Source organism: Frieseomelitta varia, unplaced genomic scaffold, assembly GCF_011392965.1.
Source record: "Frieseomelitta varia isolate USP_RPSP 00005682 unplaced genomic scaffold, Fvar_1.2 scaffold_706, whole genome shotgun sequence".
Taxonomy (NCBI): domain Eukaryota; kingdom Metazoa; phylum Arthropoda; class Insecta; order Hymenoptera; family Apidae; genus Frieseomelitta; species Frieseomelitta varia.
The window spans coordinates 250,369-394,547 of record NW_025110486.1 but is presented as its reverse complement, the minus strand read 5'-3'; the positions used below and the strand labels follow the sequence as shown (position 1 = coordinate 394,547).

The 144,179-nt window shown below is 42.4% G+C and overlaps 1 protein-coding gene and 1 long non-coding RNA gene across 3 annotated transcripts; both read left to right on the top strand.

The window, feature by feature from the left end:
• The first annotated feature begins 8,267 nt into the window (after positions 1 to 8,267).
• On the top strand, positions 8,268 to 8,973 carry LOC122535352. The gene is made up of 4 exons (XR_006308146.1): positions 8,268 to 8,364; positions 8,450 to 8,520; positions 8,597 to 8,661; positions 8,852 to 8,973. It is a non-coding gene; the product is annotated as an uncharacterized LOC122535352 (long non-coding RNA).
• A 25,986-nt stretch (positions 8,974 to 34,959) lies between these two features.
• LOC122535347 (zinc finger protein 768-like) lies at positions 34,960 to 114,660 on the top strand. Of its 2 annotated transcripts, none has more exons than XM_043666820.1 (2): positions 34,960 to 35,530; positions 108,156 to 114,660. In XM_043666820.1, the coding sequence occupies exons 1-2, from the start codon at positions 35,471 to 35,473 to the stop codon at positions 109,818 to 109,820; spliced, it is 1,725 nt and encodes a 574-aa protein (XP_043522755.1). In that variant the 5' UTR covers positions 34,960 to 35,470; the 3' UTR covers positions 109,821 to 114,660. The 2 variants fall into 2 exon arrangements, with proteins under 2 accessions (XP_043522755.1, XP_043522754.1); XM_043666819.1 differs by lacking the exon at positions 34,960 to 35,530 and adding an exon at positions 107,555 to 107,782.
• Positions 114,661 to 144,179: the final 29,519 nt, after the last annotated feature.

Sequence of the window (144,179 nt, the reverse complement as noted above, 5' to 3'; positions counted from 1 at the left end):
TCTTCACATAAACTCGTTGTTTTGTCGAAATTCCAAATCTTGACGAATTATTGTTAAATATAAATAATTAGTAGAATATAATAGAAAATAATAATATAATAAAATTATACGAGAGAATGATTAATCTTGTAACAGTTCATTTGGTTCAAATGTCCCTCACATTAGGTACATTAAATGTCGCAGATTCCATAAAATTGATACGTATCTACATACTTTCGAGCAGTAGCGTATGTAAGACGAAATTGTTCGAATAAAATGGTTACGTCCCGTTGATTATTATTAACGAGATACACGAGGTAGATACATCGTGTGAAATCACCGCGTTAAAAATCGCCTGGCGTACGTAATTAAGTTACGGCTCTCTTTGTCAACGGATGAGTCAGCTTTACTCCTGGCGAGAACGAGCAACGCGGCTTCACACCCGCGTGTGCACGCGAGAGAATCGCCGAATTTACACACGGTGACATTATCGCGTCGCGTTCAGGTTTTCAGAGTTGTCGAATCGGTTCCAGTTATCTAAATTGCATCGGAATCGATGTCGATGCCCACGGTTTCCGCCGCGGCGTCATAAACCAACACCTGTTGATACCGACGCGTGTCCAGGGTGGTCCCCGACACGTTTCTGTTTCCAGTCGAGCCGCGCAACCTCTGCTCTGATCCTTCGTTTTAAATATCCCACTCTTCTGCAGAAAAGGAAATCTGGTGATTTTTCGAATTTCACAGTGATGAACTTGTGACAAGAAGACTGCGGATTTTGAAAAACTCGTGCATTCATATAACAATATACGATTGTATACTATTTTTTTTAAGTTTTTTTTTTTATTTTATAAGTTTATACACTTGTACTATTTATACATATAAAAGTATATAGAGGTGTAGTATTTATACATTTATAAAATGCAAGCGTAAAATTGTACGGGATGCACATTGTACGAAAGAATACATAAATTAGGACGACATTCTTTCGAAATCCTATCCAGTATGAATTTGCGTCAATGTGTCAATTGAATCTTCAATCCAAATTTCATGTATCAGCTTGCTGAACTACCATTTAAGCATCGGTGATTGCATTAACGCCAGAAGATTTTCCATTTAGAAACATTTTCTTGATCCAATTTATGATACTTAAAAAATTAAAAGAACTTGTCAATAATTTTGCATGGTTCGCTAGAAGTATCAGGTTTAAAATTGACCTTTCAATATCATTCTAATTGTATATGTATTATATAAAATAGCTATAGTTTGATAATTGAGATAATCTTGTCAAAATTACATGAGTATTTGTGAACGATATATATTACGTACGAACTTCTCGTAAAGCAAGGTACATTTCTGTCGTGGAGTATTAACTGTGGTGTTTAGAGGTATCGATAGAACGTTTTTACAACGTGCGACTGGAACGTGTTGCACGTGGAGCATAATTTATCACACCCACGGACACGGCAGATATTTCTCTCCAACTATCAATCCGCATCTCTACCGGCAAAAAGAATATCGCCATAGCTGACTTGATGAACGTGCCGTTGGAAATGTCATTCATAAACGATACTAAACGATCGATAATACCTAAGTCCACTGGTAATGATTAATTAAATCTTCAAGTTTTTTTCATCGTGTTTACAATTATTTGTCTTCTTGCGAATGCGATCTGTAATCTACACTGTACTTCGTTCGTCTCAATCCACGCGAATATTCTGCGTGATTGTTACATAACGATTCAACGACTAGCAACTGTTAGAAAAAATTCACTACAGACATATTGCAAGGAATTTTTAATCAAAATTCTCATATTGAGAAAAATTTCTATCTGATTAACGCTGTAACGACTCAAATTTGATGACGCTACTACGGCGAAGATGTAGATTTTGTAAATTTGTAACCAAATAATAATTTATCACAGTATAGTTTACTTCAGTTTCTCAAAATTTCATGAAATAATAGAATATACGAAAAAAGTATGAAACGAATTTTTCTTATCATAGTCATAATATCAGAAACTAGAATTTCATAATATATAATAACTTGATTAAAACCTATTGTAGCATTAACTGGTGATTATTTCGAAGAAGACGCGTCACTAACCGTTTTTTAACATTAGCGAACGCGAGGAAAATTGATCTCTCGGGGGCGCTCGATCGCGCTCTATCATTTTCGTGCTTTCTGAAACCGGTCGAGGTTCTGTTCGTTTAACTTTTAGTACATTCGTCGATGGTACGCAGATACGTCGAAGATCCCTTTGTGGGATATTTCATCGTCTGATTAACGCCGTTGCTCTAATCACTCACACGCGCGTTTTCGAGGTTTAAGACGAGTTCACAGGCAATGTTCGCGGCCAGCCAGTTTCGAATCCGTTAAGGCTGCCATGGCAACACTTGTCACGCCGCGATAATCTGACACTGAATAATGAACCGTGGATAATTACGCGGCGGTGAAAGGCACGCCACCGGTTCGTCTGCACCTCGACTCGCTGTGTTTCGATAGTATTTCTCGTAGGAAACACGTTGGTGTCGCGGTTGTGGGTGAGCCTTCAAAGTCGAGGTCATCGCGCGACCTTCCAAGGTAACGAAGAAATTCATCGACACAAGTTTGGAAATAACATGCACAGCTCTGTAGCAAGTTGCGTGATGAAGATGAACTGTGCATGATGAAGATGATTTTACGCGAAACGAAACGCGAGAATAGAATTCGTTCATTTGAAGTTTCGTTTTCGAGAGAATCGAATTTGAATATTTGTTTGAATCTTTCGAGGTAGATAAATGATGAATGAGAGGTTATTCCACGTGCAAGAATAAGTGGGAATGGTAGAATAAAATTTTTTGATCTTGGTTTTAAAAAAATAAAGTTTGAACATATTTAGTTAAGAATTGACTTATAAGTAATTTATGTATCAGATAAATTTTATTCTACATTTTTTATTTTTCTTTTTCTTTTTTTTGAGTGGTCTTGTGTAGTCTAAAATTAGTTAAATTCAAGTACATTTTGCTACTCCACAATTTCCAAACACTTGGCTGCTACGCGAAATTTATAAAACAAAATATTTAGTTAAAAGTGCAACGAGACACATTTTTCATTTTACAATATTACTTAATCATTTATGCCGTTTAATACTCTTTTGTTAATGATATTTATTTCACTTTGATCATTCTAAAATATTCATAAATAAAATAGAAATGGCTGTGTGACTATCGTGACAGCCAAAAAAATTATTCGACGAAAATTAAATTTAAATCAATCAATTTGTTTTTTTCACATAGGTACCATCATTCTATACCCGATTGCACCTCTCATGCATCCTGCACACAAGAATACGAGCGCGGCCACGAACATTTGGTTGAAAGCGATCTTCGAAGGATTCGCTTTTCTAATTTACGATACGTAAAGGAGAAATCTCGCCGCGAACACGACCACGACCACCTATGCATATAGAGATTTATGACGCGAGGTGGTACGCGCGATGATTAAAATTTACTTGTGGGAAAGCTTCGGGAAGATCAGTTGCTCAAGCTGCTGCAGAAAATTTAGATGTGAAAAGGGATGTTGTTTAAATCATGGATATTGTGATATATAGAGACTTTTGGTAAACGATCAACAAGTCGTTTCCTCAACGCGATATCGTGTATGTAATACCTATGAATGTTGCACACGTTGTAAGGTTTGATTGATTATTTTAATATTATGCACTTACATTCGTGCACACTTTCATTAGTATTATATATTATATGATATTAAGTCTCTGTCACTTCTTGCTTAATAATTGCAACACTGGTAAAAATCAATCTGTGGTTGATAATACATTAACGACTTGACGTTGTGTTATGTCTTTTTTACGAGCAAGTTATAGCTTGGATAGACCAATTACCAATGACTCAAGGAAAAAGGAATTTCGGTTCTTAAATAAATAATAATAGACAAGGTATGATATTTGAAAGCAAATTGTACAAATTTTTCTCTTGGCCTTAATTGCGGAAATTTCTAACGATTTTTGTAAAATTATTAGCTACGAGTGTAATAAATATTAGAATATATATACCAACTTATGAAACTGTTGCGTTCATTCGATCATAATAATATAATTAATTGTAGAAAAGGTTTTAAGTTTGAATGAAATGTGGAAGAATTTGATGTTAAATGTTTTATCAATTTTATTAATAAATATAAAAATACTAGTTAGATGCAAGCTTTTGTACAAAAAATCATTATTAACATCGCTTTGAAAGAAATAAAATATCCTCACTTCTCGAAAGAAGTCACAAATTATAACAGAGTATCTTATTATGAATGAATGACTTTACAACGAATTATGATAAATAATTTTTCTCGTTAAATCAAAATGTGTACAATGAACACCGAGGAATGGAATTTGCAAATTTATAAATCCACATCTGCGTGTAATGTATAAAATTTAAATATATGAAAATTTTAACTTAAGTTTATAATGAGAACGTACATACACTATTCTTAATAGTTTCATCAGGATGTCCGACTGTGTACATTTTGGTGCTCGAATAATATTGCAAGTTGCCTCTTTGTCTGTTTGTACTTTCCTTTCCCAAAGCAAACAGCATGACGGAGCAATATTTGCATAACGAAAAAAGAAAGTAATAGAAACGGAAGTCGATGGAACGAAGCGGTTGATTCGATGCCGCGAGGGTCAGAGGAGTCTGGATAGAAGTTTCTCGGATAAATTCGTTTCTTCGTCGGACAACGATCGACGGAGGCACGGACGCCGATGATTTATTTGTGAATCAACACACGCGTCTAGGAGAGAGGTTTGGTCGAAACGTACCGCGCGGGACAAAGACGAAGCGAGTCGGCTCTACCGGCTCATTAATTTTCTCTATTAATGACTGCAATCAGCGGCGTGAGTATGAGCACCTCGGTGAGCGCTTAATTCTGTTCTCGATTACGAATGATCCACAGGATGCGATGTTGACGTCTGGCGACCATCGAAAGCAGGCAATCATCGAGCCGACTTGAGATCTCTATATCAACCACGCAATCAACTCTCGATAAGCCGGCTTGCCCGAAGCATGGACGAGATATGAATAAGACCTCGCATGCAATGTATTTTTTCGGCCCGGATCGTGGGAATCCTCTTACCATTTTCGTGTCACATTTTGTCGTATCGATTTCGCACCGCAGCACTATTAATGAGAATTAAAATCAAAAAATATGGACAGTGTTGTCAGACCTGTTTCGAGAATTATTTATTATTGAATTAAACGTGATGATACGTAATCAATGAAGGAATATAATGATTAGAACAGCATTGATGGAAATTGAAAAAATTTATTATATATTTGATTATTTACATCTATTTAAAAATATTATAAAAAATTGATTAAAATATACTTTTTAACAACATAATTAGATATGAATTATATATGACATTTGTTACTATATGACATTTATTTTAGTGTCAGTATTGTAGTTTCAAAGTCTGAATGATTCCTGCAAACTCGATTTTATAAAAGCTTGGACATATCAAAGAAATATATAGAAATATACTTATATAGAAATTGAAACATTTTCCTACGAATATTATTTGGTATAGTTATGTGGTAAAGTTATGCTGTGTGGTATAAATTATTATTTGTATATCGTCTGTTTTCGAAATTTCGAGATCAAATTTTCTTAAATAATAGTTATTTCTTAAAACGAATTTAGTGACCTGAATACGAGGTCATTTATTATTGTAACTCGTTAAAAATGAATTATTACTTAAAGTTCAATAAAATAACGTACAGCTAGTTGATTTTGAGGACTCACAATTTCAAAGGGGAGATTCAATTTTCAAGATCATGATTGATCTGATCATAAAAAGAAATTGTTGGAAAAACTTCTCTTCGATGAACTTATACAATTTTCGAGAAAAAAAATATTTTTACTTTTACACTTGCTGCATGTAAAAATAAATATCTTTAGAAACAAACTCAAGATTATTAAACTGGATACTTCACTCTTTAAAAAGTTAATAGTTCTACAATTTATTTTCACAAAATTATAACAGTTTAAAGTATTAATAATTTTTTATCTTATGTATGAATATTTTCGTTTTTTTTTTAAAGAATTTTTCGTAAATTTGCAAGTTAACATTTCGCACGCATTTTGTGTTAACCCCATACGCGCGCGTATTGGGTTTAAATTAATTAGATTGCAGCGCCACTACACGGCGAAATACGCAACACACTTCCTACGATTCTCAAACGTAATCGATATTTCTCATGATCGATTTTTAGGGAACAAATATGGCTGAAAGAAGCACACCGCATCTGTGCAAAGGAGAATGTATTGTCCAGACAAATCATCCGGAAAGAAGTATTATCCAGAAATTCTCAGGTAAAAATTTAATCAATAACTGTTAGATTTGCGTTTGTGTTGTGTATTTTTAAGATAAAACATACGTTTTTAGTTCCAACTCAAGGTAATATTTAACCAAATAATTATTACATTTTCAACAATTAAAGAAACAATAGCATATAAACATTTAAACAGAACGTACTATGCTAAAGGTTATTCATAATTTTATATCAAAATTTAATTTAATTCTAACCAATAAAAATATTATAACCTTGCAATTGACTAACTCATTGTTTTATTTATATGTATATATAAACACGTATTTTATTATAAGTCTTTACATACACACTTCTATTATATTTTTCTAATTATTTGTTGATAATAATTTAACTTCAGAATGTTTAATAATTCTAATACAATTCAACAACAATGTATTAAGAATGTACGTATTTAATAGTTAAAATAATACTTTACTACGTAAACTTTACTACGTAATATAATGAAATTATTTAGTTCTCAAATAAAGTAAGGCATAGAAAGCCTTGAGACTCGAAGTTCGTAGTTCAAAACAACATAAAAAGAACGCTTACGTGTGTATGTAAGGCTCTTAATGTTGCACCTGTTTTTTCGGCACTGCAAGTAAACTTTCGACTAAACGTGTCGAAGCTTGTCGAAACTTGTCGAAGTCAACACAATGTTTATATTCGTCTTATACTGCCTGTTCGTTCAAGATCACCCCATCCCCTATTATTTTCACAGTTGCCAGACGAAACGTACTACGGAGTCAATCGGTTATCGAATCTCGTGACAACAACACGTACTACGCCGCATTAGGTACGTAAATTTTTCTAACCTATCTGTGGCGTCTCTTTGATGGTGTCGCTTCTCTGACACATTTTTACTTCCATTTATACCTCATTAATAATATCATTTAATTAATACGCGTGTGTTTAACGATTAATTGAGCATTACGTTAACGAAATCGTATAATACTTTGAAACTTTTCGCATCGATTTTACTTGTACGGTTACTGATAGCTTGTCTCGTGAATTCCTTCAGTAGAATTTGATGTCATTATCGTTTCATTTTTACACATTTGCTTTCATTTAATATATTTGTTCTAACTTTTGTTTTCTTTTTGTGCAGATTATTCCTTGATTGCAGAGATAGCATAGAACGCATAAATGGTACAACCATCGATGAACAATTTCATGAACTTTCATGAAAATTTGACAACATTCTATTTATTTTGGGTAACATTTGGTTCATATATATTTAAGATACAATTCACAATACGTAATTTAGTAATTATTTGAAATGCAAAGATGAAAATGGAAAAGATTATCTATATGATATCAAATGGATGTACATTCTTGTATGAAATTATCAAATTGAAAGTTTTCATACTTTACTGTACTATATGTGCTTTATTATACTTACTTTTTTTCAAACATTAACACGGAATTCAAACGGTATCTTAGTGGTATTGCTTATTAAATATATTTAGCTGTGAAATTTTGATCTGCACAAACATTTTCGAATATTTGTAACACATTACGTGATATATTAATGTACGTACTTCCTACTCTAATAACGAATATTCAGAATAAAATTTCAGAATACAATAATTGTCTGTCATTTACAATATTCAGTATTGAGAAATACTTTATAATTTACAATTAATATCTTTAATATACATATATTCAAGTTTCTTTATAATCATGTTTTACAAAAATAGCAGTATTTTCTGAATGAACGTATCCTTCCCTTCCCCCACTAATCAGTTTTAGTTTCAGAAAGTTTTTGTGACCGCGTGCAATGCGGTCGGTAGAGTTAGTGTTTATTGCGAAGTATTTTCATATTTTTCTCAGCAAAATGGCCCTTGTTAAATTAAATAATTCATTTAAATTATAATTCGCGAAATTAGAGTCAGTGAGTTCGCCGATGTTACTTAAATGCGCGTAGTCTTTTATTTTTCTTTTTCTATATTTTTTCTTATTGTTTCTTATTCATTTTCGGTATATTAGAGTCAGTGCTCAAGAGCCTCTTCAGGAGATCAAGATTGTAAGTAGTTTTATATGTCGTACTTCAATTTATTCAATTTTTGAAAATATAACAACAAAGTATAATGTTTGATATTTTGTTACAGATGCTTCACATCAGTATCAATTTTTTTGTATTTTCTGGGGAAAATCCAACGGTGGCTCTAAAGTCAAGAATGTAAGAATCTTTCATTATCCCCAACCTAACATTTTTCTTTTATATATAAATTCTAATGTTTAATGTTTTGTTACAGATCTTCTACAGTCTTCACTTCCCCTAATCCTTCAAGAATCGTATGATGCTTCAAAAGCTAAAAATGTAAGTACTTTGTTAGCACGTTGTATTTAAATTTTATTTTTTATAGTTTTCTTTCTACTGAAATCGAATGTAAAATTATAATTGTAAAATAAAAGCACTTAAAATTATTAGCCCCACTTTTTATCATTATTGAAATTTAAATTTTCACAAATAACATTGTATTTTTAAGAAATTTTTTTTGTTTTTTAAGAAATTTTTCACGGCGTTTATCATGGAATTCTCAGTGATATCTACTTGATGAGAGTCTTCACGATAACTTTCCCTGTTCTAGTGCAGCATCATGACAACATTCTTCGCATCTATTGCGTGAGTCGCATGCATTTATGTTCCTCCGATCACTCAATCATGTCNAATAAAAGCACTTAAAATTATTAGCCCCACTTTTTATCATTATTGAAATTTAAATTTTCACAAATAACATTGTATTTTTAACATTGTATAACATTAAATTTTTTTTGTTTTTTAAGAAATTTTTCACGGCGTTCATCATGGAATTCTCAGTAATATCCACTTGACGAGAGACTTCACGATAACTTTCCCTGTTCCAGTGCAGCATCATGACAACATTCTTCGCATCTATTGCGTGAGTCGCATGCATTTATGTTCCTCCGATCACTCAATCATGTCGTAGGACGAATGGTCCGAATCGGCACGGGTGACTGGTTGTATACGTAGAATTTTTGGTGAGCATAGTGACCGTGGGTATTTTTTATACCCATGAGTAGTAACAATTTTTTCATGTTTTTAGATTAGGATAGGGCTTCTTGCACATCGCGATTTTAATAAGTAGAATATATATATTTTTAATTACTTATATATATTTATAGTAATTATTTAAATCAAAATATCTTCAATATAAATGTTTGCAAAAGTAAAATATCCATATGAATGGATAAATTATAAATATTTATGAATAATTGTTATTAAAACGATTTCGTTTGAGCATATCATAGTAGAGAAGATGGATATCCTCCGACTTCGTTGCTATGAAAGATGCAGTTATTACTTATTGATATTGATGATATTGATGATATAGTTTGTTATAGTAATTAATAATTTTTAATTTCATTTGCTCTTTTATGATAGTATTAAATGATTTAATTAATTAAGTTTTATAATTCTGAACTTTAGTAGAATTTTGAAATATAACAGATTAGAATTTTTTGCGCAGAAGAATGTATGAAATTTTATGTGCAAGAAGATACTTCGCGACAGGCAGATTTTTGAATCAAAGCAACAAGTTTGAACACTGCTTTTGCATTTTCGGAAATGTGCTTTGATGAAGAAGTCGCCTGAGATTATTAATATTTTATTAATATTTAATTTAGAATCAATTGTTTAATTTTGATTCTTTGTATCAGTTGTTAGATTGCTCATAGCATCTTTTTTAATAAATTAATAAATTAATAAATTTATTAAGTCTTGTTTATTCTCTTTATTTTCTTGCAATTTCAATAATTTCTGAAAAAGCAGAGTCATTGGAATTTGAAACAGAATAATGCAATAGTCCGTTAGATATAAATTACATAAACTAATCATTTCTTTTAGTTCAGGATTTTCAGATTTAACCCCTTCCGTGTTCATTGTCAGGATCTCACTCACGTGCTCAGGTGCTACTTGGGTGGGTGAAAGACATTGGGCACGATGACCATAGTTTGTACTTTTATAAAAAATTTCTCAGCGACTGACACTATGTTAGCGTATCGTGCGCGACGTATTTTCCGCATGTGTGTGTGTGTGTGTGGTTAGGATGTGGAATTGCGTCGTTTCTATTGTTCCATTCATTATAAATATTTAAAATATTTGAAATATGAATTTATTATAATAATACTTATTAAATACACTATAATTGTATTATTAATTATACTATCAATTATATATGATACAATATAATAATTACAAGTTAACTTGCATTGGAATTTCTATAAAAATTACATACATTTTTTTCTCAATTATTAATATTTCACATATAACTGTAAGTATAAACGTGTTTTAATCACATTTTACGCAATGGTCGCTATCCATTGTCAGTCGATTTCAGGAAAATGGTACGTAAATTAGAGTGTGAAAGTTGTGTGCTAAGTTCGGGTGTCGGAGGCGTCCCGGGACGTTCTCTCTAGTTTAGGTTTCTGCACCCGGGTGGTATGTGTGAGAACCGTGGAGCGAGTGTGTTGGTGTGCCTGTTTTGCCATTTTTTAAATATAGGGGCCCTGGATAGGATAGGTAGCTTACTTTCTGGTATGAATGTGTTTAATTATAAGTAGGTAGGGCCGGGCAGGTTGGCACAGTCTTTGGTCGCGTGTCCCCCTTTCGCGTGTTCAACCTGTTTCAGGAAATCTAATTTGAAAAATCGACAGTGAAATTGGTACAAATGGAGCGTGCCACTTGTTTCTGGTTTTACTCTTCGATTTTTCGAATTTAGCATCGCGGTCGCGGTCGCGGATAGGTCGCCAGTAGGTCCCGAAACGAACGTTTATGTAGGTTCTGCTCGAGCACGCACATGCGAACGGACAACGATCACTACGATCGATGGTCGTCCATGTGTATTGGGGGTAGCTTTCGCGATTTATATTATTATTTCACCTTTGTAAGTTATTTTTTAGTTTGCGATTAGAAAGACTCGAGCTAGACGTAAGTTTCAGCGGGCATTGCGCTCGAACAAAGAAGAGGCTAAAAGCCGAAGAGGGCCGGCAAACTGCCACGAAGAGGGTCACAACAAATGGTTTCTCATCTTTTGGATCATTTGAATGATTTCAGAGCATGGGAAGTCATTCTCGTTACTACTTTGTCACTATGCTCTTTTAGTATTTGTAGTTGTACTTGTTTTTTTCTTCTCTTTCATGGTTCATCTTCATTATGGGCAAATCGCGATTTTTTTGTTAGTGTTGCGAGAGATCGATTACGGGTTGAATTGGAGTCTCACCAATGTTAATTAGTGTTGCGAGAAATTGATTACGGTTTAAATTAGAGCTTTCGAAGAAATGATAATCGTGTTTGCTTTAGAGTTGCGAATTGTGATACCGTGATTGTCTTTTGCAATTTTGATTACAATTTTTATAGTTGTTTAGTGTACATAATAAAATTTATCTTCCTTTCTATTGTTTTAAATTAAATTATAGTGTCATTGCTTTTAATTAATTTTAGAATATTTAAAGTAGCCTTTGTACAGTTTTGTATTGTTCATAATAATTTTCATTGAATTTAGTTAGAGTTAGTGTTGCGATATTATTTCATCGCGATTTTCAATTACTTTTACTCTTAATGTTGCGATATTGTTTCATCGCGATTTTCAATTACTTTTTTTCTTGTTAGTGTTGCGACAATGAATGATCGCGTTCCTTGAAATAGTGTTACGTTTGCAAAATGCCCAAATTCTTCCACTGGATTTGTGGAAGGCTGTTTCTGCTCCTGGATCACCTGATGCAGCATAGAAGCTGTACAAAGGTGATCATTCATCAGCAACCTCTAGCATGGTTGTAGTGAACGCGTTGCAATTAGTGTTGCGCATTTTTAAACATATGAGTGCATGAATTAATAGCGTTGCGTACTTATTTTCGGAAGTTTTAAATCTAACGAAGCACTCTTCGCATTTGATTTTGAAAATTTCTTATTTCACAATTAGTGTTAGTGAATTAGTGTTGCGGAACAAGATACGGTTTGCTACTCGGATTCGTGATGTAGATAATTATACAGTAGCCCTTCTGGTTATTGTATTGTTGAATAGGAAATACCTATTTTTTAGTGGCCCTTCTGGCTACTATATCGCGATTTTCTTTTCAATAGCCCTTCTGGCTATTGTTTTAGATTTTCTTTGCCAGTAGCTCTTCTGGTTACTGTGTTAGGTTTTCTTTTTCAGCACCCCTTACTGCCCCGTTTGTTACTGAAAATACTGCTAAAAAATATATATTTTTTTTTTATTAGCTTGTAACTTTGTTACGAGTTTTAGAATGTAGTCTCTCTCTAATCAGTTTCGTCAGTTCAGCAATAATCTTAACACTCTCTTGCTTCCTGTCGTGAGATTTCCTAGTGGGTTACGTGGCACAAGAGGGTGAAATACGTGCGTGTCGTGGAGGTAGGCCCTTTTTCCAAGAAGCACCCTCGGAGCAGTGCACCGGTCGTTTCCGAAACCAGACGCAAACAATCGCAGACATTTGCGACTCGTCTTCGATAAATTGCGAGCCGTGAAAACCAACGATGGTTTCTCTCGGGGTGGGAGAAAAGTTGCTGGGCCGAGAGGAGGCGAAATTTATCTTCATCCAAAACAACGGTCACCCCTTCGGGGTGAACTTTCGTGGGAAACACGGACAGCTGAAGGCAGGAAGGCAGGAAGGAAGGAAGGAAGAAAGGAAGGAAGGAAGAAGAAAAGACGAGTCCGATGCGAAGGACAAGCGCAACCCCAAAAATGTTCCCTGTACTTTTCCACCCCGTATAACAACCGAGATTATCCTCTCTGTTCCCTGTCCAGAATTTTAAAATACCACGTGCTTATTCTACCTTTAGCTACGTTTTCATTGAAGTATCAACAAAGAATTTTTCGTTGTCTGTTGTTGTTGTATATTCCGAAAATCTGCATGAACGTTTGCACTAACTTTTAGAAAAATATGGAATTTATTCTCGTTGGAGCAATAATCTCAGCTGATATTGAAGTCACATCAGCGATTCAAGCTTAATTCTTTGAGTGTTTAGCCTAGAATATTGCACAATCTTACAATCATTAATAGAACAATTGGTTCACATACCAGAGGTTGGACATCGAAAAATGAACATCGGTATAGCTGAATTGAGACGGAATACCCGAGGAGGAATCAACATCGAATAACGTCGAATGCCTCAAGGAACAACCTTCCAACATCTGTTCACAAAATTCCCTCGCTCTTGCACATCTGCCACGGTGACGTAATCTGACGTCCACCAGGTAACGGGTCCCTTTTTGGTGACGTCACAAGAAAAAGGGAGAGCAGCACCCGTCACCCAAAAACGAGCCGAGGATCGTGCGCGAGCAGAGACTACCATAGACGTCCGATGGACCAAAAGACGTCGGTCTTCCGTGAAACCGATTACCAGCGATCGAACGTTCGATTTCTTGCGATGCTGATCGAGCAGCGGTAAGGAGGATTTTTGCCGCTTTTAAATCGCGTGGTAAACGCCCGTTCGGGGGGCTGGCTGGTTGCACGCCGAGGGCAGCGGTAAGAACACCGCCAAGTGTTTGCACGTACGAACGTTCGTACGAAGCGGAATGTCGTTCGGCGAACAGACGATACGTCGAAGAAATCGTCCAGGGAGAAGAGGAATCGAACGATCGCCGAACGTGACCGCACGATGACGCCTACCGTAACTCATGCTAGAAAGTCGAGGACAGCAGGGGGGCAATAAGGATAACCAGGGAATTTGGTTTTTCTAGGCCGCGCGGAATCGCGGCGTACGGTGTTCCAAGCGTTTCAACGATTATCAATGGTTGTCTGCTCCGCTCCGCGTGTTCAATTAACACTAGAATATCGTCGGCGATTATTGCATGCAACTCGTTAGTTGTCTATTAAAATGGAAGATGCGAGAATCTAGATAAACTGATTAATTCTTGTGGCACCATGTCAGGATATTGATTTTATTCTAATAGGTCTAATTTTCGGGGCAATGATTTTATTTTATTTTATTTGGATTGCAGATTCAAAGCGGATATTGTAGTTGGGCTTTTTGTAGTTGGAGCATTGTTTTGTTATTATGATATATTTACAGTGATTGACGAAAGTATTCAAACGATTATCAGAGAAGAAATTTTATGCTATTTATTGAGATGACTCGTTGTGATTCAGATTGGAAGCAATCTGAAAATATATATAGAACTAACAAGATATTTATAACAAACATAACTTATTGCCGGTTGAATTGAAGACTCGATTTTTATGCAAAATGTCCTGTATTCCTAATTAACACGGACTAAATTTATACAATATACGTGTAAATATAAAGAGATATAAATAAAACACGAAATACAGTAGAACATCAACTTTCGTTTCCAATCATATTATAGTTGAAACTTGTTGATTTAATAAATTATAACTGTTGAAATACTTTTCTGATTTCTGTAAAATGTGTAGAGATGTATTTCAAACTTTGCCAGTCACAATCACGTCTCGTCGGTGTTATGAAGTCGATTTTATAATCGTACTACTTATTCGCAAAACTATGAGTACAGTAAATTTTTATTGATATTTGTAAATGTTTGAATACTTTCGCAACTGTGTCTAAAAGAAATTTTAAATTAATCTTTGCAACGGACAGTTCTAATATTAAACCACACGTGTCGCGCAAATAGTAACACATATGTAGTATACAACGCAGCTATGAATCGCATTATCGCCGATTGCGATCAGAGGTCCCTGACGCAAAAATAGTACGACGATAATTGCGTCAAGTCTTCGCTACCTCGTCCGACCTCGGTAAAAAACACTTGCCTACCTTCGAAGGTCCTTCGAAGCTCGAGCTGGCCGCGCTTGAATAATGCAGGAACCGGAAAGTGAATATTGATAGCCGATGCGCCACAGCCGATAGCCGTCTCGGCAAAGGACACGTCCAGCCTGAACGCGAGCGTTAGGCTGACAAGAGAAGCGATATCGATGCGCAGATAAGAAGGTGAAGCCTCGTTTTCAACGCTGTTGCGAGCGCTCTCGTTGACAACGAGCTAAAAGAGACGACGAGAAACGGAAGATGGGGAGGGGGAGGGAAAAGAAATACATCGTGGGCGTTTACGAGGGATCATTTGTATTTTTTCGCGATAGCGAATCCCGGGAGCTCGTTAATGCGCGTGCACGCCGGAACATAATGCGCCATCAGACACGCTAATAGTCGTTTCGCGCTGGCGACAACTTTGCAAAATAGGCCCTGTTTGCTGACGCGTACTTACACGCGACTCGTTGCACTCGTGCTTCTCGAGCCGGCGAAGTCTCGGCTCTGCCCACGCGTTTCGGATGATTCACGCGGCGCGACGCCTCTTCGACGAGCGTGGCAAAAATTCCGGGTCCTTTCGGTTTTTTCAAGCGCTTGCAGATGGAGGAGGCAGAAGCACCGTGTAGACACCTTCTTCGGTTGGATGGCTAATTAGTATGTACCACGGGTACAATAAAGACGTATTGTAGAACCTGTATGTACAAGGTGTATGTACGTTCATCGGGCGCCGAGTTCGATTAGCGAGAAATATTGCTACAGACGACGACATTGTGCATATTCATATTCTGAAATATCGTAATACGCGTAATTAGTCCGCGATTTCTCAACAATAATATACAGAATCGTGTCGAAATGAAACAGTTGCTGGTATACGGATTTCTTGCTCTGAAGAAAGAAAGTGGAGAATCTTACGGCTAGTTGGGTACGGAATATTAACATTGTTTGAGTTCAAAAATGTTTGATTACAGGAAGCTCCTTGTGGCAAAAGGCAATATTTGAGCAGGAAAAGAATAATTAAATTCAAATTCGTAAACTAATAGGGGAGTTTTAAAAGAGATTTCATTTGAAATTTAATACCATTGATAATTTGATTCCATATCCAACAGAGTTCATGAATTACAAGCAATAAAGAGAATTGACTGAAATCCTTCGTACTTGTCAATTTTGTCTGTAATAAATAACAGTTTGATAACGAATTAGTTTTATTTTGACACGACCGCCGCTATAATGTAATATGACCATAAATATTTTCAATACGCTCCCGTATCGCAGCACAGACACTTTCGTACAGTTAATTAGAGTAAAACACAGATGCAAGGATATCGTAGAACGTCTATAAACTTTACACTCATCGTGCGAACATGCGAGTTCGATCAGCGAGAAATATTGCTGCAAACGATTACATTGTAGACTGGGTGAACAAGATCCTGAAATATCGCGCAGAATTGGTTGGACGATTTTTCCCAACGTCGTCGGTACTTATCGCGAATATTCCCAGTGAACCGTCGAGCGCCTACAAATCTCAATTAACTTGGTGAATAAAATCACGATCCGCGTTAATCACGGCCAGCCTCGATAAGCCTCGTGCCCGATTTAGACGGAGCCTCGGCCCGTACAACTAAACGATTCCTCTCTTTACAACGAGCCATCGCCTCCAATTAACTTATCTCCTGCGACCGAACAGACACTGGTACCCTGCTATCTTAATCCGCGCGATCGTTTCGCGCCATTTGACGATCGGTATTATTTGACCCGTGATATTCCACCGACAACGACATCACTCGGCGGAAGATACTCGAGTATTGGATGGGTTAGACCCGACGAAATACGCATGTAACTCTCGTTGTAACGAGCCGGGTTAGCACGCGGTAACGACGGAATAATGGACAGAGATGGGTACCTCACAAGTGGGTTCGAATTTTTGTCTTTCAGTCGCTGGATTCGAATCTTTTATATGTATTTCTAACGGCACGCTTAGGTATTGCTTAGGAATTTAACACAATTTTGAATATTTCGCGAATACTTTCGGAAATGAAAACGATACTTTCAAGTTTAAGAATACATCATTGAAAATACATCTTTTAGTTTAGAGAATTCCCGAATATTACAAATTACGATTTTTATTTATGATGAACTGCCGTTCTACGTGATTTTCAAACGTTACATTCGTGTAAGACGAAACTCAATCGTTATCGAATGTGACTCGAATTCATAAATATACATAAATATACATACAGACTTGATCGCATCCCTAATAATGGAGCTTTTTAGTAGAATGATAGTGTTGGCGATACGACGCGTATGTCATTGGTTAGACGTCTCCGATCGTGGGCAAACAAATTTCTTTCTCACGTGCTCGCGTCCTTTCGTAAGGAGACATCGGCGTGCGTGGCAGACGCAATATTATATTCACCGCGTTGTCATCCACCCACACGCTCGATGATCTTTAGGAACATGCTGCGCCAGTCGACTGTTCTGCTTGTTAATTTCGTATCCTGATATACGAATCGGGATCTTTTTGTCATATCTAATGATTATTCTGGTTTCTTTCCGTAAAGCGTATTCATTCATTTGAATTATATTTGTGAGTTATTCCAATTTCCTTCTCGGCTCGTTTTTGTAAATTTTAAATGTATTCATTTTGACATTCTTTTTGTTGTAGATTATTCTAGTTTTTTTTTAAATTTTATTATTATTATTATTATGGAGTTGATATCTATGATGATTTGCATCCCTTTGAGGGTTTGATCTACAGCTTATTATTCTATACTCGTTTATTTTTTTAAAATTATTTCGATTATTATTGTTGCGCTATTAAATGAAATACACTAGATTCAGAATTAAACCAAAGATAGCAAAAACAAAAAAGTAATTCGCTGAAAAAGAGGTAAAAAGGAAGTTTGATCCACCAAGCATATAAACTAAATATTTAAACTTCCTCAAACTTTGTAGAATTACTTCAAACTCCACAAGTTTCAGTAAAAGAAGAAACAGATATTGGAATTGAACAAATAATTGGAATAATTCCAAACAGAATTTAATAACGAAGAGAGTGACGTGCAAATAGAAACAGGAGGAAGTAGTGTAACTAACTGACTAGAGTTGCAAATACAACATAAACGTTGCTTAAACGTACGCACTAGTCCTGATGAATTGAAACAGAACAAAGTAAAAATCGTTTTGTTAACTGTGCTGCGAGTCTCTCTCTGAATGTGAAAAAACCCAGGTGTTACTTGGAAGAATAATTCGAGAGATTTCCCAGCAGTGCACTGGGTGTTGACGCGGTGGGGTAACAGCGTGCACGAAGGAACGAGGGTGTGCCAGGAAAAAAAGTCAACCACCTCTGTGTCGAGTTCGGTTTGCGGCACGAATCTCTCGAAGCCGCTTACTTGCATTCCCACACGTGCTCGCCCTTCCGTAGAGAGAGAGTATGCTGGGGGGTAGCGACATACCCCACGTGGGAGTGCATGCTTGAAAAATTCCTTTACAATACTGGTTCCCCCACGGGGCCCGGGTCCAAGAAAGAAATATCATTGTCCTCCGCGTAACGCGTTCAGTTATGCATTGTTTGAGCGCGAAAACCTGAATTCCCATAAAAATCTCTAGGCATTCTAGGATTACGCCCGTACTTTTCGCATTCCCTCGGTAATACCTAAGCTAAATATCTATTGTGTATCGGGGATGCCACACCTCAGATTTTCCATCTTCATCCTCGTGAATAGTGTCTTTGTCATCTTTCTCAAATGCGCTGAATTTTCAAACAACTATGCTATAGTTGCTCATTGAGGATCGAACAGTGATAATTCGTCATAATGTTCTATGTATTCCAATTTCTTGAAACTTCATAGAATTATAGAATCTAGGTGGAGTAGGAGAATCTTCTTTGATAATTTCAATATTAAAGCGCAGGAATAGTAACAAAAAAGTTGAGTTTAATGGGTGTCGATGATTTCAACATTCATTCAGCCTCTATATTTGTCTCTCTCTCTTTAATTCTCACTCTATTGTCTTATTTATCGTATGCTGTCTCCTCTTAAATCCCCTCTGATTCCATTAATTACTTTATGTTTTCTTCCTTCCTTTCTTGTTTAATTTATCGAATCGTTCTTCAATTTCTTTCAGCTTATCCTCAGTTAGATCTTTCTTGAACAATTAGGTAGTATTATTTGACAAAAATTATATAAGATTTCGAAACAAAATAAACACGTGAAGTGACAATTTTTTTTCATGCTTGACAAGAAGTAGTGGAAATATTATAAACGACTAGAACTTGTCGAAGAATCTCTCATTTACAGGAGCATTTGATTATTTTAATTTCTAAACGTTTAACGTAAATGAAAGGTTACAAGTTTCTACGGATAGATAACATAAAACAGCTACTACAAAATAGAAAATAAAAACGATACGAGTTCACGATGATTTATTGTTTCGTATATAACTCCTAAAACGTTCCATGTTTTGACAAGAAAAAAAAAAAAAAAAAAGAAAAAATACTGTAAAATAAAATAAACGACAGGAACGCATTCAACAATCTACTATCTGCCCCAGGTATCTAGTTTCCGAGCGTTTCTACGTGAACGAAGGGTGGCAAGTTTTGGCGGGAAACAGCACCCTCGTGTACCCTCGCCCTTAATAGACCCGGCACGTCCGATACTCGGCATTGTTGGAGGAAGAACGATGACGCGGTGCAAGTGTGTAACGATGAACGATGACGTAAATACGTCTCCGGCGGCTTTTTGGCGGGAAGGAATAAGGTGCCCGGGACTCGAGAGAGGGACACGCCTGCGCAGCTTGCGCGATTCCCACACGAGGAGGCTGCATGCTTCGAGATCCCCTTGGTCGTTCCTCGTTAATAACTCCCTCCGCGACAATAGTAGGACCGCTTCTCGAGAGGGGGATGCTGACTGGAAGGAGATTGCCAGTTATATCACCTGGAGGCACCGTGCGCTTCAACGTGGGAGCCCCACACCTATGCCACCCGAAACAAAAACCAACGACTCCTCTCCTGCCAGCGAGACTTCTCTCGTTTGTCTCGGAACTTGCGTCAAATGTCAGGTTGAGGAAGCGTGGATCGAGCTTCCTCGTTATTAACGCTTCAGTCAATTTTAACGCTGCGCATTCTTCTGCACAAAGTTTGTATATATCGTAACGAGACTTTTCAAAGATGGAGTGTATGGAAGACGTAGAAAAAGTCGACATGTAACGAAATATTAAATTAAATACGAAATACAAAGTATGAGTCTCGAGAATCTAACAAACAGCAAAGAAACCCGAGCGAGCAAATTCTCAAGAAAGCGGTAAAACTCGAGTACAAGCGGGCAGATGAACTGGAAATCCATGGATTTCGTGTATCGTGGCACGATAAGTCCGAGGGTCAGGAGTTTCTGACTCATCCCGATCCTTATCGATCCTGTCGACTCTCTCGTTGCACAGCGAAAGGTATCCGAGACAGGTAACCCTCGGGTGCCCGGAGATAAGTCACTGCATGTCTAAGCGTCAGACGATTATCAAGCTCGTCGATCGTGCTTGATTATCTGCAATTCAAAATGCCACGAAGACGACGACAACCAGCCGGAGAACCAGGCACACACTCGCCTTTATGCGGGAGTCTCGGTGATGCAGCCGGTGCGCTAGCTATCCTCTGTTGCCAATCAGACCATGTTACGACAGTCTCACCAGAATCTCTCTTCGTATCCACATCGAATCCGTAACGGATTTTGTTTTAATTCCATATCACCTCCTCGTCGTTTTTGTCGTTGTCCAGTTATAACGGGAACGCAGATTTTTATACTGTTTTTATAAGGGAACTTGAACCTTGTACGAGAACTTTGAACCTTGAACTTTCATCTAATTTACATAGCTATTCGTAATAGGTTCTGACAAGTCTTCTTACTGACTTATTTTTATTGCGGAATAATTCTCGAGAAATTTAGAAATATTAGGAGAGACGTATGGAATACAGGTTATACGAAAAGAGAAAGTACATAAAATATTGAGAACAGAATATTAATTGTCACGATATTTAGCAAGCGAAACAGGATTTTATTCAGCGTCCATTACTTTGGTGATATACCATTTCTTTGTAAAACGATATAAATTGCATAGAGATAATTGCAATTAACAAGCCACGTGGTTATTTACACAACGACTCAACCACTCAATCTTTCTACCGTTACTATCGAGCAACGAGCGCAAGATCAAAGTAGAGTTGGTTCTCTCAAATACAACCCATTCTTAAATAACCTAGTAGCTAACCCGCGAGAGTCTCGCCGGCATCTTTTATAAGTAGGAACAATTACAATCTCCGATGGCTGACGGGGCTTACAATTCGCATTGTCGGCGACGAACAGCGACAACATCGAAACTTAATTAAAATACGCGACTGTGAGAGGGTGCGAGTGTGGAGACTCGGAGGGCGGTCGTGGGAACGCGAGAGGGTCAATACGTTGAAGGGATTTTCGAAAAAGGATATCGAGAAACTTTTTCTTTTTTTATTCTTTTCCTGTGTGCGCGCGCGCGGGACACGTATAGCAACAGTGTGCGCGGTGAATGCCTCAGGGTCGGTAAAAACCCTTTTGCCGACGTGCGTGGCCGACCCCTTCAGCCTTCGAGACGTGGACGTTTCTCTAATTTGCATTCGCAGGGCACGAATTGAGGCCTCTTTCTCTCTCTCTCTCTCTCTCTCTCTCTCCCTCTTTCTCTCTTCTCGCACGTGTTTTCTTCTACGCGTCTCGTCGTCCTCCACCTTCTTCCTCCTCTCTGTGTTGGCCGACGACCAGTGTAAACGACGAGTAAACGTGACGTGACGTCACCGCCGCTGCAAGGAAACCACCCCACAGCGTGGAACAGCTGCTCGCGATTTCTCACGCGCCCAAAAGCCACCGCGAGACAATTGAACTTGATTCCGGTTCGCTCACGGGGTGGTGGCCTCCTTCGAAGCGTGTGTGTGTGTGTGTGTGTGTGCACGTGAGACGAGAAGGAGGAGAGGGAGACGAACCCGATGGTCCACCCATATGGGCACCTTCCTTCTCCTCGTACGGTGGAACCGGTCCCGGGATCTTGCTTCCGGAAAAATCGATAGACAGGTGAAGCAGATGTAATCGGGAGTGTCACCCCTCGCGCGCGGCCAGGACGCGCCCGTTAATGCCATCTTCTAGATGGAAGACTTTATTGTCGCGTGATTACGGCCCGAACGGATCTTCTCGACGCGACTGGTCATTCTATTCGATTTTCACGGAAGAGCACGAACAACCGAGTGGGACGAATCGAAATCTTCCTCACGCGCGTCGTTGAATATTTTCCATGAATTTCATTAATTGTATACGGCGTGGAATTGATAAATTTTAATGTTGCATTGACCGTGTTATTCCTTGATCTATATCAAGTCACTCGAAACATCGATGCATGTAGAATTATAAAATATCACACGGAATTGTATATATAGGGAAATGTAGAGTAATTATAGAATGAAGAAATGATGTTACATCACCGCTGTTGAGCTCTATTGATTGATGAGTAGCACTACTTTCTACTCTATCGATCAGTCTGTTCCGAAACAAAAAAACATCGCATATTACGCATATCGTAATTCCCTCGAAGCCGCTTACTTTCTCGAAAACGCGACTTTCAACCATCGAAACTATTAAATTTCGCAACACGGATCGAATCCGAGATACGCGGCGAGATTCGGCGAAAGAGATTCAAAGCCCGTGCAGTTTGAACTATTCCATAAATGTATCGGCGGCGATATCGGTATATTATTCGCGAGGTGAGCCCAATCTCCGGCGGAAACATTGTCGAATATTCCGTCACGATTCTTTTTTGTAGGCTGTTACACGTATAGAAACTGCGTGGCTCCGTGTTCAATTCAGGATCTCTGGATCCTGATCAAGGTGGGCCGACCACGTTTGGCCGGCGTTTATCGATACCGGGCTATCTCCAGACGATTCGGCGATTCGCTCTCATATTCAGAGCAGCCAGAGGATCCTTGCATCCTGATCCGACCGTTTGGCTTTGGTTTGGCTTGTCTAGATAGTCCTGAGGTAATATGCATTCGCCGGCCAGCCGAATGAATTATGCAGAATCCAAACAGAGACTCGATCCGCAGTGTCTCTCTTTATGCATCGATCTCTCTTCCCTCTCCTCGCTTTTTATTCGTCTTCTTCGTCGTACGCTCCTGCTGACCTAGAACCGAACGTCTAGGAACACGATTCTAGGAAACACGAGTCCGTTTCTCCTTGCGTCAAGAGTGGACGTGCCTGTCTTTTTTTCTCGACGCGTGAACGTACACTTGTTTACCCTCGGTCGCTCCTCTTCTGTGTCGCACTTTATAACTGTATTTTCTGGATTTTTGGTTTTCGTTGTTTTATGCAGACGTTAGATTGCGGCGTACGAATTGGCAGATTATACAGGCATCTGGAGCCATTCGGAACGTAGTGACTAAAAGTGCTACTAAGTAATATTTTATTTGTTCGGCGTAGATTCAACAAGAAAAACTGGATTTTAAATTATATTATGTTTTGTAGATTCTATTACAGATAGATTCTATTATCTATCACCTTTTTAATGTTTGTACGTGAAATGAACATTCGTGGTGTTCCCCGACACATACGAATGACAGTTTACGTACACATTTTACACGCGTACTTTTTAGGTTTGTCGATGAAATCACCGACAGTTAAATAAAAGATTGCGTTCTATCATCGTTGCGAATGTGGCTTGAACATGATTTCTGACGAAACTCGAATCGGTAATTCTCCACTCGGTAATCAGATTCAGGATCATTGAAGGCTAAAGAGAATTCGAGATATAGCTAAAGGATATTCAGATCAAGAAAAGATTTCTTTTTTTGTTGCGCGTGCGACATGAAAGCGTGATTAATTATCGCATTAGAGTCATGTTTTCGCGCGATAAAAGTCGATGGACGAGATCTAGCGGAAAATGACCAACGATACACACGTGGTCCACCAAAGAGCTATTAATTTTCTTCCGTAATCGGGCGACAAGTCGCGAATATCTGTCTCTATCTCTGATCCTTCTCTTCTTTTTCGTTTTCTTTTTTTTTTTTTTTGCTCTCTCTTTCTCTCACGAAGTCGGCAACACGAGCATGTTGCTATGCGAATCTAGGTCCCATCAAAGAGTGGAAACTGCACTGGACAGGCTTTCGCGTATCGAAATTCATTTATTCGGCCGTGCCGATCGACGCAGTTCGATTTCCGCAAACGATGCTAATGCCGAGGCATAGCAATTCGCCTGTTTGCAATTGCCTCCCACTCTAACTTTCCACGTCTAGAGCATCGTTGCTAGGAATATTTGTATGCATGGCGTGGCGATAAAGTGTAGAATTAAAATAAAAGTTCTATACAATTGACTATACAAGTCGTACACCTTTGCTCGAAAGTTTTGGGACAAGTATACATTTGTTGGAAGGATGGATAAATTAAACGATACTTTGTACGATTTGTGAATTGTTAATAATCTCATTGAGAACCTAGCTTTAATTTATTAATACTCTAAATGTTTATAATTATTAATACCAAAAATATTTTTCAAAATTTCTAGGTAAGAGTGTACATTTTGTACATTGTACATGTACATCGCAATACCGGAAGCTTTACTGTCGCTTTACTATCATGTAAATCCGCTCGAGAGTACATTCGGTTCTATCTTCTGCAGAGTCTATGCAGTTGCGCCTTGTCGTCGATAAAAAACAACAGAAAACGATTCGAGAAACCGTTTGATTTTCTAACCATTTCCCCCACGAATAGCGCCTACTCGCGTTCAACATATTGGCTGGTTTTAACCGCACTTAAGAAGTGCGATCGCGACGGAAATCGATTTGACCGATACCGGTTGGCAACAACACGTTGAAAAACAAAGAACCGCGATATTTAATAAATAGTGGAAGTAATAGTGGAAATCTTTTCGAGCGTAATGTCTCGCGGTTATCGTTAGTAATAAATTAATACGAACGAATTGTACTATTTGGTACACTCTTAGACTTCTTTTTTTATTTCAAATCTTTCTTTTTTTTCCTTTTTTTTTTTTTTCTTTCATTTCGAAACCCCTTTCACCTTTTTACATCTGGCTCGCATGCAATGAAAGTGATACAACTGAACAAATGATCTTCAAATTGTCATTATGAAAACGTTGCAGAGACACGGAAATCTCACTTATTTTTTCTAATTTAACTGGTAGGAAAGGATGGAAGCTCTTTCTGATTCGTGACGACACTGTGCTTTATTTTACAGAATCTCTTTCACTATTCGATTTCGTGTATCTATCAATTAGAACGCCGAAATTGGTCACAAATTTTCAACACGTTCCCGATTTTCTTGGGAAGTCTAATCTAGAGAACTCTCTCTTATTTATTTAGTACCATTTTTACTAAAATCACTCAACGCTAAGTAAATTTGAACGTGATATACAGAGACATCTTTGACTGACTGACTGTAAGTTTTCATGTAAACGTGTAAGATGTTGTAAATTTCTCTGCTGCGAGGCATGCTACGAACATAATACACGCGAGTATTCAGTTCGGTGATCGATCAATCTTGATCAACCCTTCTCGCGCGTATGTACGTACGTACGTACAACATGACGAGAGAAGGCGCTTAGCAACTGTAATATCGGTGCATATTTAATCGCTATGCGACCGTGGCGGATTACCGCAACGCGAAAAACGGTTAATTACTGGTGCCACGGCGACACACGAACCGCAATAAATATAGCAGGTATCGGCAACTATATTGCTCGTCGTGATAATTACTTATCGAGGCAACGGTACCAGGTGCTCGTTCGCCAGCGATAAATTGCGTTTGTCACGATATTATCCGTCGACTAAAAACCGAGATACATCTCCAAGGATCTCACACTTTAAATAGAGTTCGATCAAAAATTAACGTTTCTCTCTTTTGTTTTTTTCTTTTTCTTTCTTTCTTTTTTTTTTTTTTTGATCGCGCCGGTTTGTTGGGGTAATTTGCAGCGCGCCATTAATCATTCGGTTAATTGTTAAAGGATTTCGAAAGGCAGAAAACTTGGAGATTGCAGCGCGCAGCTGCAAAGTCGAAAGTTACACGATAAAATTGAAAGTGTCGCGCCGCGTCGTGGAATTTTTCTAGCAGCGATTTGCCTGTGACCCAGACGAACGATGGTCAGGTCAAGGACCTCCTTTGACTGCAAGATCGAGTAGACGTCCCGTCGAATTCATTGACAATTCGTATCGTGAATCATCGAAACATTTAACGGGAAAGATAGAGTCGTCGATTTTCATCTTACATCTTGTTAGTCTGTGATAAGTCGATGTGTTGAACGTTTCTTAAACTTTTAATAGTTTCTGTTCCTTTAAGTATATTGTTGATATTTAAACTTACCCGAACAACTACGTCTCGAAATTTTGTCCGACAGTGAGTTATAGTTGAGGAACATGACATTAAATGCAGAAAGGGAAAGTCGTGGAAATTTCAATACACCCACTCAGTATTTTCGATAATAATTTAGAAAATTGAGTATATTTTTGTTTTTATTTTTTCAATATGTGTTAGGCAGTAATTGTTAGACGTTCAAACAATATCAGGCATTCTCTTCTCACGTTAATTTAAGTACGAGTTTCGATCAAATCTAAAACTTCTAATGAAGGTTCTAATAAATTTTATCGAATCTACCAGTGGAATGTTAACGTTAACGTTATTTATTGTCTATAATAACTCATACATATTGCTGACATTTTTTATAATTATTATATTTCCACATTCTACAATTTCATTAGCACTGTAATGATACTTACTCAACCATCGTGACTGATGAAATTTCAAACCATTCTGAAGTTACGAAATATTTAGCACAACTCGTGTATTTTGCAGAGAAATTAAGTAGGCTAGATTCGATATTAAAAAAATTCTCATTACACTATTACGATTACTGTGCATTAAAAAAAAAAAAAGAAAAAAAAAAATCAGATCAGAATCGTGAATCTAGGAATGTATCTACGTAACAGTACGAGGCTAACAACAATCCATCGCTGAATGAAACGAATTTCGTTCGCCTCCCACGCGATCACTAGGAAAGACAATTTCAAAACGACGTTCCTAACAAGAAGGTTAATCAATTTGTCGATAAGTGTGGGAGTGAGAATCGGTTACGACTTCAATCGGTTACGCTCGAACCACGTAGCGTCGGCCGTTAATGAAACGTCCAATTGTCACGATGCTGATTAATCGCCGGTCTATCGTTCGGGCGAGATCTCGCTTTAATTTAATTGCCATCATCGAGCATACTCGAGGAGGGATGCCGCTTCTCGTTCTCGCGCCTCGTTCCTTCTTCTGGCCGAGAGTAGAGGGAGCTCCACGTCCCTCTTGACGCGGTGGTTAATTAACTGAAGAGTCAGCAAATGAATGAGAAATAAACTTTCTGGCGAGGGATCGCTCGTAATCGGCTCGATACTTGCCGGTTGATTTAACGCGTAATATGATTTAATACAGAACTATAAAGCATGGTCAAACTGACTACCGTGCGTGTAATTTGTCAAAAAGTTAGGACGTTGTTGAAACAGTCAGTCGTTAATTTCGTACCCGCTCGTCTTGCTCGTCCGTGACAATTGAAGCGCAGCGCACATAGAAAAAGACAGAGACGAATCTCGTTGACGGAGAATAAGGGAACTTTTACTTCCGAGTGCACACTCGCGGAATATGGTATACGACGGCGCCATAGAAACGGTTAAAGCAAAACAGAGAAAAGCAAAAGGGAAAACAGTCAACTCGACAGCTATTCGGTCCTCTCCTTCCTCTATTCAGAGTTCGCAGACGGGTGAAACGGGCTCCGACCGAGTGACACCGGCCGGCGTACAGGTTCATTTGCTTATATATATATATAATATACATATATCGGGGCGAATTATATTAATATTCCAGGCCCGTGACGAAGCGGCATCTTGCCCGCTGGAACGATTCTATGGATTTCACGCGTGCCTGCCATCGCAACGCGCGTTCGTGTTTCCTCTTTCTCTTCTGTTTCGCCGCTGCATTACCATTGCCCAGTGCAACAAGAGGACTAGAAGGAGTGTCGTTGGTCGTGGCTCGACAACGCGACAGCGACGGAAGATGAATGCTCCACGCTTTCGCGAACGAGCTCCTTGGGCGGGACGCGTGTTTCTACGCGGAACCGCGAGACCCGCGCGCATCCGTGATGAATGCCCGATGTTAACCGAAACAATAATTCAGTTAAGACTACCGCTACGCTAGTCTCGCCTCGATGAAAGAGAGAGAGTCCACTCGTTCCGCCGTTGTCGCGTTCAGCCTGGTTTGCTTACTATTGCGACGATGTAACGCGCTCTCGGGCTAGCGATGGGACCAAGTTTGACGTTTGTTCACACGAGCGTGCAAGTTCATTCTGACGGAAGAGTTTCTCTCACTCGAAGTGTGAAGCGTTTCCGAACCAAACGGGACCAAAGTGCTCTCAAATTCGTTCTTCACTTTCGTGAAATTTCTCCTTGTCAGTAATTAGACGGCGGATTTTTTTTAATGCAAATTCGTAGCCTTTAAAGTAAATCTCTTATAAATACATAAAAATCCGCAATCTGTTTATAAGTAATTGGTAGTAATAATATCTTTCGATGCTCTATCTTGAATCATTTTCTGATTAATCGTTACCACGATAAACGAAAAATATTGAGTTCAAGATGACATTTACCTGACAATGCTAGTTACTGCTCAAAAAAAAAAAAGGAAAAAAAACAAAGAAAAAGGAAGGAAGAAAATTCTCATCTAACTGAGTTAAAAGGATACAAACACACATCTCATCATTGGCGTTCGAATTTAATCTAATCTGAAGAATATTATCCGCGTTACGCGCTCACTTGAACTCGCGTGCCCGCTCGCAGTGAACTTGATTCCATCGCTAATCCCGACGAGCGCAGAGCCAATTTAAGTGCTCTCTGTCACGACCAGCCGGTGAGACGCGAAACTCGTCGAAAAATCATCGCGACGCGTCCGCGCGGCTGCTCGGTCGAGGATTTGGGTCAGTTACAGATACACGAGTAGAAACGTGAGTCGTTATAACAGCACTTGCCGATCGGTGATTTCTTCCTTTTCGTCGCGATGCGAAACGATAGCCGAAGCGAAGTATAGCGGCTACGAAAACTGGACCTCTCGACGTTCCATTCCGCGTTCTCCTTAACTCTCGTTCTCGTCTCGTGGCGAACAACCACGGGTGTAGGAGACGAGGGTCTCTCTCAGCGAGTATAATTATTAGTCACGCTGTGGCCGCGGAACATATACCTGTGGTTGCAGATTGGCCGAGACCTACGTAGATTCCATGTTATTTTCGCAGATTACATTCATTATCGGATTTAAAGTTAGTAGACCCTTGGTTAGAACGCGTTTCGCTGGTCCGATCCAACGTCTTTTCAACGTGGACGTTGCATTCATTTTAACAAATTGCGATCATTACTCTATATTCTGTCTAGCTCGAGGATTCTTATTTAGGGTTTTGTTTAATCCGTTTGTGCAAAGTCCTGCAAGTCAAACGTCAGACGGTGAGACAGTATCAAGTTTGAAGGGGATTGAATAATGTTTTCAACTTGTTATTAGATTTCGTTTAAACGTAACTACCTATATAATTTAGTAATGTTGCTTTTAATTGAAATACTGCGGTGATCAATATGGTGTATTATGATCCTCAAAGAATTAATAGAATTACCCATGTGTTTCAAAAATAAAAAATAAAAGCTTAACCCTTTATGGGCCGAATTTTTTTCTTTCATATAAAAAAATTTATGCAACGGAAAGTCAACAATTATAAACCTGTATATGCTGATTAAAAAAAAATTTACCAGTTTAGACAATTTTATTATAATTAATTCACTTTGTAATTTTGAAGTAACAACGGTTTACGATATTTGCACTTCTGTGCATAAAAAAGCTTAAGCGTGAAATTCCACAAAACAGTTTGCACTTGGCGTTAAACATAGATGTACGTTGCACTTGGAACATTTTATTTTTGGAACTCCTTTACACTCCGGCTTTTTGCAGCGTCCGTCATCAGTATTGTTATTGGTTATCTGAGAGACATTATATAATTAAGACGTATACGTCATCTTGTGAAGAAACTAAAATTATTTTGGTAAAATGTCGATATATTAGCATGCAACCTGAAAGTTACACAAGCCCATAGAGGATTAAGGTCTTGTCATTTGAGTAAATACGGTAATACCAGTGTATCACGGAGCGATAAATCGACCAAAGAATAGTAAACTTTTGTAAAAATTTGTTTTCTCGAATTTTCGTCGACAGCGAGAGGTTGTCGCTGTTGAAATAGCCGCTGTTGGCTCTACCCCATACGGTGGAGAAGTGTACTGGCACAAAGGAGCGAGTCAAAGTTCTTTTCTCGGCCGATCGGCACGTATTTACGACCGATTCGCGAAGTGTTATCACAGGCAGGCGTTACGCCCACGCACGATAACGTAAGCGTCGAGTGTATCGCGGAACAAAAATATTCCACTGGCCGAAAATCGGAGCTCTTTTGTCGCCGGTTGGCAGATACCGAGGCGAAGCGGGAAGAAATCGTTGGAACTGTGCGTCTGGGTCGCCGCGGGTCATCGCCTCGATGCAAAATATTTGCGAAAGCAACGCGAGAGCCTGCACGAGAGTCTCGAACAATCCGACGTGTTCTTTTTCTTTTTTCTTTTTTTTTTTTTTTTTTTTGTCCCTTCCGCTGAAACTTTTCGAGTAGAATCGTATCGATAAGAGCCACGCGATCGATGACGTAGCCACGAGTATTCGTGGATGTCAGTTTCGAAGTAGAATAGTAAAAGTGTCGCAAGTGTTGAAAGTTTTAGAAATTTTGAAAGTACAAGTTTCGAAAGGCGCTAGTTTACCAGAATTTTCAATGCTTCGATGCAGCATCATTAACACGAAACATAAAAGGAAACGTGGAAATGCATTTACCTACGTTATTGGTCTTTATAGTTTATATGATATATATTATGCAATTGGTTACGTAATTGTTTTCAATTAATTGTAAACGTGTTTTAATTGCCTTCGATTTATCAAAATATTCAGATTTATCGAAATAACCGAGATTTTGAAAATTTTCAAGACTCAAAATTTCCAAACCTACGAGAATTTTTGAGAATATCGAAACTCTGAAGAGAACTTGAAGCTACCTTCTGAAACTACCAAGACTATCAAGGCTTTCAAGAATTTTGAGATTATAAAGATTTTCAAGATTTCCAAGTTTTCCAAAATTATCGAGAGTTAAGATTTTCAAGAATATCCAGATTCCAAAGATCTTCAAGCCTTCTAAAACTACCAAGATTATCAAGACTTTCAAGACCACTTGGATTTTTCAACAGCCCCAAAATTATAAAGACTATCTTCGAAACTTTATCAAGACTGTAAAGATTTTCAATACTCAAAAGAAAGATAGATCCTATTCGAAGCGGTTTAAAGTGTTCGATAGCTCAGCCAGTGACTATCGATCACCATTGACGCTCGTGAAAATGTCACATCGATGGAAATAGAATTATGACGATAGTATAACGAGGTTTGAAAGAAGCGATCTTGAGAAAATTTAGCGAAACTTTCCACGCTCGGTGTCAGGAGAGGAGGATTGATTAGATCCCAGTCAATTACCGCTGCTTCTGTCGAGCGGAATGTTTTCGCAGTGGGTGGTTGACAGAGACAAACAAGCGAATCGGTGACGAAAGCGATGCACCGTGCTGATCCGATGAATTATCGGAATAAATAACAAAATGTTTTGGATTACGAGTTGTTATGCACTTTAGCGTGTTGCGAATCAGTGTTTCATAATGCGATTTTTCACAAGGAAATTGAATAAGATTGAAAACGAACTCTAAGTGTACGTAGCATTGAATCGACTCGAGCTGACATTCAATTTCAATCCAATAAATGAAGTTTACGTTTCATCCGTACTAAATTCTCAAATAGTATTCGAAATATAACGAGGCGATAAAAGATTAGGTACACAAATTTTCAAATAATGAAAACGATATCGCGAAGACGTCCAACGGTCCACTCAAACGAAGAGAAAAACGACACTATGGAAGTAAGACTGTACGTATGCTCTTCAGAGATACCGAAAATAAATTTTCGAGAAAAACAACGGAAAAATTGTTTCTTCTATTCCGATATCGACCGTGTGCTAATATCGACGAGGGAATGGCGTGATCAATGAACAACGTCTGAGACGCCCACACCGAAAGTTACGCAAACAACGATAATCTCTCCTTATCGGTATTTATTTATAAATTGGTCGACCGACTCGGTTAAACCTTTCCTTTGATCGGCTTGCAGCGGGTTTTCACGTCGAACAAAGAAACACGCTGCTCTTTGCGCGGGAACGGAATCTTCGTGTTCGACATCCTTCTTTCTTCTCGACCTCTTGTACTATAGACAGATCTGCGAGACAGCTCCGAATTTCCTTTCCTGCGTTACATTGTATTTGTTGTTGTTCATCAGTCACGCTTGGTATTCTTTATTATTGACATACGAAGCAAGAATAATTGAGAAGTTCAGTGCCTACGAAACTTATGCTTTAAATTTTCTCCCCGTCTTTGTGTAACGTCACGACAAATTACTTCTCTCCAAGCTGAAATATTCAAAGCTTCACGTTCGAACAAGATCCAACCAAAGCAAGATACTTACTTGAATTTCGAATTGTAATATTTTCAGTGGTCGAGACTCTAAATGGAAACAGTTCGTCGAGTTTAAATCTGGTGTTTCAATTGAGTAAGTGTGTAAGAAATATATCCACATAGTCAGATCCGAATGAATGATGAACGGTAAAGATTGAATGGAGAATCGGATGTACTAGATTCAGGTTTTAATTGGACGAGAATCTAAATAGGTACTCAAAATAATGAAATCCTCAAATTCGTCTGCGTCTGACATTTACAAAAGTGAGATCTCGCTTTCGTGAAATCTATCAACTTCGAAGCGTGAGTTTCGCTGGCCAACGCGTTTCTAAAATAAGCAAAGCGCGCCACGGATCGAATCGATATCGCGAATTCTCTCACGAACAACCGGGCCCAGGTTGCGGAGCCCTTACACGGGATTCGACAACTCGTCAAGTGATCATCGCGTGCCGATCGCGTGCTGCGCTTTCGTGAAACCGGGGCTGCTCGATCCGACCGCTCAATTACCACCTTGCAATATACATTTGATTAACATATTATATTTACTCTGGTGTAATTAATCCGATCGGGGCCGACCGATCGCGGCGGTTTCACGTTAAAACGGAAGAGAAAGAGGAGGGGAGACAGGTGAAAAACGAGGACGAAACGTCTGCACGAGACGCGAAACTGAACTGGTTCAAGGAAATCGGCCGGCTACCGAGGCAACGAGGATTCTAATTATTATCGAAGGGTCGTTGCGTGGGTTTTTCACTCGCGGACGATGTATCGACGCTGGAGAAGCTCGATAAATTCGTGCTCGGCCGCTATCAAATACATTAATTAAAACATCGGTGCACAGGCACGGCTGACAGTGCGCTCACGCCCAGCCTCCATCACTCGAATATAAGAGTTTTTATTTTTCATCCGTCACCCCTCGTCGTCCACCAACTTGATCCGTTCGCGTGGTGAACAATTTTTGTTTCTCCATCGAGCGAATCCCTCTCATTCCCTCCCCGTTCGCTCGCATTCCACCGCGATTTCTTGCGAACTCTCTTCTCGGGCTCGTTCAACGATAATCACGTGTGTCTTCCGCGTGAATTAATCACCAGCGACCGCGCTGACTCCTCGCGATCGCTGTATACCGTTTATCTTTGTTTCTGTTTGTTGAGATACGTACGTACATGGCCCCGAAACGTGCGAAATCTGAATTACGACATTTGCGTGCGGATTAATTTTTGACTGGTCAAGCTGATTGCGAGCAAAAACTGGAGACAGTCGTTTTATTTTGAAATCTTTAATTGGTGAGAGGTAAAATTAAAAAGCCATAAATCTTCGCGATCTACGACGAATTATTGTTGCAAATCAGTCATCTGCAATCCAACAACAGCAAGCTACCGCTTCGGGATTAAAAACTGCTGCTTCAACGATTAGTTATACCCAAGAAATGAAATCAAAGGTTAGGGCAGAACTGAGTGGAATTAAAAGTCCCACATATTTGCAGACAAATGTAAATTACTACAGTCATCTATAACCGATAGCGATTATTACTCGGTGATTAAAAACTGCTAAATCAACGTACGCGTTGAACCAAAGAAATTCTATATGGCTATAAAAGTGTTACATCGAGAGTACAACTGCACGCACGACGTGCAAGTAGGAATTACATACAGAGAGATAAAAGCAGAAGAGTTCATAGTCGAGCGAGGAGCAAAGGAACGCCAACGAAGAACTAATTAAGATATCCCGGTGTACGCGTTGGGACACGTACCGTTGCGCCGTGTCATAAATTCCTCGATACGGACGGGACGGTCTTTTACATCCTCCTCCGGCTCTCGGCTACGTGATCAAAAGTGACTAGCGATTCCACGAGATTAGCAACGCTCGCTCGCACGCACCGTGCGTGCATCGTAGTCACGAGCCGGCGCGACGATGCAACCAGTTGCATCTAAGTTCCAGCGTGTCGGGTCGACCCGATGCAACACGTACTCTACTTTGTGCATTATGGCGTGGATGCGTTTCTCGAACAGGGGTGGCGAAACTGTTACCAAGCCACGCGGGAGGGGGAGGGAGGGAGGGGAAAGGTGCAGAAGAGGAGGGGGAGATTGAGAGAAGAAAAACAAGGGGGTTCGTCCTTGGTTTCCTCGATTCGAGTTCGAGTGCCGGAACAAGCAAGGGAGGAGTCCATGAGTCGGTGACGTCGATGAGGAAGCGGAGGAGGAGGAGGAGAAGAAGAAAAGGGGAGGAGAGGAGAGGAGAGAGAGAGAGAGAAAGAGAGAAAGAGAGAGGAATCACGACGTGGCGTGGGAATCAGAAGGGAGAGACCGCCTCGCCACCCCTCTTTTCAGTTCCCTTCAGGGGGCGAGTTTTGCAACCTCGAGGACGCAGTTGCTTAGCATCGTAATCGCTGCCACTGCCGCGTAGTCGCACTCCGCGTGGGCTACCACCAACAACGTGCCGCGTTTTTTCTCATGGTCGCGAATTCGTCGATCTCGTTGCTGAGAGACTGTATCATCCCGCCTACACGATTCGCGACACGTGGTTTATTTTGTTCGCTTGGGGGACAATTGATCGGTGATTTGAAATTTCACGAGAACAGAGGATGGTTGCGAGAATAACAGTGAACGAAGGATAGTTTGATTTAAAGTGTGACAAGAGAGTGGTTCGAAAAATTATTCAATGAATATACGACAGATATTGGCGAACGATCAGTAACGGAATTTCAGCGATGGTGTTAGAATGGTGGAACTGACGTATCCCGCGGGAACCGAAGAAAAACAAGAGAAAAGGCTCAAAGTGGTAAGTAGAGACTTCCTTTCTGCTTCGTCGTGTCCACTCCGTGAACATTTTTCGAACTTTCCCTCCGAAGTGTCCCACCTATGCTCGAACCCGATACGCGCCGGTCGTACGTGTCATTCACGAGGTGATCTCCACCCGAGTCACACGAGCGGAGAAGCGGCACGAAAAACCGAGTGGAGCGACCCGGAGAAAAACGAGAACGACGACGGACACGGTCGTTCCAGTGGCTGGGCAGGAAAGCGCGCGCGGGGAAGACCCGCGTTGTGCCCCGCGCGAACCACTCGCGGTAGGGGAAAGAGGAACGAGGGGAAGCGATCCCCTCTTCTGATGAACCTCTCTCTCCCCCACCATCGACCCGTGTCGCGTGTCCTACCTCCCACTCCTCCTACCACACGTACCGTACACCGACGCGAATCGACGAGAGATGCACACACAGCCGTGCGTGCACTGGGGAACGAAGAAAGAGTCGGTCGTGTGCATCTGCGAGAGCGGTTGCTGTTGGTGCGTAGTGTTGGCGTGCCTTTGGAGAGGGACAAGGACGTTGGTGGCCGGGTAAGAGAGAAGGAAAAAAAAAGGGGTGGTACTGTAGGTGGGTTAAGGGGTGGAGGGGTGGAAGAAGAAGGAAGGTGGTGTGGAGACAGAGAGAAAGAGAGGAGAGTGAGAGCATAGAGGGTACACGGACCGGTGTGCGCGGCGAGGGGAGGGGGAGAGGAAGGAACATCGTACGTGTTTCGAGGTGCACGCACGGCACTCGTGTGTTGGCGGCCACCACACGTGTGGCGATACAGAGAGAAAGAGTGAGCGAGAAAGAGAGAAAGAGAGAGAGAGAGAGAGAGAGAAAGAGAGAGATACGCACACACACGACCGAAGAGAGGACGAGAAGAAGAGACGAAGGAGAGAGAGGTGACCCTCCTCAGGGGCTTTAGTTGCCGACTGTCCGCTACTACGCGCGGTGTTACGCCATCCTCATCGCGTTGCCCTTCTCCATCGTCTTCTCTTCTCACTGCCTCCTCTTGTACCCGTCCTCTTGCTCGTTCTCCGTCTCTCTCACCTGTTGCCGCGCGCGATTTCTTTCAATCCGCGATTTTTCGCCCGTCCCGCGAATCGAATCGACGCGACACTCGCCCGATCACTTTGCAACGCACACATTTCGTTCGGAGGATGATCGGGGGTTGACTGTCCCGCAGAGGCCAGGTCGAGCCTTGAACGAGCTACGCGCCCAGTGAATAAAGTCGAGAAGGAGGAGGAAGAAGAAGTATCTTCTTGCACGCGGTGGATCGAATTCGTGGAAAGGGTGACAAAGTGATGGAATGTTTATGTCGTGAAACTATATCGGGAGGAGAGGTGTTTGAATAACAGACAGCGATCCCGAGGGAAGAAGAAGGATGTCGAGGATCCAAAGGTCGTGGTTATATTGACAACAGTAACGACAGACACTTCGAATCATATTCCTCGAACGCGTCGGTGTACGCGTACATATTGTTATCTGTATAATAGAATTCCATGAATTTTGCCTGTTCCTTGATTCCCTAGCACTTGTGACATGGTGACCGACAATATTATGAGAACGTTGAATAAACGAGGCGGTGAAGAAAAGTCGGTGTGAAAGTCTGGAACTACGAATAAGGTAGTTATCGGAGTAGCGTTCGAACGAGAAGGATCGATTGTAAACATAAGGCGAGCGCGATGTTCGCTACCCTTCATAAAATCAAGAATTGAAACGATCTAAATCGGAGCGTATCACACGAATATTCGTGCGTATCTACGTTCGATTTATATTTCTACCGGAGCACGATCGATTATGTAAAAATGCTGGGAGGATGTTCGAGATACGTAGCGAGATACGTAAACAAGTTCAATGAAACGAGTGAAGTGGAGTGATAGAAGTGACGTGTGCCTGGTCGAGCGCGTCTCTCGTCGCCACGATTGAACGACCGTCGACCGACAAATCCACGCTGCCGTCTGCACAAGAGGTGAGATTATATTCCACCATTTGCATCGAAATCACCTAACCTCTACGATTAACGCACTTCCCTTCGCGGATTTTCCAGCTTAACTTCTCTCCCCTGTAACGTGGAGTTTAACCTTTAAACCGTCTCGTTTACAATTATGACCTCGTTGTTCCATTATAACCCGCGGAACACCACCTCCCAATTAACCCGTTACAAAGCAAGCACCGTAAAATATTACGTATTTCCCCAACCCCCCTTGGAGAGTCGTTTCGCGTTCGTGTGTAGAAACGCGCACGGGCTAGATCCGTAGCACGAACGGTTGTCGTCGTTCAAGCTGCTGAACGCAACGTCGGTAGTAGTTTTATCAGAGTCAACTATCGACAGACGTGGCGTGCTAATTGCCGCGAGACGGGGGTGGAATGCCAGGCTTAACGAGTCGAGTCGTCGTTAAGACGAACGGTTGTTTTGCTTATCGGGAATTGCTAATTACCGCCACGGTCATCTCGCGGTATCTCGCTTTCCATCGCCGATATCACGTGCTCCTCTCTGTCGTGGTTATTAAATCACCCCTTTGTCTTTCCCACCCCTGCCTCCTCCCCGTTACGTTCACTCTGACGCGAAACCGCGTTACGACGACTGGAGAACGAGCGACGTAAAGCCGTCAACGAGATAAAGGCGTCAACTTTACGACATCTTTTCGCTGAATGCCATTTCACCTGAGAAAGAATACCTTTCGATCGATATCGCTTACCGTGGAGCGTTTTACCAAGGGCGACGGGTTCAACGAGGGGTAACAAAAGCATTTAACGAGCAAACGGCAAAATAAATGGCGACGGCATTAGCTCGCGAATTGTCGTCGGGAATTGATGTATCTAACGCATAGCTTTGTTTTCTTCGTCCATCTGTTATCAACAGATTGTGGACTTTTATGGATATTCATATTCTGTAGAAATACATTCGAAGAAATTAGTTCAAGTCGTGACTACAACGGATATTTTGTATTATTCTTGCATATTATGGAATTTAATTTAATGCCATTCCTAACCTTCTTGAAAAGAGATATGAGACGTAAAATAAAATTTTGTATAGCCAGCGCAACATAAATAGTCATCTAGTACCCAACGATAAATACCATTTGAGGGTTAATATACCGCCAGTCTTGTCATATAGATTTGATTATCGTCGACTAAGTTTTTTAAGAAAAATGTGCTTATGAGAGGCACGAGAGAGAAAGAGAGAGAGAGAGAGAGAGAGAGAGAGAGAGAGAGACTCTGAGAAAAATTATAGTTTAGTAACATTTTATGAAGTTTCGAATCGATAACTTCCCGGTGTCAGTACGCCAGTACCAACGACTATAAATCACGTGCCAGAGTACGCGAGGTAGAAAGAGAAAAAAGGTAAAAGACGAGATAGTGGCAATATAATGTAGACATGCGTGCCACGGGTAACGTATAATAACGACACTTTCATAATTCACGCGCGCGCGCGCGCGCGCGCATACGCGATTCAAGCGTTACGTAACTAATGCGACAAATATCCGTGGAACGTCGCTGAATCGGTGAACCAGTCGACGCGCGATTCTACGATTTTCTTTCATCGACGAATCGTCGCTATTCTACTTCACAATACTTCGAGTCACATCTGTATTACCACTCGTAAATACTTGGGCTATTAAATTATAAGACTGACTTTTAGAGGATCGGAAAAAGAACAATTGAAGATGATTTAAGTGAGTTGAAATGTGTGCCTGTTCTGTATTGGAATTTGAAAGTGAGAAATGTGTTTCGTAAGTTTCATAAAGTATCAAAAGTAGGTATCCGTTACACGAACGATAGATACAGACACATTCCTTGCTCTACTCTCAACTTGGAAGATCATTTGGAATCAATTCGTGAGAAGCAAGCGATTGACAGTAGAGGAACATTCTTTCATTGTAAAAAATCGAAAATGCAACAAAAATACTTCTGCTAAAGATGTTAGAGTAGATTCAAAAAAAGTAATGACTTCCTTAGTGTAGAAATATTTCGCTTATGATGCTATTCCGAGAATTGAGACAGTAATTAATTTACAAATCTTTTTAAATCAAGATATAATTAAATAAAAATATGTTTCATTTAAAAAACACAAAGGGTGCTGCGAAATTCTGAGTCAAGTGAAACATGAGTTTTTCATCTGCAGCCAACTGCGTCCCTGTGTATTCAACAGAAATGCAACAATGCAATTGTTACCGTGGACTAACAAGCCCGTGTCCCTACAGCCATTAGCAAGCTATTAATGACTTTGATTAATTGGCAAGTCTACTTGGCTCTCTCTGGGTACACGGCTACCTAATAAGACATCTCGTAATCACCCGCGTAGGAAGCTGCACCGGTACATTATCACCATTAATTAACTTATTTTCGAGGAAGCGGGTTGTCAATGCCGGCAGCGTTCAACATAGGCGAGCACCTGACCGGGATACGAGCGCGTAATCGGTTTGATCCTCGGCGCGCGGCAGGATAATATACCCCGGTGCGACACAGGACAGTTAGAAAACCGAGGCATTAAAATACACGGAGAAGCGGTCAGCATGTTACCGGTCGTAAAGAAATTCTGAGACTGACATCGCCACGACTAACATTGTAACCCTGGCTGGTATTCCAGTAGCATAGCAACTAGCGACCGGCGTGCCGGCACCGGTATTTATTACGAGGGCTACGTAACGCGCGCCGCGTAGACGCGCGAGCAGTCGTCTCGCGTGCCCGAAGTCGTTCGTGTATTACAGTGCACGAGGGGCCGCGTCTTTGATTTTACATGCAACGCGGCTGAGTTATTCCACTCTTCCTCTCTCTGTCTGTCTCCCTGTCTGTCTGCCTCTTTCTTTAAACGAACATAATTACTTCGGAAATTACCGCTTTAAAAAATTGGCTAATAACGACCGTTCCTGCGGAACGCGAGGCTAGATACTGATCGAGCCTGTTTCCTGTAGCCTGCGAGTTCAAAGACGAGTCCGTACGTCGCCGCTCGGAGGAAACAAGGTTGGAAAATTTCTTCGCGCATGCAGGCACAAACTCTGCAACTATTCTCTCTCTCTCTCTCTCTCTCTCTCTCTCTCTTTCTCTCTCTCTCTCTTGGATAACTTAGATGCGTATCGTCCTGTTTCCTGAAAATCCTCTGCTCGTTCGATGATTCGTTTCTTTCGTCCGCTCCAAGAGTCTTGTCGTGCGGGAATTGAACGCGCGTCGAAATTGATTGACGAATTTGCGATTAAATATAGATGATTGTGCGTAGGTGGGCAGAAGATGGAGTTGATCGAGTGCGTAAATTGAAAAGTAATCCGATACACAGAAATGACGATGTCACTCTGCTTTTTTTAAACATATCGTGTTTGTAATCGCTTTTCTACGATGAAATAATTTACGGCAAATATTCTCGCAAGTGTCGAATTCGACGATTTTTTACATTTTTATTCACGTTGTAATAAGTTTCTATTTTTTCTAAGCGGTATATAACGTCTAATTATTATATTATAATATAACATTATATACATTACTATAATTATATTATAATATAACATTGCAGAGTGTATATTGCGTAGATACTTTTAAGGAATGTTAATCATTCGAATTCGGTAATGCGAACGCTCTTGTAACTCACAATAGTGTATCGTTCATTTCTTGAATATTACTCGCATATTCTTAGATATAGTTGTACTGGAATTAAGAAATTAATACAAGAGTTGATCACTTCGAACCCTAAGAGGCTCGTATCTGACGTATTCATCGAAGCAACATGTTTCTTCACGCGTTCTCTACAACCATAGCATTGCTTGCTGGCGGATCTACCGACTCGCGTGCGCTACGTCAGCGCGCGATAAACGCGCATAATGAAAAGGCACTTGCGCGTTTAGATGGCGAACGAGTCTCTCGATTTTTGCCAACGATCATTAAGCATTCCTGAATTATTCGACGTACGCGTAAGTGCGTACGCAAAGCTAGTAAAAATTGTGCTGTTGTATATCGCCTGTAGCAAAAAATTTGAACCATTTCTTGAACGTCTGAGAACATCTTGGTCGTCGCTAGTGTCTTAGATTTCTTCAAAGTATCTGTCTGAACATTTCTTTTCTTTAACATTTCATATTGGTAATACCATTCGAACAAACTCTCAACAGTTTTGAAGAACGAGTCAAGAACTACTCTCGAGCGTTTTTAACACTAGAACTACGGAAATAGTGAAACTGACCAGTTCAGAATTTTCGTTTGGAATTTTACAGTTATAAAACGGTGTGTTCTAGAGATTTAAACGATATTTTGTAAAACATATAATTAAAAGCTTGCGTATGCCGAAGCTTCTTTTTTATTATTACTTTTTTTATTTTAATAGCCTCTGATAGAAACTTCTTATCTCAGTCGTCGATAGTTCTAGCGTTCGAATCAATTTGTCATCGAATCGTACAATATAGAACTCAAAGTGTCTCGGATCCCATCGCTAGTTCTGACGTTCTTCTTGCAACCAATAGGCAGATACAATTTCGCTGTCCAACGCGTCGTGAAAGAATGCCAACGCCGCCGTAACCCTCAGGTCTCTTCCTGCACCGGTAGCGCCGTGACTAGTGGTTGGATGTAGCCGACCTTCTATATCCGTCGTATATCACCATGCAGCACTGTTGCGTGCACGAGCTCGTTCGTCGCCGTGGCGACACGAACGCGAGCACCGGCTCGCGCGTACCGAGTTACGTACACGCGTGCTGCGCGCAAAGAACGCGTGTGCGTGTACACGCGTACCCCCAGAGGAGACAGATGCATAGCGCGCACGCATTTACATCTCGACACGCGAGACCCCTCCGGAGCCTTTTCTCTTTCCCTCCTCTGTCCCTCTTTCTGTTTATAGTTGTCGCGCTTTCCTCGTGCACGCTCTCCGCGCGCGCAAGTATACACTCGTTCGGCTCTATTCTATGGTGAACCACTCCGAAACCTATTGTTCCGCGTTGAAGGATCAGTTTGCGCGGGACATCGAGCTTCTTGTCTTGGCTGACGAAGTTAATGCGAATTTGGCCACTCGGAGCGGGTTGTTGTCTGTATGAACATTTGGATCAAGTCCACTCATCATTTTCTCGAAACAGCAGTTGGACGATCGAGAAATTTTGATTATCCAGTTGAAAGTCTTTCTGCGACTTCTGGGACACGAGATATTCTAATCTGATTCTAATCACGGTGAAAAGAGACGTGCGCACTGTGAGGACAGAAATTGCAAATTCGATCATCCCAGGAGCAGCTGGCCTAAAATTGAACCGAAAGAAACGACTGTCCTAGACGTTAAATTCTCGATCGTGCATGGTGAAGGAAGATGGCCGGAGCAGACAGACAAACGGAAAGAGAGAGATTGACAGGCGGAAGGTTCTGGTTGTCCAAAAGATTACGACGCCGGTAGCACGTGCCCCATTCAAGACACCCCGAAGGGGAGCCACCCTCGTAACTTAACCTAACCTAATCCAACCTCCTCCTTGCCGTGGCTATTCAGACTGTGACGAAGCAGGCTTCTTTGTGAACCAGGTTCAATCCAAGAGCCAGCCGATTCAAACGTCTCTCCTCTCTTCCTTCTTCTTTTTCCTCTCCCCCAATCGTGGCTTTCTCCCTTTTTTTTTTTTTTTTTTTTATCGCGCCACACATCAGGAAGTTAATATAACGTCTGTCCTTCGGAGCTCTTCGAGCTCCCGATTCTCGAATTCAGACGGCCAATTAGGATGAAATAACAAGACGAGAGAAAGCGAGAGAGAAAGAAACGCGAGACCAGCTAATTACTCGTGCTCTGGATGAAGATAATTCGTTCTACGCGATCGATGACTTGACATTGGAATAATCGGAATTCACGAAATTGCTGATTTATTATTTTTAGAGTAGAAATTCGAGTGAGAATAGTTTGAGAAATGATTAAATTAAAGTTATCGGAATTTTCGAAAATTTTCGTAGAAATTTTATAAATTTACCACTAAAAAATAAGAATGTCATTGCTTTGCTTAAATCTTAATCTGCTCTAAATGTTCAAGTAGAAGCATACGACTGAAGTTTTATTTTATATTTAAATTTTTTTCAATATATATACTGACCTCATTTTAATTTCCTTGATTTTTACACATCACCGAGAGCTACACGTTCGCCGTTAAAAATTTAAAAAAATTCTCAAATTGGCTCTTAATTGCAACGGGCGCGTAAATATCGCGTGAAAGGTATCAAAGTATCCATCTCGCTCGTTCATCGCGCCCGTCTGTTATTATTTTCAATATTTCAAACGGCAACGATCTTTAATAAACGTCGAGGAAGATCGGCTACAGTTTTCGTGTCTCTGTCCATCACACAGTCGCTTCTTCAAAGGTCGGCTTACATATCGGGAGCCGGGCAATTTGTCAGTGGCAAACGGTTTCACGCTCCTTCGTGTACATAAATCACAGGAAGTTTCGGATAGTTGGGCTGTTTACACGCCCTTCAGAGTCCATGGGACTCCATTTTACGAGCGTCTCGTGAAACGAGTGTCCTACGTTTGGCGACTCGCTTGTTCTTTCGAGTTTTCTTCGCGAGGGGGAGGCGAGCAGAACGAAATGATTTTGAATAGGACACGGCCACCCGCCGTTGCTGTTTGCTCCATTTCAGAACGACGACAATGCTAACACGCCTACGGCTTGTAACCAACACCAATGCCACTGACCACTCACTGACCAGTCGAAAACGATGTACACCAGGCTCGTATCTCGTCCTTCAACAACAGGAAGAAGAAACGGTTTTTCCAAGCGAACGAAGGATTTTACGACCTTTTATTTAATCGGGTTACGGTCACTTTTACGGCCGTTTCAAAGGCATGTGCCTAGAACTGACGTTTAATCGCGTGAATTTATTTTGTCACGTGTACTTTTCGGCGTGGAAAAGATCCGCACTGGAAAGTATCGTGTACAATTTTCTATGAAAATTGATTTACCGCAATTACTCGATCACTCGTGCACGTAATGAATTTCTTCTTTGCCTTCTTTTACTAGTAACTACTTCAGAAAGAAGTCTCGTTAAACGTCGGTAATCAGTCATTATATTTTTGAAGCGTTGAACTCGCTCATTTTCTCGATTAACTTGTTCGCTGGATGTTGGATAACCGTTACTTACAATACTGAGTATTAATACATAATCTTTTTATGTTATAAAGCTTTACATATTGGAAGATTATTTTGATTATTAATATTATTTAGTAGTTTAAAGGATAAACTACCATCGAAAGTTGTGTGAAAAAAATTAACAGCTATACTATTTAATATAAAATATGATAATCAAGAATTTCTTCAAGAGAATCCCCTGACTGAATTTAACAAACAAACAATTTCTGGCAATGTGTTATCAAGATATTATCGAAAATTATTTTTTTCCTGTAATCTTCGTATGAACCGTCGCAAATTATATTTATATCAATACCAATCTAATCTAAAAGTGACTCGGATTCAACACATCGTACACGAGTAAATGAGCGAGGGAATCGTGCACCGTTCGAGATGAATTTTCTTCTAAAAGTTATCCCCACGATGTTCCCGTGAAACTTCCGTGTCAGTCTGACAACAGAAAGCGAAGCGCGTTGTATTATCGTTGCCGCTGCCTCTGTAACCCAGGGATAATAATATTTATTGGATGTTACCGGGCGCGTAACGCAACGGCAGAACAATTTACGTTCCCTTTGATGGTTCGAGGCTTCCTTTCAATGCCGTCTCGAAAGGATCGCGAAACTCCTTCGACGCGGGAGAAGAAGGGGCGAGGAACGGTTTTGTGCTGCTGTTGCGCTGAAAGGGAGGCTCTCCGATTGCGAAACCATCGAAACGATGCCGCGGGCAATCGTTAATAATAAGAGTGTATTATGAGCCGCGGAATCAAAGTGTAGCGTGCAATTACGTGTCAATTCCGTCAACGTATTTCGTCACGCTGCAGGATGCCTTCGGTGACCAAAAAGGAACGCCCGTTTCTTCTCTGTACGTACGTAAGTAGGTACGTATATACCTGGAGAGGCGTCGTGTGTTTTATTGCTTTCTTTTTCAACTTCGTCTCTTTCCTCTCTGTACTTTCCTAGCCGCTCTGCCATTGGCGTCGAGAAACCGTTTTAATTGCACAAGCGTCACTGCGTTTCGTTTCGTTGAATTTCCATCGAAAGTTGTCGATTGATGTTTGACAGGTTCAATGGTGAACCTGTCAAACATCATCTCCATGTAAGAACAATTTACTGCCAAAGTAGTGAAAGTCGATATTTTCTTTGTTTCTTGCATATTTCATTTTATGCAAAATTTCACAGTGGCTTGCGTTTTAAAGACACTCTTTCTCGTCCGTTATTACCCAGAGATCAACTTCTCTGATTTACTTTTGTACGAACAAAATACCTACGGGTAGATACGTTTAACTGAAATCACTCCTAGCTGAGATATTGAGAATCTCCACAACGTTAAAGTTATTTTACGTGTTGGAACTTTTCGTACAATCGAATTTCGTCCGTTAATCCATTTCGTGAAAGTATAGGATGAAATCAAGCAGGCAAAATTTTCCAATAAATCTAACGTAAATAATTGCGGCGATACGTCGTTCGAGGACGAAACGGCGACTCGCGAGATTCGCAAGGCGGTTTCGTTTAAAGACCTGCAATCGCCTGGAGAAGAGCACCTCGGGGCCAGTAAGTAACTTAATATAACTGCCGAATCCCATTATTCTTCGGCGCAGAGAAAAAGAACAAATAGAGACAGCAGAGGGTTACATCGCACCCCTACGGGGTTTCGTTATTCCCGCGCCATTGTTTCGCGGTAACGTGCAACGTGGACGTGAGTCTAAAAGGCACGTAACACACACGCTCGGTTTACACGAGAGCAGCAACCAGGTACTACAAGCAAGGCAAGCTGCAACAGCGAGCCTCGTCATAACGGTCGTCCGAGAGGTTATGGGGAAATACGGGCGACAGGACAGCCAGCAGCCCGGAGGGCCATTATTGTGTATACGGACGACGATCTTTATGTAAGATCTTACACGGGAGAGGGACCCATGGGGTCCTGCGGCGCACGCCCATACCGTCGAGGGTGGCTGTGGTTTCACTATTTTTCTTCCCCTCTTGCTTCCACCTTTCGACCAACACCGTAATCTTTCTTCCCGGCTCTTCTCTCTCCCTTCGTTTTGCCGCCTCGTAAATCTCTTTAGGTGTTGAAACATTCGACGTAGGACGGGTTTTATGACACGAGACGGAGAACACAGAGTCGGAAGGAAAGAAAGAGGAAACGTCCTCGGCCTCTTTGGTTCGATGGATTTTTATTTGTTCGATAACAGCCAACGGCGCCTTCCGTTATGGAGGTTACAGATTTAAAACAAAACGGCCGATGGCCGAAATCACGCGTATCGATTCAACGGAAAGAGGGAATTTCTTCCAATAGCTTGTTATCCCTGACACACAAATCTTGAACAGTTTTTGCGTACGTATATTCTCGATGAAACGGCCGATTCACTTGTACACCCGGGGAAATCGTGGCAGAGAGGGTCCCGCGAGCGAAAGCAGCAACAGGTGGCAAGGAAAAGCAGACGCGAGCCGGCACCGCGCGAGAATCAATCACGGAAACGAATCTCCTTTATTTCATTTCTATTCATCGCGTGTCACTCTGTGACGTTATTCCGATCTGTCCAACCTGATTACCGTTTGATTTTCACTGGCGTCGAAAAGGAACATTAGCCGAGAGAAACCTCTCGAAAGGAAGATTCGTCAAGTCTCACGTACTCTATTCGGTCAAAGTTTGTATTTCACACACGTTCTCGCGTACGTAAATCTTCCGATGCCAAGTGATTTTCTTGTACAATGCTTGTTTGTCATTTGCAATCATGAGTATTCGTGGTCGAGATATATGCGGGAATTGATATCTCCAACTTTTGTCAATATTGTATCCTTCATTTTCATTTTTTCATTACAAACTTTATAGTCTAAAACAATTGGCTATTTTTGAATAGAGGATGACGGAAAATTCTTTCGAAAATTTGCAAATACAGACATACACATACATCTATGTACCCAAACTTTCGACCAATTGTAGTAGTCGTCGACCACAAAAATCTGAAAGAAACGAAACGGAACTCAGATTGTCTCGAAAACGATGATCCTCCGACACACGACGCGAATAGAGCGTTAACTTTCACTCCTAATCTTCACAGTTGACAATTGACAGGATCGTCGGTCATTAAGGATCTTGTAGGAACACGGGCTCTCGCTCAGAAAACTTATGTCCTTTTTTTCAATCGCGATACCGACAGCCTCCAACTCCTACCAGATATCCCGTCCTCGTCGTGAAGGCGTTCATCCCCGCGGCCAGCCATCGATAGCCATTAATTGGCCCCGTTGCTCGAGAAATCGAGGAAAACGTTGCTAGCGGTGGCAGTCGAGCCCGGTCCCTCTTCGTTATAGCGGTCGTCGTGTATGAACAGGATCTGGTAGTGGTAGTGGCGATAGGTTGGTAGGGGCAAACCCTAATGAGGATCCCCTACCATGGATTGCCTGACCGACCGCCGCAAAGTAAATGAGCAGGTGCCTCTGGTATGCGCCCCGCCTACGCTTTCCACTTGCTCTTGGTCCTCCGCTACGAGTTACTCGAATGTCTTTTCTCTTCTTTTTCTTTTCCTTTCTTTTTCTCTTCTTCTTCTTCTTCTTCTTCGTTTTCTTCCCTCTTTTCCTTTTTTCTTCTCTCGACACCACACCGAGAACCAGCCGTCCAACGTTATATGTCGCGGAAAAGTGGTTCTTGATATACTGCCGAAGTCTACAAACCCGCGGACAAATTACGATCGTGCGTATCTTTTTCTTCCCTCCTCTGTCTGTCTCTCTTTCTCTCTCTCTCTCTTATTTTTCCCCCCCCTCGGACTCGGCGCCGATTACATTAGAGCGCATTAGGTCGGGCCGGTATCATAATTCAGGATTAATTTTTCAAAGGGGCGAGACACGGTGTCTTCGTTAGCGAGGTTGCAGGATTTTTTGAAGGCGGGAACTTGTTACGGTGTCGGTTGATCGGCAACAACTAGTTTCTCGACGTTGCCAACGGATCGTGTATATTTCTTTGATTAACATAATACGGCGATTTCGGTAGCGACAATGTAGCTGCGGTGGTATTCGCTCGAAGAAGGTATATCCGATATTCGCGCGTTCGGCTATCGCCGGTCGTTAGACTTTTCAACCTTGAAAGACCTTCTCAAGGTTGAGGGAGACGCGGCGACATGTTCGGCTAAATCGGGAGGAGAGTTCTCGGAGCTAGACTCCTCTTCTAGGGTATATATTGTACGTGGCTGTGAAGTGGTCTTCGAGACAGAGCAAACGGCCGCTTCTTTTTAATACATCGGCCGATACGTCGACTGGCGTGGACACGCACGAACGTGCGGACACACCACGTGTTTGCTTAAAATCTTGACGCATGAACCGGCCGATTTGTTTTTCCATTCGCAGGGCCGCCGGCTGCGCGCCGTGTTAATCGACATACGTTCTATTATAAAATCTAATGTGTACTTTCAGTCAACATGCCATTACTCGTACAACTTTATTCCGTGAAAATTCGACTTGCCTTTTGTGTGAAACGTCGTTACCAGTGGGAAAGCGAATTACAAAATTCATAGATTAAGAAAAGAAAATGGAAATTCTTAACCTTTCTACAAGGTATCATTTTACAAAGAGAATTTGCAAACAGAGGAAATGTCTATTCTCGTTTTTTTCTAATGCCCACTCGTGGGAATCGTAACAATTTAGGAATTTTACCTAATTTACATATTCAATTTAATCTAATTTTAATCCCGGAGAATATCAATTATTCTCAATTTTAAGAATGTGAACTTTATTTGAGAGTCAGTCTTCAAGTAATAGAAATATTGGATCACACAGTATAATAATTACTGTCGTGATAAATTGCAAAAATTCAAGATACCTAGTTCTGTTTTGTACTTTATTGCTCCCCGTGATTGAAAACAACGAGTAACAGAAATAAATTGAACGGAAAATTCTAAATTTTTCGTGATCTCCAATGTCCAACGATCCACCGGTTGGAAGCTGAAACTGCAGATACGAAAGATTATCGATAGATCGACAATCCGATCCTGTTGGTCTTGCAAAGGACGAGTCATCGTCCGTCCTTCGTGGACGTTACGCTATTGGTGACACACGCGTCTCGCTCGTTTCCTTCTTCTCGATCCTCTTTGTGCGTTCACTCCCCTGGCTACGGAGGAGGACAGAACCCCGTCCTGCGTGCCTTCGTTCGTCGCGGTATGTAAATACGTGGAACGAGAAGGCTCCTCATCTCGAACGACCGACCGCGGCGCATCGTATCGTATTCAGCCGCCATTTGTCTTCGCGATCCGGGATTACGTTACCACGATGATACACGATGACATTTATTTTGGGATTTGTACGGGTCGCTGTGGACCATCTCTCCACGCTGTGGATTCTACGCGAACGTATCTTTCGTCGGACTGCTTACGATATTTGTCTCTATAATGACTGCAGAATGATCTCAAAACTCGAGTTTCGTTTTTTCACCGAGTTTAATTAGGAAATCGCGCGGCCGAACGGGGGAAATCAGATCAATTCAGAAAGGTCGTTCCTTTACGTTCTTTAAATATTATTCTCTTGTCGATTGTTGCAATACTGTTGAGATGAGGTGGGAAAGCAAAACTTGAGATCATTGTCAAAGCAGCGAATATCGATAAGAAAAATATGGCCAGTCTCGTGTCCGTTTCTTACGATAATTCACAACTGTTTTGAATTGTTTCAAATTCTTGCACGGGACGTAGATAAACTAAAAAAATTATCTGTAATAAAAGGTGGAGATTTTTAAATCGCCACGTATAAAATCAAAATACGAGTTTGACAAGAAAGTTAAAATGTTTATTATTTGTATGTTGCAAATCGATTCGCTAGAAGCATTACCCACTGTCTCGAGAGATATAAAAGACAAACAACCATACTTAGTCAATCAATGATTCAAGCTTTTATATTTTTCGCAAGAAATAGACGAGATATCGTCAGAAAAGTCGAACGGCTTAAGAGCTTGGAAAAGGATATGAAAACTCCGAGAGCTTCACTCTTACATTACGTCAGCCCTGGAACCGTTATGAGGCTCAAAATCTGTGATTCCTCGTAAAGTGGCTTGTGTAAACAGAACGCGTTGGAAGATCGATAGATCCTTGCGATTCGAGATGGAACAATCGCGTGAAAATAGTGTAAACGCAGATGCCGTCCAAGGAGCCGCCGCCACCCCATACGGCCAGATACGGGATAAAAAGGGAGGCACGTGGCAAAGATCAAACAGCTGGATCATCTCGTGCATGCGTGCCTTTAGGTAAGGATCTTTTTCTTGCGGAAAAGGTGGGTACACGTTCGACCCAGGTGCAGCCTCGGGAACCTTGGAAGGCGTGCGTGACAATGCTCGTACGCGCATGTGGGATTCGTGACGTGACGTGAAAGTCGTCCGAAAGAGAAGAAGAAGGAAAGAGAAGGAGAGAGAGAGAGAGAGAGAGAAGAAGGAGAAGTAGAAAAAAGACTGCTCCCCTCGTCGATCAGTACGGTGTGAAAAAACAGGAGGAATCTAGCGCAATTTTATTAAAATGCTTGTGCAATTTCACGTCAAATTTCTAAACGGCGTCGTATCCACCCGACACGATGTTTCAACGCACGGAGGTGTATCTGCGCAATTTTCCCACGGAAGAGACAGACGCGTGGCGAGGAAGTCACAGCGAATCTAATCGTGGACGCGGTGAACGAGCCAGCTACGTCACGGAGGAGTTACGTCAACCACGTCGCCGACGACTTGGCAAAGAAATCAGGAAACAACGAAGCGAATGACGCGCCTGTATGAATACCTACGTGTACGAATAGTTATGCACGCGCCAAGCATCGAGCCTGTAATTATCGTATGCTGAGATTTTACGGATCGGACGTTGTGGCAAGCGTGGGTAGTTTGGCAGCGGGATATACCAAAGATAGAGGTATAGGCTGGAAACTGTGTTTCCTAGAAGGCGAAACGCTTCGGTCCCGTCTCATTAAGGTTAATGACGTGGCTCGTGTAGTTGTTCCAATGCAAGAGAGAGAGAGAGAGAGAGAGAGAGAGAGAGAGAGAGAGAAAGAGAGAGGTAACTCATTCATCTTGAATCTATCAATTCGTTCCAATTATACGTACGTAAGTTTTACTGGACTGTTTTTTTTTTTTTCTTTTCTTTTGTCAAATTACACGCCTCGCGGCGGCCGGTCGCGCAAAGAGATTGCGACTTATCGAACGAGGTGTTCGGGGTCATGGGGAATTTTATTAATCGAGCCGAGAGTTAGATGACAGATCTTTTCTCTTCTCATTGAATTAACAAAATGGGATCGCTGGCATCTGGTAATAGGGACAATTGCGCGTCCGTTAATATAGAAACATGGTTGGTTAATACGTGGCAAATGGTCTCCGCGTGTAACGCTTAAAAGGAAGTAGACGAGCGTTGAATATATTCATGGCACACGAGTTCCTAAAATAAGTCGACTCGAGTATTTTGCACTTTACGGTTCTCCGTGTGGTATCGGAGTCGTTCGGCGTCGTCGTCGCGTCGACTTCGGCTCTCTTCCGTTAACGAGAGGAAAGAAAAGAAAAGAAAGGAGGAAAGCGAGGGAAAGAGAAGAGAGAAAAGAAACGAAAGACGGTAAACACGAGCGTCTAGAAAAAATTCAAATGGTTGGAACGACCACTTAGCGAGTGCTCTCGACGCGGTGGACACGTGTCTAAAGCGTGGCCAGAACCTTAACCACGTGTCAATATCTCAAGGGACGTTTTGTTTACGCAAGTCATAGACGAGGCGAGACACGTTAAACATTTTTGTCGGAGACGTCGAAAAATGAGGAAGGAGGAAAATTGTCGGACACTTCGCTACGCCTGCCATTCACCAGTCACAACGTTCGTATGTATGAAATAGGTTTCCTGGTTCTATCCACCGAACGATGTAGTATGTCGTTCGGGTTCCGAAGAGGTGAATTACGCTAGCTAGAAAGAGAAAGAGAGAGAGAGAGAGAGAGAGAGAGAGAGAGAGAGAGAAAGAGAGTGTCGTAAAAAAGCGGGACACCGGGTTTCTCGTTTCGTTTTTTGCTCGCTTCTTTTTCTGCTCGCTTTTTCCTCGGTTGATTCACGGTATCGGTTTCGCAAGAAATTGTTTTGCCGCATCGTATTTCGTGTTTACGTACGTCCATTGAGGAAAAAGCAGTCACGTGACCGACGCACACTTGTTGCGCGCCAGTTTAAAGGACACGTCGATAAATAATAGACGATACTCGCTTTGCTCACTCGATCGCAGCACGAGAGAAAGCCGAAAGGAAAAGAAGGAGGGAAAATCGATCCTCGTCGATCCTTCTCGTCTTTTACCGGATTTGCCCAGCATCATCACGGCGCAACGTGTTCCTTATCAACGAGCTTTTGCGCGCGCAAGCACGCATCGTTGGCGCGTGGGCAGGCCCCGAGCAGCGAAACCAGCAAAAGAGACTTCCCTCTCTGTCTCGCTCTTCTCTTCCACCGGGCGAAACCACCGTGTTTCTCTTTCTCCGTCTCGTCATCGGTTACCTTGCCGGTAAAAACAGCACGAGGTGGCCGGTCGTGCGAACGCGAGTAGGGGGAGAGGCGTGGTTCGATTCCCGTAGATGCACTCCACCAGCATAGTGTTCGTGCGCCCACCTCGCGCCTACTGAGCTCGGTTAGGCCGACGTGAACACGAAGGGGGGCGAGTCTGGCCGAACATCGTCGGCAGTGGGGGTTCGAGCTGTCACGGGTTCGAGCAGTGGGGGTTCGAGCTGTCACGGGTTCGAGCAGTGGGGAAAGAAGGGGAGTTTAAGGTTCGCACACACGAAAATCAGTGGGGACTCGGCCTGTGCACGTGTAGGGAGAGAGAGAGCGAGAGAGAGAGCGCGAGAGTGAAAGAGACGGAGCGAGAGGGGCGAAGGGAGTCGAACACGGCCGAAGGTGAAACCCGTGAGCCGTCGCAGTCTCGCAGTCGGCGCGAGACCGCGCTACTGGAAGGGTCGGTGTGTTGTCGTATATGTGAATGTACGCAAACGCATCTCTCAGATATTCTCTCTTTCCACCGCCATTCGCCTTTGTAATCACCTCGCTCGGACTCGAGAGTACCGATAACGACGAACGAGAAATCGTTGGACGACAGGGTATAGGAGAGGAAAAAGAAAAAGAAAAAAGAAAAGAAAAGAAAAGAAAAGAAAAGAAAAGAAAAGAAAAACGCGCGAGGAAAGAAGAGAAAAGAAGTTGGCTCCGTGTCGCGAACTACCCTTTCCCGCTCGCCGAGTGACCGAATCAGAGAAACGGCTTTCTTTTCTCTCCCCCTCGTCTTGTACGCAGAAGAGAGACGATCGCGGTACGTAAACCGCGAACAGACGAAAAGCAAAGCGATCGAATTTTCCATTTCGGTCGATCTAGAGTGTTGCTGTTGCACGACAGTTACACGATACGAAGACGGTGAGAGCCGGGGGTGCGATCCTAGGAAGAGGAGTTGAACGATCGGTTGGATACCGACAGACCGAAGAAATCTGTGATCTCGATGTGCCTGGTTGTATATTATTCGCGAAACTTATCGGTTCGTAAGCGTGTTCGTGCGCGGCCCACGAACGGAACTGGAAGCGAGTGCGTTCGCACGAACGTGTGTGTTTACCGAGCAAAGGAATACGCTTTTGACAACGTTCGATCGACGAGGAACTGCTCCTCTCTTTCTTTTTCTCTCTCTCTTTCTCTCTCTCCTGCAATATCCTGTAGTGCCATTTTCTTCGATGAAAGTCGAGTTCAAGTAGTGAGAGACAGAAGAACGAGTGCCGCTGTGCCGCTGTATTACGGTGTTACACGATATTAGATAGGGAAAAAGGAAAAAGAAGAGATAACAGAGGCACGACGTGGATAGTGTGTGATATTACTTCACTTTCGATCGATCGTCGTAGGATCACTGGTGTTGGTTGTTGTTGTTGTTATTGTTTAATAATCGTTTATGTTTGCCAGCCGGTTTGTGTCACCGACCGTGTGAAGGAACTTGTTGCGACGGCTCGAAGACGATCGCGCCACTGTGATAACGAACGATACTCGTTTTAGAATTAAGTTTAGTGCCTGCCTCTTTGTGGTCCGTGACATCACTACCGTCGGAAGTATACCTCCGAAATCGTCGAGCAGACCGCACGTTTCAGTGTCACACGGTGGAAGGAGTTGAATTTTGAGAGCATCGGATGCGCGGCAGCTTTTAACGATCACCGGGTAAGCCATAAATGGCGAATTTCTTTTACACCGTCACATTGACATCGCGCGCCACGCTGAGTGCGAGATACGAGCCTTATCTGTCGATCGAGTGGCTACGCGACAGAGCTTGCACGAAATCTGCACAACGTAATTACCGATGCTGGTAATTAATCTACTCGCGCCTATCTGCTTTCCCTGTGAGAGACTCGCGTAAACTACGATTTTTTTTCCCACGAAAGTAAGCAACAATTTGTCCAGCCACAAATTCGGCGAGTGCCACTTTTACGCGCGCAAGTTCCTCGCACGAACAATTATTTCACCCAGCCGTCTATTGTTATTATTATTTTTCTCACGAAAACATTATCCCCGTGAGAAAAATGATCGCCGATGTTGTTTTCCGTTATCCTTCGTGCGTGTGTCGAACACCAACGAGCCGACGATACAAAGGGAATAAATTTCACGTGAAAAACCGCGTGGAAACGACGCGATAACCAATAATTGATATCAAAGCCGCTTTTTTTTTTCCTCACCCTTGGGCGACAGCATCGGACGCGTTTATAATCCGTGTCGCACCAACTCTCCTCCCATCGTCACGTGCGAGGGCGGTTTAATGCCATGCGTCGAACTCGTTGAAGCGTCGCGGCGCTAAGCGTCGGAAGTAGAGCGGATGCGCGTGTTACCGCAGACGCGCGTGAACACGTCTCTTTTCACGCTCGACCTTTTCCGTCCTATAACGACGCAACGAATTTATAAGCTCGTTTAATTTTATCATCGACAGATCAAAACTTTTTTGCGTCTCGCAGTTTCACGGCGAACATTTATTCATTTTTTTCCCCTTCCGTAGAGGCTTCGCGTTTGTCATGGAACCTTAGTTCTTTCTTCTCTCTCTCTCTCTCTCTCTCTCTCTCTCTCTCTCTCTCTCTCTCTCTCTTTTCGTCCCCACTGTTACCCTCTCCGTTAACAACCGTGCATTCGTGCACGCGAGTACGTGTCGGTGAAAATGTTTTTTTCCGTGTCGCGGGTTGACCATCTTGGCGCGGCGAGTAGTAGGTTGCAGCGTCACGTGCGAGGGTGGCTTAATATCGGAAGTGGAGCGAACACGCGCGTTAACCCAGCCACGTAGAACGATCAGCTACGACCAATCTCTTTTACGCGTGTCCCTTCACGGCTCGTGGCTCCGACGCGCGTGCTGAGCGTGACGCGCGCGTGCTAATCCTTTGTGCCGATGTTGCCAACGTGGGAGCATCACGCCGCGCCATCGTTTAGGCAAAAGTTGCCTCGCCTTCAGGAATTACGCGTGCGTAAACGAACCGAGTAGAAAAAATCAAGTTACATCGCTACTTCCATTGTCAGTTTGTCGTAATTGACACCTCTTTGCATAGCCAATGCCGCGACATTAGATCACGATATTGGATCTATTCCCAGTAGCAAATTCACTTTATACGAGACACATTAATTTTCGTGTCCTATGGTGAGACGTTTCTGTTTGACTGTCGAGGTTACGTTAGCGAAGTCACGTGGATGAAAATCGGCTCGCGGTGGACGTATCCATTGATTTGGAGCGTAATCAAACGTTTATGCCGGCCAATACGGGAATACGTTGCTATTCGTGTGAACCGTAGGCTCTATTGTCTTTTAATCGGAGCCGGTAAGCGAACCGATAAGAGAACCAAGTCAGCGTTCCTCTCGCGGCCGGTTGAAAAAGCGAGACGGTGCAACACGGCGCACCAGGTGTCAGGTGTCACGGCTGTCCGGTTTCGTTTGCAAACATGCCGAACAACAAGAACGTTTCTTGTCGATCCTTCTGGAGTGGCTCTCTTCCAGGTGGTGGTTCGTCCAGGCGGTGGGCAGAGTCCGTTTGCGAGAAAATATTGTTTTTGCCCGCGTCGACCTCGTGAAACGGCACTCTTGAACGCCGTTTCATTATTCTCTTTTTTCTTTTTTCGTTTCTTTTCCCCTTTACTCACCCAATTGAGTATCAGCTAACTTACGCCGACTCGTTGGTCATTAATACGATCGACGAAGAGCTCGTTATTGCACCGTTTCCACCGGCGAACGTATGCGCGACAATGTTTTTTTGCGCGAGTGGTGTTACCGCAACGCGCATAGTTGATCCGCGCGACAGGCGTGCACAACGAGATTACAGCGCGCGCATATTCCGTCGATCTCTAATGGCCTAATGGTCACCGTTCGAAGCGGGACCTCCTCGCTACTTCGCCTCTCCCTCTTTCTCTCTCTCTCTCTCTCTCTCTCTCTCTTTCTCTTGAATCGCAGCTACTGACAGAGAAGCTCTGTCGTTTTCATCTGTCGTTTCCCGACGATTGCGCAATTCCCTCGCAGGACCGATCTTCCCGCGAGGTCGTAACGGTGTAAAAAGATCGCGGTAGCGCCGCCCATCAGTCGACTTGTCATTCGTCGATCCGTATCTGTCGCGGGACGATTTATCGTGCTTTATGCACGTATTCGCGCCCGCCGGTCGCTCGGCGGTGCAGCGGTTTCGCGGGCAGCTGCATCAAGACCAGCGGCCGCCTCGCGCATAATGATACATTGCGCCGGACATGAAAGTTATAAGCTTTAATTCGAGGCTCGCGCGATTCGCCGTACGGTGACCGTATATCGATCGCCAATTTGCTATGCAGATCCGCAAGGCCTTTCGGTCCGTTCCCCGACGCAGCCCCTGCAATCTTCTTCTCTCCTCCTCCTCCTCCTCCTCCTCCTGCTCCTGCTCCTCCATACCCCTTTTTCGCCCTTTTCCATCGTGAAAGCCCGGCCAGGCCCTCTCGCTTCCACCGACACGCGGCAACGGTCGCCGCGCTGAAATAGAATATAAGCGAGGATTAAAGCGCTATCTCCGCGATAAGATTATACTCTGGCTCTGATCCCGAAGACGATTATACGTCTTGTCGTTCGCGTCGGCGGGTTTTCTCGTTTCACGGACGCTGCGCGTCTCGCCCGCGAGTCGTCGACGATTCTCGCACACGTGACTCGATAACGTGCCTCGATAATCGTGCTCGCGTTCACTCGCGAGATACTATGTCATTTGTTAGACATGTGACTGAACTCGTTCATAGAAATTCAACGATCGACTCTCTCCGATCCAAAGTTTAAATTGTACGAACCAAAGAAAAAAAAAAAAAAAAAAAAAAAAAAAAACGCATTTAGAACGACACTCTCGATCATCAGGCTCTGTATTTTTTCACTCGCGACCGATAAAAGCCACGAGAGTCGTACTCACGTTGTGTATCGATAAATCGATTCCGCGCGCTAATTGAACCGCGTCCCCGTCGTCTTCTGAAGCAGCAACGTCTTCTTTGGTGGCCGCAGATGCTAATCGTGAGACGGGGAGGCAGGGAAGAGAGGGGGGGGAGGGAAAAATATTCGGACCTGGCGTGTGTATCAGAATCGCTGGCGTTTCGTTTATACCGCGCGGCCGAACATGAGCAATCTCTGCCGGCGCGGCATCGCAATTAGGAAATCCATTTGGTGTAATTGCGCGAACGAACGCGATGGCTGGTAGCTGGGCTCGGCTACCGCGCTTAATCAAACGCCCGTAGTCATCCACTTGACCATTTACCTATACCCATAGAGCGATATCGAGACCTGCCTCGGCCATATCTGTTCGCTCTTTACGGTCTCCCCCCGCGGGTACACGGTTGCGTTTCGAGGCGATACACGCCGATCGTTGTTTCCATCCGAGTGTCGATTCGACGAGATCGAGCGGTTGTTGTATCGATGTTGTATTGCCGATCTCGGGTTGACACGTTTCGAGCCACGAAAGTAGATGACGATAAGAAAGACGATGATCGAGATCGTTGACGATCGTAATGGCTGCCGATTAACGACTTAACGATCCCCAGCTCGGCAGACTGCGGTAAATTGTTAGGTACGTTTGCGGGTATGAATAGGACGTTGAAGAAAGTGGATGGTATCTGGACTACGTACGTGTATCGTGATTGCGTCGAGACTGTTTGCGAAAATTTGATAGTGGATTTAACCGAAGAACTGAATTGATAAAAAAAAGAGGATTTTGTGTTGCTTCGTGTTGAAATTATAGAAACTCTGCAATTGTCTGCTTTTTCGAGTTCCAATATTTATTTTTACTATCTGACATTGAAATTTTGAAAGGCTGTACAATTTCTTTTCGTTTCACTTCCTTCGTCGTAAAGATGATTAGTCAAGTCCGTTGATGTTAAACAGACAGTTAAACAGAGTTTAAAAAGATATTTAACGTGAAATTGAAACGGAGGATCACACATACGAGTAACAGTTTTTTCACTGACATGTTGGCCTCACTCGAGAGATTTCTGTACATAAAAAAAATACAACTGGTTTTGTGCCTGTAAGAATTGCAAGGGAAGTTACTCGATCATAGTCTCGTAGACAATTTCGATCTGTTGGAAGTATCAGGTCGATCTTTGCGATCCGTTGCTGGTGCAATTTCGAACGTACGCCCACGGAAATCGGACGACGGCGCCGTAATGATCGGCCATTATGCTAATCGCGCGCGAGGACAAATCTCGGGCGATGATACACACGCGGTGAATTGTCACCTGCGTGTACAACGACAGTTTGCGTCGCCCGAAGATAGAAAGAGAATGAAAGATACGTCGATGCAAATTGCAGTCTGATCCGCGTTCGTAGTTCGCGCTAGAACTACGTAGCTATTACGCTTCGAATGCAAACGCCACATAAAGGACACTCTGTATTGTTAGGCTAATGGTCTAATGAACTGAAGAAACGTCTCTGACGGAAGAAACGATCGAATGATACGTTCGACCCGCGCGAAATGAGGCGGAGCCGCGGCGAAAAACTCGCCGCGAAGTTTAGGTTAGAGGTGACGCGGAGTGTCACAGACGGATTTCTTACGCGACGTCTGTAAGTACAAATATACACACACGTTTGTTCAGTCGTAGACATTTAAACGTTAACAGGACAAGAATAATAAAATCGAATTTCGTTAAATTCACGCGACTGAAAAAAGAATATTTTAATACGAAGTTAATTAATAAGAAAGAGACGTTTACAAGTTATATTTTTGTTTTTTTTTTTTTTTTTTTTTAAATTTACGCATCAGTCATAATTTTCTTGTTATTTGACTTTTAAACTAAATAAGTATTTCGTAGTAAGCAAAAAAGAAAAAAAAAAAAAAAAAAATAGGTACTTGTCAAGTAGCTATAATTGATTATATACAATGTGAATTGGTGTTTACACGAATCTCAACATTTATGGTATACAGGGAAGAATCCTGTAATATAAATTTCGTAAAATTTAAACAGATAATCAGACACATGCCGTGATGACTTTGGACGGTTCGTCCAAAGTTATAAACGGAACGAGCAGAGCAGCAGAGTCGGGGGAAAACAGGTAGAAGCAACGATGCTCGCGTGAATCTTTATCTATTTAATTCGTCGGTCAGACGGTAAAAGCCCGAAGTCGAAGCGACGCGCGTAGGTGGCTGACCATGAAGTTTCCTCATCGGCTCGCAGGTGTAACGCTGTTTAACACACGACCGATCCCTTTTGACGATATATTATCCTCGCGGTTGTCCCTGGGTCGATCTCCGCCGTGAATTATGTGGAAATTGTCGGGTTTGCGTAAAAGCGCTGTCTGTTCTTTTCTCAGTTTCTGTGCGTCCTCGGAGAGAGTCGTCCATTTTTCGTTGAAACTGGACAGCACACCGCGTATAGTCGAATCACTATCTTTCTGAATCTGTCCCGAACAACGCGGCGTAAGTTCTCGTTCCTCGCGTTTCTCGCGTTTCGCCGATCTTGTTCCCACCTTCCTATCGAATACGATACTTTACCCGACGAAGATAGACTTTGCTCCTATCAGAGAGTATTCTTTTGCCAATTCATCGTCGATACGAAAGCAGGCTTGTTTGCGTTATTATTCATCCTTGCGTTATCTCGGCTTATGAATTCGCATCTCCCGATTCGCGTACGCGAAAGAGGTGGAGTCTCGAGAAGATGGAAGCGGCGATAGCTACGGAGGCTCAAGAGGATAGAGTTGTTAACCGTACCGTGAAGCGTTGCACGGGGAAGAGAGATCGGCTGACGGTGGTGGGTGAAAGCGAGGGTTGCGCCAGAGCAAGGCTGGAGGGGTTGCTACGGCGTCCTTGACCGTGAATGCATCCCCAGCAGGTTGGTTGGGTCGTACGCTGGATGCACGCCAGAGGCTATCTCTCGTCTCGTGTGCCTCGCTTCTCTGGAAATCAATAGGCGTTCTCTCGTCTGTGCCGGTAGGGAAATTGTGCCAGCTTCTCTGGAGAGGAAATCCGTCGTTCGCGTCGCGATCGGTCTCGGTTCTCGTCGATTATTAAAAATTCTCGCCGACAAACGGCGGTCGTTGAGATTTTGTTAACGTTGCGAGTTTGAACGCAAACCGCGCATCGGCGATGCGACGTTCGAACGAACCATGTTATTATGCAGATTTTACGACGAGCGTTGTTCGCGGTTAACGAGTGGTCCGCTTCAACGAGACTCCGGTCAGCGTGTCGATTTAATTAATTGTTCTGTCTGATCGACTGTTTTCCTTTCCGATCGTCCGTCATTATCGGAAATTTCGCTTATCTTCGTGCCAACGTGCCTGTCGTTCGAATTAAGATGTTATTTCGCCGATCGAGCTCTGACTGTCTCCGTCGAAGGCGGTGTAACAAATTTTTATTGCACCCGGGAAACGTGATCGGGTCCCAGCAGCAGCCCGGCGCTACGATTACGTACGTTATACGGCGGTGTAAACCTGAACGCGAAACCGTGAACGGACACGCGGAGATTTCATATTCGCGGGAGATTTACGATCGAGTCGGCGATGTAGATTTCCGTTTTGCAACGTGCACGGATCGGGAGGTCGATAGCTCCAGATGAAGAAACATGGGTGGTTTTGTATCAACTTGGAGAGAAAGAAAAGTGAAAAAAGAAAAATAGAAGAAGAAGAAAAACGTATCCATCATCCGTATCTAGTACGTGCAAGTTAGCCAACCGAGATAGTTGCTCGTGTCTGTCGACGTTTTATGCCCACGATTTCGTGCGATACTCGCACCAAACGCGAGCTGATATTAACAGAGTAATTAACGCCCACGCGAGCCCGTTAGCTGCCAAATGCGATTGACTTTGCTCTCACAGAACGATTTGCCACCGATACTCTCACTTTTTTTGTTCTCTCTCTCTCTGTCTCACGTCGATTGACGCGAATCTTCGTTTTCGGCTTTCAAACGTTTGCTATCGTTGACTTTGATTCCCTACTGTTCCGCTAAATATAGATACAGTACATGCATATTGCTCGTCACGTTGAATCTCGTGAAATGTTCCACGCGAACGAATGAATCACCAAAGATGCGAAAATTGAGTCAGAACGCTCGGATTGAGTCAGGTTAATTATCAAAGTCGCCGTATATTATCATAAAGTTACGACAGTCTTAAATTTGGTTACGTGTTTCGATACGCGTTTGTTCGCGGTTACGTGGACACTTACGAGGGCGGTGACGCGAGAACGTGGTGAACGAGCACGTTTTCCCGGCGGCGGCGTTGTTGTTCCTCTCCCGGAATTCCTCGTGCTTATATAGGTCAGGAGATGCGCGTGGCGCCTATCGATCGACCCTGGAGTTCGAGTTCAAGGCCGCGCATCTCGTTTCAGAGGCTGCGCCTGGCGCGGCTGGTGGCACACGTGCGATCCAACGGCCATTGCATCGCCATTGCGGCACTGCGAACGCTTTTCTTCCTTCATCGGTAGCTTCTTCGTTAGTTTGTTTGAATCACTCACCAAACACGCAAAAGCACGTGCAAAAAGGAACAAACGAACAAAGAGAAGATAATAGGTGTCAGCTCGAAAATGTGTTGCCGATCGATTAGCGTGGTCGTTCGATCGACGATCGTCGTACGTAGTCGTCGTAATTTATAGTTAATTTGTAGCCTTCGTTCGCGTGGACGAGGATGTACGTGTTCATCCGGTTATTCCTGAGACGCTTGTCTTCTCGGTTGCGGTTACTCGCTTCCGTAACGACCGCTGAACGATCGCTGGCGCTAGGAAAACGATCATTCTCTATGGTTCAACAGGTAAGCTGCTGGGTTGGGCTGGGTCGTTAAGTAGGTATACGTATCTGCCGCAATCGCCAAGTCGCCGAAGAGGCTGGCTACCGGAGTTAACGAGTCGCCTGCAATAGCTCCGCAAGCTCGTCTCCTTCGTCCGTCTCCCTTTGACTATCGCCATTCTGTGTCTCATCGTCGACGTTTTCCTCCCTTTTCGCGTTTACGCGATGTCCGCGCGCTATCAGCCATTCGGTCATGCCGAGGCACGACCACGATCTGCGTGGGTAGAGAGATAGACGCATCGAGATATCGATAACCAGCGAGCACACGTCGCCTTTGGCCGAAAACGAAGCACGACGAATCGTCGTTCTTCGCGTTGTTGCAACCATGTAAGCGTGCACGGCGATACAGAGAGAAGGTGGTTATCTACCGATCGGATCTCGGTACTCTTCTTCTCGGTTCTCTCTCGAGGTGAGCTTACGCTCGACCTGTTCTCTCCGGTCTGTTACGGTGGCCACTGGTTCCCAAAACGATGTATAACTTCGTGACAAGTTACTCGTCGAGTCGAAACGATGTCATTGATACGTTTCTTCTTTTTTTTTTTCCTTTTTCTTTTCTGCATGGTTGATCGGTAGCGACAACTGTTTCGTGAAGATCCGATAATCGCGAGAAAACGACTGTCGCGAGGACATTTTCATGCCGGCGACGTTCTCCCAGAGCTACGACTTTGTTTCTTCTTTTCTTCAAACAAATAGCACGGTGTTCGGAGTCGTCGGAGTCGTCTTGCGTCAGATTTGTCGTTGTATATTGAGATTGTTGGCTCTGCCGGGCGCGAGAGCTTCTCCTCCCTTTGTCAGTCCTTTTTCTTAATTAATCCTTATCCTCACCTGGCGGACGAAAAAAATTATACCATTAACTGTCAAGAGTAAAATGAGCCGAGTTTCACGTGGCTCAGGTGCGCGGAGGGCGATCCAATCCACCGAGATTCACTCCAGTACACCTGTTACGAGCGACGAGCGATCTCGAGCGTTTCTCTCTCTCTCTCTCTCTCGCCCCTCATTTGTAAGTATCGCGGCCCTCCCACTTCTCCGTTATTTGTTTGTGCTTCGTACCCTAACTGCTTATGCTCGGCCTTCTCTTCTCTTCGGGGACCCGCGGTCTCTCGCGCGGTAATAAATTCTCTCCGCTGGCTACTTCTTCGCCTTGTTCCACCTTCTCCTTCTCCTCGCCTGCCGCCGCTGCCACCGCGCTGGCCCTCCATATTCTACCGACAGTTTTTCTTCGCCTTATGTTCCGTCTCCGCGACTCTCCATTGTGCTTGCACACCGCCTTTAAAAGGTACTTTCATGCGCCTCCGCGCAGCCACCGGCCAGAGGGTATCGATCTTCGATAGTTTCTCTACGAACACGTTGATGCCGGCGTGCTCGCCACCGGTTGCGACAATCGCCGCGTCGGCTAAGGAAACATCGCGACTCCCGTTCCCTTTCCACTCTCTCTTTCTCTCTCTCTCTCTTTCTCTTTCTCTTCGGAGTTTTCATCTTACTTTTGGTAATTAACGGGCGTTAGCCTTGCGATACTATCGAGAAGAGGAAAGCCTTTGCGGTTGGTGGTTATGTTCACGATCAACTCGGAACTTCAACACTACTAGAAACTACCAAAGTAATCCAAATGATTAATTGATAATTTTTGTTAGAAATTTGGTGGATATGAAACGGCGCATTTGTAGAGATTTAAATGATTTCTCATACGACGTATAAGCTATGAGTTATTGCTTCATTACCATAAAGCTTTTTTATTTCTTTTTTTTCACTTTAATGTCTCTAATAATGGAAATTAAAACTCGAAGAAAATAAAACTCGAAAATTGACAAATATATCATTGACGTACAGATGAAATTATTCTTCAGTCACACTGGTCATAGAACCATTTAAATTTCTTACCCATAGATTAGGTTACCAGTGAAGAGACTCGATTCAATCTGAGATACCTGTAGCTCTCCAAATTTGAGATCGCTAGCAAAGAGTGTTAAAAATCGCGAACATACGTTGAAATTTATTAGCCGGGGAAGTGTCATGTTTTCTTTGTCCAATTTCCTTTTTACAATCTCTCGTTTACCGCGGCCAACGAAGGATATGGTTCCGACGTTATTTGTCAATCAGCGATGAAACTCAGCGTAGCGTCTAAATCAACGTGGCGCGCGCGGTTACCTGCAACGTATCAGCCGGTTAATTATCGGTTCGAATCGACAGTGTCGATACAAGATCCCCGTTATCGATAACGCGCGAGATACGGAGGCGTTAAATAGCGAGAGACCGCGAGAAAATAATCGGTACTCCGCTCTAATCAGCCTGTTCCACCGTGAACCACCGATAACGGTTTATTAAAGCGGCGTGTACCTTCCTTTTTCTCTCTTTCTCTCTCTCTCTCTCTCTCTCCCCTGGCATTGCCGATTTCCTTTTTGCTGAGATCCTTCGTGTTTCACGAAGAACGAGCCAATCGTGAATTATCGGATCGATCGATCGGCAGTTTTTACACGAATTTTCCGATCGGCGTCATGAATGAAAACGATCGAGCTTCAACCAGCTCGAGGGTAACCAGTCTCCGCTCAACGAGACGATGCTGTCGAACGTTGATTGAGTCCACTCGTTGCAGCCACGTTAACAACAACGGATTTCAACCGGTTATTATATAAAAGCTGCACCAATAAACTTTCGGTCCGCGCGATAAATTATGCTCGTGTTAGAAAATAGCATTTCAATTTATTTGTACAAACTGATAAGCGTTAATGTCGCGGCTGCAAAAGGTATTTGCACACGCTCGGTATTGGCTTCCGATCGATAGCCTCGAATTTTTGCAGACTTTATGAAAGTACTGTTAAATGTTAGAAATTCGATATACCTGAACGATAATTGATTAACAGACTATTGTAGAAAGCGCTATACGTTAGATTTTAGCCTTCTGTGTAATTTTGCATTCTGAAGTTTTTTATAAAGAAGTTGTAATTTATCATCAACAGGACGATTCTAATCACTGATTGTTTGGAAGAATTTTCGCGAACTTTAATTCTTTCATCGTGGAGAAGAATAGCAAAAATAGTTCAGAAATATTTAAAACAAATATACGATTCTTGTTGTACGAATTTTCCGTGTAAACTTTCAGTTTTTCATGATGGAGGAATCACTTTAAAGGTATTTGTGAAATGCAAGTATGACTCAACGTTTACAACCGTTTATTTTATTTCTAAATGTTTCAATTCAACTGGTATCGTCAAACAAAGTAGAGATCATAAAAATTTGAAATCTTCTAATTCTTACTTACGTTCAGAATTTTTAATTTAATTTATAGTAAAATACCATCTCCGTATTTATGATCACTCAGTTTTTCCAAATGACAATCATAATATTTTCAATCGTCGCAGGGACTGTAAAAGGGAACCGTAAATTGTCCAGGTCCGATTTAGACTCTCGCCTAGCGTACGCGCGTACAGAGTTACACGCATCTGATAATTGCAAAGTCGCGCCGACCAAGCGCCGCTGTAACTCGCGCAATTGGCGCTAATCATTGAGGCACGTTTCGTTGGAATTCATATATACAGCGTGCAGAATCTATAAGCGTCTACCTTTTCGCGTCGCGAAGTTTTGTTCTCTGCCTTGGTGTCTGTAATTAGTCGCCTGCGTTAATTACCTCTCGATCGGCGAGTCTTATCGAAAAGCCAACGATATATATCTTCACGTAGACAGACATGCATTCTACGAACGTGTGTTCCACATTTTTCTTCACGCCTCGAACGATCTTGGAAAATTCTAAACAGGTGTCGCGTTAATTACAGTAGACGGGATTTTTGAATCGCTCGCATGACCGACGACTATCCAGCGTATCACTCGACGATCTTTCGAAATTGTTTCACGATTTTGCGGTTTTAAAAATTTCATTTACATTGAAAATAAGACCCAATTATACGTAGATATATTAATTTTGTACTAAATACATGCATCATGTAACTTCTGTATGCTATATTCAAATTTTATCACAGACACACAATAATTGTCTTTAATTATAGTATTAATGAAATTTTACGTTTTATGTAACACACGTAATGCATAAAAATTCCCCTGTGGAAAATTTCGAACATTTCCATCAGCTTCTATGCGCAGATGATAACTAAGTTTTTTTGCCGATTTTTTTGCATTTATGAAAAATTTAAATATCGAACAGACATGGTACGAGGAAATATACAAACCGAGCAAAATACAACAACATCTTATTTCATATGCAAAACAAACCTCTGCTTAGGCTTTGCTTCGATTTTTCTTTTTTTTTTGCCAAAATATGAATTTATAGCAGTTAGTTACGCGATTGCGTAACCAATGATACGAAAGATTTAGATATTTATCATTTATTCAGACGTAGAAAGATTTACGTTTTTCCACGTTTTTCATCTCGCGGTCAAACTTCAAACGATGGTGGAAAATGTTACTTCTCCAAACAGGTGTTACGTTAATAACAGCGGAGACCAGCGGGCGTGATCTTTCCGCCGATTTTTGAATCGCTCGCGTGACCGGCAACCATCCAGCGTACCGATTTACTCGGCGATCTTTCGAAATTGTTTCTCGATACGCACGTCGTTACGTCGAAAGAGAGCACTGCTTCGATATCGAAGAACGAGCGCGTTCATTACGGTTACTTACTACTTCCTTTATAGCAGGTTCGCGCGTAAAGCCGCGTGTGTAATCCCCGGTTTTTCTTTTTCCCTTTGTTTTCTTTTTCCTTTCTTTCTCCTCGTATTTTCCTTCGTTGCCGGGAATTTCGATGCAACCGGCGCGGCGCGCAAAAAGCGAACTGGAGCGTTATACTTAACGCGATGCCAGAGCTAATTACATACGCTTCTTACGAGCAGGATCGATCTTTCCTTTCTTTTATTACGCCAGAGCCGTTTCAGTGCAAACATTTACTCGAGTAGGAAACGATTCAACGCTCGATACATGCAGATATACATATATATATATATATATTTTTCTCGATAGGGAGAATACGTTAAAGTTGTAACTGAATCAATAATCTGCGAATTCGAACATTTTCCATTGGATACCATCGATTTTAATTGGCTCGATCGTACGTTATCATTGCGCGTTCCTGTTTCTTCCAGTTGGATATATATCCCGTTTATGTTGATACGTCTTTATCAAACGAGACTCAATCGAGAATCCAGCGATAATCTTCGATACATTGACTGTTCAATTATTACACCGTAATAATTATTGTCGTAGTTTTTAACGATGGTTATTGTTGATGATGTTTATCTTGTTCCAACTATATATTGAAGTATTAAGTTAGGAACATACGCGTTAATTGAACTTATCTGGAAGAAAAGGGTTTCTAATTTCTAGAATAGATAGTAATTTGATTGCTAAATGACAGACAAAGATACTAATAAACATGGGTCTAGGCTCCGATAATCGAGATACTAGTTATAGTCGGTGGCTTGAAATCGAAGTGCTGTAATTTTCGAAATACACACACAAAATGTAAATATATAGTGGATTTTTATTATTTTTTTCTACAAAACGAAAATAGATTTAAATATAAAAATATGAATATAAATCAGTAAAGAAAAATTGGGGGTGCTGCACACACACACATTAAATACAGATGGATTTTTATTATCTTTCGTACGAAATAATGATTTCCGATCAAATTAATTATTACAAGTAAACATAAATAAATTGATAAATATTTTTACATGTCGAGATAAATTGAGGATGCTGCAGTTCCGCAGTGTCTACGCACGAGTCGCCATTTCTCACAATAATGACACACAGTTGCCGTACACAATTTTCGCTTTCTGCGCGGGGATGATACGCTTAGATATATCTTCTCTTCTTTTTTCTCTCGTTCTTTCACGCCCGGTCCACTGTCGCACGCGCGCGCGCGAAATAAGAAAAGTTACACTCCCGGCTTTCTTTCTTTGCCCGGGACTTTGCCCTTTGCAACGATTGGCCCGTTGCATTACGTCATCTCGGCTACCTGCAGTCTTGAAGGGAACGAGAACGAAAGAAAGGAGAAAAAGAAAAAAGAAAGAGGAGATCGTGGCCGCCTCGGGTTCGATGCAAACGAGTGAAGTAGGTCGTCTTCCTAAAGTCTCGTCGTCATCGAAATCCTGGGAGACCCTTCTTTCTCAAAGGGGTTCTCAATCTGGTTCATCGACGTTGAAAACTTTTCAAGGAAAACTTCTGCGTACAAAAGTGTCTTCACGATTGTCGTATATCGTCTTCTGTTTTAATGAACGCGTTAGAAGGGCAACTCTCGGCTCGGCGTTTCACCGTCTCGTATTTTGTTGCGATCTTCTTGGAAACTGGCATTTATTTATTTGTTTTTTTCTTTCTTTCTTTCTTTAATCTCCGGATGTCTTTTCTCACCACGTCCTTCTCTGATAACGACGCCTTACGCTCGGAACTAAACGTAATCTGAAAGGAAGCGGCTAACCAGACACGGAAATAGGCCAAACGTCGTAACAGTGTTGTGTGGATGTGCGGGTTTTTTTGATTGAGGACGATTCAATCTGTTATTATATTCTTTGAAGTTACAATATTCGTTGAACTTTTGTTGCCGCATATCGCAAACGCTGACTTTCGATGTGTGTAGATAGAGTGCTGGTGTTCAAGCACAGGCCTGAAACAAATTTAGTACTATTCAATTTACTATTCAATTTAATTAATAAACAACGAGGATTCAATGAAATATGTCGACCCGTTGTTTCGGTTTCAAAAGCTACGTTCGTTACTAGCAATGAGTTTTGTATTCTTCGTCGAGCGACGGAGACAGCATTTGTTTCTGCCGCGTGTTTCTTTGACATTTACCGATTCGGATGGAAACGAGCATCAAATGGAGACATTGTTGCTGTTACGAATAAAAGCGGCAACCTTTCTACGAACATGGAAGAAGTTTCGTTGACTAGGATCATAAAATCATAGTAAATATTCCACATCCGTAATTGATGAAGCGAATAAAATTTTAAAGATGTCTATCTATTAAGAAATCGCGCTTCAACTCGCAAGTTATATACGACTTCGAATTTCTCACTGTTTAGACTTGATCTCAAATCTTTCCTTTGCTTTTCTCTTGATCGTTGCAGTCGCAAGTTGAAAGATCGTTAGCTGATACAAACTGACGTAACGTGCGAACAATTTGTTTGCTAGCTTTGAAACCGCCAACCAATCAGAAAATGCTTCTACAAGCAGACGTTTGTTAGAAATGTTTTTCATTGGAGAAGTTGCTCGGTGTGTTGTTTCAGTGAGAACGCAGCTTCAATTTGAATCAAACGCCTCGAGTTATTTATTACGGTTGCGTTTGTCAAACGACCCATTTATACCAATGATCGAGCGATATTGTCCATTGGTTAGCTGATCGATCTGTTTGCTCCACTACTTGTCTGAAAAATACGAGACGTCGGCTTGAGAACCACCGATGTGTTACCGATTCAGAGCTGCCCCGTGGAGATCGTTGGTTCGCTAATTACGCGGCAGCTAGGCGGCTAGGTTGCGCTATCATCTTCACGGTCTCTATCTTCCATTGCCAACCCCTATTCCGCTTGGCTGCCCGACTCTTTTTACCTTTCGAATTCCTAAATTCCTGGACTGTAGGTTTACGACGAAAGTCCATCTAGAAGGTCGAAGACGGCTTGTCCCATTCATTATTGGTAGATAAGCTGTCTTCTGGTCCATGGTTCTCTTCTCTCGCTGCACACGGATATCTAGGTTCTCTCTGTTGTTACGTTGAAATTCGAATTTCCATTTAATTGCACACACACACACACACACACACATAATTCGCACATGACTTCTTCTATTGTTCGTGTACGTGACTTTCGTTCCTATTCTGTCTTCAACTTTGATCACAGCATTGGTAATTGAGCGTAGGTTATAAATCCTATATTTCAGTTTGCGACGAGTGCGTATGTATCGCGTGTACATAGAATGTTCATATTATCAGGGTTATTTATTAGCAAGTCGTACGTGTCTACGCGTCTAAGTATTTGCTGTTCATGAAAGTAGGTGTTCGAATACTTAAGCGGACAATTTTATTTTAGGTAACAGAGTTATTAGCCGAATCGGTAAGTGAAGGTGAGATTTTTCCTCTAGAAAATTACATAAATTTTCAAATGATGACAATAAATAACTCAATTATTATTTGAGAATCAAGCGAAACAGCTTCGTTACTCCATTTGAGGGTCAATGAATACATTAACTCAGAAATATTCATAAATTCCCCAGTTCATTCTGCGTCTAATTATTTATGTTTTATAAAGAACATTTAATATTATTTGTAAAGAACATTTAACAAAAAAAAAAAAAAAAATATAAAAAGAATTTAATACAAAAACACAATATTTAATATCAACGAAAAGGGACGTTTAATAAAAAAAAAATATATATGAAAAGAAAATTTCTTTAACAGATGAGACATGGGTCGTCGTGATTATATTCGGTGTTATGTCTCTTATGTCTTCAGTATCCCATCGGTCTTTCTTGTGAATTCATTTAGAACTACTAATCTATATCTGCTGCATACCTAAGTTTCGTCCTTCGTGCAAAACGCTTCCGGATTGTGCGGGGGGGAGATTTATTTGTGCCGCATTCTTCAGGTCGGCGCAACGAATCCAGTGTTCGCCGGTCGATCGGTGTACCTGTTCCTCGTTTAATGGATTCATTTTGATTCGCTGGGAGGTCGATGCCCCCACTCGAAAATAGACGGTCATTTGGTACATACATATATTGTTACTACTCTCGATTCGCCACGAAAGAGAGAAAGAGGGAGAGAAAGAGAGTGGCAACGAGGGACGAGAACGAGCCGAAGAAAAAGAGAGAAAGCTCGTGGCGAACATATGGAATGACAGTGAGTGAATGATTTAGAAAGCTACGCTGTCCGCCAACGCGTAAAATCTCGCGAAACCGCGCGAATGCGCGCCCGATCCTTCAAGATAAACGTCCTACGCGTGTCACTGATACCGATATCCCGTCGAAACTAATCAAAACTCCTCTTTACGAGTCTCTCTCTGTCTCAAAACATGTGGAGAGGCGTACAAGTATTCATTGACTGATGATTCAGTCGATTATCTTCTATTAGTACATCTATAGATTGTAGCCTTAGTTGCAGATCGTCACGTATCGATCGCTTATCGAATTTTAATTTTATCGAGTGATCGGCTCAGTTCGTATCTAGGTAGATTACAAAGCAGACGTGGAATTTATGTGTATTTTGTCGCGTGTAATCGATTAAAAATCATTGATGCTTTCGTATCTTATCATAGCTAGCCGTCCGATGTCGTTACAGGTTAGTTCAAGCAGCAATTGTGGTAGTTGATGACCTTTAACTTGATGAATGATACATACGTGCACTGTCCAAGCCTCGAGCAATCGAACAATCTGTAACTTGCAATAAATAAATATGATCTTTTAAATTATATTGGCTTCATCTCGTAATATTTGTTAGATAAAATTCATTCGACACCGATCGTACGTGTACATCAAAAAATCTGTATTGGTACGAGAAACGTTGCAGAAAAGGATATTGCGCATCACACGTGCACAAACTAGCGAATATGTTAACACGTTTGCATGAAACAGATCATGCATATTTCGTATATAGAATAATACGTATAATAAAATCTTTTACCCGATACAATTGTAGAACTCGATACATGGGGACTAACTTGGGAACTAGCGTTATTCAACGCTACATTATTTACACATTACTCGATCGGAAAATTCTAATAATACCTTCCTAGAGGATTCGAGATCTATTCAAAGATCTCACCAGCAGCAATTAAAGGTCGAGGCATTCGAAAGCCAGCTTCTTTCTCTGCTCCAAGCAACCACGCACCGATCCAAATGATCTTTCGTCCGTTTCTGCAAGCCACGTTTGGAATCCCGAGCTTCGGGAGAGCACCGGCGGCTCCGAAAAATTCGAAGACCAGCCGACACCGAAATTTACAAACTTGTCACGAATGCCGCGGACAATTCCTCGCCGATGATCAGCCGTAAACAACCGTCAGAGTATCCCACGTTTCTGCCTAGAGACAGAAAACGACGGGGGCGGATGTTCCGAGCGGTCAGCCCGACCTGAACTTACCCTACGATCGTTCCTTTTTCCGTTGTTTTTTGACAATTTCTCTCGGGCGAGTGAAGGAGCGGGGGACAAGGAATTCGAAGGGGAGTGTGGTCGTCGCGTGGGGCCACCATTACGTGGCCTCGTGGAACAGTCGTAATATCGCGCGATACCACCGCGGATAACCAATAACGCAATAATGTGGCGACTTTATGCGACGATTATCGCAACGGCCGAATGGGTGCAGAAAGACGGCGAAACCGGCGAGATCCCATTAACCGGTCTACGGTTGGTGGGCGCCCCAGCGTGTGGCACCTGTCTGGAAAGACCATCATCCTCCTTCTCTGCGCTCTCTCGCGTACTGTATCGCTTTAGAAACGCGATACGATCGTTTCTTCGTTACTTGCTGCGCGGTAACGATCTATGACGGGCCACGTTGCTGTCGAAGTCCAGAAATAGCGGGAAATTGTATATTGCGACAGCTAGCAAAAGAGAAAGAAGCCGATCTAGGATGACCAAGGTTAGAGACTAGAGTTGAGGTTGAAGCGTAAAATTAAAATTAACGTATTAATCGTCATTGGCCGTAGCTATCGGTGATCTTCTCACGGTTGAATTTTCAATATATTCCCCTCGTGCATCCAATTGAGGAGACACGACACGAATCTTCAAATATCTTCAATACAGTTCAGTTTATTGATGATCATTGTAGACTTCGAACTCTATGAAACAAGCTTTTTCAATCCAAAACAATGGTCATCGTCGTTCCAAATACTCACCCGACCTCACTCGTTGCTCCAGATTTTCAAAGCGGTTCGGGTGAAACAAAGCGACAACTACCGAGGCCTCGATAACAGGTAGACGATCGCGGCTACTAATTAACTGGCGGCTCCCCGTCGTGTAACGACACGACGAGCTTATTTCGTCGTGCGCACGGACACGAGCGGTGCCACTTTAATACCGCGCGATACTCACCCGCGAAGGGGCGGCGAATTGGCACGTAGCAACAGGCCGGTGGCTGTTAGGAGACGGTCCGCTGTTTCATTCGTTGCCGGCGAAGAGAGGTGAAGTCGCAGTGGACTCGCCTCGGAGTCCTCTTCTTTCTCTCTTCTTTCATTTCACGCCGCGAACGGAACTGCCGCGTTTCGTCACGAGCGATAAATCCTCGGTATATTAAGAGAAGCGTTCGGGATGCACGCGAGACGAAAGCCGACGAATGGGCCGTCGTTAACGCTAGAATTACTACCGATGACTAAATGTGTAAAAAACTGTGTCGAAGAAGTTAGAATGCAAGAAACAGGGAAAAAGATTTGAAGCTCAACGAGGAACCACCAACTCGTACTCGTGTATTTTACAGAAAGTCTTACAAATCTGCAAAATCACTCTAAAGTTTTCTCAGTGCAAAGGATGTATCGTGAAAAGGATGTTTCGACCTGAAGGCTGACATTTGCCGACGATTATTCTATTGGTAAAATATTACTCTTGGAAAATTGGAAATTTATTTGTTTGTTCAATTTATACTATAGTGTCGGGCTGGTGATTTGTCATTTTATAAATTTACGACGGCGCCATTGGCCTTGGTCTCGTAGCCAGGCCCAATAAATCATTGTTGCCAGGGCTAACCTTCGAACAGTCTAGCAACATCCCTGGAAAACCTTCCAACTTTCTTTGCACGTGTTCAGGGAAAGCGCTGAAAAGAGTCGGATTCCTACATAGAGTGTCTCAGTATCGGTAGTACAACCGAGAATTTTTTTTTCATGATTGTACGTGAAACAATAACTTGAAAATAAAGAATACAGTTAGATACACTCTTAAAAATGTATAAATAAACACTTATGTTCTGCAGTGCATCGTTAAAAATATCATTTTTGTAGAAGTAACCACCAGAGTAGTCAAAATGACCGATTAATAATTTTGTAAATAAACGAAATTCATAAGTTGCTTTTAAAGAAACGTATTTATTTATTGATAAGAAACTCCAAAACGATTTTTAGTTATCTTATCTCAGTTGTTCGTAGTTGACAGTGTTAATAAAAAAGAATTACGTTAATGATAGCGAAAAGGATACTATCAATAATATTATATCGGAACTAGAATTTTATGAAGTAGGTATGTAGGTACTTGTAAAACAACAAATAACAATTCAATTGCCGGAGAGATTAACGTGCGTCCTATCGGATGATGTGTTTTTTTTTCCCCCCTCAATGTAGATATACGTGTAAATTAATATTATTTTGAGAAGTGCAAAAATAGGAAAAACATGGATTGTGGTCGGTTGGTTATCAAATTCCGGATGTTTTACCAGCGAAATTAAAGAAGTACCCAGACGGAAACTTTTTTTTACACATTGCTTTGCATGTCCTCTATATAATTATAATTATTAGGTTGTGTAGTAAATCTGTTCGTATCGATATCGGTAATGATATTAGTACGTATTATTTTGTTCGATTGTTTTTTAAAAATCAATTAAACGAATTTGAAGATTTCGTATTTTTATTAAAAAATTATACGCAGGCATATACTATAGGTTTACATTCTTTGAATTACACATGTTTATCACAGAACTTGTAGAAAATATTCCAAGGATGTGTAATAAACATTTCAATAAATCATAAATCGAATATTCCCTGCAGTAATAAATCATTTTTTCGGCGCTTTAAATGTTACGTATTTTATTTTCAATTTCACGCGGCTCTTTAAATATTCATAGCGTTTCAATTTTTGTGATTTGTGCAATTTGATAATTATACTTATGATTTAATCATATACTTATGATTTGAATATTGTTTACTTATACTACGTGTCTTTTTATTCAGTGTTGATGGATTACTTTTACCTGCACGGTTGCCGATGTGAACAACTATAGAATTCTTATACTCCTATAACATCAAAATTATATTAAAAGATAACACCAGGAGACAAGCAAATTTAATAATTAGTAATTAAATCACGTCAGTCGCAAGTCGTGTCTTTGTCAAACAAAAAGGAATCTTAATAAGTACTTTCTTATACCTTATACGTTTGTGCATTAACACGAACACGCCCTTTGACACCGAAACACGCGAACAAAGTGACACAATCTCGAAAACGAGAAAATATCGCTCATCGCCGAATCTCTCTAGGTACGTACTAGCGCGCAGAAATCGACATCCGTGGTGAACCGGAGGCGATTAATAAACGAACAGCGAGTTATCCGATAATTAGTCGCGGCATTTAGCTCGTGTCGATTCCGATGGCTCGTCGAGCGTGCGTCCATCGGCCGGGAGGAAATATTTTTTAAAAATACACGGACACGGTCTCGATGAATATCGTGGCGTAAAATAACAACGAAGTTCGCGACGAGCGAGCGCGGTTAAAAATAATGCCGCCCCGAGGAACGATCGATGATGTGTGTTCCTTTTCCGTGCAGCGTGCACAGGATCGTCACGAGGGTGGAAGGGGGTGTGGGAGAAAGGGACGAGAACGAAAAAAGTCGGCGGCTTCGAGGAGGAAGCGACGAGGACGAGCCCGGCACCGACGTGTAATTAAAACACGTTAATTCGAGTCAATTAAACTGGACGGTTACGAAATCACGGCGGCCGGTGCGGGCCGCCAATATTCTTAATTACCTACGCCCACGAGCGTATTTCTTCTTCGTGCAGCTTTCTTTTTGTGCAGCCGCGGCGACGCGATCGAGAAGTCGATCGCGATAATTAACCCGCCGTCTGGTACCGGTTGTCGCTGGTTGGATCGTTGGTGGCCGATATTAAAAGGACGTTCTTGGAAATTTGTTTCCAGAACTGGCTCGGAGCACCTGTCCGTCAAGATGTCGCGGACGTTTCAGCTTCGTGTTTTCTGTTTCTTTTGTTTCTTTTTTTGCGTAGATTTTTCGTTTGATAAAGGTATCTTTAAATTTTTAGGTATATTTAATTTGAATCTCTCTTGATGCGTAAATTTTTTCGCACGGTTCATCGAGCGAAGGCGATTGATTTTTTTTATATTTTTTTTTCCTTTTATAAGAGAAAAGTATCTTTCACAAGTAGACTAAAAATTTCTTCATCGAAAATAGATATTCTTGAGATAGGCAATAGCCTCCAAACAACATTTACTCCAACAAGGGAATAGTTCTCCATAATTCCTGCGAAACTCTATCATTTCGTCTGTAACGTCGAAACATTTATCGATTGCTGCCAGCATTGCTGTAGCAAACGGCGAAAGAATATCGTTCTCGGCTCAAAGGAAGCTGACCGTAATTCCACCTTCTTTTTTTTCGAAAACGACGACGAAACGACAGTCGGTGCAGTTCAGGCTGAGGACGCACGTCCAGAGTGCAGATCGGCCTCCGTATCTCGATTTGCGGTTTTTCCGTGGACGCTGGCCGGAGGAAGAGGCTTGTTCCATTGATTTTTATCGTGGCAAAAATTTCGCGCGCCGCGGCGTACCGCGGTCGGTCGGTCCGCGTTTTTCCCGTTAACATTGTAACGCGCGTCTGTGCCGCGCGTCACGATCGTCCGGCTGGCGCAGTCCAGAATTCCGTGCCGCCTCTCCGGAGTCGGCCAACCGATCCTTGACGGGGAATCGCGGGTATTCGATTCCCGCCGTTCTTGCACGACCTTTTTGCTTTCCTCTTGGCTCGTCGTTGCAGCTTGGTCCCGGCGCGCATCATGCTCGGCCACGAAAGGAAACCACGCGAAACGCTTTTATTGCGGCAATCAAACCGCGTTTCTTACCGCGGAAACTCGCCGGGGCGTACAGCCGTACGAAAACTAATCGACCACTTCGTACGAATCCCCTCCCATTTGCATCGCGGCAAACACGGGTGAATACCCATCGTCTTGCATAATGAATGCGTTGCTACCTCCATGCTACAGTGTGCAGTAGTTGAAAATCTAAATTAACACAGTATAATAATGTACACAGTATCGACGTAATATGTAAGGCGAGAAGAAACGATTATTTATTGCACGTAATTAGCAATATTAATAAGACTCGTGATTAATTGTATTAATTAACGATTTAATTGTATCGGCTAATATTAATATTAGTAATATTCTTGTTACTACATTAGTATTAGTAAATACTGCTAATATTAATGTTAATATATTTTTATTATTATGTTAATATTAGTAATATTCCTAATTTCTAATAGTGCCAATTACAAAGTTTGCCAGCGCGACAAATGAACGCGAGTTTAGTTCAGTTATCGGATAATATTGATTTATGACTCGTGTTACTGATCTTTCAAGCAAAGTAACATTGTATGTAGTACGTTTGGACTAAACGATCAATGCTGACGTTCGTTTCCTAAATTCGCAGATCTACGAACAAATAGTCCGAGGCGTACGTCCTGTGACTGGCATAAGTCGGTATCCGGCACACGTGGCTCGATTGCACGCGCAGCTTTCTCGCGAGACGTGTCAGGAACGTCGCCTCGGCGGACGGCCCGCTCGCGGAGAAGCTCTCGCGTTGCTACGCGCGCCGTAATTTTCTGACATTCCTTTCTCATTCGCCTATACCAGATACGATCCGAGCGAGGCGTTTAATCGTTCCGCGTGGTGAGTCGACGGCTGAGCAACGACCGGAAAAGACGCTCGTAGGCGGAGAAGGAACTTCGATCGCGGATTTTCTTCCTAGCTGATCTCGATCGGAGATCTCCTGTTTCTCCTTTTTCCAAACCACTCGGTAACATCGAACGATCAGCTTCGTTTACTCTCGCGTAGTTTCCTCTCGACTCGTTCGATCGTGTTCGTTCGAGATCGTCCAGATCATTGCAAAATTCGACTCCTGTTTTAGCATTTTAATTGACTCGGTAATTATCCGCTCGATGTTTATAAAATTTATAAAATAAACGTACGAGAAGAAATACCTACAATTTTTACTACGAGATGCGAGCCTTTAATTCTTTCCGACTAGTTTTAAATTTATATAGATTCTCTTGTATAAATGTGTATATTTGAGTGAGAATCTAGCATTTCGTATAGAGATTTCGCACAACTTGTCATATCTGTTCAAACTGTAAAAACTGAATAATAGCGTGCTGCTCTTTTTTGGTTATTGTTGCTGTCATTATGAACAAAGAAATATTAAGCCAGTTTTGTTAAAACGTATATAATTATTGATGGTAATGAAGATTCACAAATGTTGATTCGTTGATACGACAACAAATTGACAAGCGCTGTATTTAAGGCTACATTGCGGATAATTATTGAATCACTTTTGCGAACAGAATGTCAAAGTTTCTTTATACTTTTATTTGTTATTATTTCTTAGTAATTTCTGTTACGAATGAAATTCCCTACCTCGACCAAATTTATGTTCATTTGCTAGGCTATAATAGATAATATTAGTAAGTAATTAACAAGTAATTGATATAGTTGTTAAAAAATTAAACTAAATACAATCTCGCGACGTTTATCGTAAATTTGAAGCGCACGTTATACGTCATAACACCCTTTAAAATTGACTTTAGTACACAAACCCTGCTGTCAAGTCAAACCTCCCCCATTTTTTTTTTTTTTTTTTTTTTTTTCAAGAAATTAACACAATCATTTTGGCGAAAATTCTTCTTCGACGAGGTTTCCAAGTGCGACGACTTGGCTGGCGTAAACGAAACGCGAGCATCGTCCAACAACATCCATCAAATCCATTTTCGAGCTGGTCTTCAACAAAGTCGACTTTAATGCTTCAGCTTCTTGATACAGTGCAACATGTGCTGTGCATCGCGTATCGGGGAGAAGTCGGTCTCCGCGTCGAGAGTCGATTGCACGAGAGATGCAGAGCAGTATCCCACCGGTCCGATTAATCACGGGCGGTTGTCAGCCGCCTATTTCGGGTCGGTCGTGGCCCGGTATCTCCCTGTAATTCGCGGCCGGTCGCTCACCACGAAAAACAGCGGACCACACCCCTCGGCCTTCCTATGTATGCAATTCGTGTCCATACGCGGAGGCGAAGGGCAGATCGGGCGCGCGTTTAGCGAGCGCGAAAAAATGGCGGATACGCGTTGGTAACGAGGTGCAGTGGCGTGGCCGTTGCGTGGCACATACAATCGTACGAAGGATTACTTAGCGCGGTAATGACGATCGGTCGGCAGATGGCGGCCACGATAAAAACTCGCCTCACCGCGGCCCCGTGTACTCGCCATATAATACCTTCTCTCCATCCGTCCATCCATCCTTACGTGTCTTCCTTTCTGTCCCAAGTCGTAGCTACTCTCCTCTTCTCTTCCCTTTCCATCCCTTCCTTCTTCTTTATCTCTCCTTTGGCTCGCCACCGTCCTTTTAACGGTGACCCCTCTCCGTTGCGACCAGTTCCTTCATTTATCATGTTCCAATAATTCCACCGGCAATAAAATTGATTTGTTCGCGGGCGGCGATTCCTTCTTGTCTAACGGTAATCAGGCTCGGAGCGTGGCTACGTGGCGCGGTGCTGCCCGTGATTCTCGGCGAATTCGGTTGAAATCGCGTGCGAATACGATTCAGAAATCGACGGCAATCTGCTGATCATTTTTGAAAGACAGTTTGTTGATCGGTGTGGACTTGTAAGGGACAGTTTTGTTCGAGACATCACTGAGAATAGTGAACGTATTGTATTTTTTTTTATATGTAATATCGTGCATCGTTAACGATGACGTTATGTGGTTTTTCGCGCCAGTGACCGATAACGTTACCATGGTGTCGTGTGATTTTTAGTTTCACATTTTAGGTTTCAATTTCACTCTTTAAACGTATCTAAAGTTAGTCAAAATTCTTTCTGAAAAAAAATTTTCTGATTAGGTCCGTGACGTCATGACATCATGTACTCTTCTCAGGATATTTATTGCACTAACCGGCGATTCAACGATTACTGGCCATCGAAAAGTGTATTCCAAATTTAAATTTTAACTACACTTTCGCGCATTTTTACACATTGTTCTTTTACCTGTTACAAATTCACGATCGCCGACTATTTCTTTCTGTAAATTTGTGACAAAACTCGTCAGGCTTCTGGCGAAAATTACCACCGTAAGCTCTCGAGTAATCGCAAGGAGAGATTACAACGGTGTAAATACTTGAACGATTCGAACGACAAGAAATCCTCGTTCTCGAGGCAGAGAGAGACACCAACTAACGTTCACCGAGCAAGTGGCACGTGAAATCGACGAACGATCGCTCACTATGGTCTCTTCGAACCGATTTCTTATTCCACCGAGATTTTTTTTATCCCGTCGTCTGGCGCCAGGAAAATCGTTCCACGTTACGTACAGCACGTAATCTCGCACGGGTGCATAATAGGACGACGCCTCCGAAACGTCCGCGCAACGTCGTCTTCTACGGCTTCAACCTCTACGGTTAATCAACACTCTGTTCGATCAGATCGCTTTTTGCCACGTTTCTCACTCTCCTCCCCGGTCCGCCGGTTAATTTCTTGCTTCATCGTGAGATTTCATTTTGCGTCCTCACGGCCTGTAGAAAATGCACAGCGTGTATTTACGCGAGATGAGCGGAGATCGGTGACGGTGCGTGTTATCGTGGACAGCGTTGCTTTCGAGGAGGCGGGGGCACGCTCGAGATGAGGCCGTGGGACACCCACGCTGCTTGTATTGAATGTCGAGCGAGGATTATCCCGTATTGATTTACGTGTTCTCAGACGTGTTCGCGCTCGTACCTTGATCCGACGTCCCGATGTTTAGTGACGAGTAGATTACGTTTGATTTATATATTATTTCTTAATGTAATAATTTATTATTTTAATATTATATTAAAATTAATAATACAATTAATATGTCATTAATTTATTTATTTTAATATTGTTTAATTTTCATAATTTATTATTTCCTTTTATGTATTATTTTTTTAATATGACAATTTATTATAATAATAATTTATTATTTTTTTAATATAATTGGGATAATTTATACTTTTGCAGAAAGCTCTGTATTTTGAATATTTTACGTATTCTTCTGTGTAATTTTAAAATTTCGTCCTAATAAAGATCCCATTTAAAAAAGAAAAAAAGAAATGTAAAATATTCAAAATATGGTACTCTCAACGATATTCAACTCTCTGTCTGAATTGTACCTTTTCGATTACATTCCGTACCATCGATCCTGTAAAAACGAATTCATTCGAAACGAAGAAAGGAATGTTTTTTCTGCTCGTTGCATCCGAACGAACTCGAGTACCAACACAAGTGTCCGTAATAGCGGAAGGTTTTCTAGTTGAGGACGCCTAGTAATCGGCGGCAACGCGTTTCCGGTCCCCGGCGGTGGTGGCTGGCAAACACCTGGAGTCGCCAGCCCAACGCTCGGCCAACCAGCGTGACCGCGAGCGGAAAAACCACCGGAGAACCGTGCCGCGGATAAGATCGATACGTCGACGGAGGAAGGGGGAACGTGCGCACAGTCAATGGACTCGGGGCACCCGATCTGATATCTAGATACGGTGATATCGCTCGCTCTCGGAGTAACTTTGAAAATCCGCGGGCTAGGCTCTCCCGCCGGCCGCGGAGAGCGGAGCTATGTAATTTCAAAAGGTTGTTCCGTTGTCTGTGCCGGGTGATTTATGTAGGACGCGTCGCGTGTTGCGGCAAACTGTGTTTCAGCGGACGAGCGCGGCCGATACTCGCCGGTCGATTCCGCCGCGGATATCTATCCTATAAACTCTAATATATTTCGCGTTTACTGGTGTCCGACACTTCGTTCCGTTTTAGCGCATCGGCAAATATTTATCGTGCCATTCAATCCCACTTTCATCCCCCTTTTTCTTCTCTTTCCTCTTCCCCCTCCCTTTCTATTCTTTCCGCGTTTCTTTCCGCGCCGCGGATAAATCATACCGGAGCGGCGATTAGCATAAGGAAGCGGGGAAAGAAGGACTCCAGCCGCTCGGTATACTCGATCTCGTCGCGCGTTGCCCGAACGTTTTACACGTTTCGTAAGAATCGCCAGCAAATGGAGACATTGTCTCCGTTATTGTCTCGTTCCGTGTTGCCACGCCAGTCGATTTCGAATTCCCCGATTGTTGTGTGTTGAATCGCTTCGCGCGATTTTCATTTTAAATCGGACGCGAGGCTCGCTGCTCGTAGAAGCATTAGAACAGTTTATTAGACGTACAACGTTCCGTTCTCGAGCCGTACATTGTTTCATTGTTGAAACGTCGAAATGAGAAAGATGCCATCATTTTATCGGTTCTAGCGCAGTTTTAGTGCTGTTGCTGCTGTCATTTCGTGGACCATTGTCCATTGCTTTTGCCCAACTGATCGAGGACCGAAAGCAAGACTTTATCGTGCAATGATCATTTCAATTTTCCGCCCCTAATTATAAAATTTCTTACAGTTGTGGAATTTCGGTAGGATGCATAAAATTTGCTAATATAAATTAATTGACACGGCAGTAATTTATAGATAGTGATCCTAAGTCTCTGTATAATTAAATAGAAATTTATCTAATAGTCCAATAGAAATTGATTTCACCTACTAAATATCACAACAAGCGCTTTACTTTAGATATGCGATAGTGATTCGTCGATTCTTTGTCTACAACTGGCGACATAGTACGTGATTTTCATCGATTTCCCGGATACCGGTTACCAGAAACTCGATAAGTAGACGTTATAACGTTCCACGGTAATCAACGAGAGAACAGGTTGCCTGGCTCTCGATGCTGAATCGGTGGAAAACATGGTTCGTTAAACGAATTATCACCACGGTTGGTACATTTTATGTTTTGTGATATTTCACGATGCACGCGTTACACGTCTTTTATTTGCATGTTTGCTAGTGCGAGTTACACGCGCAGATTAAATCAACACTTTGGATTTACATAATATTTCAATAATGTTTCAAAACAGGAGCGTAGTCGAAGTGTCGAGGACGCGACGCGTGTAATTAAATAGTGTGATGAACACGTTAGACGGTAGAAGATTCCGGCGATTATCTGGCCACAGACAAGTTGACACTGAAATTTCTTTGCGAATTAATCTCAAATCATTAACCAGTCGTCTGACGGACAAACGACTTTTCGCCTCATGTCTCTATCTGGTAAACTCGTAACTGTACTGACGGAACTTGATTTAGTTTCAATTAAAAATACATCTTCAATACGAAATTTCTTCAAGTGAAATCTTGATTGGAAGGAACTGTACATCGCATCTTATCTCGTAGTTATTCAAATTCCCAAGTTAACGATTTAGCTCGTCATTATTCTGAATTTATGAAAATCTTATTATTTGACACACACACACACACACACACACACACGCGCGCACACATTACCTACTAGCAAGTCTCCAATACTTTTGCTAATGGGATAAATTACAAGTGTTTACGAGTTTATCATTAAACTTGTGATTTATCTTCGATTTCTTTGGCAAAATGTGTCAAATACCATAGTTTCTTTAAATCTTATTTTATAATTTGTTCAAGATTTATGTCCACAGAAACTTTTGCAAGTTCATGTTTAAAACAGTCGTACGAATATTATGATTATGCGTTAATGTCGTAAAAATGGTAATATTATAAATTTCCCCTTCTTTACTTGTAATTAATGATGGGACAGAATTTAATGTGTCTTATTAGTCAGTGTCAAATCTTTTTATATTTTAAACAAAGACAATTCATGTTACATTTGTGACTTTTTATTGTTAAAAAAAGAAAAACTTCTCGCGTTCAGAAGTAACACGAATTGTTGTCAATATTAACAATAATTGTTATTGCGGCACACGATCCTTTGCTTATCAAAGTCAACAGTCAGGTTGAGACATGAAAATTCAACAGAGTTAACCTTGTTCGTTTCTGCGTCGATGTTTCGCACGCACGTGGAACGTCGGCACGCACACGCGCGAAAAACAGTGGCGATCAAAGTGTATACCGATACAAGGCCGATCGACGTACGAAACTTGGTAGCAAGGAAACGCGTAATCCTTGTGCGAACAATCCAGTGGATTCAAATCACCTTGGACTCGTGATGGCTGCGTTAAACGTGAGGTAACAGAGTCAAGTGCACAGCCGAAGAGACGGTGAAAATAGAAATTTCCAATTAGAGGCAGTTCCGCGATTAAATTAACGCGACGGTACCACAGATCTGACTCTTTCTAATCGTCAACGAGCTCTCGGATCTTTTTCGTTCCCGTGTTTGATTTGAAAAGATGAGGCGCAGTATCGTGCCCGGAATAGAAACTAACCCAACCACGAATTTCGAAATTGCTCGTTTCCCCTCAGAGTCCGTGGAATTCTCAGTTGAAACGTTCCCGATATGGGTCGTACGCTTATTTTTTTAAATTCCTTCTCTGCTCTCCTCTCGGAGGAAGGAGGAGGAAAACACACCCACCTTGGTCGATTGCCTCGCTCTCGACAGGATTCTTTTTTTCCCCCTTACCTCGAATTTTCCTTCTCGCGGCGAGAAAATGCTCATTCTGTAATAAGTATGGATTTAATCAGCCGCAACGTTACTAATCAACATGTCCGATAAACACTGTAATCGCGGTCTCTCGAGTAAGAGTCACATTCGTGAGTAAGAGCCACATCGGTGACATTCGTGGATTTTGTGGAAAATCGAGCGTTGTGAAGATAGGTGTGAAATATCTGAATGACATTCATACATTGGCGCGTTTCAGATTCAGATTTTTCATTTCTTTTATTGGAGAAATATATCTAAAGGAAATTGTATAATATATACACATACGTGACTCTGATAAGTACATGATAACTGTAGTATCTTTTGTGTGTCAATATGTTTCAAACAGTAAATTTAAATATTATACACCAATTTTACCCTCCTTTAACAACAATTCTTCCTTCTTAAACAAATGATCCCAACATTCAAACAAATAGTAGAAATATCCAATAGTAGAAATATTCCTTCTTAGAAACCTCTAATCATTCAAAAGAATTGAATACAATATAAAAGCTCTATTGCAGTCTATGTCTATTGAAATCTACACCAAAAGACATGTATATTACAATATATTACAATATGATACAATATAATATTACAATATATTACAATATAATATTATAATATTAAGGTATTGTTTGAATATAAAAAGACGTATGATATTAAGAACGGATCCTTAATACCTTTCTTAATACACGTACATGTTCAAAGCCGCAATACAGTCGTAATAACGTGAGAGATATTTACATACATTAAATATAAAATAAATTTCTATTTATGTTCCGTTTCGTTGTTAATGTTCACCAAAATTTATGAACGCGTAAAAATCCACGCAGTTTCACGCAGTGTTGCGGATATCGACGTGCCTGTTACGAATGGAATTTCTGGTAACGCAATCGCGTACACATGTGGCTATCGTATGCGTGCGTGCGTACGTGCATCGGCACAACCGAAACGAAAGACACGCACGCGACACGCATTTCCGCAAAACATCGTTGCGGTAACATTCTTGCGATCTGGCACGAGTCCACACCGCGACAGAACCGTCGAATCATCGGTTTTTTTTTCTTTTCTTTTCTTTTCTTTTCTCCTTTTTCTTTTTTCGAACGTCACCTTCGCTTGGACTACGCTTCCTGATAGCGTTTCCTCTTTCGTGGCGTTCGGCGCGTGTTTCGCTTATCGAGTCTGTTGCGAAAAACGACGCGTCCGAGTGAAACAATGCAACGCGTGAATTACGATGCCTCGCCGCGTGATTTGAGATATGAAAGAACGCCGATTAAAGAAGGATAATTACCGTTCGAGATATCGGCCTATCTGTAATTAGCGGCAGACTCGTGAATGTAATTTCACTTTGTTAATATGGAATTTTAATTCAATCGGAGAATTGCTCCACTTTGAAATATAATTTCGTTCGATATGTTTTCTACGAGAGAGAGAGAGAGAGAGAGAGAGAGAGATAGTTCCATGTTTCGAACACTTGATGAATTTGACTAATTCTTTGGTATTCCATTTGTTTCGTTACCAGAGACATTAGTAACATATTTCGTTTGAACAAATAACAAATTCCCCAATTAATCATTAAATCATCGTTGAAATTTAGTCAGTCTACACGCAGTTGAAGTTTAATTAACGTAAAACAATTAATCCTCTCTTCTCCGAATTCTTTCGCGCTTGGAGGGACTCTTGAGGTTTCAAAGTTGATAATTTTCAACTTGCCTGCTCTGAGAAAAGTATAATAATAAAAATATCCATATTGAATGGAAAGTGTACCGAATGATGAGGAAAATTAGTTTGATGAAGACGTAGGATGGTTTTGAACAAGTTCAGTTGCGAAAAATGTCCCATTCTTTTACCCATTCAACAAAACTTACTCACGGTCTGAAAATTTAAAATATCGTAATTAATACGTAACGATATCGATTAAATATCCGCAACTGTTAACATTATTGTACAAGCCGTTCAAAAGGGCCAGTATCTTGAACCGTGTTCGAGGGTCCATTTTTCGCTGCATCGCGAAGTGGTTGCAATTAATCTCAATTAACGTACATAGAATTTTCTAGATCGGAGTGCAAAATTGAAGTCTATAATCGTATGTGCGCCAACTTAATAATTAATCTCAACGACCACGTCTTCGCTTCGAATTCTCTCTCGTCTCGAAGAGACTCTCCAGAGTAGCTTCGTACTCTCGAACGAGCAATTTCCAGCTACAGAGACCGCAAAACGCGGCAACGAGCACCGTCGAAAATTAATAGTTAATCCAGCCACGAACGGAGACTGCCAGCTTTTAACGTTGCCCCGCAGCCGCGAAAGATAGATTCTGGCGCGCGGCACGCGACGTTCATTAAGCCCTCCAAGGCCGGCTGACGAGGTGGGCCTTTTTTACTGGAAGGCTGGAACGGTGCCCCGTGCAATATTACGCCCGTCTCACCCTCCGCTCGTCATCCAGCCGCCTCTCGTTCACCGCCGCGCCGTCTCGTCGGGGGTGGTTACTTTACGTGCTGGCTAATTTGCACCGGCCACTCATCATCGTCCGCCGGCTTATTACTACTCGGCTCCTTCTTCCATTCTCCTTCTATCTCCGCGCTTATCTTCCTCTAACCTCGCTCACCGTATTCTCATCCGATCCGTGCCTTTCTTCGTTCCTCTTCGTTCCTCTCCTCCTTGTTCGCTCGAGGTACACGAGTACCTAGGCGCGTTCCCTTCGCGTTCGTCGGGAAAAATTTGTAAAAATTATCGTCTCGTTTTTTTTTTTTTGAAAGCTTGGGATAATGATGTATACCTACATTTCGATGATTACGCGTAACAGAGGGAAATTGGGTTAAATTTTACTTGTCGACTGTGATCTGAAAAATGAGTGGACAAGTTGCAAGATTTTTTACTTTTTTACTGAGACATGTGCTGTCGTGTTTAAAGTAAAAAAATTAATTAGGTCGTGAATAGTCATTTTTGAAGTATAATTAGCGTACAGGACAGTCCCTTTAAATATCGAGGCTTACTGACGGATAATTGACCGTGTATTTTTTGGGGGGATTTCTACTTGTTTAAATTACCTTTTCGTTTTGTTTCAAACATTGTCGATGTGATGTTACAGTGAAATTTCAAGATATTTCTATATATTTTTAAAATATGTACTTTCGTTAACCACTTCTTTGATAATTAAACTGCGAAAATACACAGGTATATAAAATTACGTAAATGAAGAAACCATTACATCCAACGGACCAAGCAAACGAAATAATAATAAAAAGTGAAACAGCAGCGGTATTTATCCGGGATTGGAACTAATGGAATAGCTCGTGTCTGACTCCTGACGACTGAATCTACTTGCAGCGATTCACGAAAGTATTCGAACACCTGCCATCGGAATAACGTTATTTCACATCGGTCATTCTTCACAATTTCAATGAAATTTCGAAACGTTTCAAAACTCAAAATTCAAAATTTAAGAACACTTTTACGAACAGCTGTAGCTTACTACGTTCTATACAAATTGGAAATTAATTGTAGAGATGTGATTCTATCACAGTTTAATAATATTATTTGCTTTTATTTTATTCCTAAAATTATTATATTCGATCTTATTCCGAATATAATATATTATTCGTGTAAAATATAATATTTTATTCCGAAAAAGTTCTTACTAACAAATATTCGATTATTATTAGATACAAACTACGAATAAAGATACGCTTCTTAATGTAACATTCTCTTAAAAATTTTTACAAGTGTTGAAAGCGTACGATAATTTTACATGACAATTATTTCATGTAAATTATAATAAACGAACTTCTCTTCATGCTCGCAAGAACCGTATTACAGTATTCTTTCCAGATGCCAATAAATCGCGGCGGCGGACCTCTGACGATGCTGGGAACTGTCTTTTGAAATCGTCGACGGAAAATTTCATCGGCGAAATATATTACCAAGTAGCGCGTAATTAAATGAACGGGATTAGACGAGATTGGGAGAGGCCGTTCGAACGCGGGTAATTATGCTTCGAGGGGGACTGGATTCGTGCCGCGGTGTGCGCGTATAGCAATCGCTCGTTCCCCTCCCTCGAGATCGAACGTGTGACGGGCACAATTTTGATTAACCGGCTCGAGTAAACGAGCGGTTTGTTCTCGCCTCCCCGCCGATAACAAATAGCCGCGTGTTTACGTAACCCGCGTCGCGACACCAATTATACGGCATTTTCCCATTTGTTAACCTCTATGCTAATCACGATCGACTACCTGTTACATTGTCATTAAACGAAACATTTCACGCGTGACTGTACGTGGGCACGAATAAAGAGCCACGAAATCGCGTGCGTTTTCTTGGAATCCGTTGATTTTATTATATTAACCGAGGGAATTCCTATCGATCGAAGAATTCGCATAAATTATTTGTCGATATGTTTTTCTCTCTCTCTCTCTCCCCATCCCCCTCCTTATTACAGAACTAGAGAGAGAGAGATTAATTTAGTCCATTTTGATTTCACTTGCTCAATATTCAATTACAGCGTCTTTGCAGTAATGCAACAATTCATTAATTATGTTTTTCGATTCGAGCCATCTTAATCTTACATGCGTATTTGATTATTCAATATAAATTAAATTAAGTGCTACTGTTTCAGTATAGTACTACTGCCACATACTATAGTAGTAATACTATAATAGTAAGTGTATTATTAATGTACTAATTGTGTACTTTGATAAATAGAGCAGTGAACAGTGGAGTCCAATTCACTCATTGAGCAAACAATTGGAGCTCGTACAATAGTTCATCAATTTTCTTTGTTCTTTTTTTTTTTTTTTGCGTTTCATCGACAATGATATTAGGGGATAATTAGATCGAAAACTTTTCATTTCTGTTGGAATGATCAGCAACAAGCTAAGCAGCAAGTAAAGCATCGTTGAATTGAAACGCGATTGCATCTGATGTGTTTTTATAATCACGAATCAAAGTCACCGATTCATTTTCTAATTTCAGCCTTGCTGTATTCGATAAAATTAATATTGATAAAATTAAAGGTGTATGGGAAGCAAGATCGATCAACTCAGTTTACTTACTCTTGGAATCTTACGTTTAGCAGTAAAATTAAACTGAATGAAAGATTTCAGAATTGAGCGACTTAACCGCAAGTTATTACAATCCACAATGCCCAGTGTAGGTATTAAATTCAAACGTGATTCTGATCGCGAGTTTAATTCACAGCAAAATCCACCTCACTACAAAATTTCTCGTAAATGAGGCAAGCATGCACTTCAATCCCGCGAGCAGCTGACAATATTGACAAAGTTGACGCTCCAATTGCGTCCAGGCGGCCAACTCTTCGTCATTGTTTACTACAATACCAGATGCAATAAGCACGCATAAATGAGCAAAGGCTCTAACTTTGACGTTAGTGCACCCGCGTTCGAGTAACGAAATTGAAAGTACGTAGAAAGGAAAATTGATTAGCTCAATTTCCAAGAAGTTCTCGCGCTCCCGCACACGCGCGAGAGACCTATAAATCTGCGCCCTAATCGGTGGCCGGTGGTATTCAACCGCGGCTCGTAATTCATCCGTTTGGAGAGAGTAGCGGGCTCCTCGTCTCCCGTCTCTGGACAGGCCAGAGGGAGGACAGGCCGGCGACGCGGCTCGTTTCGCGAATCATAGCGGCGCGATTATTTTCGCGTGCGAAAACGCCTCGCCTCGGTTAGTAGGTGGCTTCGGCTCGTTAAATGCGGGGGCTGACATCAAAGAAGGGCCACGGTCGGCTAAAGTGCTAAAGGCCCTCGGTCGGTCGGTCGGTCGGTCGGTCGTTCGCTCGAGAGAGAGAGAGAGAGAGAGAGAGAGAGAGAGAGAGAGAGAGAGAGAGAGAGATGTTCGCCGGTGTTCTATACTCGGCCAACTTCCACCGGGGCTTACCGATACGGGGCAACTGCTTGGCCGACTGCTTTACGCGATGGCGTGCAAACTGCACCGCACTGCGAGGGAAACAGAGGGAAACTGAGGGAGGAAGGGTGGGAGAGTGAGGGAGAGACCAGCGCGGCGAGGAGATTTGCATACGGGAGATCGCCGCGCTGGTTCGCATATGAGGGGAATGTTTACGATATCCGCATAATGAGGGCGTGGGTGTTTCTATTAAGGCGCGCAGCCGGGCCCTGCATGGATAAGCGTTGCCCTATCCAACCTACGGATCTCTCTGTTGCTCTCTCTTCCTCCCTCTGCCTTTGCATCGTTGTTACTACTACTACTACTACTACTACTACTACCTTCGGCTTTTGTCGGTCGGTTTTTCTTCCTTTCTTTTTCTCCCCACTCTTTTTCGTTGCTTCTTTTTCTTCTTTGCTTTCTCCTTTTTCCAGCCGCCTCTCCGCTCTTTCTTTTTTGCCCGATTATGATACGGGACAGTTGCGTCGTGTATTTAATCATTCTTTAATCATTGTCGAAAATACTGTGAATATCGAGTCAAGATGTATTTTAATTTCTTTTGAGTTTCTGTTTTGCCGTTGTACTATTTTTGATATTCATTTTCAATTGGTATCTCGTTTCCAATTGGTTTCTCGTTCTCCACCACGTCCATTTTCGATATTTATTTTCAGTCGGGTAATCTTATTTCTAGTTTCGTGCTTACACTGTCACTTTGTATTTTCATTCGTTTCGAATTAGCGACCACTGCTAAATCTTGTTTCCAGTTTCATGCTTACAACACTGGTTTTAGCGTCTATTTTTATTCAGCCTTTCTGTAATCGTGCCTCCAGCCTTCGTACTTGCAACGCCATTCTCGGCGTTCATTTTCAATTAATAAGTACTGTAATCTAGTTTCCAGTTTCGTGCTCGATACACCGTATTCAGGCAATCATTTTTAATTAGGTGTCCACTCGAGCCGAAGCAGCTTCAATTCGCTACTGGTCAGACTGTTACGGATACGTCGCCGACGCGAAGTCGAAAGATTCGAAGCCAAGTTGGCTTTGAAGAACGAGTGTTTAGAGAAAATGCGAGCAGAAACGCGACCGTCGCGTTCGTCGGCAGTGCCACCACGAAGTTGCTTCGTCGCGAGTATGGCAACGTATCGTGCGCGACGTGTTTTTTTTTTTTACGGCTAATTAATCGAAAGTGAGAATTACCGCGTAGCGCGTAACTCAAAATCAAAGTCACGCGAAACGTGCGATTTTCTCGACCTGTTATTCCAATCTACCGAATGAAGAATCAGAGGGACGTGATATAATTTTCCAACCAAGTTTCTTCGTACATTTCATTCTTCTCATTCTTTCTTTGACTCACGGCTGTTGTTATTCTAATTCACGAGAGAAGGGTTTCTATCGCGGATAAATTATTAGCCTTAAAGTTCCACTGGAATTAACTTGAATCATTTATCGAAAACGGCCCGGGTAGAAAGAGGGAAGAAAGAAACAGAGACAGAAACAGCCGAATAATAAATGAACGTTGTCCAACGGCACAGTAACTAAACAGTTAACCATTCATACAGTTTTCTTCGTGTCGTTGTTAACAATTTTTCTACCGAAATTTTTCCACCCGAGTACTTCCCAGTACACGCAAGCAGCTCGAGAGACGTTAGTAGGTGAACGAGAGGAGTTACGTGAAAGAAGATACACAAGTATCTCGAGTCGAGAGGAGATGTTGCGTGCAAAAGGTCCAACGACGAACTTCTTCGTAGACGTGACTTCGAGGAGTCGCCCACGCTTCTGCCGGCCTCGAATTAACCTACAATTACGCGATCACGTTCCTCGCCAGATTCTTTCGAATGCGTGGCGTGACGTGTATAATTGTTCGTTTAGAAGCTCTCTGGGATAGATGGTCGTGTATGGCATGGGATAATTGATGCGAAATATTAAGAGGAAGATCTTCTACGTAGGAAAGAATTTTAGAAATTTTATTTTCGTAAAAATTTAACACTACTAACTCATCGCTGACTCAAGAGATATTTACTGACGAATAATATAAATAAATAAATATCTTCGACGAATCGTATAGGAAATGTAGCTTTGTCCAAAATCTGAATTCGATTCATAGAATCGTGCCATAATAATTCAAATATCAGAATCGTAATTTTCTCGCGCAACCGCGGGAACAGAGATTTAAGCAAGAATTTAATACTTAATACGGAAATTTACAAACTATATTTAATTTACAAATTCTCCCTTCGTCGAGATCACGGTGAAAACACGGATCGCGATCATCCGTCGGCGTTGAACCTTTCGTCGTACGTTTTTATGAATATTTTATGGGCTGTTCGATCTCGGTGATGTTGAACGTTGAACATCGATCGTCGATACGGGTTATTTACTTCGCGATCGTGTATAGACGAGTTACACGAAGCCTGTACCTCGGTTCTCGGCGATCTACGTCGTCGACGTAGCCGCAGGCTGCTTTCCTCCATCGATTCACTCGCGACGATCTCGATCGTAGCCAGCTTTCTCTTGATTTTTCTCGAATTTCCCCCTGCTTTGGTTCTTCGGCGCGGCATTGGCTAAGGTCGTCGTTGCAACTGTCACGGTGTGCATCCGTATTCTGCAGTTCTGCTGCACTGCGGTGCCATGACTCTTCCAATGCGGCCCGGGGACGGCTTTGCGCAACGAGCCCACCGAGCATTCTGACCAACCGCTTTCCAACGTATCCCCATGAAAAATGGGAATTTTCGTCTCACGCGAGGCGATGCCTCGCTGACTGGAAGTTCGAATTTAATTTCAATACGGAGGACGATGTTTGCGGAGAACTTTGGAGTTTGTCTTGCGAATGATGCTTTCTTATATACGCAGTGCATTATGCGTGTCGCTCGTGGTTTATGGTAGTTACGAGGACTTAAAGTTCTTGGTAGAGCTATTCGATATAGTGTAAAAAACGAGTGTAAAGATACTTGCGCGGTGACTCGGGAAATCGATCGCGCTACACTCGGAGTTTTAACGAAATTCATTATAAACGATTGCACAGTGGATAAATGATTTTCGTTGACGTGGTTGCAAGAATTCTGAAAACTCTACGCGAAACAATTTTTTCATCCGAGTTTCTATTCTTTCGATATCTGAATAATATCGTCGAGTCAAAATTTCTGTCGGACTGTTAAAGTTTCATTCCACTTTGTATTTTATTATTCCACGTGGAGAAAAATTCGATTGAACGAAAAGATTTCAAGATCGAACAATTCGACTGTAAAATTGCCTCAGTATTCCATAGTTCTTGGCAGTTACGTTCTTCGTTCGTCACATTTTCAAATCTACTGGTGAAAAATTCGAGGATCGTATACAATACATTCTTTTGACTAAAAATATCTTCGCGTCTCAGCGAAATAAAACGAACAGTGTTACAGCGGAATACCCATCGGAATCTCATCTTTTACAAGTAGCAAACGCATTAGTAGAGGATATCATGCGCGAGGAAGTTGAACATAACCTCGCGTTGAGTTATCTTATTCATCGCGCGAGAGCTTTTCTCGCGTCTATGGATCCTGGCGCTGGATTTTCCTGCGGCTCTCGGATAAAATACGAGGTTTTCGTGCAGGCTGACGGAATCCAGGAATTTTGATAGGGAAACGGAGACAGAGCAGACGAGGTTGTTACAGCTGGTATTATCTGTCCCCGGAGAGGATTTTACGAGCGTGGTCGCATTATCAAACGTCGTTGCTCGAAGTAAACGCTTGCAAATGACGCTGCTTGTTACGCGGTCAGTGTTATTAGTTCGTGGAATGCCTGTTGCCTGGCGTGACGCAAAGAATCGAGAGCAAATAGGCAGGCAGGAGCAAATGTTAAACGAACCGGCTATTTGTTTGCGATTAGCGAACCACGATGGGCCCCGCTTCTTCTCCTCGCGAGGGGGATGCTCCTCACCTCCTCTTAACGACCATTTGGTTTTCCCCTCTTTTCCATCGTTCTCGATTCTTGGCGAGTTCAATTCTGACGAGCGCCAAATTTGGACTTGTCATAAAAACTTGCACGAAAAAATTGTTTCTAAATAATTGCGACTAGGCTGCTTTGATTCGTACTTTTGCGGGGAAACAGTTTTGGAAGAGATCGAGTATCTTCAGTATTTTCTGTGTTTCTGCATATTACGTGCATTTTGTGATTTTGGAAACTCCGTTGCATAATTACAGAGTGAGAAATTATCCCTTTACGAGGGCCCAGAAAAAAATTCAAAAATTACAAGATTGGAATACGTTCAACACGTAATCGAAAAACGAATTCGCCGGAAGCGATAATGAGAAGCAAAGAATCGGTAACGCAGTGTTTCGTATTAATTTGTAAGGAGAGCCAAGTACCCGCGCGACAAGAAGCAACAAACAAAGAGCGAGAGTGGGAAAACAGAGGAGCAGCAAATTGAAGTCACATCGCGGGAAGACTACGCCTCTCCCCATGCAATTCCCATGGGCGTACCGGGGAACATCACCTCGGGAATCCGGCGGCCGGTGCATTCCAAGGCTTCGCCGAAGCCCGAAGACCTGGAATCCACCCGCATGAAACGTTCACGCAGCCGGTACAGGTGACTCGTTGGCCGTTCGAGGGACGACGCGGTATCGTCAGGCAGCTCTCTCAGCTGCCGCTTCTCGCCGGCTCCTTTTTAGATCGCCGAGCCGAGTGGCGGATCGCTAATGATTCGCCGCCGGTTTCACGGCTGGCCGTGCGAGAGAAGTCGATGGCGACGCGGAGACGCGAGCGAGCAGGGCCGAGAAGGTGCGAAGCGTAAAAAGTTGACGGGAAAAGCCGCGCGAGAGTTTAATTACCAAAGAAAAACAGAGAGACAGAGAGAGAGAGAGAGAGAGAGAGAGAGAGAGAGAGAGAGAGAGAGACAGAAGTGTGGATGTCAATCGTAACAATCGTCGAAGGAGATTCCAATTTAAGATCGATAACGATCGCTTCGGGAGAGGCAGCCATGGCTGACGTCCTCCGTTCTCGTACGGATGCTTCGCTCTCTAATGGCAGGCAGCGCCGGTTAAATAATTACGCGCCGATTTCAGCTAGCTAGGGCATTTAAATAAGAAGACACGCGGAAGATCGACGCACGCGTGCATCACGTTGAAATGGGATCGGATACTTTGCGAACAGATTCGAACCTTTTGATATAAATAATTGGGCCTTCGAAATTTGCAGGCCCAGAGATCGTTATTAGGTATCGAACGGATTAACCGGAGGTGTACTCATTAGCTCGACGTTTTCACCTTTAATTATTCTCCAACGTTAGGAATTACTCCGCAAAGTTATTTGTTTCAAAGATCGGTATCCTCTTCCTTTCTTTTTTCGAAATTGGATCGACGAGCTTTCCTTTCGTTGGTGTTTTTATCTCTTGCTCTTGGAAAGAACAGCGAGTTAAATGAGCTGTAAAAGAGAGCCGTGAAAGAGAGGCTCTTTTATAATATTTTTCAACCGCGCGCAAAAAAACCAAGGCGCGCGAGGAAAGTGAACCTCGTTCACAGAGGAGGAAGTACCGCGAACGTTGTTTTTTCATTTACCGTTCTTTTCCTTTGTTGGCTCTTGAACGAGAAAGTCGCCGTTTCGTGACATGAGGTTTCTGTCTTCGATATATTAAATATCCTCCTCTCTATAATCGTGATTTCGTAAACAACGTTGCTCCGATCGGTAATTGACCGAAAAATATTCTCCGGTGATTTAGTTCTCGATTGAGTTTCCATCACCATTGACTTTCATCGCCAAAACTGATCGTTGATCATTGACGATTAGTCATTTTAATTTGCGTAAATTAAAATTGACCAATCTAACTGAAATCTAACCGAATCGGGCGAAAAAGATATTGCAGTATCGCTGGATTTTGCTGGAAATTCATACTGTAGAAAATATAATTAAGGAGGTGGAACTTTGATAAAAAATTAATAAATAAACAATTGTTATTTTATCGATATTATGTACAATTTTATACCGAAATTCCATCTTCTCAATTGTATTTTATATTTTATAGTCCTTTCTAATAATCTTTAATGCATATACGAACCTAATATACACACTTATAATAATATAAATTATTATAATTAAATTAAAAATTAATATAATTTAATAAGCTTTGTATATATATATATTTCTGCATACGATTTTCTTCATTAAAAATTGAAAGAAAAAAAACTTTCAATTTTGAAGCGAAAGTGACGGGGGTTGAAGAATCTTCCTTCCACCCTTCTTCCTCGCTAATAATTCCATTCCATCTGCGTGGAACATCTGCCCTTCGTCTCGTCGTTGGTTTCGAGCTTCAAAGCGCTGCAACCCGTACGCAACCGGTTTTCGTACCGAATTCAACTTCGCGCGCGAATTGTCGCGCTCCCAAGGGCGACAGGAGGTGGAAGGCGTGAACGGGGAGAAGTTGTCGCGTCATTAAAGCGAGCAGACGGGAATTGACGTCTTATTATAACATCGGCTAGTCGTTCGGAGGATCAACAAGCAGAGGCGGAGGGCATCGCCCGTTATCATCGAGTCGTCCGAATGATTCAGCGAGTTCGCAGCAGTCCCTTTAGAACCGCATCGGCCAATCGATTACACGCCGGTCGGATCGATGGATCGCGCTAACTAGATCGAAGGAGCAGATCGGTGCTATACCGGCTACCGTGATAACAGGATCGTGGAGATCATTGTTGTGTCGTTTGGAAATCATTTGACAAAAATACCGGGAATACTTTTATGCGCGTTCATAGTGCAACTTTGCTTTTTAATTTTTTTCACGTCATCGTGTGTAAAATTCGTATAATAGTATGCAAATGTGTAATAAAATAATATGTGAAGAATAATACGTTCCATATATAAAAAGAAATAATTTGTGTCTACGGATAACTTCATCAATTACACGATAGTGTAATAAATTTAGTAATTGTAACTCGAGTTGAATATTGCGAACAGCAGCACTGGTAAAATAATAAAACAGCGTGGTGAACGTGGTATTCTTCATTTCGTTCAATTGTTTATCGGAAAGAATCCTTTTGAAAAATACTAAATGCCTAAGATGCAAATGTAATTCTACGTAAAATGTACAAATATCCGATTCGAAACTGATCAATCGGTCGAACGGAGGATTCATCGACCACATTCCTCAACAGCGACGCGAAAGAGTTCGACGAGGCGAATCTCGATGATCGGTTGTTTCCTCTGGCGAGTCGATCGCCTCTACAAGGCTAATAAATTAATTTCGCTGTCCGTGCGATCAAGGCTCGGATAGCGGGAGAGGATGATTAACAGCCAGCTGTCCAACGAGTGTCGCGCGCGTAAAATCGAAGCGGAACGCACCGAGAACGACTTGACAGAGATAGCAGCGCGTTGCGTGGATTTTCTAGATGAGCGGTGGCAGGTCGTCGGTTGCCGGTGTCGCAGAAGAACGATCAGATAGGTTTTCGTGGGGAGGATGCTTCGCCTGCTCGTCAGCCTCTCCCTGTGGAGAAGAATAGACCCAACGACGTATTCCCTGCGCGTCGTAAAAAGAGATCACGTAGCAAAATTCCTTACAAGTCAGGCATTCGGGCAAGCGTGATCTTCTGGTAAGGTTGACGCGTCTAATTGCGTGCCGTCAGCCCTTCGCCGTTGTCGAACCGGGGGTGTAGAAAGTTATGCCATCGGGGCGAGATAGCAGACTTGTCGTTTTTGACTTGTCAGACCAGGTACCACGCTAACTGCTCGTCAACCTCGCTGAAGATGTACCAAGATGCGAAAAGAGGGGGAAAGAGCCGATCGTGCTCGACGATCTGCGAGCCTTGTAAAACGCTTACAACCATTCCCGGGTGACGTTAAGTATGATAGTCGGTTTTTGCATCTGCCGGCGAACGGCGACGAGTCGGACGTTATTTATTGGCTGATGGTAGTCGCCGGTTAAAAACCGGCGAAAGTACTTGTCGCGACCTAGCGACAGGGTTTTCGAGTGCCTAACGATCGAACCGCGCGTTACAGCGCGCGGAGAACGAAAGGACGCGTTCGATGTAACCCTTTCGATGCCGATCAAATGTCCTGGCGTCTTGTAGGAGGTGTACAAGAAGGTAGGAAAACTGGGAGGTAGACTGAGACTCTCTCTCTCTCTCTCTCTCTCTCTATGTAACTGCGTCCTGTGTGTACAGTCAGTCACGAAAGCGTGCATACAGTTACTTGCGAAAGTGTTCGAGCGCTGATATTTTTTGTGAATATGAATTGATCAAGTTTGAAGCAGAAATATAAGAATATATTATAAAATATTTGATAGTAGTAAGTGTACGTTTCAGTAACGATCCGTTGTTCCTTAGTGGGACCATTTTTTTAATACCAGTTACGTGTGATAAATATTTGGTAACTTTTGTATGTGCATTATCAAATCAGTTTTAAACGTCGTCCAGTGTGAAATTTCTGCTATGACAGCTGTTCGAATATTTCTGGCGAGCTGTTACACACGCATCTGTCAAATTTCATATATTTCAGATAGAAAAACAGCTAGCTATAGACTTCAATCAGTTTATTAGCTGAAAGTACATTGTTTCTAAAACATTGACGATATTTTTTACGTTTGTTTAAAAGAACAGGAAACTTGATCACATACAGCAAAGCAAATGATAGTTACTCTGATTATAACTATAATAATAACACGTTTCCTACATACAGTTATGTATAATAGAGTTTGTAATTTTTTGTTCCAATTCATTTATCATGTATTCGTACAGAAAACGTAGTTCCATTTTTTCAGAATCTGTACAACTGTAACTTTGATAAATAAATTAGTAACTCTGTAACATGTTTCGCGAAAAATTTGAAATTTTTATCCGAACGTGGGAACTTTCATCCACTGATTGTGTGTATGTACGTGAGAGAGAGAGAGAGAGAGAGAGAGGCGATAGGTTCGTATAGCTCCTTAAATCAACCCTAGTTGGCCTGTCAACCGAACGGCGCGCGTTCCCTTTCGTGGCGCACAAATTACCACGCGTTTAATTACCGTCTGATATACGAAGGAGGATCATTAATCACTACGCCGATAACCCGTAATTTTCCAGCAACGATAAAATCTGTCGCACGACGCCGAGTCCCGCGACAAGCAGCGTCGTTCGTCAGGGACGTCTCTCGCTCTTTCTCTCGTTTTTTCCCGCTGAAGGAGACGTTGCTGTTCTTAGCGAGACAGGATTTCAGACACTTTGGAATCGTTTCGAATCTGTATCGTATATGTCTGGCGACAAATGCGAGTCACCACCAACATGATTCGGGGATTATAAAGCCTTTGGAAGTCCTGCTAGATTCGAGATAGATCCGAGTCTCGAAAGTTTCGATCGTCTTGGACGTTTTGAAAGTATTTTTAGTGTCTTACGAGTTTTTTACTTTGCAAGTTTAGAGTTTAGAGTGCATTTAACATTTTGAAGCACAAAACTGTACAGAGTGTCTATACTATGTGGAAAAATGCACAGAATATAGTGTAAGTGTCCAAAGTATAGCATTTTCCATAACATCCAGTACGTAGAACAATTTTCCACGAAGGTTCTATCTTTTTGATTCCATTTCCAAAGTATTCATTCGCATAAGAAAATTGCGCGTCGCTTTCAAACCTCTTGTAGCTTTTAAAATATTCAACATGATCGAGAGTTCCAAGATATTCAAAGCTTCCAGGACGATCAACACTATCGATACGTTTAAGCTCGTAATCGTTATAGTCGTATTTTTGAATTTTTCGCTGTATTCGAAGTCATTCTGTCGCTAGCAGTTTGATGGGAAGAGGAAGGGCGGATGGTGGCGAGAGGAAATGGAGGAAACGCGCGCGCGCACAACACGATCAAAAGAGCGATCCTGTTGCTTCTATATAGATTTTTCTCCCTTGCGCATGGTGCTGCACTTTCTCTCCGCGCGGCGTCCGTGGGCGTTCGCGCGGCGAAAAATAGAGCAGCAGAGAAACACCCTTTGACGTCTCGGAGGACGAACAGCTGAAGTCGGACGATCGATAGCCTGGAAACGAGAGCGAGATTGAACGCGCGATGCAACTCGGCTCGACTGACCGCCAGTTCCACGATTTTCTGCGCGGCTCTCTCTCTCTCTCTCTCTCTCTCTCTCTCTCTTTCTCGCTCTTTCTCTCCTCAGTTGAGATTTGCTCGACGCATTTACAATTTATAACGACGCAACGAGGAAAAGATGAGATTGATCCACTTTGACGAGACTTGCGTTCGTAGTGTTTATTATTAAATTGTCGATGTTGATGACACACGGAGGAAACCTTTAAATGCAATTTGCACAATAATCGAAATTAGACAGACACACAATATTTGATTGAAGTAGAATTTGTTCATTTAGTCCAAAGGCATCGTGAGACGAAGCGTTGTTGCCTCCACTCGAAATATATATAAAATCTCACTCTTTTTCTCGCGCCGATTCATTGCTCGCGTTAACCGCGAATAGAATCTGGCGATGAAGTTTCTCTACCCTATGGAGGCCTATGTAGATACCAACGATCGGCTTCTCTTCGGTAGCCCGTCTGGTTTTTTGGTAGCAGTTTGCCGGAGTCCCACCGCCACCGAGCCAAGCCTCGCTGCCCTAAGGCCACTCTTTCCTTCCGAAGGAGGAACGGTGGATGAACGGACGTAGGAATGGCTTCGATCTACTCTCGTTCGCGTTCCACGATGAAACAGAAACTACCACAGACTTTGGTGTTTTAATTAAAAAGTCGACAGAGCAGCTGCCCGATTATTATTTTACTTGTCCGATTGTTTCAATTCCATCTCGAGTTCATCTGAAGTTAATTTCTCGACTTGTGCGGCGTGTCTATTGTGCGGCGTGTTTCGACGAGGGTGATTAAGAACGGCAAGGGAAAGTTAATAGCTGTTTTCAGCTAATTCGACGGTGTACGACAACAGGTTGTATATATAAGGGTTCTTCCCCCCCCCCCCCCCCCCTTTGCGGTGTGAGAAACGTGTCTCGATGCAGGCGCCGGAACGAGTTTCTTTGATTTTCGTTTTACTTGACGTGCTGTTCTCGCGGTCGTTTTCTTTCGTGATCACTTGACCAACTGATCGAGCTGACGTATGAAATATTCCGTTTCCGAGGAATATAATCGGTTTATATAACGAGATACGAATTAACCCCTTTCGAACGTTACTTATAATCCAACGCAGACATATTTCAAAATTCAATCCAAGCAGTGACAGTACCGAAATTTAGCCGAAGCTTCAATCTCAGTTTGCATCCAAGTCAAATAATTGCATCAAAGTCAAATATCTTTTTATACAGTGTCAAGACAACGAGGAGTTAACTGGTTATTTTTTTTTTTTTTTTTTTTTAATTATAAAGAGGTTTGAGAGATTAATTTTATAGCATGTAAAGAGAAAACATTTACAAATTGATAACTGATAAATTTGATTCTGTGCTTCAAATGATTCGCAAGCAGTTCGTATTCATCGTCGGAGCAGCGGAGCACCCGGTATATGGACAGATCGAGTGGGAGAGAAAGATCAAGCGCTCCACCCACGCCCATGTCTCAACCTGTTCTGTTTCTCCCGTCGAGCCGCGGTTACAGGTGCCTCCCCGAGGGCATTCCTGCTGGAATTCTTCACCGATGATCTTCTCCCGGCCCTCCTGCAAATTCTCCGGCCGCGGTCGCTCCGCTGTTTACCAACTTCACTCCAAATCGATCCAACGATTCCATCCTCCTCTTCCACCTCCTTTTTTCTTCATTCACCTCTTTCTTTGCTTCTTACTAAAAATTTCTTCCTATATACGTTTGTTGAAATGTGCTTCCATTTTCTTCTCTTCAGAAATTCAAATCGTCACACACATTTGCTCTGTTTTCTTTCTTTTCAAGACTTTTCTTTGTATTTATCATGATACTTTTTCTCCTCTTCTCTCTTTAGAGATTTATTACGTTCTGTACTTTTTTCTCTTCAAGTGATCGCAAAGATCCCTTCTTTTTTTTTTTTTTTCTTTTCTAGATTTTCTCTTCGCTCTAAATCGTACCAAAGATTTCTTCTCTTGCACCTCGTTTCACCGTATCTTCCTTTTTAAAATTTTTTCTTTACTATAATCTATTCTCCTCTCTATCAAAGATTCATCTATTAAAGGCTCTCATCTACTCGCATCTTCGTATCTTTCCTTCTCAAAATTTTCTTATTTCCTTACTTACGGTACTCTCTTTAGTCTTCTCCTTTTAGAGATTCATTCTGAAACGCATCTGAAAGCATGTTAACGTGATAGGCGATCTAACGAACCGATTAAGTTTCTCCTCTCTGTTAACGTAACACGGTAATCGCGTTGCGTAACCGCGTGACGCAAAGCGACGCCCGTGGTGATTTCTTCGAACGCCGACGCGCGTCCAGTCGAATCAGCCTCAAAACGAAACCGGCCGACCATTAAGCTATCCTAAATGCCCTTCGACGGTGTGGTAGTACCAAAGAGACAGGCCTACCCTGACTGGCCGCGAGAGAAAGGAAGCAGAGAGCCGCATGTGCACGAGAGCCGCGAGAGCACGCCTTTCGAGTTTCATGAAACAAACTCTGAAACGCGCGTCGCGTCCATCTCTCCCGCGAAAAAGTCCAATATAATTAATATTTTTAATCTTCGACGACTCTCTGCTATATACCGTGCGGCTGCGAATGATACCGAATGCATATTTGAATAATTTCCTGCCATCAGCTGAGGAAATTAAAATGTAGAAGTACGTTAATAGTACCTGAATATAGAAATCTAGAAATGTGTTGACAGTTTCCGAGCAGAAAAATTTTAGAGACAGTTCCAACGTTGCAGTTGATACACGAGCATTTTTTCAATGGAACAGATTGAAACACCATGTGGCTAGTTGCGAAGATATATTTTCAAACTAGCGTCAATAGTTCGGTCACATCCTACGAGATCTTCCAAAAGTATATATACATTTACTGTTTCTACAGTATTTCTTCTATTCTCCATGCTGTTACCAAGTAATTTACAGGAATATCCACGCGTTAACGTTCAAGTTAGGAAATGTTCTCCTACGTTCGAATTAGCTTCTTGCAACAAACGAGAATGGTTCAGCCAGAACATTGGTACGCGACAGCGACAGTTAAAAATATCACGTGCAGGAAAACAGGGAAGCGCGCAGTCCGAAATTTGCGGATACGCGAAAGGAGTATAAAAATGAGAATGGCAGTGGGGAGAAAGACACGGTGGTGAAAGAAATAGGAAGAAATAGAGGAAACGAGTGAAACGAGAAAAAGGAGAGAGGGGATGGCAGCCACGTCGCACGCCCACATCTCCTCGCGTCCGGGGGACTTGTTCTCGGCTTTTACGTTCTGACGTCTTTTCACTCCGTTTACGAGTCCCCTTTGCGTTTTACGAGCGATCATCGGGGGCCCTTTCTCTCTCGGCGAGATTCTGCCGAGGCCAAGACGAAGGAGAAAGGGAGGGTCGCGAGGGAAACAACAAGACGATGATCGCGGCAGGGAAGAACAGGAACGTACAAAGACCGCCGTACGAGACTCGCTGTATCCGTCGTCGATCTCTCGATTCGCCGATACGCGAATATCACGGATATCTTTCCTGCGAAGAAGGAAACTCCAAGTCCATCGAAGATCTCTCTCGTGTACGAAGCGATGTGGATCGATAAGGATGCGAGAGATACACCGTCCCTATTGTTAGTCTCGTCGATCGAGGCTATTCGCGTAATATTAGCACAATGATCATTTATTCTCTTGTGCAATTGGAGTCAATATAGGATACGAGTCAATATAGGATTTTCGTTTCACACGATTGGAACTCTCGTTCAGATGAATGAACGCAATTGATAAGCGTTCGTTTAGTTAGATACTAACTGTTATTTGTAAGAAATCGATCGAAACTTGCAAATGATCCTTTTCTCCATTTTCTTCTTGTTTCAAATGAGACTTACATCTCGTGGAATGTAACATAGATTTGATGCAGACATAGATTTTATCAACGAGCATAAATTGACGAATAGAGCGCGACTTCTTCCGTCGTCTCTGTGTTTGTCTCTTCCGCTAGCAGTGAACAATTACGAAAAGTTTTTACGCGGAGGCGTTAAATTGAAAGTTATTCGACGTGTCGCGAACCAACTATAAAATTTCCGTGCAACGGTGACCTGATATTCGTGGATCGCGTGGAGCTGATTTTTCGCTGGCGCGCTTCCAGCCAGGCATTCGGCCGCTTCGCCATGAAAGGATCCTCGCGCGGCGGCGAGAGTAACACGCGGTGTTCAAATCGATTTGAAAGAGCCGCGCCGCACGCCCTAGAATGCGACAGGCTGGAATCGCTGGAAAGTCCGGACATCTGTGTCGCTGAGCTCGGCTTCCGCGAATTTCTATTCCACCGATGCGACTAATTGCGCTGGAAAATCGTTGTCCCCGTCGTCTTTCGCGCGGCGGAGGCTGCACAGGTTGTAAAAGGGCGGCGCGTTTCGCGCATAATCGCCGCGATAAATCTCGATCGAACGTTTAAAAACGACTCTGTCAGCGGACGATTCGAACAGTCGACGTTTCAGTTTGTGGAGGAAAGGAAAAAAAGCGAGGCACACCTCAAAGTTGCTAGTTTTCTGTGGTTTTCCATCTCTCGGGATCTAGATACGTACATCATCGTTTGGATATTGAACAAAGAAGTTCTTCTTCTTTGTTTTCTTTTGAGACAGGACGAAATTTTTACGTGGAAAAGATATTTATGTTTCGTGTATTGAAAAGGAGAAAGTTCGTATGGATTTTTGGAACATAGTTAATTCTTCTTTGTCAAATAATGTGATACATCCATCTAGATATCCAGATATTAGGCATCTTACGAAAATTAAGCGAGTGAAGTTTTTTTTTTCTTTTTATCGTAGATTTATTTATCGTTTAAAAACATCTGAACATTTTTTCCCCATATATATATTTACGCAGTTTTACATTTTTCTTCCAAATTCGGCTTCTTTAACGACTTTTTCTTGCCTCAACTATTTAAACTATTTACACCCACGTATCGTATAATACGTAGATATATGATATAATGTGGACTATAGATATAAAAATACATATAAAAATTTTTTTCATTTGCCGCCGATATGAAATCACGAATTTTTTCCTGTTTGCCGTCCATCTTTAACATCACACGCTCACTCCATAATGAGATATTGAAACGATTGAAAATTACACACGTATATGTACGAACATTCTAACATCTATCTTATGCACTTCGCTTACCAATTGCGAAGTATCTTTCTTTAACAAGACCCAAACGTATAGACGTCAGCTTTATGAGAATGACGATTCAATGAGGCGAGAAACTTCTTTGACGTTTTTGTTTCAAAATTGTTGACTGCGTGAATAATAGTTTACGTAAAGGATTGAGCGTAGGTAATTGCATATGAAAGAAAGTAACTATTTTAACGGATAATTTAGTTTTTCCTGCGTTTTTATCGTCACTTTTTTACGTTGTAAGAAAAACGGCCGGACTTACATACTTGCGTATTCATCTTACGCGTATTCTACGTAATTTCGTAGCTAGCCATTCATAGAATTGTCGACGAACGATTAAAATGGAAACTTCGAACTCGTTTAGCGACGTTTAGCAGATTTTAAGTCAAGACGTTATCTATTTTATTTCACTGAAAAATTATTTACACGACAAACCCGTATCCGAAATTTACATTTGATTCTCAGAATCACATTGATTTCTCCGTAGCGATCAATTATTTGGCCATAAGGCAGCTAACGTTGAATATCCGAGAGACAAATGGCTTCGCCCACACCGAAAAACTGTTAGGTTTAGTTGGATTCGTCGCGTGTGCACGTTGATTCATGTGCTCGTCGTGCCTGTGTCTTTTGCGCACCATTTAAATTTCAAATAGACCACCTTCTATACCTGTGGACTTGCACGTGATTTTATGATAAAGTATCGAGCAAGACGAGTCGCGTGATCCACGCACGCTTTCGTTATAAATAAATGCGCTGCACTTTGTAAGAGATGTGGAAATCTTTGCTTGCTCGTAGTAGTCACGTTGAAGCGACAGTATCTAAATCGGGACCTTCTCATTCGTTATTCGTTTGTCGAAAAAACAGTTTCACAAGTTTTATGTCACAAATGAGCGGAATAGACGTTCTCGAAAATAAAATAAATCCTGTTTGAAACTCTTTAAAATTGTAGAATCGAAGTTCATAACTCAACTGTTGTATAAACGTGTAGTATCGAGGGGGTCAGTTGCTCGAATTTCAATCAAAATGGCAAATTTCTGTCGATCAGAGTTGGACGATCGCGCTCGAACGACCACGCGAGCGACGCTCACCCTCCTCCTTCCCCTCCTACCCTCCGAGAAGTTGTTTTCCTTTTCAACGAAATTACGAGAAAATTGATTGGAAGGTGAGAGATCGTACGTCATCGTGCGACGCGCACATCGCGTCAATCGAAAGCGTCGTGCAAACAGCGCTCGACTCGCGTCATCGATGCCATCTCGGTAAGGGAAATCGATCGATCGCGCGATCGTCGCGCCTTTTATTTAATGGCTACGCGACGCTCGATGACAGACGGTCAATCATCACCGTCCCGTGGAAATAATCGTGCGAACGCGTTCATCGTGATCTGCTACGACCGTGGTAACCTCCGTGGACGGTGGACGGAATCGCGTTTCGCCTTCAGTAACGAGGATCGGTGTCGTTTGGTTCGTCGATCGAAAGCTCGACGACTCTCCTCCTGTTTCGTCGTTGCGCCCGTGGTTCGTTGCGTCGACTCGGTAAGCAAGGAGATACCTACGGAACGCGAAGCGTTTCCTCTCAGAAAACTCTCGCGGAAAGAGATCTTGCGGTCTAATGACGCGAAACCCTTTTGAGTAAGAGCGTAATGGCGGAGCCGGTCAGCGGGGCGGATAACAGCGAGATAAGGTCGCGCGCGTTTAAGCGCAGCGCGTGCACGCACGCCGGTGATTCGCGTCCGCGTCCGGCACTAAAACGATGATTCATGAAATTACGCGGTGTGTGCGTCGGAGAGAGCGATCTCGCGAGCAATCGGAAATGAGCGCGCGGCCGAGGACTGTAATTTACCAATATCCAAGAGATTACAGGGAAGGAAAATAGAAGTAAGAGCGGCGTGGTTTTTCGTTGTTTCAGGACGAGGTGGGAGGCAGTACGGTGGTAGCCGAGGGTGTAGTAGGCGGCATAAAGGGCCCAGGCGGCGGGTGCCGCGCATCCTCGATGACGATGGCCGAGAGCGCCGTGGAGGACGCTGCAGCCGCGCCCCCGGGTCCGGCCAAGCCGCCACCGCCCTCCTGCACCAACAATAACACCCTGGCGGCGACCGCGAATCGCAACCATCGGAACCTACGCAGACGAAAACGGCTCGACCAGGTGTTGGACATTCTGCAACACCGGAGCTCTCCGTCCGAAGGCGAGGTGTTGAGGTTCGAGGGGAGCGTGCCAGCGTCCGAAGAGGAGGAGGACGTGTTCGGTTCGCCTAGGTCGTCGTCGTCGAGATCGGTCGCAGATCCACCGTCTGGCATCAGTTTGCTACCACTTAGGCTGAAGAGCGAGGAGCCCGTAACACCGCCTGCCGAGGAAGAGTCGTCCAACAGCACCGATCAACAGCAACAGCAGAATCATCATCCTCATCATCCGCACTATCACCCGCATCATCATCGTCATCGGCACAGGCATCACCACAGAAACAGCAACGCCAACAATCAGTACGACAGTCAGCTACACCCGCGTCACCATCAAAGATCCTCGGTGGCCAAATATGCTGGTTGCACCTGCGTCCAGTGTTCACAGTCGACCAGCCCACCCTCGATGGTGCTACCATCGCCAACGTCCCCGTTGACACCTCTCACGCCGTTGACTCCGTTGACGCCACTCACTCTGCCGCCGTTGACACCAGGATCCCTGTCGTCGTACAGTTTTGAGCACTATATGCAGACCAAGTACCTGCCGGACATCTTCAGAGGAAGAAGCCACTCGGACTCGGACCTGGTGCCAGGATGGGACCAGAAGCCTCCGCTCTTCACCTCATCCGTGTTTTTCAACCATCCATCGTTGAGAAGCAGCCTGTTAGAGAGCGAGACGACCAGCCCGCAGGAGTCGCCGTTGGATCTCTCGATGAAGAGCCTGATGGCATCGGCGGCGGCCGCTGCAGCGGTTTCCGGCAGGCCACCCGCCCTCCAGCTACTCCCACCTGGTATCGTGTCGAGAGGCTCGGTGAGCGTTCCGGTGGTAAAGGGCGACGTGGCATCGCCAACGACCAAGGAGAGCGTCGCCGTGAGATACAACCTCGAGGTGTCGCCGGTGGTGGAGGAGATGCCGCCCGGAGCAGACGTGGCATACGTGTGCCCAGTATGTGGTCAAATGTTCAGTCTGCACGACCGACTGGCCAAGCACATGGCCTCGAGGCATCGTAGACAAGGTCCACAGGACGCATCTGCCAAGGCGTATCTCTGCGACGTGTGCAAGAGGAGTTTCGCCAGGTCGGACATGCTCACCAGACACATGAGACTGCACACTGGCGTCAAACCATACACGTGCAAGGTTTGCGGCCAGGTATTCAGCAGGTCGGACCACTTGAGCACCCATCAGCGAACGCACACCGGCGAGAAACCGTACAAGTGTCCGCAGTGCGCGTACGCCGCTTGTCGCCGAGACATGATCACCAGGCATTTGAGGACCCACGCCAGATTTCCCGATGTTCAGACGCCTAAGAGCGAGCCTGGCCTCCTTGCCGGCGAAGACAGCCCAACGTTCGCGCAGGAGATGGCCTCCCCATCGGCGACCATCAAAGCTGAATGACGACGGCCAGATTTCTCGCCCGTGATTGCAAGCGGATTTCGAGGACGTGAGCTTCGACCACCAGCCTCGACCAACGGCTTTGTCGCCGAAATTCCAACGTCTCGACAAAGCCGATGACAGGACGGACGAACGACGCGCAGCAGGACAACGACGCAGGAGGGCAAGGTCGACTCGTCTCGTTCGAATATCTCAGCCCTTCGACCTGTCGTCGATGACGAGGCCAGTCACTATCCAGCTACTCTAGAGTTAAGGAGAATTTTCCGTTACAAAACTGGGGTTTCCCTGTTTTCGTAAATACGTCTCGTCGTCACGCATCGGAACACACCTTTATCGTCGGTCTCTTGAAACTTTATCGCGATCCTCTCAACAGTATTACACGGTACTCGTCTTCCCTCCCGTTGCTTCACCTCAAACGTTTCGACGACGTTCATCATTCTCCTCCCCCGGAGGTCTTTGTTGCTCGAGACCGAGACGAGCGGCCGTTCGTGAATTATTCCAAAAACTGCTTACCGCCTCGCGTGGAATTCGTTCGTTTTGGAAGCTTTGGAAGCTACGAGTAAAATACGACGAGTCGTCGATTCTGTTGATTGTTAATTGTTCCAAAACTTAATTCCTTTCGACACCTGTAACGTTCTTTTCGTGCCTTCTCGAAGTCTACAAAATTGTATTTTCTATCTCTATGAAATGGAATGATTCTTTTCGAAATTCCAAATGTTTACAACCATCGGATATTTCGTCGGAATTTAATGAAAGTCCATGCGATCGTTATTCATCTTTGAAATCTCTTCGACCGCGCGCAAGCTTCTGTCAAAGGACGATGGTCACTCTCTCTCGATTGTTTTGCGTTTCGAAACGGGAACGACCCGAAAGCATTGTTCCCGCGGGAGTTGCTCGCGTCAAAATTCCAAGATTCAAAATTCAGAAATGCTCGATCTGCGCGAATCGAAACGTTCGAGATACTCGCGATCTTCTCGCGCGGTGTTTTGCGAGTTTCGCGGGTTTTACTCGGAGATGAGAAGAAACTTGTGCCAAATTTTCACGGTCGGCCCACGTTGTCAAGCCACGTTTTCGCGTGGTTACATATCAATCGAGCTGAGTGCGTTGAAAAGAAGATCGTTGCTGATGTTCGTTACCGTTTTCTTTCTAAATTTTCTGAATTTTCTTTCAATGATTCCGTAATGATGCCACTTTCCTTTCGTTTGAACAGTCAATTGAATTTCCCGGTCAAGTTTTCCATTGCTGTCGATTAATTTTTAACAAGAAATAGTTCGTTTCTCGTACCTTCGAAATGACGAGGAATTAAAATTGATGTATAAACAGTAAACGTCGTAAACTTCATTTCAAACGGAACGTAACAAATTTGAAACAAGACGAATGAGAAAATTTCAAAGTAAACGAGAAACAATCGTTCCTTTGCAGCTGATAACAGCAGAGTTATCTGAATTTTAATTTGACGTGGGCATGCTTTGAAAAGAAGATATTCAACGTATCAGGAAAAACGTGACACTTGCTCGTCAACAACGATCTTTTCCAAAACTCATTCGTCGCCGCGCGAAAGCGAAATCGTCAATTCAGACTGTTGTCCGGATGTTAAAGAAAGAAGAAGAAAAAAAAAGAGAGAGAAAAAAAGAAGATAGAACCGAGTGCGTGATCGGTAGATGTTAGCTGTTGTAACGATTAACACACAGGAGAGAGAAAGAGAATGTGTGCGTGCGCGTGTGTTGTTTTATTGGACGTTGCGAAATTCCTGTCGACAGCGACGTGTTATATATTTATCGAAAATTATCGTTTGTTGCTCGCGAAAAAAAAAGAAAGAAAAAAAGAAAAGGAAAAGGGAAAGGCACTCGAATGTTTTTTCGAGGCTGTCTCGCTCGAGGAGATTTCGATTTCGAGATATATACTTACTGTACAGGAGGAACGCAGACGAACCCGCGAGACGTGACGATTTTCCTTCCCGTGCGGAAGGAGAATGAAGAAATAAATAAATAAAAAGAAAAAAAAAAGGCGAAAGAAAACGCAAAAAGAAAGAGAACGAACGTAACCGTACCTGCAGAAAGAAAGAAACTTAAAGCATAATAAAAGCGTCTAGCTGTAACGTTAATTAGTGGATAACATTAATATTATTATTGCGTTTTATTATTATTATTATTGCTATTATGAATATTAATATTATTATTATTATTGATAATAACATCGTTCTCGTATTGTCAACTGTTGAGCGTGATGAATGTTTCGTAAACGCGTGCGTGAGAAAAGAGACAAAGATATTTTTTTATCCGAGAAGAGACAGAGAGAGAGAGAGAGAGAGAGAGACTTCGCGAAAGGGTCGCGAGAGAGGAGAAACGAACAGCGAGCGCGGGACGCGGAGAGCAAGTCACAACGAAAAATGTTTCGCAATCATTAACGCGATGTTGAAATTCGCGGACAGTCGAAAATCGAAACACACGAGAAGTGTATAGCGTTTGTTCTTTTCCAAATTTGTCCGACTCTCTCGCGAAGCACGACGTTTCCGGTCCACGGTGGCCAGATATCAATTCGTTAACTAGTGTATTTGCGACGAAGCGCAGGCCGATTCCTCGAGAATTTCACTTTCAGTGCGGACGATCCCTCGGAAAAATACTCACACAAGTTCGACAGGCGGATCGCGAGACAGGCGAGAAATGTATACGTGCTACGTCGATCGAGCGTTTTTTCGCCAGACACACTCGTCGGGGAAGCCGGTGAAGGTACAACATGTTGTCGAGAACACGACAATTCCGAGCAATCGAAATGAAAATTGGCGATTGGCGGGGAGAGACTGGAAATTACAATTTCGTCGCGAAAGTGTGTGAAACGGGAGGAAAGAACGGGAGCAAAGTCTGTCGAAGAAGCGTCGATGACGTCGGTGCGTTCACGTGCTACGTACGACGATTCCACCGGAGAGACTACACGCGATCAGCTACTTCAACCTTGCTCAACCTCGACCGTTTCGCCTTTTTCCTTGCCATAACTCGGCCGCTGTCCAGTGTGTGTCTCCCGTGTGGCCACGGTAAAACGGGCAGTGACGAAATGTCGCGAGTCACGCCCTGTGTAAAACACGCACGATGCTCATCCGTGTGAACACGCGCGAGCACACGATACGCGATGTATACACATACACACACGTACGAAACACGACACATACCGTACGATAGATAGACGCATTGTTCAGGAAAATACACACGGTGGTGAAGAAGTGCGCGCAGTTCGAAAACGCGCACGCAGGTACGTATATCTGTATTTTTGTATACCGAGGTTTTTTCTAATTAGTCTACCGTCTTAAGCGTTCCGAGGAGGAACGGAACGTGTAATTAGCCGTTAAGGGGAAAAGCTGTCTTTGCTTGCCATTTTAACTTGCCTCTTGTCGATCGAACGATTACTCGGAAGGCAGCTTGTCGGAGTGACGAGAGAAGGATACACTAGGTGAAGGGGAGGAGGAGACGGAGAGACCTCGAGACGGAAGGTCTCGTACAGGTGGACTTCGACATTTTGCTCAGAGGGAGAGAGAGAGAGAGAGAGAGAGAGAGAGAGAGAGAGAGAGAGAGATCGCCGTGTAATTTAGAATTTTCAAAATACAAAATCTCGTAGTTTCGAAACGGGCGTACACGATATCGCGCGAAAAATTGAGGGATTTTCTGTTTTCTTTTTACTGATGTTCTTCGTGGTTCTTTTTTCTTTTTCCTTTCTTTTTTTCGTTTTTTTTTTTTTTTCTTCCTTTGAATTATTTCTTCTTTTTGAAGACGCGAAATCATATGGATAAATTCGGTTGTGTGTTCGCTACAAGTTGAAACAACTTGAGGTTTGATTGTTGATTTGATTTTCTAACGAAAATTTCGACTTACGCGATCTTCGCGCGATTTAATCTTTAAAACACAGAGAGAATCCTCTCGCTGAAACGAGACCTTTTTTCGCTTGGTCAAACGTAGAGTGGACACGAAACGAAAAATAAAAAAAATAAAAAAATAGGACGTATAATTGTATAATAAAAGAAAGAAAAAAGGAGAAAAAAAATATGAAACACGCGACGTCGTGTCGTCAGGCAATTAAGCGATCGCCGTGCCAGACAAACAACCTGTTCTTGTAATTATTAACACTCATTTAGCCATTCGTACGATTATAATTATTTCTATTATTATTATTAATTATTATTATTATTATTATTATTATATTATTATTAATTATTATTAATTATTACGCCTAGTTACGTTGTTAAGTAATTAATCATGTTTAATGCTTCTATTATTTATTTTGTTATCCTATTTGCAAGTCAAGCTTCCTATTTTTCGTCCTATTCTTACACTCTTCCCCACTTTTTTTTTCTCCCCCTTGTTCCTCGTTTCATCGAAAGAAAAAAAAATATATATATATATCCCATCCGACTCTCGTCGTCCTCCAGAACGGGATGAAGAAGAACGCTTCGTTCCAATCATAAACATCATTTCGCATTTACAAGCTCGTGCTCGTGCTTCTTCTTCGCCCTGTCTCGCGTCGTTTTCTCTTCCGTACGTTTGAAAAACGAGGAAAGACGACGAGCGACGACCGAGAACGGGTCTCCTTCCCCGCGGGAACCACAATTTCTGCGGTTCCGCGACATTCTGTTTACGTTTTTTTGTATAACGACGAACAAGTTAGAGATTTTCGATAAAGAAAAAAGAATAAAACAAAAAAAAAAAAAAAGAAAAAAAAAAGAATGAAACAAAACGAAGCAAACGCTCACGATGATTTCTGTAAATTATTGACGACGATGATTGTGTATGTTAATTTATAAATTATGTTGTGTTTACGATTCGTGCCAGAAAAAAAAATATAATTTTTCAACGAACCTGCCCAGCGCGTTTTCATTGGTTTTCATTTGGAATTTCCGACTTCCCCGATTCCTTTCTTTTCTTTCTTTTTTTTTTTTTTTTTTCATAGTTTCCTTCCTTTTTCTCTCTGTTGTTCCCACTTGTTCCTTTTTATTTATTTCCGTTTTAATCGCGGGTCCGTTTGTTTGATTCGGAGTTTAATCGTGATTAAACGGTGTCGTGCCTTCGTCGTTGTAGCGTGTCGAAGGAAACCGGGGATGGCGTGTCGCCGAATTATAAAATACATATCATCTTAAGGCTGAAGATACACGGTAAAAAGCGTACAAATATTTTTTCATGTGCTCGGTGAAACTTTGCAGGAAGAAGTTGGCACCTCCTGTAACTCGTCCACCATTTTGCGCACGATCAGTGTCGTGCAGAATCGCGACGATTTAACGTGAAAGATCCAAACGGATTTCGAATATATTTAAATCAGTATCGCTGGTTTCACGACAATAATCGACAACTTGAATAACCATTAACCCATTAAGGACCAAGAAATAGTTTGTAGTTCATTAGACTGCATAGATGTTTGTGCAAATTTGAATTTTTGCGTACACAATTTGAGGAGGAAAAAGCAGAGATTTGTTTCACTCGCTTTTCCATTTTTGAAATATGTTCCAAATTTATTTTTTTTCATCATAACTTTTTTTTTTATGTTACAGGCAATCTGCGCACTCTTTCAATATTAAATTTCTTATAAATGTCCGCAGTATAATCGTAATGTTATTATAATATTTCATAAAATCGCAGATTTAGAAAAAGTGGAAAACAGTATCAAGCGAATTCTTGAAGTACATTTTCACATGCACGGTGTTAGGAAAAGAACTCGATAATGTAAATTGACTGAGAAAGATTGGAAATAAAAGATGTTGCCCCTTAATGGGTTAAACGACGAAATTTAGTTAATGCACAGCACTGTTCGTGAATGGAAAGAGCTCTCGTCGATAATTGAACGTCCTCGCGGCCTTTTTCCTTTTTTTTTTTCCTTTTTTTTCGAAGGAAAGAGCTCGAACGGATTTTGCCACGTTCCCTTTGTACTCGTTTCTGCGATCACGAGTCGATAAATCCTTGTATCTGTACATCGAACGACAAACTGTATGTTGCTGCACCTCTTACGATGAAAATATATATACACGTTAATTGTTTCTACATTGACTGTGATTTATCAATGAACATCACCAAATTTCGTCTTCGTAGTTGTCTTTTAAATATTTTTCAAATTACTCTTACTTTTACAAATCTCTTTTTTTAATTTTTCAATAGTAGAACTATCGAGGAACAAAGTCCAAAATTTGCAACGTAACTTTAGCGACGAATTATAACATTGCTGTTCAATCAAATGAACTAAATAACGCTTTAAATTCCTAGATAAAACGAATTGCAATTTTCATCGGTAACATTTTGTTACAAATTATTAAAAAATAAAAAACAAACAGTGTCTCTGAAAAGTGTATAGCGCGACTCGCACGTAAGTATAAATTTTTTTCTATCATTAATATTATCATAAATTTTTAGCGACAAAGAATTTCTCAATCAGGATAAACAAATCGCGAAGAATGAAAATTTTATTGAGAGAATCGGTGTGTTGGAAAATAACACAAAACTCGTGTTTCAAGATGGCTGAAAACCTGCAGCGAAACTTTATTCATCTTTAATAATTAAATTTTTAATAATTGATAATCGGTCTGATTTATTAGTCAGAAAATTTAGAAGAGTAACACAATAACAAGAAATGATATTTGTTAATATGCTTTAGAAGTAATTAAAGTAAGAATTAGTTAGATTGTATATATTAAATTCTGATGTATTAAATTTTACCACCTGATGTTTAAAAGAATTGATAAATATTTCAAGATTTGGCTTCAAATTAGCCAAACTCTGAGATAAATTTTCTAAATTATGCATTCGGACGTTAATGAGCTTCTTTGGCCCCGCTCAGCCTTAGAAACTAATCGTCGACTCAATCTAAAAATATACGATGAATGAATACGTTTCATAAGTAAACTGCGAACGCGTTTACGCGCTTATACGAAGTTTGAAGGTGCAGATATGCACAGAATGCATGCAATATGAAATATGTAAAGAAGAAATATGCAATCAAGACAATATCTGTGCAACAATTAACAGAGAAAACAATTTTCTGTCCAGTTTCTTCTTTCTAAATTTCGTTAAATTTCATAGAAATATGAATTTGCGCAGAGGTTCCGCCGTCGAAATCTATCGAATTCGTTCTAAATCGGGGGACTCAAAAGCAAGCGCGAGGGAACCGCCTCGTTTCTCGGTCGGTCTTTCATTCGAACAACTCCGCTGACTGCGACGATACATTCACCAAGGCGGACGCGCACGATGAAAATAAGATACGACGCGTCGGATGTTCCTCGCTCGAAAAATATTCCGCTGCGTTTTCGATGATTAATTCTCACAATGCACGCGATCGGCAGGTAACGCGCTCTCCTCTCTGTACGCCGCGAATATCCGTGGCCGTGACTCGCATGTACGCGCCGCGGGACCGAAACAGCGTCACGAGATCATCGAGTTGCGCACCGGCCGTTTATTTTCTCCGCGCCCAACTCTCCAATGACCCGAAATCGAAGTCGAGAGAGAGAGAGAGAGAGAGAGAGAGAGAGAGAAAGGGGGGGGAGGGAGGATGGTGTGCGAGCAACCACGTTGGAAATTTGTTAGTTAGAGGAACACGGGAATGCGTTACTCAACAAGCGATCAATCTCGGTAACCGTCTGACGAAATACAGGCTAACAGTATCCGGTTCTCCGGTGGACACAATTCGTTTCTTTTCCACTCGTTCGTACACGCTGGTACAAATTCGGTGATTTGTTGCGAGGACACGGAGAAGGAAAATTACTCGTTCACACCTGGAGTAAAGGAGTGTCAGGTGTGTCTTTCGATTTGGACTTGGAGAAAATTTGGGAAAATTTCCAATCGACGAGATCGCAGGTGTTCGAGTATTTTCATAGTTGAAATTTCGAACGTTGTAACTCTGTCCGCGTTTTCGACCTTGTGAACTTTAATATTTGCAAATATTTGTGGTGTGTGTTACGCAGAGGTTGAAAAATCTGCTAAATTTTAACAATCGAAGATCCTAACAAAGAGATTTCGAGTGAATGTCAATGTCTGAAGATTCCGTGATTTTTAATGTTTAACGATAACCTCGTACGAATGTCTTGACGGATTGCAAGGCGTAACGCAACTCGCGCGATTGTAAGCGCCGCGATTCCACTTTCGACGGGTGAAATCTCGCCGTGTACGTGTCCGAAATATTCGTTACCTATCGAGTTTATCTCCGGCCAATCGCGGTTCTTTCACCTTTTCGACCCGCGTGTTTAAATCTCGCCGGTAGATTGCACGTTTAATTACGGGATCGATTACGACGCCGCGAGATATCTCGATCGATAGCTCGGGCCTCGGGACTCCACGTTCATCAAAGCGGCTTTCTGTTCTCGTTAAATCGAGAACACGACTTCCGACTTGGAGCAGCGATTGCTCTATTTGATCGATAACGCGGTTGTCCGAATCTCGTTTGAAAACATCAGGCTGGATCGATGGATTGCAACTGGAGTGATTACTGCTCGAAAGTGCAGTCTCACTTATCGCAATCTGTTCGGAAACGTCGATGTTTATTCTAATCTCCGTTAACATTTTCTATGTATCTATTTGTTTCACGTTCAATTCACGTGTAAAAAAAAAAAAAGAAAAAAAGAAAACCAAACAAAGATAAATGACGAATCTCTCTGTTCGTGATCAATGAAGAACCCGGTTCTTAGATATCGGTGTGACAACTGTCAACGATGATTGTTGAAACAAGATTGTTATACGTAAGTGTAAAACGACCTCGCCTGTACGAAATAAAATTCGAGACGAGAACTTTTGTCACATATTACAGCTTCGGTGCGCGTATCGTCAGTACTCGCCAAATTAGCTAAACACGAGATTGAAGAGAATAGAAGAAGCAATCGATGCAAACGTGTGAGATAGCAGCGACGATCTGATGAGCGTGTCACGTGAAGACAAACGCGTAAGGAACGATTATTTAAGCGATACTGGTGTAACGATACGTTGTAACAACATGCTAATGTCTGAAAAACAAGAAATTTACGCGTTAAGTTGCAGTCTGACGAATGCACGATCTCTTAAAACCCTTCGCAAGATAATAGAAAATTATTGTGCAACAATCATCGGCGAAGGAATAATAAATTGCAAGAGTTAAAAGAGAATATATCGGCGAGAGAAACCGAATAAAGGGCGTAATCGAAGTAAATGACCCGAGTGGGAAAAAGAGCAGCGTGACACCGTGGAAGATGGTCGAGTTTTTACGAAAACGAACGCAGGTGACGGCGCATTAAGGGGTTGGACGAGGTTGTTATCGCGTGAACGCATAATAACGTTCGGCTTGATTTACGCTACGCCCGGGATTTCACGTGGATATCTCATTATACCACGTATTATATGCACGCTTTGGCTCGGTGTATACACACGCATATCGACGCGCTCCGTATCCTGTTGGCTGGCCGATCGATATCCCGGATAAGTGGTAATGGAATAATCGACGTTTCGTGTAAGGGATATTCGGATAATCAGGCATCCCTGATGCGCAATATCTCCGTAACAATATCCGGTGACACAGTTTCTTCTTTTCTTTTCTTTCCTCTTTTTTCTCTCTCTCTCTCTCTCTCCTCTTCTCTCAAATATTCGCGCACTATTGGCGGGAGCCACCGCACTCGACTGGTCAACCATCCCGCGAACCGGTTACCGGAAGAGGGAGAAACTTGTAATTGGATTAACGGACCATTGTCAGCCTTATCTTAATCGTCGTTCACGAATGGGAATTGCTGATCGATGCTTGGCGCGTTCAATGATGAATTTGTCGATACTACGCCGTGATAGTGTAATTTTTGTTGCTCGTTCGTTAGGTGGGCAAGAATTCGATAGTTTTTAGTTTAATACGTAGATGGCCATGCAAAAATTCATTCTGCCTACGAAATGGAATGTTTTGCATTTGTCTAGATTTTCAAGAATCGAACCCTGATCTATGTACGATCGGAAACTGAACAACTCTATCCTCAAAGCAATTATATTAAATTAACGTTCGTCGAGGAAAATTTATCTATTGTAAAAAACTGGAACGAAGTAATCGTATCGACAAATATTTCTCATTTGTGTTTATATTTTCTTACGTGAACTAATTTGCAGAGTTAATCAGTATAGTTTCTAAACGACTGGCATGTACTTACATTTGCTCAAATTTCAATATTTTATGAATCTTAGTTAATGCGAAGAGGAGATGTACATTACTTATCGTAAGATTCTGAAAAATTACGAAATATTTTCAGTTTAAGACTAAATAGAGTTGTATCCTGTCGACGTTAATGTCTTCGTCTTGATTTTTTGACTATCTTGGTCTAGCAACATTTTTTAGATCTTTAACTTCGCATTGAGATGCAGTCTATTGATGTTTCGAGTTAAAGATTCTCTGATATTTGAGAATCTTGTTTCTTGTGGACAGACATTATCACTGGGAATAACGCAGATCGTTTTAGCAACTATTCACGGGTTCGAGAAAATGTCTACGGAGATATTCAGTTACACAGATGTTTGCACGTAGCTTTTAGTATTTTGATATCGTTCTCAAATACGACGACGAAGAAGAAGAGGATCCAGCTAGCTTAGAGAAAAGAACGTGACGATGCCACATTATTCGAAGGAGTGCGAGGCGACGGTTCGCCTGAGAAAAGTGCTGACGGCTCGGGTCATCCACCTCCAATCTTCCCTCAGCGGAATCTTACGATAGATAATATACATCCTCTTCCTCGCAAAATAGAAACATCTTTTCATCCTCCCGAGTTTCGTCGCAATTTCCAAAATTAATTAACAAGAAACGAAATGAAACTCGTCCGTTCGAATCAACCAACAAACGGGACAAAGTGTGATAAACTAGGCCGTGATCAACCAGCGACCTTTCTCTCGTAGAAGCGAGAACGAATTTATTCAAATTGTCTATCTACTAACAAGTCGACGTTTCAGTTGGGAAAACCGAGCGGGCGGACAAGCGCAGCGAGTTTGGCGCGATTCCCGCGAGCCGTCCCCGTCGTTTTCTCGCTTTTTCTCGTATGCACGCCGACGCACGCGCGACGCTGTCCCCGCGGATATAAATTATTGCCGTTCCGGGCCCGCTGCAAAAAATCCGCCGGTGCCCATTAGAAATTATAAGCGCTGCCGGTCGACGCCGCTTCGAGCGACTTCGTCGACTTCTCTTTCCCTCTTTTTTTTCTCCTCTCTCTCTTTCTCTCTCGTCCCTCCCCCGCCGCCCCCTTCACTCTGCCGCCGCCGTCACTGGCTCACGTTCTTTTTCTTCCTCTTCTTCCCTCGATCAGCTCGGTGAACCGGCTGATCGTACTTGTCACTGGTCCTCGTTCCACCCACGCCACGCTCGCCTTTCTACGCCGTGGGGACCGGTCCAACTTTTTATCGCGACCACCTTCCCCCACCAATCTTCCCTCCCCCCCGGTCTCTGCCCTCTTTTGGTCTTTACTCTTTCTCTTCTCTTTTCCATCGATTCATCCCAACCGGCCGCCACGTCCTCCGCGCTTGCTCTCGTTGCTACTCCGTCTTTTGTTCCTCTACCGGTGCAATCGCCTCCCATCGAGACACACCGCTACGAAATGAGCTTTCTAGCCATTTGAACGAAAGCCTCGATAATTTTATTCTTCTCCTGACCGATTCGTTGCTCGACATTACGATCTCGCAAATTGGCTGTCATCGGTCCAGTTACACGATGACGAAAGATTCGATAGTTTTGATTGATTTTGATAGAAAATTGGAAACGCGTCGAATTCATTTACGTGCGTAACGTTTCACTTGCAATTACTTTCGATCAATCTGCATCATTGGAGAAAGGAACCATTAGAAGCAAATTTGAAGGATTTACTTAACAACTTTTGTACTTAGATTGTACAGTTTTATAAAATTTCCAGAAGTTAAAGTATTCCGCAATATTACGACAAATTGGCCCCGAGTGGATTGAAACGTGTGTCAGTTTAACGGAAGTGGTTCAAGTACATCTCTGTCATAAAGATCTAGTTTTCTCCTCACAGGGAAACAAACTGACATTCTCGATAACAATAACAATTTACTATCGAACCACGTACGACAAAACCAACGCTTAACCAAGGATAATTCCAATACACGCGGCGTTGATTCTATGGGCACGCAAGTCCGTGGAAGGCCAGGAACCATTGCCATTAAATACGTGAATTGTCATTCGTGACAAACGGAGGACAGAGGAAAGGCGCGCGACGCGAACCAGCGGCATCCAGCACGGTTCAGCTCGGTATGTCGCGGTGGCCGTGAGCAATAGATCACCCGGTCGGCGTAATCGGCGAGGAACGAGCGTTCGATTGTCGACGATCCGACGTCCGGTGGATACTAATTCCTCGAGCGCCCTTCCGACAGCCACGATTCAGCAACGATCCACGGGTTCGAGTTCGAGTACCTCGTTTCCTCTTCCTGTCTCGAAAACGCCAATTGCCGCGACTTGACTTCCAACTGACCGTTTCGATGATCCGCAGACGATGGGATCGAGTCGTGTTCAAAATGATTTTCGAGTACGGGGACGATTTTGTTTCCCCAATGGACGAGCAAGAGAATACAAGTCGAGCAACGTGGACCATTATTTCAAATAATAGACAACGATGCAATTAAAATATAATAACGTAGATTTTGAACACTTGCGAACCAAAATTTAATGCGAATCCTTTCGTACAAACTAAGAATCCCGACTTGTGCTTGGTTCGTTCGTCAGAAATTTACTTATCCTACCTTCCCAACCGTGATTTTGAAACTGAAATTGTTCACCGATGAAAGAAATTCCATTTCCTCGTATTGTCGATCAGGCACCATCGAAATTAAAATACCGAAATTTTCCAATTTTCAGATAATTCTTCGCTCTAAATCCAGCGATATTACGCCGTATTCGAGGCTAATTCTCTTCCGGTTTGAATTGAATCTTCGCAAATCATAAACTTGGGACTGTCTCAATACACAATTCCTCGAGCTGCCCAACGAAACTCGACGACGATCAATCCGCGATCTTTCACTTATCAACGTACCGGCGGCAAGAATTCGTTTTTCACCCGGCCGTTTGACGTGGGACGATGCACGCGCGTCCTTTCTTGCGCCTTCTAGCCTCGTTATGTGAAACCTCTGGTGCGCGATCTCGCAGGACACGTTTCGTCCTGGCTCCTCGAGCGCGTTCTTTCCGCGGCGTCGAGATTTACTGCGCTGCTGCCGGTGGAATGTCGATCGTCTGGTAGTGATCGAACGAAAAATCGCCAGGGAAAATCCACGGCTGGGAAAGCTAACATTCATCAGCCGGAACGCGGCGTGGGCGAATTTATCGGTGGCCAGCAGACTCGTTGCAGTCTGCAGCTCTGCGATTCGCGCCTTTTATAGACGAATGCGAAAAGGGTTGGCAGAACTTCGACGAGAGTTTCAACTCTTTTCGGATCGATCGGGGAAAATTAATTCTATTATACGACTGCTTGAAGCGAGGTGAGAGTGAGAGAGGGGCAGGCGGATTAATTTGCCAATTATTTTCGGAGTCGGGAGAGAAGCGTTTTTAAACGAACGGTAAGAGACTGGAAAGTTGGCACTTTATTGGCATCGGGTAGAATTTTATTTGGCGAGGAGGGAAGATTTATGAATTATTCAAGGTGCAATTTAGAGGATCGTTTCGCCCATTTTCTTTCTATTTTTCTCCTTCGTTTCGATCCCTCTCGCACGGTGTCTCCTATCTATTTAGAAATTGCATTTATACAAACTTCTCGATGGAATAATTGGTCTGATTATTCATATAACAGACGTTAGCTCAATTTTGTCTACTATCTCTAAATAATTATTTTCTTTCGCGTAATGAAACTTGACACGGAAGTTCTTTTAGATACTAACTAATATTTCATTTCAATAAAAAGAAGTGTCAAAAGAAAGCAACATTCCTATCGAGCCGTTGAGTTTCACTAAGTGTAACCGCAAGAAATTAATCACAAATATCCTCGTGTTACAATTCAAAAAAACAATTAAAATCAATTTAAAGTGTTTCGCTTCTCTTTCCATTCACTTCGTACAGATTCATCGCGACCATGCTCGCAATGAAGCCATTACTGCTGCAAATCACTCCTGATCCAAACTTAATCGCACCGATATAAACCAATCTCCCTCTCTCAACGACCAATTGCCGAACAATACTTCATTAAAATCGCCGGCATTCCTCGGTCGAAACCAACCGAACGAACACACCGTCCGCGAGACAAACCGCGCGTTTTCAACTTCGTTCGACGCGGCACCCGAAAAGGAAACTGCCCGGTATCAACGTGACGTACAACCTATCGCGTGGGCGTAGTCGTAGATCGTATCGCGAATTCGATCGCCAGTCGGTCGTACAGTACAATTTCGCGTAAGTACCAACTCGGAGAGCTATACCGTGCTACGCTAACACCGGCGAAAAACCCGCGCTCGTGTCTGCCCGACTAGGAAGCCCGACCGGATAACCGATCGGTTGCTATCTCGGCCGACAGGCTTTTTCGCATTTCGCCGCTTGTAGAACAATGATCTTATCGAGTGGAGTGGCTGGCGGTCGCGTGGCGTGCACCGAGCGTGTACACACGTATACACGGGGATCAAACTTTTTCCAAAACGGGGGGGGCGGGTCGAGCGTGGCTCGGGCTCGGTGGTTTTCTATCGCGTGGGCGTCGTAGATACGATCTCGACAATGGTCACGGGCCGATGATACATTGTTACCAGGACGTGGGTCTGTTTCTATTAGCCGATTAATTTCCTACCGGCTGCGAGAGCAATGTGTGTCCGTTCGATTGAACGTGGTTGAAATAAGAGGAAGCGCGGTGGCGGGCCAAGGAAGATTCGATAGGAAAAGATTCTACACTAAATTTACGGGTCTTGGTCTGACAAGAGTGACGAACGTGAAATATTTACAAGTGTAAAAATATGTAATTTCTCTTTACATTATATTGTCTAAATTTTACATCATTGTCTAAATTTGGTTTCTTTAATCGTACTCGTGAAAATGTCAATTAGCATAAAAATCTGCAGTAATGAACGAATGTCTCAAAGGTTTACCATCGCCAATATGGAGAAAAGTGTTTAGTACAGAAGTTGTCAACAGTCATAGCGTTCATTTTTTAATTGACGAGTGATTCACAGTGTTCATTTTAATCAATTTTTATTGATCCATGGACCACGATAATTTAGGGAAGCCAGCTTTGGAATTTTGAATTTGGTCACCAATCTCTAGCACAAAGAATCAACAAAAATTACTATACTATTCAATCTTTGTTTAAAAACTAGTATTTGATTTGTCAATACGCAATCGGGTATTGATGCACAAAATTTAGTTACACAGAGTACGTTGTAAAAAACATATTTGTCCACATGAAACATTATAATGTTTTTGACAATCACTTTACTTCGCATCGTGAGAAACAATAATTATATTTCTGTTATAACTCATAAAGTAAGTTTCTATTGATTCTCTGAATAATTATTTCTCTGATAATTCAATATCAATCCCGCCTCGTGGATTTTATCAGAAATCAAGAAGTGGTCTGATAATCTTATGATTAAAGATTATCAAAGATATTCGTATAAAATGTCAATATGTTTGTAAACTTTTGTTTTGTTCACTTTTTATACAGTTTCATTGTTCCAGTGAGAATTTCTTAGTGATTCGCATGTGGGTTCGGCAACAATGTTCCTGAGTATTAAAAGTATTAGAACCCGTTCTCTTCATCGTGGTAATATCGAGTTAATTTCCGAAAAGTGTAAACGCTCTGGTTAATTTTATATGTCGCGACAGGTGCGTAAGCCGCGTAAAATCGAGCGACTTGACACTTTTGCGAGCGGCACTTTGTGGATATCATTCGTTACAGAAAGAACGAACGAGGCTTTTTATCTTTAAGCACGGCCGATATTCATCGCCGTCGCCGTAATAACGTCGCCGTAATGTGAAAATGCGATTCGGTGATGTGATATCGCAGTGGATGCGTTCGACGTGACTGACATTCTCAGAAGTCAGACCGATCAACTGTAATGTTTTATCAACATTCATTAACAAGATGTGTGAGTGCAGGAAACGAGCGCGTCACTCTCATAAAATTTATTACAAGAACACCGCACGACTAATAATAATAAATTTTATACGAAACTTTTGTTGACCAAGTTGATCTGAGTCCTAACCTTCTACAACTTTGTACAACTTCAAAAGTTATACGTCCATAAATTTCGAACGTCTTCATCGTGCTTTGTCATATCATTTGATCAACGTACCATTGGAAAAAAATACCAAATGACTTACTTATAACGATCGTCGGTAGTCTTTAAATTAAACTAAATAGCTACAATTCTTTAATCTGCCAGAATTGCGACCGACCGTAAATTTTTCTAAAGGTATTGTACAAATTTTAATATCCACACTCGCAGTCAATTTAGGGATTAACATTACAAGAAATAAAAAGTACCAACGTACGCCGTGTCTCAATAAGAAAATAATAAAAGAACTGTAACACGACAATACGTACACGTGCACGTCTACATCTAGCTTCATACGTTGAGTACTATAACTAATTGCTAGCACAATAAAACCGACGTACAACACACGTCCAGCGTAACGAAACAGTTCCACTCAATTATAATCACTCGAAAGTCCCAGCGAGCCTGCGTTCTCTCCGCGCATTCGCGAAACATCGATCTCACGGACAGATTAGAGCCTCGCGTAGGTAGGTATCAATTTTTGAGGGTTGTTATCGTCGTTCGTTGGAAAGCGGGGAGCAGCAGCTTGCCCATTGCCGATGTCCGGATAATGCCCATCGCCGAGGTGGATTACTCGCGAAGGACAAGCAGCCGTGTAATTTCCGGCGTACCGATTATTAATTTCGCCGATCGGCGATCGGGCGGACAAAGATACTTATCGAGCCGCGCGACACGATTCTCGTTTCCGTCGCTATCGCGCGTCCACGTTAATTGAAATTGCACGCGTCTCGACGTCTTTGTGCATCAGCCGAGCACCGTGGTAATGGTGTAGTTCCCTTTATGGTGTAAAAAGAAATGGACCGTACGACGATGGTGTACCGACACGTTCAGACCACGTGGAATTTCTCGGAACACGGTCGATTGCCAAACGATCAGTCGTACATCTAACACGTCGTTCCGTGTTCGATTGAACTGTGACTAGGAGATCGGTTGAATTATCGGCGCGTCACGGGCACGACGTATCCGGCGGCGCACGTCAATTCCACGCAACTGAAACCTCCGCCTCGTAATTATTCCTTACAGTCATTAGTCGCGAACGTATCAATCGTTCGACGCACGAAAATTGCTAACTAACGTCCATCAAAGCCACGGACAAGGCTGCCCTTGGTTCGATGTGTATTTATACTCCGAAACGTTTCATTCCTCCTTCGTTTCTTTTTTTTTTTTTTTTTTTTTTTTGTTCTGGTCAAGAGGCGAACCTAATTTCTATGGTATAATTAGTAACTGAAGCCAGAAATTGAAAATGATTGTGGCATGTCGGTTTCGGTTTTCAAAATTCAAGGATCGAAATAATTTGGAAGTAGATGGATCATTATCAGCAGTTTCACACTTTTATGAACGATTTTATTAAAGAAACGAATATTTTATATATTTTTGTATATTGTGCATGCATGAAAATCCGTGGTGCAGTTACGACTGAAGATAACTAGAAATAAAAAAACTTGACAAAGAAATTTCCACAATATACATATATGTATAATTTTACTATATAGTTTTTCTTCATTAGCATTACGAATGAGGCTAATGAAGAAATTTAATTTGTAATAAACATGTTAGCATCATTTAGGTTGTATTTATAATTTATATAATTTATATCCATCGGGTCGATACGACGATATTAATTTAATGTTGCGAAATTAATTAAATTTATTAATTAAATCGACGTAAACCTGCTACGGGTGAACAGTGTTGAACTTTAAGTTGAACGAAGGAAAGGAGTTCGACTACTGGGGAATCGAGATTGGGTGAAAGGAGAATTAACGTGCCTCCTTTCTCGCAGCTTCCTGTGTAATAAATTTCTGAATAAAATTCAGTGGCGATTTGTATGTTAAGTACAAGGTAACCCGTGGGTCAAGAGGCAGAATTGCAATTTAATCAAAGAGGCCGATAAGTAGTGGTCGATATTTTTTTGAAACAGAAACGATTCTGTGAAAGTGGGAAGTAGATACAGATTTGGTGTTAATGATCGGTGAAATATAATCGTACTAAAATCTAATTCTCGAATTTTAATATCGACTATAAAATAATTAACACTTTGTATCATTTGACTGTATTGTATTCTTTATAGAAAATATAATCCAACGCTTTGCAGCAGAAAAAGACTCATTGCTATTAGCTGGCCAAAGTGGTTAAAGAGATTCGTAATTTTTTACAAAAATACGACAGTGTATTTTTTAAGACGCAAGTGATATCTCGCAAAATTTCTCCAATTTCTTGCAGTTGTTAATAATACTTTAGTCATCTGCAATTTTAGTATCAACTGTGTTGACTAAATTATCCTGTTTGCTAAAATTTCATGTCAAAATTGATTATTTCTAGTTACAACTTCTGTTCGTTAAAAAAAAAAAAAAAAAAGTATACGAGATAAATATTGTCTATACTATACTAGTTTTTCTCTCTTACTATCGATAAACATCTCAGTTTCGCGGGGAAATGGACCACGTGAAACAAACGATCCGCGTAAGTCGAAGAACGAGTAATGCAAATTGCACATTTTTCAATTGCACGCTGCAGAATGCAAATGCGAAAGCGATACGAGCATCCTTAACAAAATCAGCAGTAAACGATCCACGTTGCTTTCCACTAATACCGAAACCCCGAGACGTTCCAACGCTTGGTTTCCCTTTCCGTGCCAATTAGCGTGAACGACGTGGCTTTTAACGGGACCGGCGCGTCCCGTGGAATCAATAAGGATCATCGAAAACAGGGAGCGTAGGCGGTCGAGGTTGCCTGGCTGTCGTACATATAACCGGTACTTTAAAGACCGTGCTCTCGGGCCCTTTCAATCGGTCCTCCCGCCGGACCACACAGAGTGTCCGAATCTCGGCGGCCTTAATTAATCGGCGTTAATTCTTTCCGGCTGTAGCGACGTGGATCGCGGCCGAATCGAACGCTTGGATCGGCTTGGGAACTGTTCGATCGGGACGTTCGAACGGAGACACGGATCGGGCCAGCGCCCGAGACAAAGAGAGATAGAGAAAGAGAAAGAGAGAGAGAGAGAGAGAGAAGGCAAAGAGAGCCAGGGCTAAAAGGAAGGGCCACGATCGTGGGCCAAGGAAGGATCGTAAATTTCCGTTATGGGACTCCTCGTAAAGCCGGCTCCGACCGGCGCGATAAAAAGCCCGGTCCACAGGTTGCTACTCCCCGAGAGTGATTCTTCCTGCCTGTTTCTCTCTCCCTTTCGCCTTTTACTTTCTCTATCCTCCTCCTCCTCCTCCTCCTCCGCCCCTTCCTTTTTTTCTTTCCGTCTGCTCCTTTCTTTTTATTCCGCTGGGCTGCGTCGAGGGAGAATCACCGGGAAAATCGTACGACGAGAGGCGGCTGCCGTCCTCTCAAAGGTGTTCCTTAAAATTCGTGGGACACCTCGATCGGTAATGGAGAGGAGAAGGTGAAAAAGGGGCAAGAAGAGAGACAGAGAGAGAGAGAGAGAGAGAAGGAAAGAACCGCTCGTTAAGGCGACTTCGCTCATCGACTCGTCGCCGCACCCCGTAATTGCCGCTGCCGCTCGCCCACGCGAAATCGTGTCAGGCGTAAATACGACTTAATGCCCTGCTCCGCCCATCCCTCTTTGTCCGGAGACGCGTTTGCTCCTTTCTGCCTGTCCTCCGAAATCGATTCCTGTTTCTGATTCCCTTCGGCGAGAACGATTCGAACGAGTTTACTTCGAGATTAACTTCGAAACTTTTACTACAATATCCCTAAAATAGGATTTGACCTTTTCTGAATGCGACGCGAGCTTGATCTGTGATAGCTCCACAAATGGATCTGAAATGAGCACCTCGTTTCTACCTTCTTCTGCAACCTAGGTTGCTGCTTTGCCGTGACAATAACTTTCGTGCATCCGAAAATCTGCATCAATAATAAAGAGACAGTTCTACCGATCCCTGATTTTCTTCGTCCTTTGGTTTCAAATTCTGGACAATTAACATCTGACCGTTGAAGCAGGATCCACAGTTTTTCGTTTACAAATTTTCCCCATTTTATTTGAAAACATTTTACTCTTTTCACAGTAAAAGCTATCGCTCTGAATCTGGCTCGAAAAATGTTTAAATATAATTCAATCTTTCCCTATATATCTCACAGATGTTACAATTGTAGGTTCGTAGAATCCTAAACTTCATCCACCAATCGTAAACCAACGCGATAAAAAAAACCCGTCACCGTGAATCTGGATCAGAAATACCACAATTTCCACCAGAATTTAGTTTCATCCATTCTGCCAGATTTATCCAGATATTTGCCCAAAACGATCTATACCGTTTCGTCGTTCGTGCATTTTCGGAAGACGGATTGGTTCCTCGTCGGATCGGATCGAATTTCAAGCCGGGAGCGACGCATAAATTATGCCCCGGGTATCTCTCGAATCTCCTGGGCTAACCAGATTCCTCCGAATGCAATCGAATCTGCCCGAACGTTTACCAAAATGAACCATGGATCCGGTACAGTTCCGTGTATATCTGTCGGAAGGGCAAGATAGATCGTGGACCGACGTCAATCAAGGAGATTCGAAACCAGGTCGTCGTTATTAAGGAATTAATCGAATGATCCCGGAAATATCCCGGTGCCGATTTCGCGCGGGTGTTGCTATTCGAAACCCATTTGAAACCGCGCGCACCACGACGTTCCGCACGTGCTCAATAATAAATCAGTCTACTTAATTATATTACCGGCGAAACGTCAGTTGTCGAGGAGGAGCGTTGTGTCTTGACAGCACGTCGGATGCACGCAAATAACCTGACAGCGATTGTTAAACCGGCGCCGCGAATAGACCAGATGCTAGGGGAAATGTATAAATATTTATTTTCCCTGGAAGAGAGGGAGAGAGAATTTTTATCATTCTGCGAGAGGGATACTTTTAAAATATTTTCAGTGTTTTTATTCGGAGTTCGTTTGAATTATCTATCGAATGAAGAGATAGCGTGGGATATTGGAAACTTTTTGATGTCTCTACGAGTCAGTGATTAAAAAAAAAAAAAAAAAAAAAAAAAACCCCAAAAAGGGTAAAACTCTCGGGTGGATTACAGTCGAATATTTGATTAGCATCGTTGGTTGTTCGAGAAAGTAAAAAATTGAAAGTTCGAAGGATTTGGAACGTACCCTCTCGAAACTACCTGGCAGAGAAAGAGAAAGAGAGAGGGAGAATTGAAAAATTCGAAAGCTTACAATACGAAACTCCGAAATTCGAAATTTGAAATTCAAACGGGACGGGATTTTAAATTTAAATAAGTTCGGGATAATAGAACTTCTCGCGAGAACAACGAGTGACGTTAAATATGTTAACGACACTTGACGGATAGATGATCGAAGCATATTTCTTCGAGTCGCGTTCCGAGGAATTCCATTGAAATCGATACTCGGAATCTCCGCTACGTTTCCTTTATTAATGATAATAGACAGTTTATCAGCGACATCAAACTGCGAGCCATCGTTCTAGACACCAGTGGCTCATAGCCGCCGGTTCAACCAGCCACCGACTTTGAACACGTCCTACGGCTACGCTGGCTAATAAAATACGATCGTTTCGTCCTTTCGTTTTCCCGATTCGTAGGAACGAACGTCGATCGGATCGGATCGGATCGGCGAGCCAGGCCTGGGTATAAATAATGTAGAGGCATCGGTCGTTAGTTCTAAAAGAGCTACCTGGTCGCCCGCGTTTCTTCAGCGGCCGGATGCTTTTCATTCAGGGACAGATTGTCGAGTACCGCGACGACCAACGTCAGTCAACGAACCGGTGACGGTGGTCCAGGATCGCTTGTCGTCGGAGGAACGCCGATTGCGATCGCCCGGCCTCAGGAAACGCTCGATAAATAGATTTGTTGCATCGAGTTTGCGTGTCGAGGTGAAAGGAGTTACCTCGCAAATCGAGCCACTTGCTAGTTTCTTCCTTTTAGTTTCTTGCACGACCGTCTCTGCTTGTACGATTGTTCCACTTTCTTTTCATTCTTCCACCTTGCAATTCTAATTCTCGCAGAGGATATTAGCGTTTCCCATTTAGACTTAGAATTACTTAGTCAATTAACTTAAATAAACTTGATCGATCAAGTAATTGCAATATTACAATATGGTACAATAATATTGTCGTTGCACAACTGAAGTCTGTACAATATATTTTTAATAGGAAATGACTTAAACTTATTGTCTTTGAGTCTTGTATTATAGTATTTACTACATAGTAATAAATAAATATATATTTGATTATTGTGCGATGATAATTACGCAAGAAGAGAGAATTGAAGAAATTTTTATCAAAACACCTCAATCACCCTCACTGAAATTGGTACTGAAATTTCATCCTTTCGATCCGGATTAACATTGAATCGAAACGTCACCGGAGAACTCACCGGGTGAATAATTTCTCTCGCCGATGAAAAACGAAATACCGAGGCAACCGAACGGTACGATACACGTACGAGCATCTAGAATAGCGTATCCATAGATCAGTTCATAAATAACGAACGGTCGCGAACCAGAGACGACACGATCGTTTCAGAAAGATAATTCAACCGGCTGTCGATCGCCGTGACGTCTTAGCACCCCGACAGTTTCACCGACGCGGAACACGATCCGCTAAATCGTTCAGCCGCTTTAAACATTCGCCGGCCGGCGATATTAATCGAAGGATTCGCCTATTTTTCGCGCGGCCGCGCCATTGGTAACAGGTTGTACAGCCCGGTACGTACAACTTTCATCCGTGAAGCTAACGGATACCCACCGCGAGAAACCAGCGTTTTCGATGTTTCCTCCGCGACGAGTCGATCGATCATCCGCGCGGCTAGTATGTAAATCGATCGATCGCGCGAGAACGATCGTCGCCGAGATCCAGCCAGGACGTGGATGGATAATTCCTCCCGCGCATACGGAGCAAGTGTCAGCAAGAGGTGCCCACCGAGCGACGACCGCCTACGTCGAGAGACCGGATTCTCTATTTGGCAAGTCGGCGTTGCCCCATCTCGCGAGACTGCACGCTTCGATTACGTTTACTTACGACCGATCGGCTAAGGGCACGTCGGGTTCCATGTCCGCGGGGTACCTGTCAGCGCTTCCGTTTGCTACGACCGTTGTACCGGCTCGCCCCATGGGGACTGTGGTGCTGGATTGCGCTCTTTCTCCGAGTTCTGGCTTGCCTGGGTGGACTCAGTGGCGTCTCCAGGGGGTGGTTTCTAGCCTAAAAAGATATCCTCTTGATAATGGAAGTGTCTTGTTTTTGTGAAGATACACACAGGGCGATTTTTTATTTGAACTCTTTCAGAGAAGCGAGAGAGATTTGATTTTAATGTGCTACTGTGGAGGAAAGAAGAAGATTCTACGCACTGCAAGTAGAAGATGCTCACATTTCCGTAAGGTAACGACAAAGAAAGTAAAATGGGTAGATGCAGCAAATATTCGTTTACACGAACTCAGTTCGTTCGAATTCGTTTCGAATGAATGTTCGGACTGTCGAGTGAATCCACTTGTTTGAATCTAAACTTCTGTTATATAGAACGACTAGCAAAGGAGAGACTTGGTGAGTCTCCAGTTAAACGGACTTCAATCATATTGAATTATTTGCCTCGCGACCAGTTTATATAGATGAACTGTACTCAAAATTATTCGAAATGTTCAAAATTCACTTTGACGAAACGATCAGGTCTATCACGACACGCCGCAACATACAAAAAAAGAGAATTTCAGTCGAATTTTTGGATTGTTGGAAATGTACGATGCGCAACGTGTGATAGAAATATATCATCCATAAAATGTGGTAGAAATATATCATCCATGAAATGTATTCTCGTTCGGTGCAAACAGAAATGCTAGTCGAATTTGTGTATCACGCAAACTATTCCCAAGGTAACTGTCAAAAAAGGAACTCAGATTTATCGAAAACCCATCAGACAAGATTACCACCTTCCGAGCAATGTTTCTAATATACCAAGTCCGCGAGACAGGTGACTAGGTACGGACCTGTCGGGTGTACAGAGAGAAAGAGAGAGAGAGAGAGAGAGAGAGAGAGAGAGGGCCCGCGACTGGCCGGCCTGCCGGTTGGCTATCCCATTAGGAGTGTGCGTGTGTCAAACCCTGCGACATTTATTGAGCCGCGGCGGAATGTCCCGAGCCAGAGAGACTCGGTGCACGGTGTGCGGACGGTGTGCGCGCGGTTGATCGCTGATTTTCTCCAGATGTGGAGCTGAACGCTCGCGTCGCTAGGCGGTCGCCTAAAATGGCCAAGCCTTGGCCAATCTATAAAACATCGCTCGCTCTATCAACGGCCCTAAACGCTTTTGCGTTGGTACGCGCCCGCTTCTTGCCATCGAACCGTCTCGCGTCTCCGCTCCGTAAACCGCCGCGCCGATCAGCCACCGTGATGACATCGGCCCGGCAAGAAATCGCCCCGCAACCGGCGAAGAAAGCTCCTCCGGCTCTGTCTACCGGGAATACCGCCGGCAATATTCGTAATAACCCTTTAGGGAAAGCCCGTATCGCTCGTCCCGGCGAGCGTGAGCCCGCGGTTCTCGTGCGTCCGTAACTCAACTCTACAACCGCGGCCTTCCAGGCAAGAAATCGGCCACCATCGGCAAAGAAGCGGTTGCGTTTTTCCTCGCCGCGTTTCGAGAAGGCGGCCAGGAGAACGTTTACGGTGGCCGATCGATCGGTACCATCCGTGACCGTGCTACGTGAATCTCGTTAACGTTCCGCGTCAGCTTCCAGACGAGCTTCCAGAAATAGGGGAAGTCGATATTTCCGATCGACATGATATTACATTGTTGTTGGAGTATCTGCGATTTCGTACTTGTATGTACTTATTATTAGAGAAAGAAAATTAAAAGAAAGAGAACACGAAGGAATCTGTATTTAGATATACAGGGTGTCATGTAACTGGCGGTAAGGATTCTACATGAAAAATTGAATAAAAAGTGTAGAATAAAATTCTTTCATACGAAGCTTAATTTCCGAGAAGAATGAGCTTTGAAAGTTTATCGAATATACGCGTATACTTGATCAAGATTCAACTCAACGGATTTCATTGTTATCTCTACTAACATTTATGAACATTCCCAATGTTCGTACGCGAAGGCACAGAATGTCTATTTTTCACGAATTTTTTTTTAGTTTAAAAATTGTTGGATATGATGTCCACGTTGTTGCATGCATAACTGTGGTCTTCTTATTAAATTTCTACGAACGTTTTCTAATGTGTCATTTTGTAGTTTCAATGTTGCAAACGCTATAATAATTTTTTCCTTTAATTGTTAATAACGTTTGCTATGTCGTTAGAATACACCATAGATTTAACATGATCCCATAAGTAAAAATCCAGCGGAGATCGTGGTGGCCAAGTTATTCTTCCATTATAGCCGATATAGTTTTCGTTTAAAAAATTTCACACTTCACGACTGAAATGCGATGGTACTCCATCTTGTTGGTAAATTAAATCTCTTCGAATTTCAAGAGGAATGTCTTCCAACAATTGAGTTGAATCTTGATCAAATGCACGCGTACTCGATAAACATTCAAAGCAATTTTTCTCGGAAACAAAGCTTCGTATGACAAAATTTTATTCCATATTTTTAATTCATATTTTTTTCATGTGGAATCACCACTTTCCCGCTTGTACCGCCAGTTACACAACACCCTGTCATATCGTTCGCTATTTTAAATCCATAAAATTTTTGTAAAAGGTTGCCAATTGATTATTTTATTTTGTATCCGTATAGTTTTAATACCTAGTTGGTGTTCCCTTGTTGAATAGCGTAGATAGGAAATGTTCTGCGGTAAAGTCGAGAAAGACTCGCAGATTATACAGAGCGATGGCGTAGATAATACATTGTGGATGGTGGGTGCGATCAGTAGAATCAAAAGTTTGTACAGGAGCTGGCATTTCGATTGTTAACGCAGTCGACTGGCAAAAGGAAGGTGTCTGTCTCTTTCGGTCCGAGTCTCGGTCCAGTAAACCGTATTCTCTCGTCGAGAGAGTTTATTGTCCCCGAGGAAAAGAGTTACTATGTTTCTCCAGCATCACCGTTGTTCCATTCCGCCGTTCCTATTCTTTCTCATCTCTACATTGTTTACTGAACCAGTGCTCAAATGGCAACATAACATGTTTTCATATGCATATGTGTGTGTGTGTGTGTGTGTGTGTGTGTGTGTGTGTGTGTGTGTGCAATTTGTAGATGTCTATTTCATGGACACTGAAACATATGAGCACGTTTTCGACGTACACAGTCGCTGTCTTGATTACGTTTCACTTCCAATCGTACCATCCATCTCTGATCATTCTTCATTTGCATTTTGAATTTTTGAGTTGATTTTTCACGACTCGTCGACTCGATATCGAAAGCCACGCAATGATTAACGCTCGAGCTTGTTGAACAAATTCATGTGTTTAATAAATGTATGAATATCTATACGTATATGTAGGTATGATGAACGTGATATCAATCTGTGTAATTTCTAATTACGTTAGAGTATCCCTGTGTTTCTATTATACATATCGGTATACAAAAAGATAACACACTATTAAATTTTTTATATAAAATTTTTACATAATATATAATATTTTTATGTTATGTATCGTCAAGTAAATTATTGCTTCAGTATCCTTGAGTGTGGATTATTATGTAGCATGTTGAATGTTATTACCAAGAGACACAATTTCTCAGAAATACAGACACGAAAATGTAAATACTGCCCGTGGTTTCGAGGCAGACACGGATCGAACGAGCCCGAATATTTACGCTCCTCAGACGTACGGAAGCTATCGGAAGCGTAACATTCGCGTGAAATACAGTCGGTTTAGTATTAATATTTGTAAAAACGGATTGCGGGAAAGAGATAAATCCACTTAAATTCGCACGACATCGAAATTAAACGACGTGATAATGAATTTACTAAAAGATTCCGATAATCATGAGAAACGAAAAATTGTGGACGACCGCAATGTCCAACAGTTCGCGATAAACGTGCTGCGATACGTGTAGCGTCAAATTCAAGCTCGACTGCGAGACAAATTATAGAAAAAGCTGGATGTTGTGACAAATTTTAGGAATTCTCGGACTTTTAAAGAATCGTGAACATGCGAAAATTGCAACAGAAGCTTCGGTTAGAGCAAGAGACTCAGCTGTGCCGTTTGCAACTTGCACAGAAACACATTTACACGAATGAGAAATGGCAAAGAGTCACATTTACCGATAAAATGGAGTTCAATTTAGACGGACCTGATAGCCTTCGTCGATCCATGGGACGATCAATCTGTACTAAGATAAAAATGTACATCAAATTAATTAGGGGAAAATTAAATAGTAAAAAGTATATTGAAACGAAAAAAATTAACACGCATGCGACACGAATTGCCAGAAATAAGTACATTTTTCACCCTGATAACGTGGCGAAAGCGATACGAATATTTTTGTGACATCACTTACATTCGGCGAAAATAGTTTCAAGACGCCTATATAAACAAACGGATTACCATTTCTTCGAAATTACTAAGCCGCTAAACTTCGAGTAAACGCAGCAATAATCCGAGTCCGTTTAGAAAAAAATGTACAACGCCAGCTGCGTGCGAAGCATTTGTTTATGGAACCTACGAACGATCGTCGTCATGAGGGATAAATAATCTTCTCACACATTCGCTGTTTGTCCTCCGTTACGCGAAGTTCGACGACGAAAAGGTGGAAAGCGACTTTAATGGTGGCTATCGGGTCCGAAAAGCAATAATCTAGGCGAGATAAGGGAGCAGATAACGGACGATGTGGGCAGATAATTATGCGAACGAAAGGTACCTTTGGATGCCACACGTCTTTCAATCGCCGAGTACGTTCTTTCTCTTACCGTGTGGCTACTTCGAATTGTCCTGTGTGTGCCAACACACGTACGTCTCATTCAGTTACTCGGTCCGTGTACGCGTGTGTCGAAGTACAGCAGTGTTGTGTGTGTGTGTGTGTCGCGTGTGTATTCGATCCCACATCCGAGGCAGAGCCTAGATAGATGATAATTTACCACCTAAATTCACACGTTATCGAAATTAAACGAATGTACTAAAAGATCCCGATAATTACGAGAAAAGAAAAGTTGTTGGACGACCGCAGTGTCCAATAGTTTGCGATAAACGTGTTGCAATATGTATAGTGTCAAATTTAAGCTTAACTGCTGAGAAAGCTGAAGTTGGAACAAATTTTAAGAATCTTCGACGTCTTTTAAAGTATTGTGAACATCCAAAGCGACGAAAATTGCAACAGAAATCTTGGTTGGAGCAAGATCATGAGCTACCAATGAAAAGAAGTTCAATTTAGACGGACCTGATGGCCTCCACTATCATCATGATTTACGAAAAGAGCATCAACTTCCGAGTCGTCGATCCATAGGGGGCGGTGATAATTTGGAGTGGTAAGGTAAGAAATAAAATTCATTACAAGAGAATTAAACAATAAAAAGTATATTGAAACGGTTGACCAAGAAATTAACACGTATGTGACACGTTCTCCTTGATCATGTGACGCGACACAAACTAAGAAATATCTCGACTACATAGAATCCGAAATTGTTAGAGTATAAATAGAGTGCTCATTCGTTGCCAAGTTTTCGCTGACGATATTCCACGAAACAAACGATAAAACGTAACCGCGATACCGGGCCGCAAGAAAAAGAAACGTGATTTCTGCCGTCGCAAGTCCGTCGAGGAGACAGAAAGGAAGGCCTCGGACTCGGATTTTCCCATTAATTACTGTCCACACCGGTGAGAAGCAAACCGAGAAGAACGGGGGCACGAATAAAAAGTAACGTATCGAGCCAGGGGACAACGTGGACTCGCTGGGATTTGTTGCTAAATCGCGCAAAACTGATAATGCTCTGCTCATTCGTCCGTTCCGATCAACCTGTTACACGCTCCTCCCCTTTTTTCTATCAGCACTCGACTCGCTGAAAGAGAGAGAGAGAGAGAGATATTCGTCGCAGATGCGTCCAGCTTGTTTGTTGGTCCCGATTGGTCATGATAATTACCGTCGTCATCAATAGAGACTCTTATTTACAAATAAAGGAGCCAAGCTGTTAGGCGGTTTTGTCGCAGCACGTGCACGCGCGACGTGACGACGAAAGCGGGAAGCCGTTCGCCATGTTCGACTGAACGATGACAGTCTCGGTACCGTTATGTCATTTGGAAACTTTCGGATTCGCGACACGAAGTCTAAGGTTTTCTTGCAATAGTTAATGACACTGGACGGAAGAACGGGGAGTGTTGTTCAGTAGCTTTGCTTCCGATTCGCGGAAATTTAGAATCACTTCTCCGGTTTATGTATGTTGGCTGAATTTAACGAACATTTCGACTAAAGAGATTATTCAAGGTATCAGAGTTCTGAAGATTTTGTTTCTGCTTTATATATTCTTGAATTTTATATATATATTTTTTATTTTGTTAAGTTAGATATAATATAACAATAGATTAAGAAACTATAGCTAAATTGAGAGTTAGGCTGAATCCGACAATTCGACCGAAGCGTGATCTAAAGTTCAAAAGTGTAATAAGGAATGTCCGAGGATTTCTCTAGAGTGACTCGACGACGGTTTCTTAATGAGTGATTTTACGAGAAGCGAGTGTCGAAGAATGTTTTTTGTTTCTTTATAGGAAAATCGAAAACTGTCTACAGACAATCAGATTATTTCCGAATTGCTTATGATGAACTAACGGTATTTACGATAGTACCTAGACGTTATTACACAGTTTGGTATTTACGATGGTAACTAAACGCTATTATACAGTTTGGTATTTACGATGATACCTAAACGCTATTGTACAATTGGTTTTTACGACGGTATCGGGATGCTCGAGCAGGGTACGGTTTGGGGATCGTTTCAGTATAAATTTCGACTAAAAATTTTCCGAAATCTTTTTATTACAAGCGTAAGATTATCTTCTCGGTTTAAATTTTTATATTGAAGTTAAATTTCTGTACGAAGCACATGGATGAGCCTAGCATTGTGCCTTTGTAATATGTATGTTCATACTACGTTCTAAATTCCAAATCAAAGGATCTTTAATTACATTTCAACGTATCTACTAAAAGCCACAGAACAAGCAAAGTTTCTTCAACTAGATTTCCAAAATATTTTACGCTAGAATCATCTTTCCTCAAGTTCAAAGATCGCACAAGTATTCTCTTCGCTGGTTCTTCGTCCTCGAGCCCATGACCCTTGTTTTATTCATCACGCAACGAGTTCTTCTTTTTTCCCCGGGAACATAGAATTCCAGAACAAGGGCCGAATATCGAACTTTATTCTTCAGCTAAGATCCTTCTCTGCTCTTCTCGCCGCTCGTAGTTTAGAACAGTTTGCTGCTCGCTCGCTCGCTCAAATACTCGCCCAAGAAGAGGATTCGCGGTTAGATCGGCTTGTCGTAGCTTGAACGTATTTCACTCGCGGATCGTCGGCGTCGAAGGGAGGATTTATTCTTCGCCGATTTACAATGCTTTATGGTGTCGGTCTCGCTGCTTCAACAAATAATTGCCAATTAAACGTCCCGCGCATCGATCGTCCCGGCTGTCTGTTTGCGAAACTACGGATATCCTTCCTCTCTGCTCGACTCGAAGCTTCTTGTTCGTCCGTACTTTCTACCTACGTGTATACACACGTTATACGTGTGATCTCGCGTAGGAAGCGGGGAGAAGCGCGATTTCCATCCTCTTTGATCGCGCTTCATTGCGATCTTGACTGTGTTATTACTCGAAAATAAATTGCGACTTTTTACCACCATGTCTCAATTTGCGTATCTTTGTCAACGGTTGCATCGACGCGATTCATTTTCTAATTTATTCCGAGCAATTTACGTTGAATTTATGTTCGTCCACAATCATCCGTGTCTTTTATTTCACTTTGTGAAATTCAAGGAAATTAAAAGTATTTATAACATTACGATAAATTGCTGTTTTATGTTTACCGATATTGTGACAAATTTGATGCGACAATTTAAAATAAATAATCGAGTGTCGAGCATCGAACGATATCGAGAGTGAAAGTTACAGTCTGTCGTCAAGTGCGGTAAAATTACTTTGTGTCGTCAAATAAGATAATAGCTCGGGAATGTAACATTAAATTATTATATTACACGCGCGTCGAATGATTCTACGAGTTACATTTACCGAGAACCATTTGTCAGAAAACTTGCCAAATTTGCTCGGTGCTTCAAATTTCAGAAATCCCTCGCGAGAGCAACATTCTCACCCGGCAAGTTCTCACTTTTAGTAATATAATCACGTATCGCGGAGACATCCGCTGGCCAAAAGCGGACGGAGAACGATTAGGTGCAATTATGCGGGGATCAAAGGGATCGCGGAGATGTCGATACCGAACTTCTTTTTTCCTCCCGGTGAAACCCGTCGTCCGTCCACCTGTGGCCGTGTGCGTTTCCTCGAACGAGGCGAGGACATCGCGGGCCGATTCGACCGCGGACTCCGACCACTTGGGCTCGTTTCGATTTTTTTCTCCGGGCCAGGTATGCGGGCACACCTACGTCAAATCGTAAATACATTTATTCATGTTAGGCAGCCGCGAGTATTGTATTCCGTTGTGGCGTTAGACAATGAAACGGAGGCGTTTTGACCGTTCTCGCGCCGCCGCATCGCCAGACACACATACACACACACACACACACACACACACACGGCTTGCGCAGAGGAACGCTTCGCGATCGAAAATTTATTTCACCGTTGAAACGATACGATTTGAAGTTTCGAGCTCCCAGGAGGGAAGCACATCTTCAAGAAACTATTCGAACGTCAAATGTTTGCTCGACATAGTCGGAGGAATTTCTCTACATATTTGCATATACGTAGTCCCTTCTCACAATTTATTATCTCTTTCGAAACCTCGGACAAACTATACACACGCGTCTTTCTTTCCACCTAACTTGAAGTACAGGTTATATTTTTTCTGAAAAAAAAAAAATTATATTGAAAAAATTATATCGAAGATTTATGTTTTCCCCAGCAGGAAAAAATGATTGCATCTTTGCAGGCTTAAAATTTTTTTGAATTCTTTAATTAACAAACATTCATTGTTTTATATATATATAAAGTTTATGCAATCTTAAAGCCTATTAAAGTCTATTAAAATTGTTCCAGAAATCATAAAAGTTTTACAGTAACGGAGTTATGGTTTCATGTCAAAAAATAGGAAAATATGATCGAACAAAACGGCACACATTTCGTTTAATTAATTTCATTTAAAATATGAAAAGACTTGTCTCACTTTTGCACTAAAAGAAACTTTTTTCCCACTCCAATCCAGTCTTCAGAATAGCATAAACTTTATATATGTATGATAATGAAAGTTAGGAAATTCGAGAATTCAAAATGCGGAGCCTGCAAAACAGTCCACGTGATGCTAATATTCATATTACGTATACTATAGTCACAAGATTTACATACTTCACACGCGACAAACGTATACTCGAAACTTTCAATCATTTTATGTCGCCCTAAGTGTAATTCATTTGGTTTCGAAACGTGGAACTCGTGCTTGCAATCTCGTCTTTCTTTTGCTGCGCGAAGTAGCCGACCGGTGCAGGTAAAAGTGGCCGATTGAAAGCGCCGGACATCGCGCTCCGACACTGACACGCTCGTCCTTTCCGCCTCACTTCTGGCGAGAAAGCTGCTGCTCCGAAAGTTTATGGCCGCGGAGAAGAAACGAAGGAGATATATATACAGGCCACGGCCTGAACACACGCAAGAGGTGCCGCGTGCCTGTGTAACGTGAGGGAGGGTACTCACACGCACGCTGGCGGAATAAATATAATGCCTGGCGTGGGCGGCCATTGTTCGCACGCGTAAAGTCGAAACGCGAGTGAAACCGACCGTAAATCGAAGATTTCGAAGTTAATGGTTTACCGAAGGCTCAGCCTCCTTCTTCTCCGTGGGAACGCGTCCCGTCCGTGGCGGACGACTTTTTCAGATGGCGATCGCCGAGGCCGAGCTTCCTCGCGTGTCGCTGTTCGACGCGTATCTTCCTCTCCTCTTCACAGAGTCCTTTGTCTCAACATGTTTTGCATATTTTTTACTCGGCAGCTTTGCCTTGCTTAGCCGAGAAGTTTGCGGAAGTGGATGGGTCACGTTGCTCTCGTAATATGGCGCAACATAAATTATTAATAAGCCTCACTTTCAATCGATATAGTCTGAACTTCAGATACGAGAGGATGATTCCAATGTGACCAACCGTGCCGATGAAATTTGTTCGAATAACAGCAAAGTTCTAACAACGGTGTTAGTTTTGTCAGGATGTATGGTCCAAGTCTTTTCTACACCTTTCGAAAATTGCAAGCACGTGATAATTGTCGTAATGATTAACAACCGAAATACTGCTGAAGTGTATCTATAAAAATATGAGAAATTTCAATATCTGCCTACCGCGTAGAAAACGTGCTTGATTCTTCCAACGCCGCGATCGGTGAAAAATTGTTAAAAACGCGCGAATCATCAATATTCCAATAGAGAAATTAACTCCGTCGTCGAACATCCGTAGCAATGATAGAAAGATCCAAAACGTAGCAATGACAGAAAGCGACGTTCGTAGTCACGAAGCGGATCGGGCAGAGGGGAACGAGCCACGAAGAGGAGCATCGATCGGCTCGTTAGACGTACGAGTGTCTGTACACGTGTCTACACACGAGCGTACGTTGGCGTTCGTGTGAGCAAGCGAGCGCGGCGTGAAGTGAGCCGGACGACCTCGGGGCGTGTGCTTGTAACGCACGGTACCCTGTGCTGCAGGGAGCCGCTTATTACCGATGCGGAATCAATTTCAATTTCGCGCAGCATCACCACCTGCGTACGCAAACCGAACTCGCTCGCGACTCGCCTCGCCGGAGGATTACCTGGCAACTGGCCGCGGCGTGCGTGACTGCATGCGGCCTCCACCGATCTGCGAATACTGTGCGCCTCTCTCGATCTTGGGTATCGTTAGAAGTTGGGAATGCGGTTGCGAGGGTCACAGACGGACTTAGATATAACGTAATAGATGTAATATATATGATATAACGATCTATAACTATAGATATAATATAATATAACGACATTTGAGAAAACGTCTGATTTAAGTCAATGTTATTTATATTTATATATATTTCTTTTTCGTGAGTAGCTCGTTGAACGATTGATATTTATATATATTTCTTTTTCGAGAGTAGCTCGTTGAACGATTG

What these genes read in the sequence shown, in the direction of transcription:
- LOC122535347 (XM_043666819.1), top strand. Translation starts at nt 107,570, where the DNA reads ATGACAGACGGTCAATCATCACCGTCCCGTGGAAATAATCGTGCGAAC. An exon ending in TGGTTCGTTGCGTCGACTCG is followed by an intron (nt 107,783 to 108,155) that starts GTAAGCAAGGAG and finishes TCGTTGTTTCAG; the next exon opens with GACGAGGTGGGAGGCAGTAC.